This window comes from Callospermophilus lateralis, chromosome 9 (genome assembly GCF_048772815.1).
Source record: "Callospermophilus lateralis isolate mCalLat2 chromosome 9, mCalLat2.hap1, whole genome shotgun sequence".
NCBI classification, from domain to species: domain Eukaryota; kingdom Metazoa; phylum Chordata; class Mammalia; order Rodentia; family Sciuridae; genus Callospermophilus; species Callospermophilus lateralis.
Genome location: NC_135313.1, coordinates 25,361,978 through 25,506,156, shown reverse-complemented (window position 1 = coordinate 25,506,156; position 144,179 = coordinate 25,361,978). Strand labels below are relative to the sequence as shown.

Here is a 144,179-nt window from a genome sequence, read left to right as displayed (position 1 = left end):
ACTTTTCCATTGTAAGATTTCATGGGAAATCTGCATGACCATGATAGACATGTAGGTGTCCTGCTGAGGCTTGTCACCATCTTCCTCAAGCGGTGTCTTATGAATGGAGTCTTATGGAGTCAAAGAAGACCCTAAACCATGGAAAGGGTTTCTGGTTTTCTGAATGTGTAAGTTTAGCTAAGAGATTTAGCAAACAAGCCTCATGAACAAAGGACTTTGAGATTGCCAAAATAACAAGACAACAATAGATAGTAGCTAACACTCCCATGGAACTTATTATACATTAGATACCGTTTTAAACACTCTTTTAGAAATTACTCCTTTAATCTTTTCTGAAACCCTATGACATCAGTAATGCCAATAATGCAGATGGCAATTAGACAATTAGACAATTTTCCTGAGTTTGTGCATTTAATAAACAGTGGATCCAGGATATGGACCAGAGAGTTGAGCTCCTGAGGATGCGTTTTCAGCAACTTTCACAATCAAGTTCGTTAAAACATGGGTGGATCAGTGGAAGCTGTGTACATTTAGATTCATGGGGCTGGAAGTGGTGGTAGCAGGCTATGTATTTGACTCTCCAAAACAAGAACAATTTGTATGTTTTTTGAAAACAAATCATTTTATTAACTGTCTTGCAATCTAGGGACTTCTTGAATAGCCTTTACATATATTTCTAGAAGTAACCTGGATGACCATGCAACAGACAGTGACCTACTAAGGGGAACTGATCAAATGATTTTTTAATAAACACTGTGGGAACAAGTTCATTTCAGAGAAATAAATGACGATCCTCTGTTCTTTTTCTTTTAAGGAAAGCTGTTGGGGAACATGATCATCAACCTCTAGAATTTTCTCCACCTGGTTTAATCAGACAGGGAAGTTCAATTAAGCCAGTGTCCTTAGCTGTCATTTTCTGGCTGCTCCTTGATTAGTCAAAGTGTGATTTGAGTGACAGAGCCATGTTGGATGTTCCTACCACGTGTTCTGATGAGTTAGCCCTCTGCTGCTGCTGTCACACAGCTTCTTAAAGAAGTGTCAGGATATCCTGTGGGGAAATAAGCAATGTTTCGATGGCAAAGAGACTGCTTGCAGAGGGGCTGCCCATGGATGCACACGTTGCTTAGGCACGCAGCCAGCCCTGTAGTGATTGATGGATACTCTGCTGCCTTCAGGAGTATTTTCACTTGTACTGGGAAAGGCATGAAGGGCACCTTCGAAAGAGGAGGGACTGTAATAATCACTTCATCTTTCTTCTGTTTAATGAAAATTCATTCTTGAAGGATAAATGAATGTCCACTCTTGTAGCAACTACTAAAAACCATTACTCCGTATTGCTGTGGGCCAGATTTATACATTTCTAGGATCTTTCCACTATGGCGATTATTGACTTTAGTGTACGGCCTTGATTGCATGCTTTTGTTAAGGAAAGTGTCTTAGAAGGAGTAGGGACTAAGGTTCTGAGAGGTCTCAGTAATCTGCTTTACATGGAAATATACAATTGATAAGATATTGTAGTGGATTTAAATTTTTTTTTTATTTTTAATTTTTTTAATTTTATTTTTTTGTAGTTGTAGATGGACAGAATACCTTTATTTTATTTGTTTTTATGTGGTGCTAAGGATCGAACCAGTGTCTCATACATGCTAGGCAAGCATTTGACCACTGAATTATAGCCCCAGCCTGTGGATTTAAAATTTACAACCATAACTCAGGGATAGAGAAGTAAGACTTTTTTTCTTATTCTTTTTGATACTGAACTGAACTTTGGTCAAACCCCTATTTGCTCGGTTGGCTGAAAATAGTTATTCTCATCACTTCAACTTAATTTAGTGACTTTCAGTTTATTTGGTCAAGTTCTAGAGTTTCTTTCTTGCCCTTTCTTTGATTGTCTCTCGAGGTGATCTATGTTACTCGGTGGCTTACGGGTCATCTTGGCATTAGGAGAAGAATATCTTCTTTCCTGGGCCTTTTCTGGTCCTTGCTGGTTTTCTAGAGCCAAAAAGTTTTCTTGTAGCTCCTGGGCCTCATTTGCAGCATCTGACGCATGTGGTATATATGGGCCTGGCCAGTTCTCTGGACTAGGTGCCTAGGTTACGCCTTGTACCCTAGCTCTGGCTCTCAGACAACAGGTACTCTGAGCACTTTCCTGTTTTTTCTTACTGGATGCTCAGGAACTGTAGTGGTTGCTTTCTGTGCAGGAGAGGAATTCTGGAACTCTAGGAGGCTTTCTCTGGTTCCTCTGTCCAGGACTTTCCACAGTGATTGTCGGGACCACATTTACTTTAGTAACATGCTGAGTGAAAGGTTTACCTAAGAGGCTGCAGCATTCTCTGGCTGTGCTTTGAGAAAAAAAGTATTAGCATCCCTGCTCTAGGTGTATGAACTGATCTTTGAATCTGGGGTTTCCATGGCAGGATGGGCGAATGGGTAGAGTAGACAGGTGTCTACCCTTGTGGGCAGGTGGCAAAATGCCCAACCTCTCTCACAGGGGTTTGAAATCTGCAAATTCATTATTGTCTTATAATTATACCTCAAATTTCCAGACTATCTCAGTTATTGGCTTTAAAAAAGCCAGGTTTGAATATCAAAGGTGAGGAATGTGGTTCTTTGTTCTATTTGCCCTCCAGGAAATAAGGAATGCTGTTTGACTCAGTGGGTAGGGTAGGAAACACAGGGATCCCTGTGGAAGAAAACACATCAGTTAATATTTCAAAAAATATCATCCTCGCCATAACACCTTTTCTTTTTACTGCATGCAGGAGAGAGAGAGAGAGAGAGAGAGAGAGAGAGAGAGAGAGAGGTGTTAAGTTTCTCTTCTTCTTTTCCTTCTCCATTCTTTGATGACATTGAATCCTCCTTATTAATGGGACAAAGTTATGGAGCTTGGAGCTAGGCCCCTGTTCCACCAGGCCAGATTGCTGCCCATCTATAGATGACCTCTGGAGAACACTATGAGGGAAGTGTTTTTTTTTTTTTTTTTTTAACCAGAAATTGAACCCAAGGTGCTTAAACACTTAGTCACAGCCCCAAGCCTTTTTGTTTTGTTTTGAGAGAGACTCTCACTAAGTTGCTTAGGGCCTTACTCAGTTATTGAAGCTGGCTTTTGAATTTGAGATCCTCCTGCTTCAGCCTCCCCAGCTGTTGGGATTACAGGCATGTGCCACTGCTCCAGGCATGACTTTCATTTTTAAGATGAGAAAGCTGATTTGGAGAGATTGCATACAGGTTCACTCAGCTAGTGAGTGACAAAGCTGGGTTGCAGATCCAGGTCTGTTGGCATAGACTTGCCATCTTCAATGAAAGTTTCAGACTTATGCAAGAAGTAGGCTAAATCTATCCTGAGTACACTACATGGTGATTAAGTTTTTCTACAAAAATAGTTTTATATACATGTTTTATATACGTACAATTTTTAAATTTGAGAGAAAATCAATTTACTGTTATTGGTAATCTTAAAATTTTTGTTGATTTAAAATATATATTCAGCCAGGTGCAGTGGTGCATACTTATAATCCCAGTGGCTCTGGAGGTTGAGGCAGGCAGATCATGAGTTCAAAGCCAGCTTCAGCAATAACAAGGTGCTAAGCAACTCAGTGAGACCCTGTCTCTAAATAAAATACAAAATAGGGCTGGGGATGTTACTTAGTAGTTGAGTGCCCCTGAGTTCAATTCCTGGTACCAAATTAAATAAGTAAATAAATAAATAATAAGTAAATAAAGAAAGAAAATACATATTCTGACTTAAATAGCATTTAAATATTCTTTTGATATAAATCCAGTGGGTTAGCAATCCATAATGAGCTAATAGATCTTCAAAACATTGGAACCACCTGTGGGTATCTACTATCTAACAATTTTGTAGAAAACAAATTAATCTGCCTGATAAGTCTTATATTCAATAAGAGGGAAATGAGAATAAGGGAGAAAGGACATAAGAATAAATTGTTGGCTGGGTTTTTAGATTACTTCTTAAAACTAAAGCTAAATAGTGCAAGATAAACATGAAAAAAAGAAAAAAAGCCCATCTGATGATTTCACTATTTCATGTGGTAGAAATATTAGCCATTGAAAGACTGTGATAAATTTATATCACATTTATGAACACACCAAAGACCCAGAAAGATATAAAGTTCACCATTTCCCTCCTTAATGACACCAGATGCATTTTAGTAGGAATTTCTTTAGCTTTTGTACTTTGAAATACTGATAAGCTACTGAGGTGTATTATATACTATCTAAAGATGAATTATCAGTTTTGGATTTCTATTTCCTCAAATCACCACCAGGTTCAGTTACAGTACATTGCTAAGGGGTTAATTTTCAAACCAATGAGCCATGAGGAGGACTAATGTTAAGGGAAGAAGAAAAAGGCAATTTTAATTGGAAAAAACTTTCCAAGTGAATCATTTTTTCTCTTTTGCAGTTTCTGTGTGTTCTGGAGGAATGACAATTGCCTAACTCAGTCTGGTTGGAGTGATGGGTAAAGACTGTGCACAGGATGGCGAGTTCCCTCTAGCATGGAACTGTCATCCTCTGCCAGGGGTATGTCTGCCACACATAAATAACATAAATAACACCTGCCAAAACATCCCTCTGAAGTATTGAGTGCTGACACAGTCGAGTGTTCTCGTGGTGTTACAGCAACACTGTTCAACTGCTGTTCAATTGCAGTCTTAATCAAATATGATACCCTGATTCTAGGGTGCGTGCCTTAGACCAGCAATCTCTAGTAAGCTGCCACATTTCCCTAAACAGTGTGCCATTTTATATGGAAATTATGAAACAGCAGTGATTATGTTAGGATCAGCAGTGATTCGATTCATCAGGTACTGTTGACAGATGATGTGCTTGTGCTTAGACTGGCCTTGCACGGAGACTAAAGCAGTTTGTTCTCCTATGAAACACCTGCTGTTCCCTCTTCCACATGACTCCCCGGTACTACTAGTCCTCTCAGGCTGAAAGAACAGTACTCTATTACATGGAAATATAGGCTATCTACATATCTCTGTCTATATTTTTTCTCTGCTATACAGATGAGATCATTCAATGCCAAAATTTAATATGTATCTTTTATATTAACTGTATTTTCCTGGAAATGAGCAATGAAGGACTCTTTTTCCATTTAATATATATATATTTTTTTGAAGCTTATGGCCTGGAAGAGGGTTGTGTCATTCATTATCTTTTCTATGGTAGCATATTTTTGATTGTCTAAGCAGGATTTGAAGTAGAGAGATTACATAATTGTGTAATGAAATTATTTTCAAAATTAATAAGGTGCCATTTTCACAGATCTGTTTTCCAAGTTTTAAAAACCATTATAAACTTTACAAGGACCTACATTTCCAATTATAATAAAGTCTGTATCCTTATTTCTTATGTTTTTGTGCATGTATATGCATAAAATAGTGCTCCAATTGAGATGTTCTACTGTTCTACATTACAGATTGCACAGCATCCCAGAAAAAGGTTCAAGTGGTCTTCAAGAGAAATAGAAAAACTGATTTTCATGGTAGCTAAACATATTTCATATATTAAATGAGACATCTTTATGTGTTTTAACTTCAATAATTTACTTCCCAATCTTTTACTTTTTAATGAAAACTATCTTGTTTACAGTAACTATTTTTGTTTTTGTTAGTGTTCATGACAGAATGACATTGATCCCTATTTAATAACTACTGCATAATTAAAAATCAGCCCTTTGACACCCAGTGGGGGATGATAGAGCAACTGTGTGCAACTTATTAACTTTCAACTTTATACAATTCATTTCTTAGATTTTCTTATAATTTCGGCAATACAAGCAAATAAATAAAGTAGAAAATAAAAATATTACATATGTCCATACTTCAGGCCATCATTTTTAGCATCATATATTTTGTCAGGTTTTAGTAAAATGAGTACTCTATTACTATATTCTCAATGTGAAAAAAAGAAAACATTAGAGATAAGGCTAAAATCTCCCTATGGGAAAAAATATTCATCTTGCTGTCAACTTTATAATATCCTTTCAGACCTTCTTCTAGACACTTACAGATAAAAGTTGTACAGTTATAGTGTTGGCTCATGTGTGTTTATGTTTTATTAATGTCATACTATGCATGTTGTCTTGTAAATGGTTTTTCTCACTCTCTAGAATACTTTACAGCTCCTTTCATTTAGGCTTCATCACTAAGTACTAGGGGACACCAGAGAAGACAACTTCTATGCAACAAGTTTCTTCACATGTAAATGGAAACAATGGAACCTTCCTCACAAGATTTTATTTTATTTTTGTACCAGGGATTGAATCCGGGGGCACTTAACCACTGAGCTACATCACCAAAAATATTTAAATATTTTATTTGAGACAGGATCTTGCTAAGTTGCTTAGGACCTCGCTAAGTTGCTGAGGCTGTCTTTGAACTTGCGATCCTCCTGAGCAACTGGGACCTACAGGATTATTAAAGGATGATATAACATCTGTAATGCACTCAGCATAGTCTGCCGTATGGTAAATGCTGTGTCAGTGTTGGCTCTTACTCTCTGATATAATGCTCTAAGCTGCTGAAAAATATTCCACAGAACTGGCAGACTGTATTTTGTTTAATCTTAGCTCTATAGATTACTTTGAAGCAAGGTTTGAATTGCCAACAGTAGGTTCAAATGTGCAAATAAGATTAACTGTTAAAAAAATAACTAATCTGGTTTATTTCATCTACAAAAGACTTATCTTTAGTTCAATATGACAATTTTTTTTTCCTTGGGTCCTTTTTCAGGATGGCTGCTGGTTGTTTGGCTTACATGATTTGGTGGTGGAGAAGGGAAGAGTGCCTGGATTGATGTGGTGACCTCTGGACCTTCCTTGATATCCGCAGAGGGTTCTGAGCTGGTCTGCTCTTTGTGTTGGTCTCTGGTGTGATGTTACATTTCATTTATTCTTTGGAGTGATATTGGTTTGGCCAGCTGTAGCTTGTCTGAAATTATATGCTTTCACTGGTCTTTTTATCATCACTCCAGGCTCTTCATTCCTGTAATACACTTAGAACTCTGGGTTGCCCCAGTGTGGATAATCCTGGGTCTTCAGTGTCTAGGCTCTGGGATGCCATGGGCGCTGTCTGCTGACCTGCTGCTGTTATTTCTGTTATATAACTCTTATTTCTTTGATGAGTGGTTCTTGTTTGAAGTTTGGGTGTAGGAATGGAAATAAAGGATGCTGATTTTGACTCCTACATTTCTATTTTTCTTACTACCACTCCTCTTTCTAGAAGTGGTGGACTTTGGGCTATCTATTTCCCCTGTGCTACATCTTCTACCTTCTACCTCAATATTGTACAATCATAATAAGAAGGCTTGGTCTCATTGTGATATGAAAATATGCAATATAATCTGAATGTCCTCTAAGCTGGGTCATGATAAATAAATAGCAGTATAAGGATTAAAAATTCTTTCTCCCTGGATAAATCTTACATTTTAGAACTATTGTCTTGGAATAAGATCACATTGGTGTACTGGAAAATGAACATTAACTTTTTCTTTCTCTTGTTTTCCTGTAATAATCTTAAACCACTCTTATAAAACAAGTGAGTATGTATCTATAGAAGGTCGGTAAAAAGAATTTCAAAAGAGAAAATTATATGAATACTTTTAAATATTATTTGCACTGGTTCTTTTATGGTGCTGTTAATGTCTATCCATATATGTAGCTATCATTTGGGGCACATTTAAAAAAATTTTAATATTTGTTTTAATTAGTTATACATCACAGTAGAATGCATTTATGCACTTTGATATATCCTACATAGATGGAATAATTTCTTATTTTTCTGAGTGTACATGTTGCACTCAGACATATACATGTAGTCAACATACACATATAGTAATATGTCTTTTTCATTCTACTATCTTTCCCATCCTCAAATCTACTCCCCTCTCCTCCCATCACTTCCCTCTACCTAATTTTAACATTGATCTAAGTTACATATGGAGAAATGCTATTGCCATAGGGTATGCACATTTTACATATTACTATAGAAGAACAGATTGTGCTAAAAAGTGACAAGACCAATTTATAATCTCGCTGTAAGTGGCTGATAGTCTCCTTTATTCACCAATGCCAGGCTTTACACATAATTTATTTCACTGAAATTATCTCAACAACTATCTAGAGCAAGTGTTTTTATTCCCATTTTGTATATGAAGAAATTGAGGTTCAAAAAGTTAAGCAACTTGCTGAAGATCACATAGTTAGTAAATGGCTGACTTGGAAATCTACTCAAACCAAGCCTACTATTTTATTATTCCATTCTAGAAATGTCATTATTTTGAATAAAAATTGATCACATTGATTACCATTTTTTCTTCATATCCTAATTAATAATCTACAATAAAATAGAAAACTGTATCACAGATAATGGACAAATGATGTTACTTTCTTATTTAGCTCAGTTGCAATATCTATTTGATGGTCAAGAATAGTGACCTCACATCTTTTTGACTCATCTATTAGTTACCCTTGAAAGGGGCAGAACTTGGGTGGATTAAGGCTGGGAGTACAAGTGATCTCATCACTAGGGATTGTAAGACCTGGGGCATAGCCCCAAGGCTGGAATCATCAGGGATGCTCTCTGTCCAGAGGGACCCATGTTCATAGTCTGCCTCACCTACAATTATGGGCATCTTTATTGAGACTGACAGTATCGAATTCTTTGGGTTGGCAAAAACAGAAGAACTCTTTCAGCTGAGTCGTGATATTTAAAGATCTCTCTTTTTGAGTCTCTTCCTCGGTCAATCAAACTGTCCTCCCAGAACAAATTGTCAGATAATGAAATGCATATACGGTAGCTGGAGAGTGTTGTCCTATTTGTAGCACTGGCTTCAGCCGGAGGCACATCTCTGGCTGCTCCTTTCTATCTATAAGTTACAGCAATGGCCTCGCAAGCAGTACACTCTGTACAGCAGCTGCAACTCGTTATCGGCTTTGTCCAGAATAACAAACAGAACAAACACGTTTTGCAAGGGCTTTTTCCCCCTCTTATGTAGAGGAGGAGGAATTAAGCAATCAGTGAAATGCTGATTGATCAGTTGTGCTGACTTAGAGAAGTCCAAGGCCACATTAGTACTATTAACCCCTGGAAAAAAATTTGTTTTTAGAACTGTATTTAAATCAATATTTCTGAGATGTGAAATTTAGGTTCCTCCAAAGGAAAAACTGGGAGAATATTTTTTTTATTGGATACAACTTATTCATCTGGGCTGCCTTGTAATACAAGGCATGTAATTATTTTCTGAAAAGAGAATTAATATTATTAGGCAGATGTGGCTGGACCACAGAGTACCCCAGTTGTTTGAATCAAACAGGTTGATGTAAAGCATCTTTAGTAAATGTCCCAATCCTATGCCTCAGCCTTGACTTCAGCAACCAACTCTGACCGTCACTTCTAGACCTCTTTATGAGAAACTAGTCCTCCTTAGAATGTCAGTGTTCTTCTTCCCACCTCTCCCCTCCTGTATTTTTTGACCTTGTATATTCATTGATGGTTCTTTGAGCTATAAGAGTGCTTTGATATATGATTACACAACATGTGTAATGTAACTCTCCATCATGTACAACCAGAAGAATGAGAAGTTATTCTCCATTTATGTATGATGTATCATGTCATGTGTAACTAATTAGAACAAATTTAAAAAAAGAGTTATTTGAGCATCCCTTCTTATCTGCTTTAAAATATAGGGTTTACCCTTATAATTATTCCTTCTGATGCTTTCTACTTCCATGCTCCCATTCCTCTCTCACTGGCCGGGCAAAGCTCAAACCTTTGTGAACAGCCTTCCATCTCTATGCCTGCATTCATGCATTTGAAAATGGCTGGAGAAAACCATATTCATGGCCATTCTGCTGTCACTATTTATGATCACCAATCTCAAATGGAAATCTAATACTACTGGCTTTCTTGCTGTAGAGCTCTAAGGAGAGCATGATCTTATTTTCCAAAGGAATTATTTTATGATTGATTGATTGATTGATAGATACTGGGGATTGAACCCAGGGTTGCTTAACCACTGAACAACATCTTCAGTCACTTTTAAAATATTTTATTTAGAGACAGGGTCTCACTAAGTTGCTTAGGGTCTTGCTAAATTGCTGAGGCTGGCTTTGAAATTATGGAACTCCTGCCTCAACCTCCCAAGCCGCTGGGATTACAGGCATGTGCCACCGTGCCTGGCCAAAGGAATTATTTTAAACCATCCCATCTTCAGTGGAAAACTGAATGAAATACATTCTGTTTCATTATAAAGTGGAAACCCCTGGGTGGCCATGCTCTTATCTTCATACTACTGAATTTATAAGCTTTCATCAAGAGAAGGGATATTTCATGCACCTACTCCTCCTACCCTCCTGTTCCTCCTATGAAAAATGAATCCTTCTCCATGCTCATTGGCTCTCGTCTTTTCTCTTTTTTTTTCATAGTCTTCACTTTTTTCATTATATTCTCTCCCATGGAAACGTACACTCCCTCTTCCTTTCAGGTAGAGCAGTCTTATCAGCCTCCAAATGTGTACAGATCACCTTTTATCTCAAAACAAACAAATAAATAAACAACAGCCTATCCTCTCAAACTTGAAAAGCAAAACAAACCCACACCAAATAAAACCTCCTACTTCTGAATTCTCATCCAGCTTCTATTCTTTTATTTAACTGTTTTCTTCCCATATTATCTCCACTTTTTTAAAAAAATGTCCCATTACTCTGATCTACTTCAAACTGACATCTACCTTCATCACTTAAATAACATGAAAATCTGGTTTCAACTACAGTCTAGCCTTGGCATAATCCACAGGCAAAGGATTGTGGAGTACAAATGACATGGCAGAATTGTTTGTCCTCGAGATAAAAGAGTTTGGTTTTTCATGCTTGTATGATGGAGCAAGGAAATGCTCCTAACCGGTACAACTCTTTGAAAAGGGTCTCAGGGGTGAGTGACTAGCAGCCAATGCTCACAGTGGTTGAGGCATGAATGCACTGGCCCAGTAAAGGGACCTGCTTGGGGCACCCAAACAGGTCTACCACAGCTGGCTTATTACATGGACACCCCTTGCATTCAATGCATCTCTAGACAGCAATCACATTAATCTTTTACATTATAAATAAAATAATTTCACTTTTTGTGTTCAAATCCTTCAGTGATATCTTATTGCACTGTGAATACAAATCAATGTCTTAACACCTCTTGTCCACCTCTATAGAATCTCTCTCCTCTTAGATCTCTCTTGGTAACATCCCCGGCCTTGTTCACCTTTCTCCTGTCCCACCACGCAATTCCTGGAAGTGCCATTAATTCCCATCTCAAAGTCCACAGACCATGCTCCTTCTGAGTGGGCTGCTTTCCCTCCCATATTACTCAGAACATGTATCATTTATATCTCAGCTTCCTCAGATTGTCCATGTCTACTCACCTGACTTTTACTCCCCAGAAAATACCCTACTATTTTTTCAGCAGTTTGTCATAGTGTATTGTAACTATGTATTGTGCAGTTATTAAACTACTTTAATACACTAAAAGCCTCATGCATTACTTCATTTTTATGTTGCTATTACAAAATACCAGAGGCTGGTAGTTTATAAATTTATTGAACACACTGTCCTTGAAGGTTCAAAGGTATGGCACAGTATTGGTTCTAGTGAGGACCCCATGGCAAATAGCATCATGGCAGCATGCTGCTGATTGGTCTATCATCCTGGGTTCTCTCCTGTGGCTTCACTTCCATGACTACATTAGGCATCTCTCCATTGGGGACTGTCTGCAGGGGCTCTGATCTGTGGCAAACTTTCCATTTGGCTACCAAGGTTTCCTTTGAAATCTCCGTGCAAACTGTCATGCCTCATAACTCTTGTACTTGGTGCACCTGCTAGTCAACACTGAGTGGCTGCTATCAAGGTCTTCCACAGGCACTAGCAGTGCCTATACCTGTTGAACCATAGCTGTAGCTCTGGAGAACTTTTCCAGGAAACCAGGGGACATATTCTAAAGTGTTCCTGGGCTAAATGCCCAGGGAAGTTGCCTCAGAGCATTTTCTAAAACAGTTGTGCCCTGGAAGGACTCTGGTTCTGTTGATGGGGAGGGACAACCTTGAAGATTTCTGAGATGCCCTTGAGATCTTTTCACAATTGTCCAGATGTGAAGCTATTGGTACATTTTTATCTCACTAATTTCTGTAGCAAGGGGAGAACTAGAATGCATCATTATTTTGTTCTCCTGAGCATACATAATTTTTCTCTCTTTCCTTGGTCAGGCTGTGAATTTTCCAAATCTTTCCATTCTATTCCTTTTGTTCCTGTACTACTATAATTCTGAGTAAAAGTGGCCAATAATACCTGTGCTGCTGCCTGAATACTTTATTGTTTAGAAATTTCTTCTATCAAATAAATTAGTTTATCACTTTTAAGTTTGGTCTTCTGCAAAGTCTTAGGTCATGGACACTATGCATCTAAATTCTTTGCAGTGGAGGTTGTAAGAAAGGCCTTTTCTTCATTTTCCAATATAATCATCATTTCCGGTCTGAGACTAATTCCCTAGTCTCCTTGTCTTCTGAGCCCTCACCAGAATATCACTGCTCTATTTATAGCATTCTAGGCTTTTCCTAGCCTGCCCCTCTAAACTCTTGTGACTTTTATGGCCATTATCCACTTCCAAAGTCACCTCCACATTTTCAAGTATATTTACAGTAATGACTCTGCTCTTTTGCAACAATTTTCTATATTAGTTGCCTGTTACTATAAAGGTTGAGCACTTTGTAACAAAAAGAGATTTATTAGCTCACAGTCCTGGAAGTTCAAGAGCTTGGTGTTGGCATTGGCTTTGGGAAGGTCTCATATGATTGGCATCATGGCAGGAGTGTGAGAGGGAACACTTGGCAAGATAGGAAGCCAAAACATAGGGAGGGGAAAAAAGCACCACTGACTTCTTAAAGGTCATATTACTTTTTAACATTGCCACACTGGAGACCAAGATTCCAACACATTAATGAATTCTTTTTTTTTTTTTTTTTGGTACCAGGTATTGAACTCAGGGGCACTGGGCCACTGAGCCACATCCCCAACCCTATTTTGTATTTTATTTAGAGTCAGAGTCTCACTGAGTAGCTTAGTGCCTCCTGTTTCTGAGGCTGGCTTTGATTACAGGCTGGGATTACAGATCTGCACCACTGGTGCCAGGCCATTAACATATGAATTAGGGAGCACACTTAATCTTACAAACCCTGGAACCCTAATTAAGCATCTCCTATGAGATATCATGACATTTGGGACCATGTCAGTTTATTTCACCAGTGCCTCTTGGAATTTCTGGTATGTAGTAAAAGATAATCAACTGTTGAATGGATGAATGAATGAATGAATAAACAATGACTAAGTCAAACATACAAAATTAGGGGTCAGAATTCCCCTCCCCCTTATTCCTTAACAAATCCATGAAGGCTCTGAACATTGATTGGGTCCTGTGAGGTTTAATCAAATTGACATTTCTTGGTGCTCTCTTCTGAGATTACAGAGCTTGATAGATATCCTCTCATTAACTCTTGCACGTCTCTGTCATTTTCGTCTCATTGACTTTCCCAGTTTTTAGAAAATCTGGGCCATCAGAAGATTAATTGACTTGGATAAGGGTAGGACAAGGTTATGACAGAGTCAGGGACAGAATTAACCTCTGCTTCTTGACCAGCTTAACATGCTGCACATGGTAGTGGTTACAGAAAATATTTGGGAATGAATTCATGTCAGTGGTTGTGAGAGATTGGAAACTACCTTCTGAAATGCATGACTGAAAATATTCCTCCTCTGCACAGAGAACATTGGAAGAGACGCACCTTTAGGCCAAGAGTTCTTTTTCTCATGATCATTAATCTTTCTCAATTTCCTCATGTGAAAATGATGCACACAAAGGTTAAATAACTCAGCCATTGTGAGAGAATGAATTCATGATAAAGCTCAGCTCTGGGGTTTCTAGTTGACTTGTATGAACACACAACTATGCTTTTCATACTCATTTGAAGAACACTTTATACATTTAATATTAAAAACTTCTAATTCTGCTGATTGTAAGGATTTAAATATATCAAAAGAAGATTAATAGAAACCAGGATGCTTTGCTTTCTTCAAGAGAAACATTTTAATAACATTTTACTTAACGAAATTCATCATTTATACATGTAAATGTTACTTAAAATAGTTTTAAAGCCATAAATTATTTTCAACTGTATTTAATTAGTTTTCCTTATATTACTTTGAGAATGTGATATTCCTTGAAATAAAAAATTATACTAGGCTTGAGATATAATTACAAATAAAATTAGGAGCATATTTCTGCTACTTAATTAAAAATGAGGTATGGCATGCTGAAGTGTAATATATTAGGTATGTGAAAGAATACCCATCATATTTAATCTTGAAATTCATCAAGGTATTTGTGTCATATGTTTACTGAGAAAATATATTAATTTTGAGGCTTTTTTTTTTTTATTGAATCAAAACGTCCAGTACATTTTTCCCCCCTCACACTAGTTCAAAGTCAGGTGATCTGGCAAAGCCTCTAATCCTATTGGTATTAGAGTATGACCTGTCTCCTGGACTTTGAAGTCATTTCTTTTCTTCAGAGAAGATAAGGAAAAGTGTCTTATCTTAGGTCTGGAAGAACCACGGAGTGCAGTATCAAGGTAGTGGAGTAGTTATTTTCCCAGACATAGCACAGGGTTTTCAAGCCTGAAGAAAAAGAGTAATCTCCTTAAAAAAAGGACTTTGCTAACTTGGGCCTGGACATGGCAATCCTGTTTCCAGCCATCCTGTGTCTAAGCTTTAACAGTCAAAAGTGTGCTTGCTTTGATTTTGATGTGGCTCATCTTTTCTTAGCTGCTCATATTCAAGATTTGGAAAACAAAGAACAGTGGTGAGCTGAGTAATTCATTGGATTCTGATGAGGAGTTCTTGAGAAATTTTATTATTCCTGAGTTTTAAAACCCTTATATCTTTACTATAATTTTGGTATGAGCCTTTACTTTTCTCTCTGTGATCTAGTAATTATATTGTGGTATTCTTATTGGGTGGGATAGGAAGTCTAGATTTACAATTTAATGAGTGTTTGGGGTGTATTTATTGTAAGACTTGCTGTTTTTCATATTATGCCTTTGTCTTTACAGCAATCCATACTCATCTGAATGCATTTTGAAATGTATTTTATCCTGACTTTATCTTTCACACATTTTCAGAAAGCATTTTTTAAAGCTGTTAATGTTATATTTCAGAATTTATACCTTTTCTGTGTAGTCATATTTACAATGGATATTTATAGTTTTACTCAGTTTGTTTAGTGTTGATCACCAGACCTTGTAGACAACACTGGCTGGTGGAAAATGTGATTCTTTTTGTTTACTCGAGAAGGTGTGGGATCTGAAGGGCCTCCCAGGGTATGGGTCAACTCCTGTGGGATATGAACAATGACATGGGGGCTTTTATTTTGTGAGGTGCATAAACAGGTGCTGGCACTTCATCCTGGGAGAGCTGCTGGGAGGAATATTGATTTGGCCTCCTCTGCATGGGTCTTGTGGGTCTTGGGCTTCTTAGGTTTTCAGTTCTTTTTTGTTATTCTTTTTTGTTCAGTCTCAGAGTAGAAAAGATCGGTTTTGTCTATTTTGAAGATAAGCCTGAAATGTTTTTCCGAATGAGCTTTTGTAGGGGCAGGCCCATGGTCCAGTCTTATTTTTGTTCTCTGGATTTAGCTCCATGCCTGGCACACAAAAGGCCACTAAGAAATGTTAACCGGGGGAATTGGAAAAATTAATGATTATTTATTGCCTATGGGAAGAAATAGTTGCTACTAGTTCCAATTTGTTGATATAAACAGACAGTGAACAGATTAATTTAGGATCACATAACATACACGAGGCAAAGAAGAGTGTGAAGCTTTGGAAAAGTGAACATATTATATTTTTAGCTTTGCACAGAGGCCAATAACCAGTGTGGTGCTAATTTAATGATTTTAATCAGGAGAGTATCAGTGTATGAAGTATTATTATAGTGTGTTCACTATATGGATTTAAAGTCTACAGTGAGAATAGGGCTTCATGTAGCTTGGAGGATAGATAGGATATAGATAAACTGAGAAATTCAATCTAATTAATATTCAGTTTCAGATTTCTTCACAGATAAATATTGTATCATTTTATATTGGGTAAATAACTCCTAATCTGTTTTATTACTTTTTCCTCTAATAACTCCTTTGAATAAGGAGAAAATTTTAGTAAAGAGAAGTTGTATGGTTCCTGAAGCTGTGAGATTCAGTTCTGTCTTTTAAATATATCCTTCAATAATCATGCATTCCTGCTTTGACTCCTCTCTCATTTATACCCTTCCTGTTATGTCCTAAATATCTTCTTTGGTGAAATTTGTGTGGCAGAATGAGGAAAAGATGAAAAAAAGAGTAGACAGAGAGGTGGAGTGTAAGACACTTGGATTCTACCCAGTGGCCATAGCAAAGGGTGGTGAAAGAACCTGGCTGTAGAGCAGGACCTCCCAGGGCCCAGGCCCTGCCAGGAGTCAGGCTTGACCGTCATTGTTCAGGAGTCATCTGGCCCTCACCCTCTCTGACCCACACATTTTTGTTTGCCTGAAATCTAAGCCAAACTCTACCTCTAAATCTCAAGGGCTGAAATAACAATTAAAAAAAGATGGCCTCCTCTGCATGTTTTGCTGTTTTTCATATTATGCCTATGTCTTTACAGCAATCCATACTCGTCTGAATGCATTTTGAAATGTATTTTATCCTGACTTTATCTGAGTGGACACATTTGCTATTTTTTTTTTTTTTTTTGTCCATTAACATGATAAACTTTTTTTTTTTTTTTTTTTTTTTAAGCACTTCCTCTTTAGAAGAATGATCTTCGTGGAAACTGATTCTGGTTTATAATCAGAGGATTGGCTACAGAGGCCGATTTTGCTTGTAGACAATTCAAAACTTAATTTTAAAACTATATTCCCATATATGAATCATGCTTTCTTGATTCAATGTAATATTTCAATTCTCTTTTAAATATTATCAAGACAAATATTGGGATATCTTCAATAAATTTCTCACTTTTCTTACCCCATATATCAAAAATGAAAGAATTTTATAGTCTAATGAAAGCAATATTTTTGGATCATATTCACAGAGAGATAATTAGAAGTACTTTGATTTACTTGTATATAAAAACTACACCCTTGAAAAGCCCTTAGTTGAAGGTATTAATAACTTTCATTAGATCTTAAGTCTTCTAATCTCATCATCTGAAAGAAAAATAAGAAAAATTACTATCTAATAAAAGGTTTTTATTTAAAGTATTTTTGTTTTTTATTTAAAGATTTCTCAACTAAGCAATTTATTTACAGAATGCATAATTCCATGTGTTTGAGATTTTGGCAAAGAACTAGATATTTTTGAGAGAATCCTAAGTTTGGGTTGAGAGTAGCAATATTTTATAACTGGGATTTCATATTCCTATATTATTATAGCCCTGGTCCCTGAAAGTTCTATATCTTTCCTTGTTTTGAAGGTGAGTTATAATAAGAGAAAGATTGATTAGTTAAGTACTAATTGATCCAGGCAGTTAAAAACATCAGACACTTATGGACAAGTGACTTTTTGGATCAGCATATTTAGAAATGTGAAGACACTTGTCATTCTTAGTTCATATCTTATTCTGACCTGAAGAGCTTTTCTTTGTCCAAGTCATGCACTGGTGTATCATCCACAGTAATTAGCACAGTAGTAACAATATTACCCCTGTCATCCAAAGGTTTCTCTCATTTATCTTACATCTTGCAAGGTATCTAATCACTTTTTCATAGGATTTTCAGTACTACTTGACCTTAGCATATAATCCAAATTAACTTTTAAACACACACACACTTTTTTTTTTAATCTTGATATGTTTTTTTGATTTTCTGATACTTGGCTATTGTAGTTCATAAAGTTTCCAAGAGCGTTCTCTTTAAATAATTAATTCCCTAATCCGAAATCAATTCAGAACAATTTTATATATTTTCCTCTTCCTACTAGCAGAGGATAAATATTGTCTCAAAATAAGTGACATCAAATAAATAGTACCAGAATACAACATTTAATTCTTCAACTCTCAAAGGCATGTCAGGAGTTGGAATCCAAGAAGGCACTCATTGATTCATTGTTAGCAGTTTGTAGAATTCGAGGATCAGGAGGTTGACTTCTTTTTCTTCTTTTCTTCTTCATCCTCTTCTCTTTAACTTCTTGTTATTCTTTTTTGTTGTTTTTTCCAACTCCAGAGCATTAATTTTTTTCAAACAATTTTAGCCAGTATAAAATAAAAATAGACACTCCTGCACTAGAATGATTCAACTCAGAAATCTGCCAGTCTGGAGGAAGAAGCTGTGCAGTCCATTCAGGGCAAGTTGCACTAAGATTCTGGGAAGATGGAATTTAATGTCTATGAAAGCTATGGCCCCATTTCTAGGAGGGTAGAAAACATCTTCTACTTGGACCAAATTCTTCTGGAAATAGGAGGTCATAGAAAGAATCAGATTTAATATAACAAATGTTCTATAAAAGGGGTGGAGTAGGAATGTGCGTAGGTGTTTTGTTAAAAAAATATCTTCTACGTCATTTTAATGTAAACTGCTGCCCTTTATTTCATGAAGTTGGCAAACTGCAGGACCATTGCACAACCGGCTTCTCTGTGATCCTCAAAAATGTTTAATTTAAAGAGGATCCAGTACTCTTCTGGAACATGAGTGGTATTACCATTGATAACCCCTCCTCATGGCCAGGATTGCTCTTTAGAATCTTGCAAAATCATTTGTGTTTACTTTTGTCACAAGTTGAGAAAACAAGCTCATCAGGGCAGTTTGTTCTGTTCAGCACATTAGAAGATTTTTTTTTTTTCATGGATAATTATTGTGCAAAGAAGCCTGCTGATGAATTTTCTTTCTTTCCATTTTTTTTTTGTTAACTTTTTCTTAGAAATACTTTACAATTAAGAATGAACACTTATCTAATGATTTAGTCATCCTATTTGGTGAAGTTTATGTTGTAGACATGCTTAAGTTAAGTTTTAAGAAAATGCTTTGGCCAAGATTAGTTTGATTTATGTAATTGTTAGTTTCTTTCCTAACTGTTTCATCATTTGTAAGTTATTTCTATTTGAAATGTAGTTATTGTTTGAAACTTAAGTTTCTATGTGAATTTCTACTAAAGGCTTGGGATCTAGCATTAAATAATTCAAGAATAAAGGATAAACTTGGCTCACATAGATAACAGTTTCTTACTTATATAAAATAAAGGAATTAGAAAAACAATTTGGAAGATTCCTTCCAGCTACATCAGACTGTCTATCTATATATTTTTTATACTCTGTCTGATGGGAATTTAGCATTTCAAAAGTTTATAACTTTCTACAAAGCATCTGTTGGCAAGAGACAACCCTATTTCTTGATATACAGTGTTTGATTTAGAAACTAATCAATAAATCTTTCTTGAATTGATTATTCTTTTAAAAATTCTATATTTTATTTCTGAAAAAAAATCATAAATATTCAACAGCCTTAATATACCCAGATTCCATGGTTCTAGAATAAGTGACTCCAAGCAATGAGATATTAGAGAAATATAAGGTATCCTTTGCTAGCTTAGGTGAGACCAACCAAATCTTTTAGCCAGCTAGAAGTGCAGCTCCCAGGCCAGTTAGTTTTAATCAAATTACTGGAAAAAGTGATTGTTAGCTTTATTTCCATATTATTTTCTTCATTTCTTATATTATTTTTATTTAAAAAATAACAAATCAGATAAGTTATGTTTATTTCTTTCTCTCTCCTTATTTCATTTTTACTGAATTTGTATACTCATTTTTCGCCTGGTGTCATAAATACTTTTGAACAACAGAAATCTAGCCTTTGTAACCTTCACACTTATATATTCTTTCTGTTACATTGAGTCTTAACCAGCCCACTTTTACAAGTCATCCTGTGCTGTTCTCTCTGTTTTCCCTAGATGCAACTGGCATGCTGGAAGAGGGTGGGCATTGGCTAAGAATTGAGTTTGAATCTTGGCTTTGCAACTTATTAGCTGTGTGATCTTGCACAAACCACTATAAATTGTGCTAGCATTAGCTACTTTTTTTTTTTTAACCAGGATTGAACCCACCAGCATTCAACCATTGACCCACATCCCCAGCACTTTTTAATTTTTTTTTCCCAATTTTTGAGTCAGGCTCTCACTAAGTTGCTTTTGAATTTGAGATTTTCCTGCCTCAGCCTCTCTAGCTGCTGGGGTTACAGGCATGCACCACCATGCCCTGCTCAAGGATTGCTTTTACTATTAGCAAATACCGCATGTTAATTACTAAATCAAAGGATTTGACAGATGGCAAGTACCTCAACTTTCAGTAAGAATCACACTAAACAAGGTTGGAGCCATTAAAATGGGTTAGTTTAAATACCTATTTGCATTTACTGGCATAATTCCAAGTGTATATATCTGTCTCTCTTTGTAGATATAGATAATGTGTTAATATATGTGCTTATAAATTCCAGTGTTTTAACTTCTATTGTAGGATTCTTTTTATTTATTATTCAAGAATTTCTTTTTTTTTTTTTGACTTTTAGGAAGATTAAAGAATTTGATCAAGAATCCTCCGTGACATCATTTTAAATTTCAGAGTCATCTATGGTCAAAATAACACTTGAATTTTAATTTATTTAATATTTAATTTGCTACTGAACTTCCAGTTTCTTTTTTAAAAATTCCACTCTAAATCCTGCTTTATCTATGTGGCTTTCATAACTACAGCTTTTCATGACTAACTTTGGGCTCCTTGTTGTGCATTATGACTGTTTCATATGCGATTTGACTCACTTCCTTACAATCAACCCTCTACAATTTTTACTAGCAATTTGTTTTTCTTCCTCCTTTTTTGACTCACACTTGAGCCCACTTTGCTTTCACTTCACCGAGTTCGTGTTTGGCTATGTATTCAATTTTCCAAGGTCACTTGAATTCTGAATCAACTTTCTAAAGCATTGCCCACTCTGTTCTCATCTCGAGTGCTTGACAAACTCAGTTAATTCATTGGCTGACTCACTCTGTCCTCTTAGGTTTGCGATAACTTGTTTATATACATTCTCTTGCTAATGTGTATGCACCTCATGTTGGTCTAGAATATAACCTTGGAGCTATTGAATTAAGGTAGATTGCATCTAATGTTTCTACTTCATTTAGTAGTAATATCATTTTTAAATTAGTATGACAAGGTTTACTCTTTATAAATACAAAATATGTGCTGCTTGTACTGACAAACCTGTTCTCTTTTAGGTGTTTTCAAAACTGGGTCTTATAAATGATTGCTTTTTTATTATCCTAGGATATAAATCACATGTGCCTTGGGTTTTATTGTGTGAAACCAAATTTACAAGGTCTCTTTTCCTGGTTCATTTTTCATCTTCTTTTGTATCACTTCAATGTTTATGTTATCAAATGTTAGATGGATAAACACATTCATCATATTTGATTCCTCACTTTCTATTCTTCACAATGCCAATTGGATCTTAATGAACATGTCTTACTTGATTGGTTTCCAAAGTCACTGGTTATTCTGCCCTCTAACCATCTAATATCTGTCTACTGTCATTATGGATCCTTATATTGCTAAGTGTTAAGATAACTTTAAGTCTTCTTCCTGGCCAAACTTAAATACTTCTCCCAGCTGTCCTAGTTCATATGCTAAGAGAAAGTATCTTTTTTTTTTTTTTTTTTTACATAGACACAAATTTTTATCACTTTCTTTTAAAGCATGGCCATTTTTTTGTCCCTATCTTTACTTGTGACAGTGTTCCTTGTTATGATAAAAATCATAGAATTGAATCTAATCACTTCTAACTTTGATACTCTATTTTCATGTATTCCTGCTCAAACACATGCTAGTGGAACTTTCTTTAGAGACTTATTGTATTTCCTTTCCTTCTGAATTTATTTGCCTATAATACCTAGCTTCCTGTTTTAAATTTATCTCTTCAAAATCGTCTTTTAAGTGCTTGGACTATTTGAAGTTGTATTTAAAGAAAAAGAAAATGGTAACTAAAGTACTTTAAGTGGAGAGAAATAAGTCAGAACTTACAGCAAATTAGATTCCAGAATGATTAAAACTTGAATGTAAAATAAAACAAATATGTAAAAATGAAAAAAAAAAAGAATCATTGTTTGGCAGCTCCCTCTATGGATTCCTAAGCACTTTTATTTCTCCCTCTTATGTTCTTCTGACATAATTTTGTTTGTTCCCATTTAAATAATCATTGCCAATCAGGCAGGAATTCAGGATATAGGAATCCATTTAGTCATTCCGTCATTTTTCCAGAAGCACCTCTGCAAACTTGCTGATTAAAGACTTTTTGATAGATGCTCACTTTCTTAGAGTTGTTTCTGATTCATTATCTAGCACACTCCAGGATGGCAGTTGGCAGTTTCCTTACCTTTAAAGAAAAAAAATTACTAACACTATTATTTTCTCTTCATTCCAGAACCTGAGGTCTTTCTTCTCTAGAATGAACTGTTCTCAATTTTCCCAATCAGCAAGCCTTCCCTTATCTTTGATTTTGAACTATCCAAATTAAGAAGATACTCAAAATTAGTACATATACAGGCTGGTAATTAGTGTTGCTTTATGTTTCCCTTAAAGAGAATTTTTATGATCATTAACATAAATGGATTGATGGAGGAAAAAAAAAGATGAAAACAGCAGTTGACAAAAGAAGAATAGCACTAATTAAAAGCATATAGAAGTGTTCAACTTCACCAAGAAACTAAATTTAAAAGAAAGCAAAACACCCCCTGCTTCAGTGGAGCAAATAAAATAAAAGATAATACTTAATGTTGCTGAATATATATTGAAAGGGACACACAGGTATTGCAATTGGTAGATAGGTTGTTCTTTCTGGAAAGAAATACTGCCAATATTGATAAAAATGGCAGTACTTATATGATCACAGCAGCAATAGAAGCAATAAAACAGATTTTTTTGCTGTTATTTCAACTAAGGTTTTAAAAGAACTTTGTAACAATATTAAACATACTTTTAATATAACATTACTTCATAATAGCATAATGCAAGTTTATTACAGTTTTTAAAACTGTGACCTGTCCATAGACATAAATGCTAAGAAAAATGCCCTAAAATATTAACAGAGGTTACATTTGTCAGGGTGGGCTATTGTCTGTTTTTCAAAATTTCTTATAATCTGCAATGAAAATAACAGTACTTGATACATCACTATTTTTATACCAGTTATCTCAATTGTGTAAAATTTAAAATATTAAGTGCTCTGAGGGATTTGGAATACTGAATGATTCTATTCCTTTGAAGAAATCATAAGTAATTGTATTAGTTAAAAAACACACACACACACGTGCATGCAGCTTGAATGACATAGTTAGACATATAGATATATGAGGTAGTATTACATTGAAAAAGTATGTATGACATTTCCAAGTTCTTTTAAAACCTTTATTGAAATAGTCACAATAGTTAGAGAGAAAGAAAAGGAGGGAGAGGAGGAGAAGGAGGGAGAGAGTGAAATAGAGAGAGAGAGAGAGGTGGGGAGAGAGGCATTTTCCATACACATACGCATCAAGACATTTCCAATTTATGGAAGAAATAAAATACTTAGTCAGCATTGAATAAAAAGGTACTAGGATGTTTCTCACTCCATCAAATTTTCGAAGTGCTTAGTTTTTAATTTTCTACATGGGATTGTACAGAGGAAAATAGCCCAGAGCTGGAAGGAGTGACAATAAGGTCAATGTATCAATAGAAAATAGGACTAAATCCATACAAAATAATTTGCATTTCTGAGTGAGTGGTTTATGTTTAGGGGATCCTTAATTACCTGGCTCACTAAGAAGGCATTTTGTTATGTGGATGCCCTGGGCTCCCATGTGTGGTGTGTGGTTGTGTGTGTGTCTGTCTCCCTGTTCAGTTGTGTGTAGGCAGCTTATGGGAGGAGAGGATTGTAGATGTGTGATCAGAGAAACAAAATCATTCCAAACTGAAAGGCACTCTTTAAAATGCTTTGAAAAGCATCTTGTATTAAAGCGTAATATTTCTAAATTTTAAATATTAATTTTAATATTCTCTATCAATCAACTTTTAGAGCCCTGCCCCTTTGATTTATCCTAAGGTAAGCTCCCTCACTCAGGTGAGATTTATTTGCAGTTGGGTTGTTGATTTCAGTCTATCTAAACACATGATCCTGAAACTACCCACTACTTTATGAGGCTTTCAAATCTCCAGGACAATAGTAGAATCACAATAGACAGATTTTCCTTCTCTAATCCAGAATTTTCCAAATCTTCTATTTCTTTTCCCATTATTCTGGTGACTGGAAACATGAAATGAAACTTTTACTGATAAAAATGAAAGCTCACTACAACTCTGACACCTATATTTCTCTCTGGGTTTAAGAGTTGCAGGATTTTGACCCCACAGTTGTTAAAATCTCTCTGGAAAGCCATACTCAGTTCATCATACTTTTGTCAACAGCTGTGGCTTTCATTAAGTCTTTCTCATGGTCAAGTTCTGGATTCCTCAGCACTTTAACTTTCATAGTTAGTTAAAACTTAAGGGAAAAGAGAGGAAATACACTTCAATGTCCACTGCATGGGTGGCTTTGGGGAATGGATCCATAACACATTTTGATTTATTTTATTTATTTTAAAACACTTTCTATAGGACTGCATGCCATTTTTCTAGTTAAGAAAGACAATTCTTGGCCTCCCCCCACTACACATACAGATATAGGTATTTATGTGTATATAACTATTAAAAGACCAGAGATGAGATTGAAGACTAAGCTAAAATAGACTAAACCAACAGCACTGGTTCTGTTCTCAATTCTCTAAGTTGGGGGTTTTTCTTTTGCCAGTTTCAGCCTATTCTAATTAATTTTCTATGATATTTCTTTAATAGAGATTTCACCTTTATTTCTTGTTCACAGCACTTCCAGGACTACCAGGAACACTATTTATGGGCATGGAGCCCAGAGTCATCTGTAACATGGTGCTCACTCATTTTCCTATCCTGTACCCAGGATCTAGGTTTCATCAGGCTCAGTTTTTAAAGGACCATGATTTCATGCCTCCATGGTATTGCTCATGCTATTCCTTTTGGTCTCTTTTCCCATTCCATCTTCTAAGCATTTGCATCCTTTAAGACATGGTCCCACATGATAGCTTTGAAACTTGGAACACAGAAGAAACCAATAGTAAGAATATAATATGCCACTCTTCTAACCTACAAAACAATGAAGATGGGTTTACTTTGTGGAGAAAAGTTTATTCTGATGATTTTTTTTCACCACTTATGGTTCCCATTACCTTTTTCCATGCAGAAAATGGTGAGGACTAAAGTTTTTTTGGGGGGACTCCAAAGTTTCTTTTGAGGTAAATTAGGCACCACGTGTAACACAAGTAAAAGTCTTTGATCTTTAGCATCACTGGAGAGGTGCTGCTCTTTAGCGTAAGTGATATTCCTAAGGTTGTCCACTGTGCCTAGGTCATTCTATTCAGCTGCATAAGCAATTCCTTTGATGGATGATTGGCTTTCTACAACTCTAGCATTATTTCAGCAGGAGAAGGTAGTATTTGATGTGTTGCAATTTGTATTACATGTCCATGGAACATCTCTGGACATCACCTGGGAGGAGGAGTTAGGAGAAGGAGGAGCTGTGGCTAAAGACATTTAATGGCAGAATGAATGGAAACTCAGTTATCGCTGTGCAGTCAGCCTTGAGCCCTGTCTGCACCACCCCCCCAGCTTTTTTTTCATTTCAATTAAGAAAATCTTATAACTAAAATCTCATAAATATACGTGATTTCATTGAATTTTAGTCACAATTCAGCTTCAAAATGACGAGGATTTTGACAGCTTGCAAAGTGGTGAGGACCCTGAAGAATGGCTTTGGCTTTACCAGTGTGATTGCCCAGCAACAATGGAAGTTTTCCAGACCTGGTATCAGGCTCCTTTCTGTCAAGGTAATTCCACGTTCCTTGTTTCTGATATCATTGTCTGGGGCACAGTTTAGGACCAAAGCAGAGGTGCTTCTCACAAGATGATAACAGATTTGAACTTGTTCGAAAGTGCTATTTTTTTTTTTCTATTTGTTTTACTGTGGAATCTATTGATTTAGCAAATGCTCATTTTTATCTTCTCTGAGTACTATTACAATAATTGTTACCCCAAATAAAAAATGGTCTCAATTCTTGGGAAGTGTAAAATGTAAGTGGACTGCTAGAAAATAAATAAATATTTTAAAATTTTGATACTCTTTTTTAAAAAATTCATTCTAGTTATACATGATAGTAGAATGAATTTTGACACATCATACATAGATGGAGTAGAACTTCTCATTCTTCTGATGTAGAATTACAGTGGTCATGTAATCATATAGCACATAGAGTTAAAAAACAATTATTTTAAAAAGCTTTTATAGTTCTGTCTGTACCTAGATTTCATTGCTTAGTTTGGGTCTAAAAAAAAAAAAATGGAGTCATTTTTTATGTGTGTGAGTCATGCACAGTACTTAGTGGGTTAAGCTCCTATTCTGTAATGGCTCATTGGAAAGTTTTCCCTTTTGAAATATATATTTTTTTTAAATTTAGAAGTAAAATACCTACATAATTTGGGTATTTTCAGGTCATCATGTAGATACGACTTTAGCATTCTCTTTTTCCTCATAGCCCTTCTTATAGAAGGTCAGATTTGTTGTTTTCACTTTGTACATAAAGATGCTAAGGCAAACAGCAGTTGATAATTCATATTCTGCAAGTGTATCTATGACTGAGGGCTAAATCCAGGAAAGGAGCATTGCATTGCCCCCTCCCCACCACTGGATTAGGAGTTCTGTAGGGACCTTATCCCTTTCCTATAATTTTATGAAGACATTTGTTGCCAGAGGAGTCTGAAATTACTCCATTGGCACCTTGCCAAAGAAAATCATCTTTACATAATATAAAGTTTAAGCAATCACAGTAGCTTTAAATATACTGTTTCTTTTAAGAGCTGTAAAATGTGAAGTAGAAGAAAAAAATTCATATATATGTTGTTGTCAAGATTGGTTAGAATAGTTTTGAGTGTTCTGCTTATATTTTATGTGTTCACTAGGTTGACTAAAAACTTTCCAGGTGCTTCCACAGCTTCTACTGCTTAGGTTTCTCAAATTAGGATCCAGTGTGTTTTACTTAGACAACTGCAGGACCAAACAATGTCATAGGTTTTTGTAGTCTCCAGGGATATATGTGGGAAAGGAATGCCAATAAAGGGGAAGAAGAGAGAGGGAGAGAGGGACAGGGGGACACGGCAAAGGAAGAGACGGTAGGCTAGAGAATGAGGAAGAGAGAAGTGGGTGGGGGAGGGAGACTAGATCCCCTTCCGCAGAGAGGATGGGTAAGGTAGCATTAGTGGTATCTTAACAACTTCAGCCTTCCTCGTTGAGAAAATTCTAACAGGAGGATAAGAAACTACCATTTTAAACCAAGGAAACCCATTTTCTTGAATTTGGTTTAATTATAACTAGAGAGCCAGAAGGAGAATATCCTAAACTATCTTCCAAGATAAAGTAACTATATAAAAACTATGATGGTGAATATATGGCTTTAGCTGAGTACTAGTAATATCTTAGGGGTGCTTACCTGTCAACTCAGAGACAATAAATAGTAATGAAAATATTATCCCTTATGGTTATAGGTTATCTTTTAAGAATTCAAAGCCAGGTCACATGGAATATCTTTTTCTTGTCACAGAAGCAGGTAGGTAAGGACAGGTGTGTCTCTGTCAGACATAAGAAACAGAAATGAAATGAGCAGGGGCTGGGGTTGTGGCTTAGTGGTAGTACACTTGCCTAGCATTTGTGAGGCACTGGGTTTAATTCTCAGCACTGCATATAAATAAATAAATAAATAAAGTCCATTGACAACTAATAAAATATTAAAGAAAGAAAGAAAGAAAGAAAGAGAAGTGACCACTTACAATGCTAGATGTGACCGAGTTTAGAAGCCATTCCTGAAAATCACCATAAGTGTTCTATACAACAACCACTCCAACCCTAAGCACAGCAGAGCGATCTAATTATGTGGATGGACCACTGGGAAAACAGTTCTTCTAGCTTGCAGATCTGTTTTAAGGGTTTGCCTCAGTGCACGCTAAGAAGGACAACTTTGTTGGAGGAATAAGCCATCATTTCATGGTGTAAAAGCCATTACTCACACTCAGTCATAACTGGCCGGAGTTTTGGAAAAGTGCCAGCCATGAAAAATAGAAGTTCTTGAACTTCACGATAGTGAATTAAAATTCCACAGGCAGTCCAAGAGGACCTGAGTTATTTTTGCTTATTTTGAAATAATCCTCCACCTACTTTACTCCCAGTTCTTCCCCTTGAAAAACTCAACTCTTTAAGAAAGATTTGTCCAAATTTATGGGCATTGTATCTGAATGATAGTTAAAATTGTTAGGATGTAGTTGCACAATGGTCAGTGGAGAGCAGTGAGAAGAGTTTCTAAAGGTTAGTAGCCTGGTAGCTAGTTACAGTTAGCAAATGGATTGTGAAAGACACCCTGTGGTCAGATCTGTTGCCCTGCAAGTGGGGTTGCTTTTTCAGTGTCCTTGGAGGTCACCCTTCCTCTTCCCTTGGCTACAGAGGGAAAGGATGGATTTGACGACAGCGCTGACGCACGAGTATTTTTTGTGGTGTTTTCTAGCCTATTTGCTTGTGGCTAATATTTATAGAACGTGCCTGTCTAACAGATGCAGTCATATTTCACTTACAGGGAAGAGGAAAGAGTTTAAAGGTGTTCTATATTTTAAAGGAACTTGTTATCCAAAGTAAAAATGAGCAACAACCATAAAATATGAAGTTTTAGAGACTATAATCTTTTCCTACTAGTGTTGAAAATGTTCAGCATTTATTTTTACATTCAGCCAGTTGTAACAGGGTTGTGAAAATACTGTGGATGAGGAATAAAAAGATCTGGATTCTAACCTCTGCTACATATTTCCTGGTGCTCTGACCTTGGTCATTCGTGTATTCTCAGAACCTAAATTTTGTCATCTGTAGTGTGGAAACAATTTTTGATTTACTCAAAGAATTGTGTGGTCATCATATATGATTAATGCTTAAGACCTATTAAAAAAACCCTTAAAACAAAAAGTGGATACTTTAAAATTTTTCTGTTCTAACCATTTTTAGCAGAAAGACCTAACAGAAGGTTGGAACAGTGTCCTCTGTTTTTTATGTACCACAAATTATTATAATGATAAGATATATGATGAGAATTCTCACATATAACAATGATTCTTTCATCTTTGCTTCAATATTAAAAATATTTCTAAGAAGATATTTCTTATAATGGATCAAACTCAAAGACCATAAAGCAAATAATCTAAAAAGAAAGAAAGAAAACTTCAGTATAGAATATTCACTTCCAAAAGGTGGGACATACACCAGAATATCTTATTTCATTCATTCATATTCATTCATTCATTCATTATTTAGTAAATAACCATGAAAGACTCCTCTATCATGGATGTTTATATGAAGAATAATAGGTAAAATAAGTTGACAATAAGATTACAGTCTCTGATTTCTTAGAAATTCTGAGTTCACAAATCTTGGAAAGTCACCAAGATTAAGTAGTTTTATTTTTACTTGCAAATGAATTTGGAAATCAAAAGTATTAAATGGAAAAGGTTACATTCCCTATGAATAGAAAAGGATTCAGTAAGTACTGGCTTTAATGTTAATCCATTCATTTTTAGAAACGATGACCTGTGTTACAATTAAGCCAGGAACCTAATGGTCCAACTGTCCTCTCTGATACTTTGATGTGAATGAGGCCCAAGAGTCATTATTCCCTTTGAGAGACTTTCATTTTGTAAGATTTTATATTCTGCTTCCAACATAGAAGTGTCTATTTAGCTTAAATTGGAGGTCTATTGTCATTTGATTAGAAATTGGCAACTACAAAACTCCTACAATTATGACCATTTAGTTACATTGTAGTCATTTTAATAGTCATTCATAGGAAATGGCATTCGTTATAATATTGGAGTATCTTTGTACATATTAGTGGTAGGGGTAGGTGAAGGGGAAAGGTTATCACATACTTTTAAGACTAAGGATTTTATTAGACTTTATTACATATGGATACATTTTAGGGCTGGATTTTATCTGTGGCAATCTGAAGTTGTCAGTGATAAGTTATGTTCCAGTCCTAAATGAGCAATTGCATCATTAGTCTGTATGATGGACAACTTTACTTACTTTTGGTGTGCATTAATTTTCTAGTTAGATGGTGGCCTCTTAAATATTTTGGTGTATGTTCTCTATGTTTTATCTTTCCCTTTTTAACATATTGATTCATTTGTTTGCCATCAACATGCCTTGATATATTGAGCTTTTTGACACAAAAACCTTTGAAAAAGTTATAGAACAAATTGCATACATTAGAGAGAAGTGAGCCAGACACCTATGGTGCAAAGTTTAAGGAAGCTTTCTCTGGTTGAGTCAGGGTGTGTCTCTTGCAGTCTTGTGCCCTAAGCATCATTAGCCTTGCCCTAGCTAGTTCTAGCCTGGGTCTAAAGCTAAGAATACCCTGTGGGAACTGCCTAAGGTCTAGCCTAGTTGTGACCTGTTTCCCTGGTCCCTCTGGAGTCCTGATTTGCTTATGTATGGGCAGACTTTCCAGTGATCTAGGGGTGAGATTAGGTCTTACTGCTATGAATATGCAGAGAATTACTGTGCCCTTAGATCTCCATTAGACTTTCTCCATATTTCTGACTTGTTCCAAAGGTGAGGGGTGCAGTAGAGTTTTCATTAGCTCTTAAGTGATGGTCATGCCAAGCTCACTTCCATGCTTCAGCAGGAGTTTGCTGTCCAAGACTGACCATCTATGACTTGACTCATATTTTTCAGGGTCTTTACAGTGGCTGAGCTCTGAAGAAGGCTCCAGGGTCAAACTTGAATAGACTTCTCAGTCTAGTTCAGATTTATTTCTGAACTAGGTATTAGATCATTAATTTACACTTGATTTTTTCCCCATGTGCTCTAAATGAATTCAACTCATGAAAATATTTTCAAGGCTACACTCTTCTTTTTTACAACTTGTTAAATGTCACACATTGATTTTCGAAATTTTGTAGGATGGTTGGCTAATGTAAAATTCTCATAAATGAATCAATGATGTTGCTGCCTCATTATAGAATTTTACTAATTAAGTTTCTTCTATGATGTAGAGCTAAATATAAGATCATATAATTTATTACCATAAAGTAAGAATTAACTTACAATATTTAAGGAGATCCCTCTCAGATTCACACCAATTTACCACATAGCGTGCACTCACTAAATGCTTGTAAAAAGACCTAAAACTTCATGAAAAATTTTGCAAAACAAATTTTATAAATACTATATTTATTTATGATGAAAAATATAACTAAAATAAAATTACTCATTGATCTGTGCATTTAGTTTACAAATATCCAGAGCATAGAACTATTCAAGTAAATTAACCTTGTGATTCCACCCTGCCCCATATTGGCTTATGTTTAACCAAAGGAAGATGACTTTGGGTGTTGTAAGGTTAATCAATTATGGAAGTTACAGTGCTTAGAAATCCTGATGTTAGGCATTCCTAGCTACAGAGAAGTCTCATTAAACATTTTAAAGATGTAACAATTTGTTACATTCTGAATTTCAAAATATCCATGTTTTGATAGTATAATGTCAGGAATATAAAATAAGATTTAATTGACAAAAAAAAGCACTTCATGATTTTAATTTTTTACCACATTATCTACACAATAATTATCTGAAATAAATTCTGGCTTTAGGCTTCCTTCTTTCCAAAGTCTAGTTCAGATTTATTTCTTAAGAGACTCAGGACTGAGGCAAACCAATAGCTAAGAAACATCAGATAGGCCGGAAATCAAATATGTTATGTAGCTTGAGGCCTTGGTGGAAATGGAAATAAACACATGGGGCCTCTACTTTTTCTGATATGCAAATAATTTAACATAGATAAATGACTCAACAGCAGTATGGTCTGATTTCCAGAGTAAATCATTTTCATTTCCACTATTAGCTTAAGGGGATTATTATCTCTATAATGTTTTATATTAAAATATTTTATGGAGTTTATTGCTGAGTTAGCTTATGGCTTTATATCCAGAACATTTTGCTGGTGAATTCTGGTACCCAGGGGAAGAAATGCTGCTGTTCTTCCCATTTTGCAGATATGTAAGTGCCACTGTCAGCACGAGGATGGGGATATCTGCTTTTGTGGGTAGAGTGAAATAAACATTAGAAAATCTGGTCAGAACTTTAATTAGGCCCCAAATATCAGATGGATCTTTTAAATCTGATCACTTGTTATTATGCTCAGGAACCTGAAGCCATAGTTGTAGGTTAACCTGGGTTTAGAATGTTCTGAATTGTTTCTCATTCTGGGGTTTATTTGTCTACTCAAGAGCCTATTTACATACTGAATTTCATCTCAATACAAGATAAATTCCGTTTTTCATTTCTTTTGCTGAATTTTGAGAACAGGTTGTTTAAATAAAAAATAAGTAAAGATTACTTTTTTATATGACTATTAGAGATTACAAAAATAGAACATTTTAGGACAATGTTGTTTATTGTTGACATACTTCTTCCACTTCAACCAAAATATTCCCATGTGTTTATAACAGAGCATGCTGCTTTAGTTTCCATTTTTTTCCTCATCTAGTTCTCTAAGCTCCATGTGCACAAAAGCCTAATATCATTTTAGTCTGCAAGGAAAATCTTATTTTGACTTGTTTCCAGTGTCTTGAAATAAAGAATCCAAGTGAACAAACAAACAAAAACTCCTTTAAATGTTCAACATTCTCAAAGTTAGTCCAGATTGATAGTGGGATGTGGAACAATAAATAAACAACAATTAGATGAGTTTTAATAACATAATAGCAAATACAAAGAAAAAATTCAACAATAATAATCATGAGGCTAATTAAAAAACTTTTATAGGTTAATTATACGTTATGTTTAGATTATAATTTTGTTTCCAAAAACTAAGTCCTCCAAATCAGTTGAGAATAGCACAAGGAATACATTTTCAAAGCCTTTTAAAAGTGGAATTTAGTTTTGTGACTCCAATTAGTACCTGTTGAATTGTTTTTATGCTGAAAAAAGTTTTTGCAACATTTACCCTTTCAAAACATGCTTTCAAAATGAGAGTATTAAAGTACAAAATTCTGGTCATTTGTTTGTGGCCCCATAAAACTAATCAATCATCTTACCAGAAAATGAAAATAGACCCCAAAATGTAATTTTAAAATAAATTTTAATTTTGAAAAAAATTAAAAACCCTCAAGATATTTGGGAAAAATGTCAGTATCACATTGCATAATATCATTAAAAATAAAATAGTTCATTATTTGGTGAAACAACATGCCTCAGCAGACAAACCAAAAAATAACCATTGAGAATTTGTTATAATATCTACTTATCTGCAAAAGTATATTTTCATAAAAAATTTCTTACAATTTGTGAAAGATTCCTCAGGTTTTAAAGACATTAGTAATCAATATTAAACTCAGTTTAGAATGTTCATTTTAAAAGTAATATAAGAATGGTGATTATCTAGATATTTCTGTAACTCAGCTTAATTTAGAAACAGCATATTAAATAAAAGTTATAAAGTAGGAGGTTAAAAATGGAGTAATTACATACACATAGGAAAATTAGGTTTTAATCCATCTAAATATTGTGAGTGGGAAAATCTATAACCATATGGATATTCCTCCTAAAGTTTTGTAGATTAAAGTAACATTTAATATTAGTAGGTTATAGAGACTTTTAATTTCAATTTTTAATCTTTAAATTCATACAAAGTAACAAGGAACCCCAATTTTTGAGTACACATTTTATAATCCTACTGACTCCCAGATTACAATACATACAAGCTAAAAGAAACAAACTAGAATGTAAACTGGCTTTAATGCATTTTCCTTAATAGTCATATTTGCTATAATCCTTGGCCTAACTTTTTTTGTGTTTGTAGCTTGTTAGTATGTTTTGTAGGTATATTTATATGCGTAGGAGAGGACAAACATAATTCTGAAGAGGTGGAGATAATAATATTAATTGCAGATACAATTTAAACGTTGGTTCAAGACAGCAGGCAGCAAGTGTTTCCTGGAGGGAGAATTTGAAGGAGTATCTCCTTACCTGCCTCAGCATCTTTGGTCCTAAAAAGTCTCATGAGCTTGATTACTCAGGGCCTGGAGTCATTGTGAATAATTCTCCAAACTTGTTGGGCTCTCTTCAGATTATAAAATATAATTAATGACTTGGCATTTCACTATGACAGTTTACAGATTTATAGACAGGTAATTCTTAGTTGACCTGGGTCTTGTTGTGGCTTATCCATGGCAATTTTGAATTAAAGTTCTTATAAATAAATTAAATTAGAGTTCATGACTGAATTGCCTTTTGTCTCCACTTAAAAAAATTGGAAAGCAGAAATAGAAATAAGCTTAGAAAAGGAAAAAGGGGTAATATGTTAGACTGGCTGCAGGAATTGCTGCTCCTTCAGTTACTAGTGGAATGATCTCTGTTTCCCTAAGGCTCAGTTAGCTCAAGTGTAAAATGGAGGTCTTAATGTTACCTACTTCATTGTATTTTTGTGAGGATTAGATGAGAAAATCCCTTAATAGTTTTAGAGGCAGTTCCTTGTATATTTCTGTTGACTATTAGCTAGGGAGGATGTTTTAGGGAGGAGATTAGTCCAGAATTCTTGTTGATGTCATGTGCTCTCCTATTTTTCCAACATAGATAGCATCTTGATTCTATTTGGAATAACATACCTTTCCCAGAATAGTGGAAATTAGTTCAAATCTAACTTAATTTTCTGTGCAAAAGCATATGGATTTTAGTCAACATAGATACCTATACATGTAAACCAGTTTATATCTTAACAGCTTTTCATTAAAGTTATGACAAAGGGTCTAAATAGGACAGGGACTGGTTAATTGACTTCTACAAGACTCATTTAAGAAGTGTAATGATTTACTTTATTCAAATGTATTACTCAATTTTTTTAAAAAGAGGGAGGTGCCTTTATATGAGGACTCTTGCTAAAGAAAATTTGAAGTATTTGAACATTATATTATTATTATTTTAAAAATGAATTATACAAATATTTATTGAGTGTATAATTATACAAATATTTATTGGATGTACCAGCACAACATATAAATCTCAACAACAATAATGAGAAAAACAACAGCCTCAGTTTTGTTGGGGAGGGAGGAAAATGGGCCAATTATTAGAAAATATTTGGAAATTTAGTATAAACATATAAAATTACAAGTTTGAGTCTACAACCAGTGACATGTAGACTACTGTAGACATGTAGTAAAATTTGTCAAGCATTTTAGGTTAAAAGTAAAAAGAAAAAAGAGAATGTTTGGGGTATGTATATGGAATCCAATTTTATTTCTTTTGCTAATGATGGAGGATTTGATTTCTAAATAAAATAGTCAATTATTAGTATTAATAATGAAAAAAATGATGTTGGAATCATCTAGAATCTTCTGAAGACATTACTTATATGACACTTGGTTAGTATGGAATGCCTAAAAGTACTTGCAGTTAGTAGTTGCTGCTCAACTTCAACTGATTCTCCTTTTATCCTTTAGCACAAACTATAGGTATATGGGATATCCATCTTTGCTTTCAACAGAAAAAGGTGAAAGCTAGCAAAAATAACCGTAAGTCAGTAGGCATCACAGAATTACTTTGAAGCACCATAATGTTGGCATGCTAATATCCCAACATCCCACGGTGCTCCGTTTTTCTATATATTCACAGAGTGTGTGGTAACCACAGTACTGTGTAAATCACAAGCCACTATTCACAATGTTGAATTTGGATTTGGGCTTTTTGTTTGTGAAGTCACGACTTAGTGGGGGAAAGAATACCTTAAGCGATTAACATAGAAGCTAACATACAAACTGCTCCTGATCGGGGCAGGAGCCTAAAATAATCAGCGATTAGTTGTGACTTGAGTGATCTTTGAGGGTGTAAGCTGGGCACTAGCAAGGATAAGCAGAGTATAAACAGGACACCAGGAAACACTGAAGGCACAAAGAACTGACACAGAGAGTAAGATTCTAAGGTATTAAAGAGAATGGACCAATGAAGGGACCTTACATGCAAACAGAGAGTTTGAGAACAATAAATGGTTGAGAAACCCTTAAGTGCACTGGCTGGGATGGGTAGAGCAGGGGAAACTAGAGGCAAGCAAAGCAATTAGGAGGCAGCAGTAAATGATGACAAGAGTTTTCTCTTGGGTGATGGCACAATTTCATGTTAATTAGAGTTCATTCTAGAAGCAAGTGGGTGGCTATTTATTAGTTGTTATAGTCTGTATTATTAAATATCAGACACTATGTGCTGAGCTAGAACTATTTTTAATTGGAGTATTACTTAAATAAATTTTTTCTCTATAGGAACTTTCCCTTTTTGACCAAACTCATTATTTAGTCATTTAGCAATACTCTGCCAAACAATTAGTAGGCTTTCTTTCTAAAGTAATTTCACCGAAGTGTGAATGAGGCTTAACTACTTGTTCTGGGAACTGATGTAAGCTGGAGGCTCATTGGTGAACAAAACAAGCACAATGCACTGCCCACATGAAGTTTCCTTTCTGGTGGGATAAGACAGATAATAAGTAAGGCACCGCATGCTGTGGTAGAAAGCAACAAGGGCAATGAAGAAAGGGCAGACCAAGGAGACAGGGGACTAGGGCAGCAGATTATAATTTTATTTTATTTTTTACATTTAATTTTTTAAAAAATTTTCCCCCATGGTAATTTTAAATAGAGCAATCAAGGTGGACCTTGCCAAGAAAACAACATTTGATCACAGAATTGAGGAAATCTTTAAATTTTGGACTTTAAATTCAAAATTTGACAAGAATTTATTGAAGTTTTAACTTTTTATTACTTGAAGCATAGGTGGAAAAAGAAAATTATTTATTAAAGAAAAACCCCCCAGATCTCATGAAAAATCAAAGGGAGATCAGTTGAACAGAGGAATGTGAGGAGGTGAGGAAGGAGGGGAAGTTCAGGGGAGTGACCAAATTATATTGGCTAAATTATATTGTTATATTCTGTGCATGTATGAATATGTAGTAAGAAATTCCACCATTATGTAGATGCCAATGAAAATTGTAGAAAAATAAATAAATGACATATGTCAAAAAAGAGAAAAATCCCCCAAAGGAAAGGATACTAACTTATCTATCTGTGTACTTCTAGGTATTTCAGTGATACTTAAGCAATAGTCTTCTTGAGACTTCCTCTATTTCACAATACATGTACTTGTCTAGCTGTAACTAAATGGGGAGACTAGGGACATTCATCCATGTGTCTCTAGAACTGAATGAAGTCCTTAGCACACGAATGGAGCTCACTGATGTTTGTGGCTTGAATGTCTAGAACATCTTACTGGCATTACATGTTTATTATATACATAGGGATCATGTTATGATAATGCTCTTTATCTTGTAGAACTCACATAATCCTTTGGTTACATTTCTTGATATTGCAGTGCATATTTCCCTTCATTAAGGTTTTCTTTGCACTTTTCAGCTTTCAAAGTGGCAAAGTGCTCTGGCAGTAGGCACTTAAATTAGAACTTAACATTACCATCCAATTTGTAGGTTATGCACCTCTGTCTGCTAAGACTGAGGCTACTAAAATATCTTATGATGGTAACAAGGTGATTTCTTTTGGATGCATTGGAATGAAATAGCATTTGGGGAACTGTTAGCTAGAAGAGGGGATTCCAAATAATAGCTCTTTGTTCAGAGGTCCTCCATCAATTCATAGATAAGTCAATTGGCACTCATCATTTTAAAGTCATTGGAGGCCAGTGTAGTTAAGAAGAATATAAAGGGTACTGTAGGCAATAAACAGAAGCCTTGTAACAATATAATTCGTAGTGGGAAAGAGAATTGGAAGATCTATAAAAACTGCCAAAAAGAACAAAAAATATAATTAAAGGAGCAAAAGACATATTGAACACAATCTCAGGAACTATTTCAGGCAATAGTAAATGTCTCCTCAAATATATCTTTAGAGAAAGAAAAGTGAAGTAGAAAACCAGTTCCTTGGAGAGAAAAAGAAAAAATACCAAACAGAATTGTAGGAACAGGCTAACAAGAGTTGGATTTGCTTATGTTAATTTTTACTTTCTTTAAAATATTTGAATAGTGTCTAGCCCAGATGTCAGTTTGATGTTCTTGCATGAGAAGAGGATAGAGGAAAAAAAATTTATATGTGATATTTTAAGCAGTCATGGCTCAGAGTAGGGCAAATAAATTAGTATGTAGAAAATAATTGAAATCTGCAGTTTACACCCCAGTTTTGTGAACTAAGAAATCTTAGGTTCTATCAGAGTTACATATTATGTAAAAAAAAAAAACTCCTCCCTCACTTCCATTTTGTGAAAGCATGTTGGTTACACATGACTTCCTCAAGAATATAAAATAGTATTTCCAATAGAAAACTTTTTTGACAGTGCATTTTCATTACAACCAGAGGGTTCCATCTAGTGAAACGTGTCAGAGTCACTTGGGGAGTTTTTTTCAATAAACACATCCCTGTTGAGATCCATCTCTATAGAAGGGCTTATAGTAATCTTTGGAGATACACTGGACATTATCACTTTTAGTTCCTAAATAATTATCCTCTCTCTTGAATTAAAATTAGACAAAAGTAATTGACAAAAAATGTAGAATACATGCAAAGTTGACTTTCTGGGTACAGAAGCAGAATTCAGATTTGTGTGTTAAGCTGATGGCTGCCCAAAATGTCATGTTGTCACTCATTTTAAATTTAATCATGTGGTTTTCTTTATGCTTAGTAACTCCAAGTAGTGACTGTGAAGACAAACCATAACTAAATTAAAGATAGTGTCAAACTTGCAATTTCATACACTGGTTCCAAGGCTATATATAAAAGTTTACTTCAAAGCTAATTTGATAAGCCAAAAATGGGCAAAAATATTTAATCCTTCCCATGGACAGACACACACTCACACATAAATATCTATAATGCTTAATACAGAGCTTTTAAATTTTTTCTCTGAAATGTAAACTTGAAACCTGCATGTCATACCTCTGATAAGAAAAATAATAAAACTACCTGTTGAGAAGAACATATTAAACATATTCTTTCAATTTTAGTAGAAAATGCTACAGTAGTTTTTGATGTAAATACAATAATTTCCATACTAATCCAGAAATCATTTTTGAGTTCCTGTGCCTGCCAAAGTTGGTGTGTGTGTGTGTGTGTGTGTGTGTGTGTGTGTGTGTGGTGTGTGTGTTGGGAGTATATACTAAATGATTAGTCACTATGACACTAATCCTAAAACTGTAGGGGACAGGAAGTAGAGAATTAATATGTCTAGGTCTCTAATGACTTACCTTACAGAAAGAACAACCCAATGATAAGCCTTAATTCAACAGTTTAACTCAAGGTCAAGCTGATTTCATCATATTCCTATTTATTTCCTAAGTCCTGATTATCTGAAGCAAATCTCAGACATCATATTAATTTATCCTTTAACATTCCATTATTTATCTTTTAAAAATATAAGGACGGTTAAAAATATAACCATGTTGCTACTGCGATCTTTTTTTAAAATGATTATACCAATGTAGTCAAACAGCAATTGGTTATTCAAATTTCTTCAATTATTACAAAGATTTTTTTATAGTTTGTTTTTAAAATCCATGTTCCAATTAATTTGTCCTATAGCATTTCTTACAGAGTCTAAATTTTGCCTCTCAAGATATGTGTTAACACATTTTTCTCTCCCCTGAATTTTATGGAAATTGAGGGTTAGATTTGAATTGTTTCAACAATAGAATTTAGAGTATTTATGAGGAGTGGATGATGTCTGCTTCTTAGATAAGCTTCTCTAATTGTCCCTTTTTCTTAGCCAAGAATTTTATAGAAGCTGGTTCAAAGATTAATATGGCAAACTAATCAAATTCAGAATGCCTGTAGTCTTAAGAGGGAACCAGACATGGATATAATTAACTCTAATAAAAAGCAAAATACATTATGCTTTTAGAGTGTTACACAGTGCTTGCTTTTGTATCAGTATTAATAGAGTGATAAAGCTTCAGCTTCTTCATGACCATAAAGCTGGTGTGGAGGGGGCAGCCCTTGGGACAACTCCATCAAACACAAGAGCTCCGTGGAACACAGTGATAGATAATCTTGAAGATTCCTTCTAGCTCTAAACCTCAGAGCAAGGAGAAGTTGTATGCTACAGTTCACAATGTTTTTGCAAACGCATAGGCTTCCCTTACAGCTATCCTTGAGCAAAGCTAGGGAATATTAAGGAGGAAAAGATAGACCATGGCATTCTAGCTAAATTGAAATATTTCTGGCGTGTCAACAACTCTACAAGTGGACTTAGAATAGGCAAGATATAGACATGCTTCAGTTCCTCTTTGAAGCAACACAAAACACCTACCAGTGACAAGAGAAAAAGTGACAAGTAACAGAAGCGAAATTTCAAATCTGGGCAACATAGTTTCATTAAATATACTGTGCATTTATTTAATATGCTTGTGTCATTTTTCTTTGGATTTTTTCTTTTGTGTGTGTGTGTTTTGTATTTAACATTGTGCTAAGATTCATGCCACTGTTTCTTCAGGCACAGACAGCACATATTGTCCTGGAAGATGGAACTAAGATGAAAGGTTACTCCTTTGGCCATCCATCCTCGGTTGCTGGTGAAGTGGTTTTTAATACTGGCCTGGGAGGGTGAGTGATGCTTCATTTCAAGGCTTTATCCTTCCACTATGTAGAGAAATAACTGGGCAATCTTCCTCCTAGTGGTAAATTGAAATCCCTGCACCAACAGGCTATAGATTGCCCTGTAGTTGCACAGTGTCTTCCCCTTAGCCTACTGCAGCCATCCCTGAAAGGAGGGGCAGACACATACCTCTTCTACTCTAAATGTAAGAGCACATGCACACTCTGGTGGCACCTGGGTGAGGGGTAGGGGGCAGAGAAGAAAATTAATTCTAAGAACATGTTGTGAGGACATGGGTTATGTGAAATTACCATATGCTTCTGGAAGGGAAGGTATGGATCTGATGAAGGTGAAGATTGGACCAGAGAATAGCACACTCCAGTGCCATTCCATTAGTGAAAACTCAACCTTGCATGTGTAAAAGGAAATACGACAGTTCTTGGGGTATTTTTATCATTTTGCACTTTAATAAGAAAGACAAACTGACAGACACACTTATTGCTTTAAAAATAATCAGTGAGAGAGAGAGTAGGTGCACAGCTCTAATATTTTAAATAATTAACAGTTCTTAATTATTTAACGAAGTAAGAGCTGTTAAGTGATATATAGCAATGAAGATAAGATTGGCTACAGAAATCATGTGGCTGGGCTTATCTAGTTAAAAATGCTTATTTAGGAAGCTGAAGTTCTTGAAGTTCTTGTCTCAGTTCTAATGATAACTGATTATGTGGTAGTGAGAACATTGCTTAATTATTCTGAATTCTGTTTTCCCTATTTAAATAGTAAGGGGGCTGGATTAGATGGTAATTTATAGCCAGGGATTTAAACATTATGAGTCTTAAAAAAAAAGCATTACTACACTATTTCAAAAGGTTTCCATTAGAAAATTCAACCAAATGACCTTCTATGAAACATTTGATTAATTTTTTTAAGGGAAGTTCAAGTTAGCCTCATAAAGACATGGGGGCATTTGGTTAACTGAAGATATTGATTGACCCAACAGCCATCATGTTATTAATGTACATTTTTTTTTAAAAAAACTCTTGCCTCTCTGTGTGAAATGAAGAATATTAGATGTTTTTTTAAAAATACTTCCACTGGTGAGAACATTAAATTACAGTGTATGAAACCTGTTTGCAAAGTTTTGCTTCACCAGGCAATTATTTAAGCTTTTCGACAGCACTAATTACTAGCTGTGTTAATATACCTGCCAACAAACAACTGTTTAATATAGATCAGAATGATGGAGGGCACTAGAGTTTTCTTCTTGGTGATAGATTACGGGTAATAAATCTTGTCACATCACAAAAGTCAAACAGGACCTGATGGATTAATTTGTTTCCAACACTGCAGTTCTCTGGAACAAGCCATATTTATTCATTTACTAGAGAATACTGTAAGTGTATATTTAAAGAGAATGGTCAGTTAGTTCTTTTATAGAAAGACAGAAAGGGAAGTAAAAGTCAAATTCATTAAACATTTTTTTGTGATGTAGAAAAATGCATTCATTTATCAGATTAGTCCACGGATCCTATTTTCCTTTGAGAAATGCAGCTTTCATTCTTGACATGGCCCACTCAGTAATGTGGTTGATAATTAAAGGGGTTATTTTGTTTTTCATCTTCAAGAAATACATTTATATTGTGTGTAAGCCTTGGCTAAAAAGTATCAGTTCCTGACAGGTGAGAGGCATTCAAAAAATTAGCAGATGGTGGCTAATACCACAACATTTGAGTCACCCTAGGGATCACGGAGCTGAAAGACAGAGGGTTCTGTTGACAAAGTTAGCTCTGGTAGGAGTTAGTCTGAATGGGATTGAAGAATTTATGTTGACTACTGCCTGGGCGGAATTTTATTAGTTTCAAGGTTGTCGATTCTGTGCCCCTCAGCACGTAAATTCACTTTCAGTAGAAATCCACAAGAAAGATTTGTCTTAACTCAGTCTTCAGAAAGAGAAAATGTAACAGGGTAGAGAAGAAACTCAATTGCAATATTGTTGTTGAAGGGAAGGATGTTTCTATTCATGATGCTTCTTATAGATAACATATCAGGAATATATCTGTATATTCTTAGCCCCCAACTTTAAAATATAAGCTTCCTGCATCCCTAATTCTAAATCAGTACTTTAAAATAGTTGCATGGAATATTTTAATTCAGAGGTCAGAAATGCTTTAGGTTAGGTTTTGTGAGATTGAATATTTTTCCTAAGTTGATAAAACTGCTATCTTTGTATATTTCTTTCTAAAACTAAAATATTTTAAAAATTCAATGTTATTGAGTTCTTCTTTCATGTAAATTAACTTTTTTTTTTTTTTTTTGGCGTGGTACTGGGAATCAAACCCAGGGCCTTGTGCATGTGAGGCAAGCACTCTACCAATTGAGCTATATCCCCAGCACCTATTAACTCATTTTTAATGTTTACTGAGTTTTAATAAACACACACACTCATGCAACTTTCACTAACATGATTGGGACACTCTTTGCTATCCCAAAAGATATTCATATATTTTTTTCAATTTTTGGCAGTTCATATCTTGGTGAAACTGGCAGTCCTCAACAGTAAATATCAATTTGGACTTACTGATGTCTGGTAGGCTATGGAAATCTTCAGATTATTTGCAAACTTTAAACAGGGCAGCGATAGTTTTAAAATAAAAATGTTATAAATGATTTTAAACAAGAATTCAAACACTTTAAAAACTTTATGGAATAAAATTATATGAGAATATGTGGTAGTACTTAACAGATTTTCTTTTCATATTAATTGTACCATATACTAATTTGATATTACCACAAAATTTCCCCAGGTTTGCTAAATTATTGAGATAGGCTGTAGAATTTTAATCTCCCATTCTTCAATTTTTTAAAGATTAACTAATTCAGAGTATGTACGTAAATTGTAATTTTGGTAGATATACACATTTTTGTTGTTGTTGATAATGTTTTTGCATGTTTACCCAGGTATCCTGAAGCCCTAACAGACCCTGCCTACAAGGGACAGATTCTAACAATGGCCAACCCTATTATTGGAAATGGTGGAGCCCCAGATACTACGGCACGGGATGAACTGGGACTTAGCAAATATTTGGAGTCTGATGGAATCAAGGTAGTATTACTGATGACTACTTAAACAGTCTCAATGTGCAGCAGTGAAGAATCTAGGATGGGCAGTTTCTCCCTCAACATTACACAAAATAAATTCATGTACTCAACCTTATTCCTAAATAAATGAGAATAATCTTTAATGACACTATTTTGAGTTTTATTTTTCAGGCCACTTTAGATTTTAATGCCTTGGAAAAACAGCTTAATCTGAGAAAATGTTGTTAAAAGTCCAAATAACAACTATGCTATATGAATTGATGAAGAATTGTCTTTTAAAAGGACTCTGATAACCAGTGCTCTATTACCTATTTTATTTTTCATCTAATTTTATTCCTTTGAGGGATGAATAATATATGACAGTTTAAAAGTAAGTGCATTAGTAACTTCTAGTGAAGGAATTTGGGGTAATATCTTAGGAATATGGGTTATATAAACAATTCAAAAAATTTACTTTCCAAATTTACCACTTTTTCACCACTCTATTTTGGAATGATTTGGATTTATCATTTAGTTTAGCTCATTTATCACAATTTCCCCAAATGTCACAGTCTCCTTTATATGTAGATTAAGAAATTATTTTATTTTTCATGTGCATTAAACAGGTAAAAATGAATTAGATTATTGATGAGTCTAACAGGAAAAGAATACAGTGTACTAGCTGAGTTTCTGGATTTGGCAAGCAAAGTAAATCGTCTCTCCTGCATGATAATTAAGGAAACAATTATATATTTAAAAATCAAAGTGTAGAGAACCCTTTTTGCTCTATGTCTATAACATTTTAAGTCATTTGGTGGAGAGAGTAAAGCTTTTCTTTAAACTTGTAAAGTGATCCTCAAGAAGAATCACAAGAGTTGGATAAAGTTCTGTAGTCAACATTTTAAAAGGATTTCTGTCTTTTTAGGTTGCTGGTTTGCTGGTGCTGAATTATAGTAATGAGTACAATCACTGGCTAGCTACCAAGAGTCTAGGGCAATGGCTACAGGAAGAAAAGGTGAGAAAGCTGCTGGGGTGCCCAGAATCACCTCTGGGTTTCTAGTGAATATAAGGAAAGTTGGGAAGGTGTATGCAGATCTGAAGGGGCCAAATATATGAGGGAGTTTGTAAAGTCTGGGATCTTTTTATTTCAGAGAGTGATTCCTTTTCTTTACTACAAACAGGTTAAACTGGACTCTTCCTCCTCCTGTCCGAGGACCACTTTTTTCAGTTTATCCACTAGGTGGCGCCCATGAATGCCTGGTAGCATTTCTCATTAGGGAAAGGGATGGGGAAATTTTTGAATTTTCTATACTGTTGAGCAATCTAAGTTCTTCCCACCCTTTTATCTAGGATCTAGTCACGAACTTGTTTCATGGGTTCTCATACCAGCTCTATGGATTAACTGGCTGTGCAGGTCATGTAATCATTCCATACAATACTTTTATCACCTTTAATTCTTGTGTATATAAACTAAGATTCTCATCAAGTATCTTTGGGTTTTAAACAATATGACATACAACTGGATATAATCTCATTTGAGTAATATAGGAAAAATATAATAAAACGTTACATTATACTTTCTATACCTTAAATATTAATTTCTAATCGAATAGGAGGATTTACTCTGTTTGAAGTTGGAAGTACTTCACATTCATTAGAGGACTTAACTATATTTAGCTTCACCTCTTGTGTTATAATTCCTGTTTTTTGTTGAACTGCTGCTGGGCCTGTCATTGATAGAGTATTATTCCCAGAAAACTCTGCCTCTCCAATAAGTGTCTAAATACTGGTGCTAAATGCTGCCTCTTTCTGACAAACTAAAAACCTCAATCTCTGAGATCTTATTCCTTTTTAAAAGGGAGAAGACATCTGTATGATATTGTGGGCTACTGCTGTTTTCTTCTCAACTCTTTTCTGAATTTATCTTCATTTTTTAGACAGCTAATTTCTATAATGGTAATTTTGGATATTCTCTTTTAGTGTTTGTGTTATTCAGCACAACTGATTTTATAACATCTCCATATCAGAACTAATATTTTTAGCATAAATCTAACCCACAGTTTGTTAGTATTTAAGAAATGTGCTTTTAATCTTCTGTGATCACAGATACATAAAGTAGACAAGGTTCTAAGATAATAATCAGTTCACCCCTTCTATTATCAGAGGAGGATGAGCATTTTGTTTAAGCATCTCTTAGATAATTGGTAGAAGAAAACAAATTGGAATTTATGGAAAGATATTCAGTGGGAATATGTTTATACTTATAAGGATTAAAGATGATGAAACTATTGTATGGGATGATTACACAATCTGCACAGGTCATAATTCCCAATCCATTGCTTTTTCATTATATATATTACATCTGTCTCTATCCAACCTAGCCGAAGAAACTAAAACCAATGGAAGCATTGCCTGAATGGGGCATATGTTAGTGCAGCATGGCTACTAAACAGAGTCCTTCAGAAAAATGTATTGAGAACTTACTGTGAGCCAGGAATGTTTGGCTCAAATCAAAGATTTGCATATTATTGCCTATGAAGTTCACTGATTCTGTTATCTTAAAATACATATTTTTGAATATATTTGTACATACAAAATATATATATGTATATTAAACTTTATTTATGTGTATGTACTCAAATATATCCAATTTAAAAAAATAAATAAGTATATGTGTGTATATATACATGCATATATATGATGAAAATATTGTATGAGGGATATATATACTTACATATACATATATGTGTGTGTGTGTGTGTGTGTGTGTGTGTGTGTGTATCCACATATAAAACATCCTAGGTTAAAGGTAACAAAACTGTAGCAGAAGATTGATGTTCAGAATTTCTCATTTCTTACTCTGAGGAAGGGCCCGGAAAGTAAGAGTCCCATGCCCAAATGGAGCAGCAATTTACCGTATTCTGACAACATGGTCACCCTGGGTCAAAGAAAAGAAGGAGTGGGGAAATTATTTACTGCTCAGGAAGATAGATGAGGCTAAGTTTGTAACTTGAAAACAATATGCTGAATCTAATTTCCTCCAATTTCACTGTCACTATGATTTTTTTTTATAGGTTCCTGCAATTTATGGAGTGGATACAAGAATGCTGACTAAAATAATTCGGGATAAGGTATGATCATCATCTTTAACCAAATCTATGTTTCTTCACATACTTTCCTCCCAGTGTCTGAGACACCTATTAATGTGGAAAGGAACAGATCTGGCCAGCTTCCACTATTTGAGTCTCTGTTATTTTGCTTTCCTATTTTAAATGTAATTTTCAAGGCTGAAAATTAATTGGCATTTTTGTAACTGGTTGGATTTGGGATTAATTCACCTGGCAGGAGTTTATGGGGTTACCACTATGTGTTGTTTACACTAAAGCCAAGGCATTTGTAATTCAGCTCACGTGACAGGACTTTGGTAAAGCAAGTGGAGAATGGAACTAAGGCCATGATAATTTTGCCTAAACTTAGTACCTACAAACTGGAGAATACAAATCAGAAAATATGTGGCATTGGTGCTGATCTTTATTTAGTTCCCTTTGAAGAATTATCTGTGAAATTAGTGAGTAGTATTTCATGGGTATGCCAAAGAAACCCTGCATGGATTACCTTAATTATGTAGCCTTTCTTGAGACTATATTGTTGATCAAGTGGTAAAAGGAAAGGTTGGCTTTTGCTTTCTTGTCTGATTGCAGTGACACCAAGATCTGAGAAGGTCTCATTGCCATCTGCTTGCTTCTTCTTGCTGTAAGAGATTGATCCTACATGAATCCTTCATATTCCAAACCAGAGAAAAATATTCCCTCATTAATGTTGACTAGATTCCCTAAATGCAACCAAAATTTTCTTATTGAATGTTATTTAAAAACAACACAATTTAAGAGTAAATGTGTGAAACAGATTCTTCAAGAAAATTTTTGTGGATCCTTTGTAAGAATATATGGCTAGTTGGTCCTCTGTATCCATGGGTTATACATCTATGGATTCAGCCAATTGGGAAAAAATGTTTGCACTGAACCTGAACATATTTTTTTCAAGTTTTTCCTAAGTAATTCAATATAACATCTACTTGCATAGCACTAGGTATTATACATAATTTAAAAATGATTTAAAGTATATTGGAGGATGTTCATAGATCACACACAGAATCCACTGGGTCTTGGAACCAATCTGTTGCACATACTAAAATTCAACTGCATATTGACACAGGCTATCCACAAGCAGAAAGAAAAAACAGGTTTGAAAATAAGAACATGGCTACATTTCCATGACCAGAAGGAAGACAGTGAGAGTTTATGCAGTCATTCTATTTTAGTTCTGATTTTATTACCTCCACCATGTTTTTTTCTGGGAATAGACACCAGTGAAATTACATATTCCAGGTAAATTCTCATGTTTTCTTAGCATATAGTAAACAATGATGAGGCTTCTAGGATGAAAAGGGAATAAAATTGGGGAATTCAATTCAGGCTGCAGAATTGGCAGGTTGAATAGAATATAGTTAACCCTATTGATTGGGTAAAACTCTTTAGAAGATCACTTTGTGTCTCTTGTGTGATGTGTGAGGTTAAGACAAACTTTTATTTCACCACAGGCAGTTTGTTTTTTTAAATTTTGACTGAAAAGACTAGCACAGGTCAAATAGTAGTATTGCCTGTTTATGAGTAACAGTGGATCACAATTAAAATATATATTAAAATATATATATTAATCTCAAGTTGGAAAGTAAGATCATATTTCATCAACATCCTTTTTGAAAAAGGAGAAAATGAAATTTCAAAATTAGGGATTCATAGACATAATCAAGGGATTATGGAACTTGGTTTCCCAAGTAAGTACTGATCACCATGACCTTTAGCAATCCAGTGTGGAGATGAAAGATGGTGTTTGGTTCGTTTTCCCAGATGTCAAGGCTGGTTTTAAATAGAGCACTAAAATAACCATCATGCCTGCATAGTGAGCTACCATTTTCTACCCTTACTAACCAAATGACTTCTCCAAGGAATAATTTTAAAAGGGAAAGAAAGGATCTATTTCTTTTTAAAAGAAAAACCATTATAACTAAATATAGAATGCTATTTTCCTAAGTGGTTCCAAGTAGACTTTCTAACAAATAAATAAGTCTTAAGATACAGCTGATAAAAAGAGGGAAATGGAGCTATGTTTAATCAGCAAAGCTGATTAGTGAAAACTTAAAAGAGAATTAAATACTCTTTAAAGTTCAGGCTCTTAGAGACACCTGGACATGAAAAAGTAGTGAATAATTTTATTGCAACTTCTAGAAGTCTATGATTTATGTTGCATTTCCCTATGTTTGGTTATCAAAATATATAGCAATTCTTTTAAATATTCTGTAGTTTTCAGATGACTTATTTTCTTTTAATAGATCATTTTGTCCCTTCCTAGAAAATGTCTCTAAGTCATATGCACTAAGGAATTCAGGCACACTAAGTACTTCAATCTATATCAGCCTGGAATCTGAACATCCAAATTTTGATTCCCTTTGACTCTGCTCAATCTGGGAAATGATCTGAGCCCTAAAAGAACTAATTGAATTTGCCAGAGTATTTCTCAAAATATTTGTGACGATTGCTTCATTTTCCCATTTGAGAAGATGAAGATCTTCTGATGATGGCTACAAGTAGTTATAAAGACATCTAAATCTTGGAGCAGATGTTCAAAGTCCCTGTGAGTTTATCCTGTCAGCACCTTCCTGATTGCTTCCTTTTAACTGTCTAATGTTTTTAATTTGATAGGGTACCATGCTTGGGAAAATTGAATTTGAAGGTCAGCCTGTGGATTTTGTGGATCCAAATAAGCAGAATTTGATTGCTGAGGTTTCAACCAAGGTGAGAGATTTTCCCTTTGAATTTTGTAATTTTGGTTCATTCACTTTAGACCTACATTCTTCTGTAGTATCAAAATCTTCATTGAGGCAGAAGTCATCTTCCGGAAGTGCAAGAGTTGAGGGTTTAAGAGATACCTCAGTAGCTAAAATACATATTACAAAATCAGTGCATTTAAAATTAATAAGTTTTACCTACAGGATTCATAGAAACATTCATGCCATGATTTAGAGACTGACAACATTTATTTTAACTTCCTTCTCCCCCTTTTCTTGTTTCTCAGGTTAAGCCTTTAACAGCATCAAATAAAGGTGAATTACCAAAGATAGTCATAGCAATGATAAGGAATCAGAGCTAGTAACCTGTCAGAGATCCCAGAGGACTTTATAGAAATCAGACACAATAATCAGAGTCTGGGGTCATTTTGTACAAGGGAAATATTTCTTCACATTGAAGATTTATTGGATTATAGCTGAGTTAAAAAATTAATGCTCACAATGATGACTGTGCCATCCCAAATTGAAATATGCTTAGTGTATGTATAGAAACACATTTTAGAAAGTTGTCTTTTGGTTTTGGTTGAGTATCTACAGATGCAAGTATGAGTGAATCCCAGGAGCTACCTACTGTCTCTGTCCCTGGGGAACATAAGAGTCTGATGGGAAAAGGGAACAACCAAATCATGACACATAGATCCAGTTGTAAATATGGTCCTTGGATTGTGCACAAGATGCCATAAGGGCATGTGTGGAGCAGCACTGAAAGTGTGCAGGTGCATCAGAGAGGACTCTGCAGAGATGTCAGGCTTTGTAGGAGATACAGAGAGCTGATGGACATAGGTAGATGGAGAACCAAGAAAAAGAACAGTGTTTAGGGCAGAAAGAATGGGCCCTGAGAGGTAGAGAGGGATGAAGCATTGGGCATGTTTGAACAGATAGTGTAGTTTGATATGGTTGAACCAAAGGGTTTGTGCATGTCAGTTCACAAGTTTGCCAAAGATGAGTGGGAATGCAGTGGGGCCAGATCTGGAGGGTTTCATATCATTGGCTGACTCGCATTACTGGAAACCATGGGGGAATTCATTCAGCATAATGTTGGAGCAAAGCATAAATGGACAAGGGAACAAGTAATTAGATTAGTGTGGCATTTTCCAAATGTGAAGAACACAGGCCTAGGCAAGTTTGCCTTAAAAAAATTCTGTGGTCAAACAAGTTTGGAAAGTACTACATGATAGATCTATCTCTCCCAGAGGAATGTGTCAGGTAAATTCACATATTCAAGTGTTTTGATGTCTTACATAACTTCTGTCACTGTATGTGGAAAGTGTATGTATATAGTTGTCCCCCTTTATATCTGCAAACTCTATATCTGTAGATTTAACCAACTGTGGATTGAAAATACTAAGAAAAAATTGTGTCTGTACTGAAAACATACAGACTATTTTTCTTGTCATTATTACCTATAATATAGTCCAATAGCGTATTTAAGTAATTTAGAAAAGATTTAAAGTATAATGGATGATGTATGTAGCCTGTATGCAAATACTATATATTTTATGTGAGGGACTTGAATGTCTGCAGATTTTGGTACATGAGGGGGGTTCTCATATTATCCTCATGCTAATGTTAGCAAGTTTATGTAGAGATCAACAAAATATGAGCATATCTGCATGTTTATATTTAATCAAGGGAAAGATTGTGGAGAAAGTTGTTCCTGTTTCTTAATGCCAGTGAAATTAAATAATTTCATTATAGCTATGATAAAACACCCATTTGATTCAGATTACATAAGTTTTCTGAGTTTCGTTTGATTATATGAGCCTTGGAAGTGTTGATAACTTAATTCATTGTCTTGTAATTGCAATTTGGTATAGCTACAACTAGATGGTAATATTGCTTTATTTTATAACAGAAGGCTAAGGTTAAGAATAAATCTGTACTTTTTCAAATTATCTTATGAGAGAGATTACCTGTAGCATGGATGACTTCAGAAGTAATTCCCAAGATCATGGAAGGACTAGGGTATATATATATATATATATATATATATATATATATATATATATATTCCTCCAGAGTAGTTAGCAAGAGAAAAAAATATAATGACAAACTTTTCTTATATTTTCTCCTCAAGTACAGTCTAATAAGGATTATGATTTCACATTCCACATAAACTTTGCGGGGAGAGAGACATTTCAGCTAAAGTGAAATGCTCTTTCAAATATTCAGATTGTACCTTTCATGTAAAACCTTTGGCAAACTCTGAACTCATCCTAAATTCAGAATGTGCTGGCTAACTCTCAAAGCTGGAACCAGTCTGGCCCACTCAGTCCTCCAGGCTTCCCTCTCTCCATTTCTTTTCTTTTCCCTTTTATGAGTTTGGAGAACTGTTTCTTGGATAAATGCCTCTGAAAATCGATCTGCCTCCAAGCAGTGTTTAAGACATAGGTAATGATTATGATATGCTCTGGGATCCTTTTATGAAATCTACCATTTAAATGCAAATGATTCTGCAGCAACCTAAAAGGACCAGTGGTCTACATGAGTTTAGTAATTCCTGTGGCTCTCATACAGATTTTAACCATCTGGCTTCACTGTACAAGCCCAATGAATAGCGATTCAGCTCTACTCCATTTGATCTGTATTGCAAGTTAGGATCAAGTGGTATTTAAAACATGATTTATCTATCACCTTATCTGTTTAGTGCTGAATCAGACAATGATATTTGAAAATTCCAGTGCTAATGGGGCAAAGCAAGGGAAAGATGGTTTTAACTATGGAAGCGTTGATTTCTCAGGGAGTTTTATTATTACTCTAATCAACAGGTTACATAAAATAGCAGAGTACTTTATTTTCTCATAAAAAGATATAGTCTATAGCACTTGCTGTGCCTTTCTTACAAACTGATTACCTTCTAGTCACTCTCTAGTAGTTAGCAATCAGTTATAATCTCAGTGCACAGAGACTTCAGTTGTGTTTGACTAATACTCATAGCTGGGATTTCCTCTTACATTCTGGTTTTTACAATGGCAGGATGTCAAGGTGTATGGCAAAGGAAACCCCACAAAAGTGGTAGCTGTAGACTGTGGGATCAAAAACAATGTCATCCGCCTGCTAGTGAAGGTAAGTAATGTACCCCATCTCCAGGGTGAGGGTAGGTAATGTTGGTTGTCAGTGTTCAGCTGATTTCCCGTGTTTCAGAGAAAGCTTGAGTATTTTCTCAGAATGCCAGGGATCAACACTCTTCTTGATGCCTTTGATCTATAAAATAGCACATTTATCCCTTTTCAAATTAAAGATATAGATTGCTATGTTAAAAAAAAAAACTCTCCAGGGCCACTAAAATTCAAAAAAGAATGATGACTCTTTTTTATCATTTATTGACTGACATTCTGACACATGCCACATTCATGTTCATTGAAGTTTAGAGATGACTAGAAAGCTAAATTTAGTCTGATATCTCCCCTATTGGCCTACATTTATTATGCACCATATATTTGCAGGAATTATGCTCTGATATAGTACAAACTTTCAAAGTGCTTTATATTAACTCTTATGTAACCAATTAAAATTAAACTTTGAAAATCCTTAAGAAGAATTTAATTTTTGTAAAAATGTTCCTTAAATATTATTTTTTGATATTTCTCCTGATCACTTCTCCTTTCCCAATCTCTCTGTCTTTCCATGCCTCTCTAAGAATCATAGTCTCTCTGTCTTTATCTCTCACACACATGCACACACTCATATACCAAATTAGCATGAATACTGGAGATCCTTCAGTGCACCTATGAAGTTAGAGAATATCAGAAATATCCAAATCATGATTTCAGGTTGTTGTCAGTTTCATTAACAAAATTTGCATGGATTTCTCAGTAGCAGATGCTGTGAGTGACCTATCCATATTCCACTCTCATTTTCCCATTTTAATTCATGTCACCTATTTTCTAATTGCAAGCTTCTTACATCTCTTTGGTGGGTTCAAGATTTCTGGCAGTCAAGAAATTTCTGCATAAGAAATTTCCCTGGAGCATCCCACAATCTATGAGCAGAGAATCAGTATATGGCTCCTTTGCCCCATGGCTCTCAGAGTTCCCCAAAGAGCTTGAGTTTCAATTGTCCATGGTGATAATATATACCTAATTGGGGTGTCCCATGGGTTAGTTACTCTCTATTCTATTGATATTTATTTTTAAATCCTTCCAAATAAGCTTATTTCTCTCAAAGACTCTCAGGAAATGCTTAGGGAAACCCTCAAACATACCTTTCTATATATTATTACAACAAAAAGTTCTATTTTTCCCCTCAGAATATAAATATCATAGATAACATGAGAAAACCCTCAGAAAGTAAGTTGATTAAAGTTTTGTCACCCAGGCCTAGTACAGGGGTGCAAGTGTGTAATCCCAACAACTCGGAAGGGAAGATTGCAAGTTTGAGGCCCAAGGTAACTTAGCACGACCCTATCTTAAAAAAAAAAAAAGTCACACACAAAAAAAGGCATAAATGAAAAAGGGAAGAGAGATGGAGCAACTAAAATTCTGCCAAAAATGGTTTTACCTTTGTTTGCAACTCTAGCTGGTAAAGGTACCTGTGCTCCTGGGAGTCCAATCATGGAGACTTCATACCCTAAAATGAAGAACTGGAAAGTGCATTATCTATCTTTTCAGAGTCAAAACCTCAAAAGTGTTTTCTCCCTTTTTGTATTGACCATTGCTTCCATTTATTCCACATAAAACACACTGAGTCACACAAAGAACTTTCTGTTCAGCCGTATTTGTTTAAATTATATACTACGTTTTCCTTCCCTTTAAGGAGTGGCTAGTCAAAAGAAGATCCAGCAGGATTAGAGTTTGGCAATGGAAATGTAATTAAATTCATCACTCTTATGTTTCTTTTCCAGCGAGGAGCTGAAGTGCATTTAGTTCCCTGGAATCATGATTTCACCCAGATGGAGTATGATGGACTTCTGATTGCTGGAGGACCTGGGAACCCAGCTCTTGCACAGCCACTAATTCAGAACGTCAAAAAGGTGCAGTGAACTTGGGCGGTGGTGAATATTAGTGTGTGAGGCGAGGGTCTTCTAATTTGAACTTATTCAGTTATGTTTTAATACTTGTATTTGGGACCTCTCAGGCAATATCAATGTAGACATTATACAGGCAAACCATGAGGAGAGAATACCAGAGGAAACACGGCTTTTCTTCAGGGAGAATAACCTTGGGCTTTTGTCCTGCAGTTGAAAGAGCTGGAATCCAATCTTCACATGTATTATTCCTTATGATTGTAAAATGACAACTCATGTTCCTTACAATGACCATGGGGCCTATAAGACCTTCAAGTTGCTAAAGAAATATTAAATTAGATTTAGTTGGGTCTGAATGTCAAGTATGTCTTATTGAATTCTAATGCTACCAATTTGTCAATCATGTCCTTCTTTATATTCTATCTTTTTAATTTAGTTACTATTTCCTTGTTAAGAGAGAAACTACCTTATTAAGAGAGGAAAAAAAAAAGGGTGCTTCATTTTTATTCTTTCAGTGACAGCATTCTTTTGGAACCTGTGCTACTACTGTGCTAATAAAAATTCTTCCTGGTTTAGATTTTGGAAAGCGATCGCAAGGAGCCAATGTTTGGCATCAGTACAGGAAATTTAATAACAGGACTGGCTGCTGGGGCCAAATCCTACAAGATGTCTATGGCCAACAGGTAAGGCTGTCTTATTTTGGTTTTGGCCAAATCAGTTCTGAAATACTAACTGTAACCAAACATAAAAAACTTAGAGAACTCACCTGCCTTTTCTTTAGAATCAATAGACAACCACCCTATTCCACAGTTCACAGTCACCAGATTACATGGTACCATTTCTATTGCATTTCTGAAAGGCAGCCTTCTCTAACGATAACTTTGCTGTAGTTTAAAGTCATTTTCCTTCTCTTGGCATAGATTGAGGTTGTAATATTCAATCAAATGGTATTCCGAGGGAAATTGTTCTGATTTTAAGCTTGATTTCAAATCACTGATCATACTTTATGAAGCTAGTATGACTTAATAACCGAGAAATCTTCAGAATGTCTTGGTTTCACTTTTTGCCTCAAATGATGCTAATTTATTCAATGCCAGGTGCTCCCCAACAGCCCACCCTCCACAGGAAGTATAATTCAAAATGATTCAGGTCTGATCAGTCACCTATCTCAGTATCTCTCAAGAACTCTCCTTGGGCTTTAAAATTACTTAAAATCAGTTGCTTCTATTTTTCTGTTTCTGTTCAGGTAATGAGCAACTCTTTTGGTTATGAGAGCTTTTCTAAAACCGATTATAGAAGCTTAATAGACCTGATATTTAACACACAACAAAGCTTACCGAATTGATTTTTGTCGCTAAAATTATTGGGATTAACAATCTGTGACTTTTCTCACAAAGTGATTTTCACTAAGCAATTGAAACTTTTGAATTGTAAAAGGTTTTTCTTTTTCACAACTAATGCATTTGCATTCTCTTTTCTTTTCCTTGTCCCTATTCCTTCTCTCCTTTTCTCTCCAGAGGGCAGAATCAGCCTGTTTTGAATATCACAAATAAGCAGGCTTTCATCACTGCTCAGAATCATGGCTACGCTCTGGACAACGCCCTCCCGGCTGGCTGGAAGCCACTTTTTGTGAATATCAATGATCAAACAAATGAGGTAGGTGCTCTCAATAAGCCTGTTCAGTGGGTGATGTGAAATTCAGGTGTTAATCCTGTGGTACACGCTCCTTTTCCCTATTTTCCTATTTTTGGTGTGTGAAAGAACTCTTCTAGACTATTCCCAGAACCGTCTCCTTTTTGAAAGTTATTTCTCTTTTATTTTCTCATCAGTTGACTCTCAAGATCCAGTACATGTGTTCTTACTCAACAGCATCTTACACACTCATAGTTTGTGGGCAGTTGGTCCAAATCTGTTTGGGACCAGTCCAGGCTAGTCTCGGGCACTTCTGTAGCACTGCAGTAGCCTTGAGAAGACCCTTGGAGAAACAGTTTAGAAGCTGCTGATAATATGAGAATTTGGGTATATTTTGAACAGAGCCCAGAGGGGCCCCAAAAGCTGTGGATCAAATTTATAGGTTTGTTTTTTTTAAAATTATGGAATCATAGTTGGTTGAGTCTTCCTTGGCCCATTTTCTATTCTTATGGAAATGGTTTGGTATGTCAGTCCTTAAAAATCTCCAATCAGGTTATTTAATGGTGTTGGTATTTATCAGAATGTTATTAAGCACTCGGTTCAATTTTTAATTTGAACTTTATTGTCTACTGAATAATACATTGCCACTCTTGACATTTGTTGTTACAGAAGGAATTTTTTTCCTGTTTCTTATTCCTTTAGGGGATTATGCATGAGAGCAAACCATTCTTTGCTGTGCAGTTCCACCCAGAGGTCAGCCCAGGGCCAACAGACACTGAGGTATGTCAGAAAGATGGGGCCTATTAATATACTTAAAATAAATCAGAGGTGTGTTTATGTGAAAATTCAAGAAACTAAAATAATTACCGTAGATAATTTTGGGGCCAGACATTCTCAAGAAGGGTGCTTTGGTAACACACATTTTGTATTAAAATTTCTCCATGAATATCATGGAGTCAATTTTAATCTTTTCTAAAATTTAAAGTGGGAAAGCCCTTAAGAAACCTGCAGGAACACTATGATGCTATTTTTATTTAAACCCATTATCATTCTAATATATTTAGTTCTGAAATTTACAATTGTTGTACTATGCAAATGAATTCCCTCTTGCTCACTCCTTCTCATAACTGAAATGAAATTTTAATCCCCCATCTGTGACTTCAAAAAAATCCCTATGGCAACTGGTTGTGTAGCCACTAAGGGAGAATAAACAGCAGCAGGAGAAAGAAGGCAGGCAGGGAGGAGGGCGAGAGAGGGCTGCATGCACATTCATGTGATCAGATGGCTTAGGAAAAGAACCATAAGGAATGCTTGCAGGAGCTTTGCTTCCAAGCTAAATATTTTTACTTTTTTATGTGAGCTCTTGGTTCAATGTTCAAGCACATCTTTACAAAAAAGAGCTCACAATGACACTGAGGGAAATCTGGGAAGTGTCAGGTGACTCTTCTCTCTCACACCCAGGGGCCTCCAGTAGTGAGTAGGATGTTAATTCTTTGTCAGCAGAAACCCTCAGAAAAGACATCCAGGTAAAATGAGGAGCAGAATAACAATTTCCCCTCTATAAAGACCTCTCTCTCATTCCTGAATTGCCCTTTCAGATATTTATATTTTATTTTTGTTTTAATATTATGGAGAATATTGGTTCTTAATAGTCAAAATCAGTATGATATTAACCTACTCATAATGAAGCTTATAAATAATATTCAGCTACATATATCATGTAACACATGACAAGTAGTTTTTTAAATTTAAAATTTAAATTGTTAGCTTATGTTAGTACTTCAGATTAGAAACATTGCAATTATGATAGGCAATCAAATACACTATGATTTAATCCTTTTTTTGGTCCTGCCAAATAATTGTAAAATGAATATTTTGTTGAAATTCCTTGTATCTATTAGTGTTAGTCAGCTTTGCTGGGACCTAAGTACCTGACAAGAACAACTTAGAGGAGGGAAACTTTATTTGGGACTCATGGTTTCAGAGGTGTCAGTTTATAGATGGCTAGTTCCATTGCTTTGGGCTCAAGGTGAGGCAGCACGTCATGGTGGTAGTGGTTCAGGGGTGTGGTGGAAGAGCACGGCTCCATTTATCACAGCCAGGAAGCAGAGGAGAGGGGCCACAGGAAAGATAAACCCTCTTAGCACATGCCCCCAGTTCTTCCTCAGTCACTCCTCACCTGAATACAGTTGTTTCCCCAGTAGTCCTTTCAAACTTGGATGAACTGTTAGGTTATGGCTCTCATAATCTAACTGTCTCACCTTGGAATATTTGTGCATTAATGCAGGAACTCTTAGGGGATACCTCACCAGGAACTCTTAGGGGACACCTCACCAAAACCATAACACTACTAAAACAATGAGAATTAAACTCATTGGTAAAGTTTAAGATTAATTTTTAGAGATTATTTTAGAGCTGACAGAAACTTAAAAAAGAAAATTATCAGCTTTTTATTTTAGGGTACATAGTGATATAACTTCAATTTTTTTTGGTCTAGTTAGGATTTAATTTAGAAGAAGAAAATGAATTACAGCTAAGAGGCTGAAAACTTGATATTCTCAGAAGGCATTATCTGAAATCTTTATGGTCTGTTGAAAACTTTATTTTCATAGGATTTGAAGGCAACAGTTAGAAGTGTTTATTTTATATAATTTTTATGGCAGTAGATATTTGGTTATTGGCAAAAAAGCAAAAACAATAACAAAACCCAAATATTGCATAGGAAAATCATTTATTGCTTATCTGAATTTCAACTTTAATAGAGCATCCTGTATTTTACTGGCAAGCATATATGTTTTGAAATTTCTAACCAGTTGGTTATATTTCTTTTTAGTACCTATTTGATTCCTTTTTCTCACTGATAAAGAAGGGAAAAGGAACCACCATTACATCAGTTCTACCAAAGCCAGCACTAGTTGCATCTCGAATTGAGGTCTGTATGAATGGGCTTCTTTTGGTTTATGCATTTTGGATTTTCTCTATCATGTGATTTTTTAAAGCAAATGGTGGAAATGACATTAGTATTTATGAAAGATGACTGGTAACGTTGTATTCACTTAGAATTTCACAAACAATTATTTGGTTTGCTCTTGATGATATTCATTGGAACTTTTCATGTTTAAATTTAAAATATACCTATTAAAATTTACTTCTATTTACTTCTTCAAATGTTATAACATTTTGAATAACATAATTTAATAATGAATAGTGTTAATTTAGTTTGTATTTTGATATATTTTCTTTACCCAAACTATTATAGAACTATGTAAAGCCTGAGATACAGGTCAGACTACAGAAATCATTATAGTTAACACAACTCATTTTTTTCAACTATTAAATTATTGTTCAGTATCATAAACTGAATAATATAATTTTACTTCTAAATAGTAACTGGATTAAGATTAGTAAGGCATAGGAATTATTTATTTGAATATATATTAATATGACAATTTTCTTTGTAGTTAAACTATACATCTCCTCCACATCATTATGATATAAAATTTAGAAGGATATACTTGTATTTTAAAAAATATGATATATGCATATATACATAGATGTGTATTTATGTATATTAATATATTTGTATAGATATTTTAGATATGTATATGTGTTCACAAAACCTCTTCCAATTTTTTTTTTTTTTTTTGGTGGTCCTGGGAATTGAACCCAGGGCATTGTGCATGCGAGGCAAGCACTCTACCAACTGAGCTATATCCCCAGCCCCCAAATACTTTTTACTTCAGTGAAAAAAATATTTATGAACTTTGGGAAGTGCATTGAAATGAGAGATGTTTAAATTGTTAAACTTTTCCCTCATTTTTCATATATATTTTGAAGCATCATATTTAAAACCATTACATAAAAATAGAAAATATGACTTGTTTTTTTTTCACTCTTGAAAATGCCTTATTTTCATAAGTTAGTAATAAAACTAATGTCCTTATCCTGTTGTTTAAAGGTTTCCAAAGTCCTTATCCTAGGGTCTGGAGGTCTGTCCATTGGCCAGGCGGGTGAATTTGATTATTCAGGATCTCAAGCTGTAAAAGCCATGAAGGTGAGAGAACATGAGCTCTGCTAGAATTAATATGCTCTCTTTAATGAGTCTAATTAGTATTTTACAATTTAGATTTATGACACTACCTCTTTTCAAAGTGACTATAATTATTTTCCTTAACTATACTTATTTACATGTCTATATTAAAAGTCATTTGTTCATGAACAAAATTTTTAACTTTTTCAAATGTGCATACCTGTCAATTAAGGAGGTTAGATTGATTTCCAAAATTATGTTATTGCTTACTCATAGTGAAAGCATACAAAACTACGTTTATAGAAGCTGCGTATTTCTTTTGAGTCAGTGAATGTTGCAAATACATTTGTCTTTCATGTGAAAGAGGGAATATGGGCATCCTTGGTGCTTTATTATACTTCAAATGCTCTGCAAGATGCTTTAGGCACCTTTATGGTAGACAAGGAAATCTCTAGTTGGGAGAGCAAGGACAACAATGTATTTTGTTCATGTATTAGAAAGTTTTACATGTCACCAGGGGACCCAATTTCCTCATCAGTGACTTGGAAAACTGGTTGGTATGACTGCATTTTCAAGTGAAAAAGAACATTTGATATCCAAGTTGGGAAGCATATGTCCTTACTTCTTCACTTTCTTGAAATATTTTTAAACATGATTGTAGTAAAATACCTCTTTAGAGAAATTGTATTATATATCTGAGGAATTTCTATTGGAGAGCAAACTTGGCCCCTTTTTGGTATTATTTCCCCACTTGGTCTGCATCTTGTGCTAATCAGGCAATGTGAGCTCTCCGTGACTTTGCCTCAGGCTTTGCAGTGTAGAGGTGTTCACCAGGGACCCGCCAGTGGAAAACAGCACAGAGATGTCAGCCACAGAGGACAGGAGGCATGGAAAAGCAGTTGGCTAAAGTTTTTCTTGTTTTCTTTTCTTATTATTCTATAGTCATTGAGTTTCCTCTGATAGGTGTCTGTTAAAGAGAGGTAGAACATAGCCCCAAATACCTTATTCTTCTTCCCATTTATTTTCATTTCTTTATACTCTTCTCCACGCATGCATGGATGTATATGCACAGGCACATATTTTTTGTTAATATTTTTAAAAAGATGCCTTGCTTCATTGTATTATGATTTAATTTTTTATTAGATAGATAATCAGAGGATGTCCACTGGTTTAGATTGATTGTAATACAATCTGAGTGTGTTCAAGCTTTAGAAGACTTGTAAATGGTTTATAATTTTTATGCTATTTGGGAGTTTTATAAAAATTTAATAGCTTATAGTTTGGGTTTTTATGTATTTTATATCTATCTGTAGCTGAAGAATAGGAACTCTTGGTTGTCATGTTTTGATCATTTAGGAGGCTATTAGAGATAAATTTATAAACTAAAAACATTAAAATCATATGGCACATGTATTATAACCCAAATTAGAAAAAAAAATGATATAAATTAAAAATATTTCAAAATTATTTGTTTTAAAATGAATGAATACTTATGTATGCATGAGATTTTTTAATAATTTTATGAAAATAATCATATTCATTGTGTTAAGCACATTCAGAAAAATAATTAAATATACTTCTGTGTGTGGAACTTTTCTTTAGTAGAGAGACTTTTTGTAACTCCTGTTGATGATGTTTTCTCAGTTCATATTCAATTATTTAAATTCCAACTCACATTCAAGACGTATTTGCTTATCTACATGTATCATGCTAACATTCTGTTACTAATAATGCTCTCATTCTGAACAATTTCTTAAAATCCTAAAGGGTGACTCATATTGAGACAAGGCATAGGACTTGAGTCATAATATTGGATTAGAGTCCTAGTATTGCCACTTTCCAGCCATGACCTTTGGTGAGCCATTTAACCTCATTGAATCTTAATTTCTTCATCTAAAAAGCAGAAAATCTCCCATGATCTTTGTATAAAAATCAAATAAATTAATCAAAAGTATATTACATGCATCAAGGGACTATTTGAATTTAAAGTTGTAGAAAATATACTTAATATTTATTCAGATCCTCCTCTTAAGGTATGTAGGGCTTTCAAGGATGATTTCTATACTTCTGAATATTTTGTTAACGTTTTAGAAGAATCTAAAATTGACATGCTAACTCATGAAATAATAAGAACCATCTGGCCATATTTCATAATAATTTGCTAACTGTTGCCCTCATCCAGATTTATAAACATATCATTCTTAGTAGCCTAAATGAAGAATTGTTTTGAAGGCCTCCATGTCTAAGAAATGGATAGGGCTATAGATACTTTCTTCATGCATACACATGAGGGTGTGCACACATATGCATTCATGAACATAAACATGGTTTTTGTTTTTATGTTTTTTGCCCTATAGTTATTTTCATTTTATATAATATGTATGAACAGCTGTATAATGTGCTTTGTTAAAGTACTACAGCAGGCGAAAAAAAATCTAGAAAACAATGGAAACCAGCAAATGGCTCCTAGTGCTTCTAACAAGAGGAGAACACATTATCCTACATTTAAAAAGTATACTCGACATTGTTTTCAGACAGATAATAGAAGGAGAAGCAGCTTCATTGTTGCCTCCAGTTCTATTTACTCATTTTAAAATTTTTGAACTATTTTATTCTTTTAAGGTCAGTTGAGCCATAAAGCTCAATAGTATTTGCAGACTTCTAACTTGTGGTAATCCTTGTGAAGAACTTTTTTTTTTTTTTTAATGGTTTTATTTTGTTGTTAAATAAACAAATGCTTATCTTTGACCAAATGCTTGTCTTTCTTTGATTTCTATTCACTTGTACTGTTACTGATTGCCACAACAAGCCCACAAAATAACCACAAATCTTCTTTCCCCCGTAACCCTTCATTTGAGGGTAGCATTGTCTTTGGACCATATATTCAAATACTTGATGGTTTTGTTTTAGGAAGAAAATGTCAAAACTGTCCTGATGAACCCCAACATCGCATCGGTGCAGACCAATGAGGTGGGCTTGAAGCAAGCAGATACTGTCTACTTTCTCCCCATCACCCCTCAGTTTGTCACAGAGGTCATCAAGGCAGAACGTCCTGATGGGTTAATTCTAGGCATGGGTGGCCAGACGGCTCTGAACTGCGGTGAGTTCTTTTAAGTTCAGCTGCAGAGTTTTGACCCTGATACTTACTTGTGACATATTTTGTTTGAACTCATCTAACAATTGTGCTCTGTGTACTCTGTAAAACTTTCCTCTTAATGCGTGACAAAGCAGTTAGGAAACAGCCACTAGGAAATGTGATATGATGAGTACTATTCATTTGTTTCACAAAACAGCTGAGCAATAAAGAAAACTTTAGCTTTCATAGGTTTCCTGGGTCTCTTCCCTCCATTTTAGGATATGTTTTTTCTTTGTTATCATGAAGCTGTAAGAAGTATTATGAATGAACAATGAGTTTTAACATGGAATAAGTGCTCTTCTGTACCTGTTCCTGAAACATCTGACTTTTACATATATGTTCATGGTGAGATAGATCAGCTCCTACCATTCTTCAGGCATCAGCTGAGTTTACTACTTAGTCTCTTTAGGGTGCTTCAAATCTTTGCAGCTAGATCATGAATGAAGATCTCTAATGAAGTTGGGGTGAACAATTGGGAATATATTTGTATGTCAAACATAAAAGACTTATCCAAAATTAGATGGCAAAGTAAAAGAAATAAAAACAGTTTTGATGATATTTTCAACCTAGATAGAAACCCATATTTGTGAGATTATTTAAGTAACAGAATCTCATTATCTAAATATACCTTTGAAGGAATGGGAATATTCTGAAGTCTTAAGGCTTAGTGTACTTCTATTATTTATGTTAATAAGGACACTAAAATTAATGTGAAGGATGGTAGTGGCATAAGCAATATCAGCATCAGAAATTTTATTTCAAACTTTTTCTCTAAATGCAATTATATTGTGGACTGCAGTGACTGCTTGGGTTTAATTTTAAGATTTTGGAATTAATTTTAAGATTTCTTTTTAAGGATATTGTGTTCAGGTATCAGTTAAAGGAGACACAGCGTATGAGATTATAGAAACTAAACATAATTGATTCTCCTGTAGGAGTGGAACTATTCAAGAGAGGTGTGCTCAAGGAATATGGAGTGAAAGTCCTTGGAACTTCGGTTGAATCCATTATGGCCACAGAAGACAGACAGCTATTCTCAGACAAGCTAAATGAGATTAATGAGAAAATTGCTCCAAGTTTTGCAGTGGAATCAGTAAGGAATCTTTCTGTCTGGGGAAACAGGCATTATTTATTTTGGGTTGTAGGGAGAATGATTTGTCATGTGTAGTAATAACAGTTAAAGTTCTTATACTTGCATGTATTTTCTTCCAGAAATGTATTAGTATTTCAGAGACATTGTATATTACTGGAAGCATTCAATGTTGAATATTAGGGATAGGTATAAATATTTTATTTTATGTAAAGAGAAACACAAGGCCAGAGATGAAGTGGTTTATCAGTGGTTGAGAGTCAAGGCATCTCAATCTCCTCAACTGAAACTAAGAACCATACAGACTGGCAATACTGAAGTGATTTTCCTTTCTTCTTGACATCAGTCATACATCATTTATTGCAAATGCCCTGAAAATGGGATTGAATTTAAAGTATTTTTTTTGAATGGAATAAAAGTTTTAGAATGAAATGTCTCTAGTCAGTAAGACTCATGACTGAGAAATTTGTATCTTAGATATTTAAAGAGAATGGTTTTGATTTTTCTATTACTCATTTTTTATTGTATGCTATGCCTATCAATAGGGTTTTACCAGTTACCAGGAAATAATCAATTAGCTGTTCATCCGTTTTTGTCCTAAACTTTATTTTTGATTTTGGACACATGTTACATGAAGTGGAGGTGCTAGAGGAAGTTTTCAATGTAACTTTCCCATGTAGAAATAAGCAAATTCTTAGGGATAAGGCAGGCACAACTGGGAAAACTAAAGTTGGGTATGTGTGTTTCAGAAAAGAATGCTACCAAGTACTGTCAATCAGGAATAATCCCAGGAAAGCTCTTCTGAACACTTTGGGAAGCTATTGCCATACATTTATTCTTCCATTGCCAGATATAATTATGTCCTTGCTTCCCCAGGATGAGAAACAGGCATATGGGAAAGGTGTAATTACATTCCCATTGGTAGTGTAATAATATTCCATGACAGAAAAATATAACCACCATATGTTGTATTCTGTAAGTTAAAAAAAATCCAAGCTTCTGGGACTACTCTCAGACTGAACTTGAAAAATGAAAAATCTCTTTCTATACAGTGTTCTTAATGGCTTATTGTGGAGTAATACCAATTTAGCTTCAGCAGTAGAAAACCTTGTTTCATTTAAACACAAAATTTAAGATTTCAATAATTCAACATGTTTTCCCAGTTTCAAATGAATGATGATTATTTGGCCATTGTTTTATTTTTAGAGAACAAAATATGATTTATCAGAAAAAGTGAAGATTTTATGTGTGTGTGTGTGTGTGTGTGTGTGTGTGTAAAGAGAAACACAAGGCCATAGATGAAGTGGTTTATTAGTGGTTGAGTGCCAAGGCATCTCAATCTCCTCAGCTGAAACTAACAACCATACAAACTAGCAATACTGAAGTGATTTTCCCTTCTTCCTGACATCAGTCTTACATCATTTATGTGCAAATGCCTTTAAAATAGGATTGGATTTAAAATATTTTTTTTGAATGGAATAAACATTTTAGAATGGAATGTGCACACGCACGCACGCACGCACACACACACACACATATGAAGTCTCCTAGAATTCTATAAATTCACTTAACATTTGCATTGCAACTTATATTTTCAGAAGGAGATGAGGGAATAATAGAACCTTTCCATACTCATGTACCCCAGATCAATTGATTCACCTAAATTGCCAGGCTCTTGATGTGTTTCTTCTTCTTCTTCTTTTTTTTTTTTTTGTGAGAGTGTGGTATCTTTTCAAGTTTGGTGTTCTTTTTCTTGTTTATAGATTGAGGATGCCCTGAAGGCAGCAGACACCATTGGCTACCCCGTGATGATTCGTTCTGCTTATGCACTGGGTGGCTTAGGCTCAGGCATCTGTCCTAATAAGGAAACCTTACTGGACCTTAGCACAAAGGTAGGTATTTTCATAGATGGCATTCTTACCAACCAAAAGAAGAAAAAGAAAAAAAAAATCCAAAACAAAACAAAACAAAATCAAAACAAAAAATGAACTGGTTATTGATAGTCCCTTTCCACTGGAGAAAGTTATGCAATGAGAACTGACCCTTTTTAAAAAATTTCTAAATCACTATCATATTCTCTAAAAGTGTGGTTGAAAAGACCACACTCTGAGAGGGAACAGAAGTGCACATATTTATGCCAGGACACATTGAGAGTTCCTAAGGCTCTAGGTAAACCAATGGTCACTCTGCCTAAAGATCTGTCTTTATTTTATAGTTTAAAGTCTTCAGTGATTGGAAATTAATCCAACTATATCTTAATACAACTCATTAGTATTTGTAATACTAAAATATTTTTAGTGATTAAGAAAAAAATCAAAATATAATGCCTCATTTTACCATGATTTTTTAAAATAATGTGACGTGAATTCACATATCCAGTAAGTGAAGCAAAGTCCTTTGCATAGTTTACCTAAAATTCAGATGATTAACTCTATATACTGTAAATCTCTCAATTTAATAAATGAGCAGATTTTGTCACTTACTATACACACATAAAATCAAAATTGAGAATTAATCATTTATAATTTATTTTCTCTCAAAATCACTTCAATATATTGACAAACACTTTTTGAGTATTAAAGAAAATATCTTGATAAACTTAAGATATGCTCAAGAAATAAACCACAACAAAAGAAATCCAGAAATTAATACACGAAACATTGCTCCAGAATTCTTCCCATATAATATTTCCACAGGACAGTGTCTGGCAATTCTGGGAGCCCAATAATTACTTTGAATGAATGAACACATGGCAGCCGAGAAGCTTGTGTGACTTACATGGCAGTGTGGAGGCGAGTCTGGCAGGATTATCGTGAGGACTATTTTAGGGAGTGCTTAGAGAATAGCTCTATAACAATTTATAGCTTAATCATTACTTTCTTTTGGTATTGAAGCAAAATGAGACCCTTGAATTAATTATTGATGGTATATGTTGAGTACAGATAAATAAAATTAAATATATTTAAATGACACTAATGACAGACTTATAAATCTGCAACTTGGATTTAGTTTTTCTAATGTTACCAAAATTATCACCACCACAACAAAAAAGCTGGGTGTGGTGGTGCATACGTATAATCCTAGTGGCTCAGGAGGCTGAAGCAGGAGGATGGCAAGTTCAATGCTAGCTTTAGCAATTTTTCGAGGTTCTCAGCAACTGAGAAAGACTTTGTCTGGAAACAAAAGATAAAAAGGGCTGGGGATGTGGCTCAGTGGTAAGGTGCCTGAGTTCAATCACTGATAAAAAAAAAAAAAAAAGAGGAAAACAATCATATAAATAGTTCTTGTTCTGAATCATATATTTAAAGCAAAAACATTTATGTGGATATATAAAAATTAATTTTCTATAGCCTATCAGATGTTCCAAATGTTTTTAATATTAGCAATCTCATCATTACTGTCAATAGTGGCAATACATACTTATTCTCTATCAAAATATATTTTTCACTTATGAAAAACCATTCTAAGTTCCAAAGATTTTTATGCAGAAGATAAGGCAATTTTGGAATGAGAGAGTTTTCAATGATTTTCATTCTGCTAAAATAATCACTAGCTTGTTGAATGAGCTTCCTTGTTGAAAACCTGACTTTTACCTTGAAATTAATTAATCATAACTTTACATCCTAAGTCACCTCCTTATATTTTTGAGGTTATACTTAGTACAACTAGGATCTTCATTAACACATTTAGGTCCCTAAGTTAACATTTTGTATAAAATCTGAAACTTAAAGAAAACAGAGGAAACAGGTGAAAATCATCTCAATTTTCTTTGTATCCAAATATCCATTCTACTTCATTAGAATGCATAAAGCTTTCCTAAATTCATACCCTTTGTTTTCTATATTTCTTCTTTTTAAAGGCAATCCAAATGGCAAATCAATCATTATTAAATTGTTAACAATGGCTACAGAGTGGCCTGACCACTTTGAGAACCTCATCATGGGCAGCTATGAGGACAAACCTCACATTTTCAGTAGCATGAGCTACATCCTGTAGCAATGACTGTTGTTAAAAAAAGAATAGGTTTGATATACACTATGAAAAATTTTAAATTGAGTTATCATGTTATTATACAACCTACTAATAATTTTGAAAAAAAATTCAAAGTACCTTCCCTTTCATGCCTTCCTAAATCATATATATTAGCAGAAAAAGGGACATTTCTCTCTTATATTATCAGTCACTATATGTCCTAAGGTCAGAGATTGCCTCTTTCATATTTTGGGTTCAATATTCTACCAACTGTGGGTACTCAGTAAATATGAAGTGATAATTATACTAATTCATTTCTGTCTAATCAGGCATGCATGATATACGACTCCAAGTATTTAAGCACTTAAGCAGTGATTAGCCATAATAATAGCTGCATATGATTCTTCTAATTCCCAAGTTTCCTATGCCATCTTGCCTAACTGTCTACAACCATCATCATCTCCTTTCTCCCCCTCATCAACATCAACTAACTTTTATTGTGTGTGTCACTGTACAAAGCATCCTCAGCTATTTTAGAGAAAGCCAGAGTCTTTAGACTTATTTTTCCACATTTATTTGTACTTATCACATTTTCTGGCTTCACAGAAGCTTAGCTGCTGAAATAATTTCATTTCCCTCTGCCTGATTGCTCAATTATTTTCTCTTTTTCCTAAATTAGTTTGATTTAATGTCATATCAGCACTTTGAATGGCAAGCCTCAATAATGTAAATCAAGCACATTCACTGCAGGATGCTATTCCTGGTCTCACTGATTTTCTGACACACTATGCCGTCTGGAGTGTGGTGGAATATGGAGACTGTGTTTGAGACTTCAGGCCTGACCAGGATTTAGGTCAGAGCATTTTGCTAAAAATCCTTGTTAAACCGGTGCCTTTCCTTACTCTTTGGTACTTGTGTCGCCAATTTCCAGGCATTTGCTATGACCAACCAGATTCTGGTGGAAAGGTCAGTGACGGGTTGGAAAGAAATAGAGTATGAAGTGGTCCGAGATGCTGATGACAATTGTGTTACTGTCTGTAACATGGAAAATGTTGATGCCATGGGCGTTCATACAGGTAGGCAGAGAATCTTCAAGAATTATAGTAATGCTTTTAGCTCCTGACTTTGATGGCCCTAGAAGTCTTCATGAAGTTCTTTTCTTTTCTCTAAATTACTATTCCTAGCTGACAGACTAATGATGACACTTAACATATGTACAATATCTTATAGTATTGCAAATATTGTCACATTTAATTTGACCTTCATAAAATCCCTCTGAAGTAGGGCAGAAAAAAACTATCCTGATTTCATTTGTGAACAGAACCAAATATAAGCAATGAACTGGAGGTAAAATCTATACAATTTAGTGTTGACAGGTAAAGAGAGAGGTTGAGAAGGTTTAAACCAGATTGTGGTGTTAGTCACCAAGTGATTGAGAAAATAGACTCAAGTAACAAAAATAGCTTTCTTAGCAAGCTAAACTAGTTAGACAAGAGGGCAAAGATGATGACTTAGATTTTAGAAATGCTAAATTTGAGATGTGGGTGGAACTTTTGAGAGGGGAGTTGAGAATGTGAAATGGAACTCAAGAGCACAGAAAGAAAAAAGTTAGTATAAGATCATTGGAAGTCATTTGGTTCAAAGGAAGTAAGTTGGAGACACAGTATTCAAGGGCATAGTTACAGAAAGAGGAGAGATAGAGTCAACTTTGAACTGTGGGAAACACTTAGATTTATAGGGCGGAGAAAAAGGATGAGTATTGAAAACAAAGGAGAGAAATGAAGAGTTAGGAAGAAATGAGGGTAGAATTTTATCTAATAAGCCAAGGTAAGTACTTAGTTTTATAAAAGAGCTTTGTTTTTTGGCAGTGTCAAATGATGTATGAGGTCAATAATGAAGATTTAATTTGGGTGTTTAGATGTCCAAGAAGGCAATTTCAATGCAAAGTTAGTTTTGAGAGCCATATGGTAAGGAATTATATCATAATGAGGGATAAGGAGAATTGGCAAACTTTCAAAAAGTTTGGTCATATAAAGAATGAGACAAGTCTGTGTGTCTGGTTGATATTGGGAGATGGGCTTGCTTAAGCAGAGGACCTCTGAGCATATTTGTGGGCAGAAGGAATGGAGACCAAGGACGGTGAGATGGAAGACACAAGGGCTATGATTGGAGAGCACTGAGAATGAAAAGGAATGACATACAAAAGATAGATGGATGAGTCAGGCTGGATAAAAGAGAGATAATATTCTATAGAAAGAAAAACTTGAGAGACAATTTGAGATGAATGAAGAGAAGGTAAGTTGAAAAAGCTAATGTCAATCCAATAAGTCGATGATTAAAGCTTTGATAGCTAGATGAGTTGGGCAAGGTTAGTAGGGTCTCTATAAGTAATGTATCAGAGTGCTGGGGTTTAGCTCAGAGTACAGCACTTGCCTAACATGTGCAAAGCCCTGGGTTTGATCCCCAGGATCACAAGAGAAAAATATAGGAATATGTCAGAATAATATGGACAAAACAAGAATCAGAAGGAATACCTGATCTCTCTCTCTCTAACACACACACACACACACACACACACACACACACACACACAAACACACGATAATTATTTTCCCAACAAATCTGTGTCTTTCATCATTTAAGTGGCTTGCTAAGTCTCTGAAGTTGGCTATTAAAATATAACACCAGATAATGCGTGCTGCTTGGGTTTACAGGTGATTCTGTTGTTGTGGCCCCTGCCCAGACACTCTCCAATGCAGAGTTTCAGATGCTGAGGCGTACTTCAATCAATGTTGTTCGCCACTTGGGCATTGTGGGTGAATGCAACATTCAGTTTGCCCTTCATCCTACCTCAATGGAATACTGCATCATCGAAGTGAATGCCAGACTGTCTCGGAGCTCTGCCCTGGCCTCAAAGGCTACTGGGTAAGATCAGAATGATTGACCATGCCTCTTGCAGATTTTTTGGAAATGGAAAAATGGACTCCTAGTGGAAGATTGTGCTGCATTTATAAATATCCCTCCTTTCTGTGTGCTGGCTCCAAGTCATTTATGGAACCCTAAAGACATGGTTATTAATGAGCTTGCTGCCAGATTGAAGCAAACGTATTGCTAGCTGGCTTTGTTTGCTGGCTAATCATAAACTAATCAAATCTGGGTGGTCAAAACAGGCTGTGAAAAATCTGTTTCTTAATTGCACTTTGCAGATGTTGTTGCAAAGTGCACACTGATCCTTAATTTTAGCGTCCAACTGGATTATTTAGGTATATAGCCCTATAGCAAGTATTAAAAAATATAAAAATTATAGTTTGCTCACCTCAGGCCTTTGATACATATTGTTTTGATTTTAGCAATGTTGAACATGATAAAAGCATACAATGCTATCTATTATTTAATGATAAATGAATGAATTAAAAAAAATCTCCTGGAGACTTGACAATGTAGGATTTTTCCACAGGTAAATGTTGCAACCAAAAAATTAATTTGCTTCTGTTTAACAACTGCTAACAAGCATAATTGGGAGGTGAAGCTAATTTAAACCTTTTGTTTCTATTAATATCTTTAGCATCTGGCATTTTAATTATATAGAACTTAAATGAACAAAAATATTTACTTCCATAAATTTTTATGTAGCTACACAGTGCTACATGGTGTGATACAAGCCAAGTATACAAGCCAAGGAGTCACAAGACCTGTGTTCCCATTGGGACCTTCCATTGACTATTTGACTTTGGGCACAATACTTGTCTCATCTGTTAGATGGTTGTTTGTAATAAAGAACTCATATTAAATTCTATAGTTCATGAATTATATTCTCAAATAAAAATAACCAAAAACTGACATTACAGATGAAGATAGTTGAGTTCCCAGAGGCAGAGCTAGGATCCAAACTTGTAATTCCTCCATTTTCCTTACCATTAGAGTTCTTATTAGTACCAGCTAACTATACTGTCTTCTTACCTACAGGTAAGTATGATACTGTTTTCAAAATAACATTTGCAGATTCTCATCTGAGTGGAGGTTAAACACAAGTGGAAGTCAAACCTTATTTATCAAGGAAGCTATTGATTTAGGGTTGAAGAGGTGAAGGCTGGGAGCTGTAGAAGTGCCTGCAAGGCATAGAAAGTGGATTCTGCAGCGCCTCTATACTTTATCATGACTTACATTGTTTTAAATAATGGTTATTAAATATTTATGCAGAGCATAGAATCAGGAGAGCCTTATGCACTAAAGTGGAATAATACCAGAATTTTAAAGAAAGATCAATTAATATTGTGGGCTGTTTTCAATACCTATGGTTCAAAAGAAAAATAAAAGGAAAAAAAAACCTCAAAAAATTTCTCTCTCTCTTTTTAGCTATCCATTGGCATTCATTGCAGCAAAGATTGCCCTAGGAATCCCACTTCCAGAAATTAAGAATGTTGTATCAGGGAAGACGTCAGCCTGCTTTGAACCCAGTCTGGATTACATGGTTACCAAGATTCCTCGCTGGGATCTTGACCGTTTCCATGGAACATCTAGCCGAATTGGTAGCTCTATGAAAAGTGTAGGAGAGGTGAGTTCTTGGTGTTTTTCTCTATTTTGTATTTGTTCTCAGTGATTTTGTTAAATCCTTAACACCATTGAAAGTCCTAAGGTTGTCTGGAGATTGGGTTTTTGATTGGAGAACAAATAGTAATTTTGTTGTGTCTTTAGTGTTGAGCATCTCTCTCTTTGATCTTAGTATGAAACATTTGTTACATGGTCATTTTGCTGGATTAAGGGGCAAGCCATGCCTTTGGGTATATAACATGCGTATATATTATATGAACATGCGTATGCATGTTCATATAAATAAAACAGAGTTACAATATATTTTATAACCAAATCAAGAAAGTTAAATGACATATAAGACAACAAAGAGCACTGATAAGATCTCTGAGCTGAGGTTAAGAATTTGACTTTAGTCCAGTCTTATGAATTAGTATCTTTATCTCCTTGGACCTCAACTGTACACATCTATAAAGCAGAGGGTTGGACCAAATGATGTCTCAAGGACCTTCCAGATCAAACATTCTAAATGGAGAGGAGCATAGTGGAATATTAAGGTTCCTTTCATTACATGAAAAAGTTCTAACCTTTTAGTATCTTTAGAAAAATTTTCATAATGTTCTGTGTTAGACTACTAGAAATTGAAGTTAGTGTTTGATTATTCTGTCATCAAAGATGCAGTGCTCTTCTGTGTGAAAGGAAGGAAAGGAATTCAGATGCTTGCTTCTGAGATTTACTCCCTTGCCTCCCCCAACTAAGGCCTTCTCTCTTTTGCATGGAGGAGGTTTGGCATAGTGGATAAAGCAGGAACCTTAAAACCAAATCTACTGGGTGGAGCTCTTGAAGCTGTCACTTAGTAGCTAGAGACTCTCAGGCAAGACTCTGAGGCTCAGGATCATATCCATGAAATGGAGATGACAATACCTAAGGTGTAGGGTTCTTTTAAGGTTTGGGATTAGTATGTGTAAAGTATTTAGTGATGTCTTTTAAGGTAGAGTTATAGTAAAGCCCCCAAATGTAATCCATCCTTGAAATCATGATTAAATTATATTTATAAATGTTATATAGGAGGAGAGTTTTTGAATAACCATATGCTTAAATTTTTATCTTTCTCTCTATCTTACTTTATGTCTATCTCATCTGTTGTGCAATGTGGAAATACAATCTATGTCTAGGTATCTAAGCTGGTTTGAGTGTGAAACAATGATTATTTATGATATATACTTCCATATAGGAATTCATTGTTACATAACACAAAGTGTAGCCTCAACTCAGAAAAGCCATTCAGAAATACATGCCACTAATCACAAGAAATAAAGTTTACATCTATCATCAATTTAGGGAAAGGAAAAAAAGGCATTTTATTGGTCTATGATATTCATACATAAAAACAGAATTATTGCTATTTTGGTTTTCTTAATTTTCAAGGTATTAATGGAAGATTTTGAGATAATGAAAGATAAGGAACAACTTGACCTTTTAAAATATCTTACTAGTTGTAAAACACCACATGGTGGTTTTTATACCTCCACATTAATTTTAAATCTTATTTTTCCTATCATGCTTCTCAAAGCCCAATAGAATTAGAATTCCAATTTAATGAAAACACTGCATTGGTGGTGTTTCAGTCAAACAAACAACTGTTATTTAGTTTACATTTCCTGGGAAATGTTCTTTTTCATAAATGTTCACAGTAAAATTTGCAGGCCAAAGAATTTGAGTGAATTTTGTAATGTTTTCATTTGGGACTTATTATCTGAGGAAGTTTTGTTGCCAGTGAATATTTAACACCTCACATTTAGTTCAATTCCAGTTAGCAAACATTTCCTGAATTCTTACCACAAGCAAGACACTGACAGGATACAACAGTGAATAAACTGTAGATAATTGTGATGCATTATCTGCAGTTGGAAAGCTCAGAATTTATAAACAGAAACAAATATGATATGAATTAATCTGTCATAAAAGTAAAAATAGTATGTACATACAGGTGCTGTGAGAATGTAGGAGAACAATGTCAAGGAAGGCCATGATAATTATTTTACTGAAAAATGGTGAAATTTTTACTTAATAAAAATAAATTTTGGGCTGGGGATGTGGCTCAAGCGGTAGCGCGCTCGCCTGGCATGTGTGCGGCCCGGGTTCGATCCTCAGCACCACATACAAAACAAAGATGTTGTGTCCGCTGAGAACTAAAAAATAAATATTAAAAAATTCTCTCTCTCTCTTTCTCCCTCCCCACTCTCTCTCTCTTTAAAATAAATAAATAAATAAATAAATAAATAAATTTTAATAATATAAAGTATTAAAAAGCACAAAATTTGAGCAATAGGTTAAAGTTATACATGCCTTTATTATATAGGTATGCTTTCTTGTTGAATGAATTACATACACCATTTTGTACAAATTAGAATATGAATAATAAATATATAGAGAGAATTATTTGTAGGACTAGTTTATTTAGGGCTAAATTTTAACTGGATAATACTTCAAATTTTATTAAATACCTTAAAAATATTTTCTTGGTTTTATGCTTCCATGCCTGGGCTATACAGAGTATAAATATATTGTCTAATTTTTAAAGGTATCATTATGAGTTGCTAATTTGATATCTGAATTGAACCAACACTTTTTTTATCCATGTTATCATGAATCTTCCCTTATTTCTAATTAAATTTTGAAACAGTGTGAGAAGTTTATCTGTTTTGCTTTAGTGTATTTTGAGTATGTATCTTGTCACACAATTGATTTGATGATTCATAAGCTGACATTAGTGGGAATTCAAATCTATTTGAGGACTCATGGAAATTTACTGAAGGCAGCATTATGACTTTTATTATTTTAAATTGAAGTCCAAAAATGCATAGCAATCTATTATTCCATGGAAAGTATCAAAAACAGTGTTTATTCAATGAAAATTACTGGGTAGATTGCAAGGTGTAACTTGTAACTTGTTCAAACTTAATCACCACGTGTTTTTTCTAATTGATTAGTGTACTATTAGTTGTAAAGATTGTGGAAAGACACATTGAATTTATCATGGAGAATTTAGGCTCCATCTATATTTAAAATCATAATCTATTAGTATTTGTTATGATTCTCAAGGTTCTGTTAATATTAATACTTTTAAGAAAGCCAACCCATCATGGATGCTAACACTCATTTAAAAATAGTTCTGTTTTTGCTTTAATACGTCTGTTTTCTCTTTATTTGCTTTCTATCAGAAAGGACATTGGCATAAAAGCAAGAACTTATTGAGGAACGGTCTGTATACTCTGGCCACTTATTCTTTATTTTAAGGTCTGTAGGTTCAAAGCAGGTACAGATGAACACAGCTAAATTCTCTAACAGAAGACTGACCTAATGTTAAAGACTCATTACACCTAAACTGTAGAGAAAGGGGAAGAGGAACTAAAAAAAATGCCTCCAAATTTGAGCAGTGTTCTCACTTATTTTTCATTCTTAAGCCTCTTGGGAAAAATATTCTGCACCCATATCTGTAACGAATTAAAAAATAGTTGTTCTTTTCTTCATTATGATATCTCATATGTGCATTGCAGGTCATGGCTATTGGTCGCACCTTTGAGGAGAGTTTCCAGAAGGCTTTACGAATGTGCCACCCATCAGTAGATGGTTTCACTTCTCGTCTTCCAATGAACAAAGAGTGGCCATCGAACCTGGATCTCAAACGAGAGCTGGCAGAACCATCCAGCACTCGCATCTATGCCATCGCCAAGGTAATATGTTAGGAGGGGTCCAGAGCTATTTGATTTTAGAATATGGTCAGGAATTCATGGATATGGGGAAAAATTTTACTTGTCTTCAATAGAGACTTCTGAGGAAGACTGGAGTCCTACATGGATTTCATCAAATACTCTGTAATTAATGAAAAATAGTGCTTTGTTAATTTGACTTTAAGCTTGGACTTAAGGGCACATTGCAGTTTTAAAGGATTATCACATAGATAAAATGTCCCCTCCTTTTAGTATATATAGGAGCTATGCTCTTAAGTAGATTTGATAATATTGACTTGTCCTTTCCTATCACCTTCATTACTTATTCCTTGAAAATGTGTAAAACCATATTTTAGAAAGGAAGATGTATACAAGGCTATCATTGAGTATTTGCTACCTGAGTCTCTAGAATAATCCTAATTATTTGCTTTTTTTCTGTGTTGAAACAACAACAACTACAACAACTGACTATGAAAAAATCTCCATGATTATAGACTTTTCCATGTAATTATTTTATTGGTGTTACTTTTAGAACAAAAGAGCCCCACATTTCTCACTTCCATCCTCTAGTTCCTTTTTATGCAAATTAAATGCCATATTAATCTCCTTTCATATTTACTGTGCTTAGAGTTTTGGAGTTTCAGCTCATCTGATTTTATAAAAGGTGACTTGGGCAGCTGGAATCTGTCTGGTCAGAAATCCCTGAATGGCTTTTTGACATTTAAAGAAGCACAGGCATTAATCCTTCAACAGTATCAAACCACACTCCGTCTCCAAAGCTCTGCTGACCATTTTATGTGTGTGTGTGCATGTGGGATTAGTTGATGAAAATATGAATTTTACCTTTAAAGAGGAAATCCGACTTTATGATAATTTGCCTTTGTAGCAACAGAAAAATGCTGTTTATGATTTTTGAACTCACTTCATGGGTATATCCATATGTTGAGAGTCCTGGAGGGGAAGGGAAGAAGAGGAAGGGATGCTTCCTTCATTGCATTTAATATGTGTTCTCCTCGATCTTATGGTTTTTACACACAGAATATTTAAGTACTATTGAAATTCTGAGAGATACTATTATCTTTTGATGAGCACTTTTCAGTGTTAGGGGTTCAAAATTAGCATTTTTCTGGGGTGCTGGTAGAAGAGATTATTCTAAAAAGCCGTCTCACCTTCATTTATTGTTCCTATTTTCATCTTTTATATAAAAATAAATCTGTGACATTCTTGTATGTGAGGGTGTATGCATGTGTGTGTGTGTGTGTGTATTTTTTTTTTTTTTTTTTTACTCAGGCAAAGGATAGTAAATGGATTTTTCCTTTAAGTCTAGCAATCATGTTTCTGCCACTTTGAGGCAGATGGAAAAGGGAAGCATTTCTAAGTTCCCAGTCAGGCTGTAAAACTCAAGCAAATCTCTCATTCTTTTCTAACAGACTTATAAAGGATGAGAATTCAGGGCAAATGTGTGGAGTTTCGTTCCTGTACAGAGTACCCTATGTACAAGCAAGAAGTGCAGTGTCTGAGATATAAATTATTGTCTGCCAGAGTTCCAGGAGAAGGAACTGGTTTCTGTTTGTGAGAGGTCATCATTACTGTTCATTTCCACAGCAACCAGGAACTTGGTGATTTTGACAAAGAGTGTGAGGTTTGTGGAGAGCTGAAGGGGAAAAAGAATGAAGGAAGTGTGTAAATCTTCGCTTGCTTTCATGATTTTAGAAAAGGGCAACTTGCTCTGAGGTCTGATTTTTGCAGAGTCTTATTTCAGGATGACTGGATCATCACCTCTTTTGATTTTGGGAAAATTCAGGGCATCTTTTTTTTTTTTTTTTTTTTTTTTTTTACTTTTAGAACAGTAAAGCAACCTCGAACGTGTCTGGAGTCAATATGAACTTCATTACAGCAGCATAACATGGCAAAACTGCTGTGTGTGAGGTCCCAAGACTGATGGGATTTTACTTTCTATTGGAAATTGTGGATGTGACTTGAAGGTGTTCTTTCTCACAATAAAATGACTGTGAGAACAGGATTCCAGGTCCTCCTGCAGTGTTCAGGATTGGATGACAATCTCATGATCTATCAAAAAGCATAAGAATCTTAAGGCTCTACCCTCCTGATAATGGTGTTGATCATTCATTCAATCACTTGGAAAATAGGACAGATTGTAGTCCTGGGAACTCTGACTATAGTTTCAGGAAAAGTTAAATAAAAGTGACATAAATGAACTTAGGAAATGAACATGACTTTGAGTGTTCCCCTTAGATGTCATCTTACTCTGGTCAATAGAATTGTGAGTCATGATATATTTCACCACTTAGAATCATAGTCTCTGATACTAGAAATAAGTAGGTCTAAGGAAACTAAACTTCCTTGGTTGAATATAATAGCAACATTACTATATGTAGTAGTTACATATAGTTCCTAGTGAGGTTTAAAAATATAGAATATGATTCTAAAATAAGTGGTTTTGAAGTATTACAAGGTTATTATTTTTCATTGGGTATATTTGGTGTGTATACATATGCACATGTATATCTTTACATGCACAAAATAACAATAGACAGCTTTTGCATATAAAAGTTTTGGTTTTAAGAGTTTATCTCTTCTTTCAGATGCATTTTCTACTCTGCTTAATTACACAGTTGTAATTTTCCTTTTGAGAAATTTCTAAAGAGAACTTGAGAAAAAGGTTGTGCTGCCTATAGAACCTAAGTTATTACTACATTGTTCAAAAAAAAGTGTTAGGATTTTGTAAAATGCTTGTCTTAGCACAAAAGTCATAGTAACTGATTCAGAATAATTTTCTGTTAGAAGTCTTCTGCAAAGCAATGTTCTAGAGAAATAATGTCAAGTCAGATCCAACCCATGGATTCTCACTGATTCTTGCATATTTGTGTGAATCTAGAACGAGGGCTTAAAAATATGCTATTTGCTGGAATATAACTATCATAAACACAAGCAAAACAATCATTATATCAATTCCAGATTTTCTTACCAATTTGATTTAACTATAGTATCAAGAGATTCTATTAATTCCAAAGAGTTGTACCAAACTTGGAACATACATAATTGGTAACCCATTCGAAATTAAGAGGATATGGAGCCAGAATTTGTTAGGGTGACTGCCCTAAGCACACACCACTGTAACAGCTCAAGGCAGGCATCTGCTCTGTCTGCTCTCCATACATGTAGTTGGCAGCATCTTTAGGTTTATTGGAAGGAATGTCAATGAGGTCAGTTTCATGCTTCATATCTAGGTGGTTAGCCTCTGGCTCTCTAAACAACACAGACAGGAATGGTTTGCTCTCTGTTTCCAGCCAAATAAGACATTTATAAATGTTTGCCAAAGAAAGTGTATCTTCTCCTTCTGGCAGGCCTTGGAAGACAACATGTCCCTTGATGAGATAGAAAAGCTCACATCCATTGATAAGTGGTTTTTGTACAAGATGCGTGACATTTTAAACATGCAAAAGACACTGAAAGGGCTCAACAGGTAAGCCAGTCTTGCTCTGATTCCTTCCACAGGGCTTCTGTATATTTTCTAAATAGTCTTCTTACTCTTAAGCATTTGGCCAAAATTCTGCTTCAATGAGGTAAGTAGTACTGACATTGGAAAATAATAGCCATAGCCAGAAGATAAGTAGGAAATTTTCAGATATTATTTTTTGAAAGATTTCTGTTAATATTTTTAGACATTTTCTACCTCCACTCTTGTTAGCACATATAGTGATGATTTTATTAGGTCCTTTAAATTTACAAAAATCAGTTACATGTATGAATGTGTTATTTATTTTTTTATTAATATAGAATGTTTCATGAATTTGTGTGCCATCCTTGTGCAGGGGCCATGCTAATCTTCTCTATATCGTTCCAATTTTAGTATATATGCTGCCAAAGTGAGTACTGAATGTGTTATTTAATTACCAAACCTTATGCAGATTTAAATTTTATTAATCAGCAATTAAATGAATATCAATCCTACTTTTTATAAATTCTTTCAAGATATGAAGCCTACATTTCCTTTTTTAAAATACTTTTTTAGTTGTTGATGAACCTTTATTTTATTCATTTATTCATATGTGGTGCTGAGAATTGAACCAGTGCCTCACACATGCTAGACAAGTGAGCTAACACTGAGCTACTCTTACTTTTTGATATCAAACCCAGCCCCTACTTTTACTTTTTGATATCAACTTATGCATTTGCTATATATTGATGAGAAAATGTCTTCATCTGGTATCCTACTGATGTTTTTAACTGTGGAATATCTAGTTCAGCATACAAATAAGCCACATGCAAGTTTCTGTTGATAGACTCCTTACCTCTTCCTCATTTACATTTTTATCTCCTTCATAACCAATTATTTTAAAATTTTATTTCATGTTGAGAATATTCTAATAATGTCAGTACTTTAAAATCTACTTTAAATTTTTTCATGGGAAGACTGCTTGCTGGGGCATCTCAAGCTTATGACATCTTGGATATGTTTCAAACATATATCTTTGATAAGAGGAGCATTCATTTCCAAATTAAGAACAGACAGTATGGTCTTCTTTAGTTTCTCCCCTCTAAGAGATCTCTGAGATAATCTCTTTTTGAAAAGAACCAGTTTAGGGATATGTTTAGAGAAGGAAAATTTTTTTTTTGCATTTGAATTTTTCTCAAATGATTTATGAAAATGTAGAAAGTTTAATTAGTCACAATGTTGTTGAGGACAGTGAAAGTTCTGATAGCCTGGGTGACTCATCTATTTAGCAACTACAAAAATAGTTGGGTTGCTGTATTGGCTTCATTGAGATATACACTATCTGAGAAATAAAAACACCTGCTTTTACTTTTAAGCGAAATTAGGTATTTCTTTATTCCACAATTCACCATGTCAAATGCTTGATTTTGAACATTGGGGATTCCTATCTGACAGAGATGAAACTAGCTATAGTTGCCTGTAAATCATCCTTTCTAGAGATCACATAAAATGAGCAGTATATAGCAAATAAGTTAGGAATTGAGCCTATACATTCATCTTAGAATTTTGCTGACTTAAGTTTTCCTTTTCTGGTTTATGCTGCCAGCAGAACTTCCATGTTGAATTATAGCCTGTTCTACTGTTCAATTTAAGGCACCTGATTTCAAATGCCTATGAAATCACTCCAATTAAACCACATGAGGGTGCTAGAAACTTACAGAGTGCCAGATGTAACAGTGCAAGAGACTTGGGGTGGAAAAGAGCAGATGTTATCGTGATTTAATTTCCACTTGATGTATATTCTGAGTTTTGGACAAATTTAATGTTTTAATTAAATAGTTTTTGTTACGTCTAGAAGGCAGGTTGAGATACTAACTAAGCACAAATATGTATATTGATAGTAAAAAAGGTCCTTGGAGGATTAGAACAGTTCACTGTCATAGATCACTTATAATATCTTTCTGACTTCCACATTTGTTGCATTTATTAGCTGATAATTTGACATTTTTGGTTTCCATTTGCTGACATAAATTTATTTGTAAAAAAGGCCCTTTCTCTTGTATCTTCAAAATGATCTACATTTAAAACACTTTATATATGGAGCTTTTAATAATGTAAAAGATTATAAAAATTATTTACATGCTGTGTAAGTTTGTTTTGATTCAGGGAGGCTAAAATGCTATTATGTAACAAAAGCTGACAATAACTTGGAGTGAAAGTCAATAGATGATCCATGGCATTAGTAAACCTAATATCTGAACTCATTATCTAACAGATACTTGACTTCATTTTCATTTTTTTTTCTTTTTTTGGAGAGTCACTGGTGCATACATAGCATTATGATAATGACTGCTATTTAGAAGTGTTAGGTAAATGGAAAGAATGGATGGCCACTGAGGCTAGCTGTCTCAATCCTACCGTGGCACATAGGGGTCTGAAGTTGAAAGGAAAACAAAGTTGGGCACTCTTGTATTAAGGTGCCCATGTCCTTTTGCACTTTTCACACGGGTCCCTGGGGAAATAGGCAATGGGGATCTCACTGGGAGAAGAGAAGAAAGTTAGAGGATGAGCATAGAATGCTAGATATTGGTTCAGTTCCTTCCTTGTACCTATAAGGGGAAGGGGCAATGGAGCCAGACAGATCATTGTGCAGGTCCCTGCCTGCTGTGGAGTCACGGATGCATTACCTCCTTCCTCTTGCTTCACTTCCTGTCTGCTAATGTCTACTTATATAGTTTTGTTGTAAATCTTAAATGTTATAATTATAAAGCAGTCCTGGCACATGATGAGTGCCTGAGACTTTTCCTTTTTTCTCCTGATAATGAAAATACCACTTATATTATGAAGATTATTTCATGACTTCAAATATATGCATTTGAGGACTCATTTTACCAGTCATAATTTGCATTTACTTATTTATTTTGAAATGTATCATTTCTTTATGAAGTATTGCCACTAATTTTAATGCCAGACCTATTTTTATAAGGAAGCAATGAAAACTAGTGATACAAAGACTATTATCAAAAGATTAATAGCACTCTGTTATGCTAATGAACCAAAATTCTTACTCTACAATTGTTAGTCATGTCAAGTTCTTCTAAAATCCAATAAACATTCTTCAGAAGAGGATGAGAATATCACTTGCACTGATGGTCAATCTGTGACTTGTATTTACATATAATCATCTGAAATGAAGTCTAGAATTTGACTGCCAAATGAATATACTCTCATATTTATAATATATGTGAATGTCCATAGATAGGTATAGGACAAATAAAACAATGATTATTGCAAGGTAGGCATTATGGAAATGACTAATTTCTATGCTTTTAAAAAAGTGGGAATTATAGTAAAATGAAGTCAAGTATCTGGAAGGATGGAGATAAACATATAATGAAACCCCAATCTTCTTCAGGGTGATTGATCAAGATAGGTAGGCAATATTATAATTAACTTAGTATCCTGGCTCTGAACCCACACCAGAACTCAGTTTGTAGTCTCCAGTCCAGGAGCTTAGCAATGGCAACCCTTATAAGACCTTCAGAGCAATATCCATTTTTAAAATTTAGGGGATAATCATTATTCAGACAGCTTCAGGAAAAATAATTCTCTTTCCCACTTGAGTTCACTGACTTTTTCATTTTCCTCTTAAATTGTTTATTGCTGCCCAAAGGCAAGCTAGACAAGTTGACCATTCTAGGTAGTCCCCCAAATTTATAAGCTAGTATAGTGGCATTAATCAACCAGGATGATAACATTTACAGTTGACTTCTTTAAGGTTCGGAAGTTTCTCTTTACTCAACTTGGTGTGAATTGTGTCATGCAGGATTCCAGTTTTTCATGCATATACACTGGAATTTAGATGGTTAATGTTTATTGAAGATGTATTAACTTCACATTAACAGATCATCCAGCAAGGAGCTTGAGAAAGATTAAGATTATCAGAATTTTTAGTGAAACTGCAACATGTACATGAGCTCTATCCATTGGTCTTCACTGCTGAACTGTCCAAACTCTAGTCTGTGTGTCTTTCCTGTACTCACTCATCCTTCCAGCCTTGACTTCTGTACCTTATGCTTCTCCTGTATAACATTTCCAAAAATACTCACTTAAAGAAAACTATGCTAATTTTGAGATATTAACAATTATAAAAATATTTCCTATAATCCTTTTCTCCACTACCACATAGACTTAACCTCAGTCTTGCAAAAAAACCCCAGTACAGGTATCACTTATCAAATACATGTTTAAAATGTCTTCATTAACTAGGTTCTCCTGATATAGCTTATTCTCTGTAGTAACAACAGGATGGATTTAGAACTCTGTTAATATAGGAACTTGAGTTTTGATTCAATTCAATAATTCTGAATATCTTCTAAGCATAAGATAATAATTACTGAATTTTTGGACTATATCAGGCACTGTGTCAACCACACTATTTTGTTCAATATTTCCACAGCATTAAGTTTGCAATTTCTTAATATGACTGATAAATTCAGCAGCTTCTTCTGTATCACATACTAATAAATGACAAAATTGAGATCAAATCTGAGTAGGACTCAAGAACCTGGAACATTTGATATTTAACCTCTAATATTTGATATGTTAAGTATGTAACTGTGCCTATATATGTATACAGACACAAAATATATGTTATTGGTAAGGAAAGGCAAATTTGATAACATCTGGAAGAAACCAGATGACACATAAAAGGCACTTCCAGTATAGTAACAGCAGTCAATAAAAGGCTGATAGTCCTATCACTTAGACCCAGCACGCAGGATAAATATTTTAACTATATTCATAATAAATAGAAAAGCACAAATGTAAGATTTCTCAGTTGGATTGCTAGTGCTATAAGGAAGGAAGGGAGTGGTCTATAATAGGACTTCAGAAACTTACACTCTATTTTTATTTATAATATCAATTTGGAGTAGAAAGTTTAGATTGAAAGATAACCATTATGTTAAACACACACACACACACACACACACACACACACAGAGAGGCAAGAAAAAATTGTGAGAGTACTAATTGCTAGCTTTGAACATCTGTTAAATCCTTCTAAAATTAATTATTTTATTTTGGTTTTTGGGTTCTTTAGCTATTTCTGACTGATACATTCAGCTCAAGGATGTTATTATACCTGCCTAACTTGTAGAATTTTTCTCTTTTATTGGCTAAAACTAAGCTGCATTAAGTTTTGAATCCTTCCAGTGATTAGCTTAAAGACAGCCAGCTTCTGATGTTAAATTACCAAATGGAAGATTTTCTGCCATTTGTGATGATTGTTTCTTCTTTTGCATTCCATTTAATTTGGGCAATTTTCCTGGAAGGGTCCATTTTGCTCTCTGGTTTTTATGCACAATGCTGCTATTTATGTTGGTATTTTTGTAGATGACTATTTTAAAAGAATCTGTTTTCACCCATTTTAGATGTTCAAAACTAGGGCACAGAACCAATGAAATGAAGTTTATAGCACATAAGTTTGGAAGCTAAGATTTGGATTTCTCTATTAATTATTGACATAATTAATGGGTTTGGGTATAAATTATGCAGAAATTTCTTTTATCCAATATTCTATAGACTTCATGGGTTTTATTTTTGTTAAATTCTGATAATATTCTCTTCCCCCTTCACTGGCAGTTACTGCTATAGTTAATGTAGTAAGAAAGAGTAAAGTGTGGTTTTGAAGGGTCTGATTTCCATCTGAACATCACTGTGTTCAGTGTGATAAACTATGCCCATTGGTGAGTGCTGAAAATCATAGGCTTGCCTATTGCTTAGGAAAACAATCTAGGGCAAGCCTGGCGAGTTCCACTTGGGCATTCAAGTGCTAAATTGAGCTCAGTAAAGTTGGCCATTTCCCTGCAGCCACAAACTTCTGGCAGATGTAATAATGCAGGTGTCACCTTAGCTGGAACACTCCCTTTGAACGTCCTCTCCTACACACGGTAGTTCCATTGACTTTTTATTTAACTTGCTCACGAAGCATGGCAAAATCAGACAAGAACGTTTTGTGCTTATATTTGATTGAAGTTTCCAGGAGAAAATTGTCACCTAAGAGTTGTTAGATATAAGAAAGAGAGTGGTCAGCCCTTTACTTTCTGGTGGTTATTTGTAATTTCTGATAGAAAAAGTTAACAACTTCAGCCTTATTAAATATGAAAGTAAATTAGGAAAGTATGTGTGTGTATATACACACAATTATAACAGTCACATCTGATAACTTTTATGACTCTTTAGTATGTCATGCTTATGATACCATTTGTCTTTTTGGATATAGAAATGGGAATGGAGATCCTGTGACACTTCAGTGGAGTCTTCTTGGTTTGATGTGCAGAAATGGTCTTATGTGTGTTAGTTTCACTACCAACTCACACTGTATTTTTAAGTCTCATTTTCACTTTATTAAAAAGCAAAAACAAAACAAGATAAAACAACCCCAAACAACTCCCTTCTTATTTTTTCTGGGCTTACATACAAATAGCTGAATATATAATGACTGCATGTAAAGTATTTTACATTAAAGGAAAACAGTCCCACCAATTACTATGTATTACCATCCTCTGGTTGTACTTATACTATAATCTACTTATATAATAAAGCTCTTAAAGAAAACTAAAAATTTAGGCTTACACAAACATGTTATTTTTTCCCTCTGCAAAAGAGGAGTATTACTATGTGAAATTTTATGCCTCTGTGAATTAATGTCAAAACATGTTTTATTTTTAATTTCATTTTATGTTCCATATGATAGGATATTTAAGGTGATATAATAGATTTGATAAGATTTCATTAATTTTTTAAACTAGTGATTTATTAAATTAGATATAACAAAATTTTACATCAAATATTTAGTATTCTGAGATGCTTTATTTTTTAAAAATTTTATAGTTTTGACATGTAATTTTGAATTGTTGAAAGTGTGAAAGAGTATGATTCTGATACAGACAAGATTAATGTTTTACTTAAGAGATTTTCAGTGTGATATCTAGATTATTCACAAAACGTATATTTTTAATTTTCTATATATTAATTCTTATGTTTGACAGCTACAAAAATCTTAAGTTGCCTTAAAATAACTACATGTTCATAATGTGTATGTATCCATTAATAGACAGTAATTATTAGATTATCTCTAATCTTAACATGATGAGTGATTCATTTACTTGATGGTATTTCTCTTTATTAGGAGCTACATGACCATATGATATTTAGCTAGTCAATTATTAATATTTGTTGGGTACTCATTATGTACAAGGCATTGTATCGGGTATATACCCTTTGTTCACAAATAATTCTTGGTCATTAATTTGCCTTCAATGGGTTTAAACTCTTATACTAATAGCTATACATAGACAGGATACATTAATGGACATTTGAGAAACAGAGACACAAAGAAATGAAAGGTGAACTAAGGTTAAAAAGAAGACTAGCTTTTGCACATGTATCAAGTATTAGTCTCAACATAAAAGTTTCTAGGAATTTGTGTGTCCCTACCCCATATTTCATGGCAGAAATGATGGCTTATGATGTTCAGTAAACTTTCCAATGTTTCACAGGTAGTACATGTCGGAGCCAGGATTTGATTTTAGGACTTTCTGAGTCCAAGGGAAGCATTCTTTTCTTCAATATGTTACCCTGTCATTGGAGCAAAGGAAAGAGAGAATTTCCTATAAAATAAATAAAATAGGAAGAACAGTACTGCATGGCTTAGAGAAGAGAATTAGATGAGTCTATCAAATTCAAATTTGATTATAGGAAGGTATGAGTGGAAAAGGAGATTGAAAATACCAAATATGTGGAAGTAGGTAACTGTATGAATCCTATTTAAGAAATGACAAATTGTTCTTATATTTTTCTTTATGCTTATGTTTTATAAAAGTAAGACTCTTACTACAAAATAATTAAGGCATTTAAGTACCGCCATGAAACTACATGTTATCTATTTGCCATTGTTTCTAACAGTTGAAGCCACAAAATTTCTTTTCACTGTTCTATAATTATTACATAGTTGGAAGTATCATCCCTTAATTAAATTGCAAATTCCATTAGGGCAAATCCCAAATAGCATAATGTCTTAATATACTTTTACTTAGGTCTAGTTTTTAGGTCTTTCCTCATCAGAACTTTTGTTAATTTGTATGAGTCCAGAATGAAATTCGTAATTCTAAGGTACAATGTTAATTCTGAAACAGACATGTTTTCCATTTCTCTTTTTACCATATATCTTCTTGGGAATTATTGTAAAGTAACAACAATATTTGTATGGCAATATACCATTTTAAGAGAGAAAGAAATATTGTTAAGAAAGTGAAAATCATGATTTCTCAGTCATAGCAAAGGTGGGGGAATTGCACAGGAAGAAAATGCATAATGTTCATAAAAATGCAAAGTGTTCATAAATATTCCTAGTTTCTCAAAGGGATGAACAGAATTGTTGATTGAAAATATGTAGTTCAAGGTATAAACTAATTCTGTGTTGAAAGATATTATAAATCAGCATTCTTTTGTTTTAATTTTGTGAGTGGTTATACATTTTAAGAGGAATATTCTGATAATATTCTCTTAGCTAGGAATATTCTGAATAAGTTTTTTCCTAATAAAAGAGGATTAGCTAATTGTATTATCAAATGGGGATTATATACATCATGTAAGCATTAAATTATTCAAAGGTGCATTATAAAATCTTTATTGCCTGTTGAGAACAAGCCTGCATTTCGAGTATGCTTTTTCTGAAAAAAGTACACGTTTTCAAGTTTTTGCATTTTCTGAAAAGTTTTTGTGATAAATGTTCATAAATATTTTCAATTGTATTGAAGAATATGAATTGATGAACCAAAAAAAAAAAAGGGCTAGGGGAAACCAGATTATTTATAGTACAAATATCTGCATTTTCTCATGACCTTAGAGCACGTTTCTATTATAATACAGGTGAAAAATACCACTCTATCTTTATGGAAGGTGAACTGAGTCACACTGAGGCAGGTGTCGTACTTATGTCACACCAGGCAGAGGAAGGCAGGGAATTTTGCTCAGGGCTTCTGCCTTCACTTTAGTCACTAACCCTTTTCAAAAGCTTCTTTTTAGAGATATGACTTTTAAATCAGACAGTTGGAGATCAGTTGCTCCTTAGCTGTCAAGTTGTGAGCTGCACGTTTCCCTGCCTGAATTGTTGACCCCACTTAGAGAAGAAGCATTGTGAGGAATGTGCCCTTTCCAGAACTCTAGTGGGGAAACACAGGGAGCCTGGCAGGAAGGAAGCAGGTCACCTTTAGAAAATGTAAACAGAATTTTAAAGGCTATGGAGACCTCAGATAGGATATCCTCTTAAAATTTTGCTTGATTTATAATAAATCATGTATATATATTCATGTATATGGACATATATTTTTCTTTTGAATAAAGTGTATCTGCCCTGCCTTTTGTGTTTATGCGGCTATGAGTAAAACAACTGAGCATAGAATGGAAATTAAATTCAGGCAAAACAGGCTGCCAGAGCTAGAACTAGAGAAGTTAGACAAGCAATCATTGATTCCCAGATTATTTTTTTAAAGTGTTAATTAATACCTGGGATGCCTGTAGTGGGGCAAGTCCCCAGGTCTGACCTTGGAGATGGAGTGTGGGATTTCATCTCCAGGAGCAGAGGAGGCAGCCATGTCTCCTGAGGATGGAGAAAATGCTTGAGAGCACATTCTCTCCAAAAGATCAGTTCTGATCTGCAAGGAATGACAAGTATGGGGGCACTCCCTGCCTTGAGGTGTGGGTACAGGAGTGCTACATAGGAGAGGGAGGAGAAAGAACAGAGGTGCAGGGCTAAATTTAGGTGACTTGCCAGTTTTGTTCTGCTGAGCTCCTGTTCTTGTCCTCCTCTGCTTCTTTTCCTTCCTCTAGGTCTTTTTCCTTAGGCATCTGCAGTCTCGAAGCACACATTACCTGCTGACTTTTGTACTAAGCACTTTATGTATTTATTCTTTCACCTAATTGACAAGTTCTTCTCTCAGTTGAGTTGGAGCCAGACTCTAGGATTTGTCCAGTTTCTAGAAGTCAAAGAAAGTTATGTATCAGATATTATACATCCATGGTTTGGGACAACAAATGTGATGTTTGGAAAAGTACTCTGTGGAGCTATGACTTGATTTAAACAAAGACCATAGGGAGGCTTTAAAATATAGGATTTTTTAAAATAAATTTATGTAACACATGAAAATGCTCAGTCTCAATTTTCTGCTGAGGCTTTATAAAGTGTGCCTTTTTATCTTGAGATTTAAATTCTGGACCTATATTCATGGAAATCCCAGGGTTTTATTTACTGAATACATTCTCTTTATTTTTTGGGAAAGTATGCACTGGATGGATTTAGAATTGTGAATAAACATAATAATCAAGAATAACAAACAACATTTCATGTCTAGATTTTGCCTTTTAGTTCAGTCTAATTAGGTAAAACTTATTTGGTTAGAAGCATACTTTTTTTTAATCTGTAAACTGTTTATTTCTGAAATTTTCCATTCAATATTTTTAAACTAAAGTTGACTACAGGCAAATGAAAATGCATAAAGAAAAATCACACATAAAGGGAATGAAGCATACTTTTTTTTTAATGTGACAAAACTCTATTATATACTAACAGACAGAATTTATTCTTTTGGTCAGGTGGTTTCCATCTTAAATCTTGAACAGAGAAAGAGTCCTTGCACTTTTCAGTTAAGAATCATGGATAAATAAAATGTGATTTATTAAGCTTCAAAATTGCAACTAACTTGTACTATGTTATTTGCCTCATTATTAGTATTTTTGTTCATAGAACATAATTATAATATTATATTCAATAGCATATAAATGGCTTTGCCAGATTGAAAATAATGTCACAATATTTTTGGACTACTAGGGTTATTAATGATTTATAAAACAATGAACATGGAATTGGGGATGTAGTTCAGTGTTAGAGCAATTGCCTAGCATGTGCAAGGCCCTGGGTTCAATCCCTAGCACCAAAGGAAAAAAAATATCACTATAGGATTCAGGAAATTGAAAATTACTTATTTAAAAATATCGACAGCTTGTAAGCTGTTTATTTCTGAAATTTTCCATTCAATATTTTTAAACTGAAGTTGACTACAGGCAAATGAAAATGCATAAAGCAAAATCACACATAAAGTTTTCATAAGGTTTGTTTTTCATTTTGATTTTGTTACTGTCATTAATAGCCTTGAAGGTTAAATATGGTTTTAAGTATGCCATTTCTTGAAAACTGATTCTTGTATTATTATAGCATTGTTTGATGATGCTAAATGGTCTCACATCCTAGTATATAATTTTCATGTTACCATACTTTCACATGAACATTGGTGTAGGTATTGTTTATCCTGTATATGAGATAAAATGATAAGGCCTTTCGAATGGAGCGGAGAAAATGAATCAGGGAGAAGGAGGCATGGAGGAAAAGGGGAACTACTGGGGAATGGTTTTGAAAAAAATTACATTGTTATATCATGCACATGTATAAATATGTAACAATGAATACTACTATTATGCATAATTATAATGCAATAGTAAAAATGTAGACTAAAAAAATCAAGGCCTTTAATTCCTTCAAAGATCTCATTGCTACCCAGAACCAAGCCATAATGCTCTTGAAAATTAAGAGAAATAAGTAGTATTTACCCAGTTGTGCAGATTTTTATCATTTGCTTTTCTTATTTTTTTGACTAATGTCTTTTGCATTTCTACTAGAAAGTGGATTATACCTTATCTCTTTGCAAGAAAGGATGAGTAGACAAATAGCTGCTTAACTGATGGAATTACTGTGATTGTGGCATGGTCTGAAACCTGTGAAATGCCACAGATAATCAGCGAAGCCATGCAATGTTTAAGGGAGAGGGAGGTAAGGGCTATGTGAGGCAGAGAACATACATCTCACTCAGGCCTCTTTTCTTATTAAAGCAGGTGTCATTACTGAGCATCAGACCTAGTGAATTTTCAGGTTCTGCCTTTTGGGGGATTTTTTTTTTTTGAAAAAGAAGATAATAAATTGTGAGCCCACCCCATAATTGTAGGCCAAGTGGAGTGCTCATTTTCACATTAGAGCTTGAGCAATCTAGAGGGAAATTTGTTTAGTATTACTTGTGAGTTGGTGGATCAGATAAAAGCCAGTCAAGTGGAAGAGAGGACTGTGTGAAGTGCGCTGGTTCCCCTGGTAATTGCAATGCTGCAGGCGTTCCTCCAGTCGGCTAATAGATTTCCCCAGCTCCTCTGTGCCAGGTGAAAATTTCCTCATTAAGGGGAATTTATTCCATTTCCTTTTATCATTTATTATTGAAGAATAAGTGTGAGTGGAGGAAATTTCAGAGGTGACAGGATGGAATTTTAAACAACAACAACAAAATCTACATTGGAAGTCAGAGAGATAGAGAGAGAGGAGAAAGGCTTGTATTGTTTATAAACCAGAGAACACGCAAGAGACTTCCTGCCCTAGAAGCTGAGCCATGCTGTCTAAAGTTAAAAGATTACAGGCAGAGTGTGTAAAAATCTGATTGCCTGGTTTTAAGACATTTCTCCCCCCTCTAAAAATTTCACACTGTCATTTTGTGCTGCTAACTAGAGAAGAACTAAAGATTATGAAAAGACCAACATCATAACCATTTGGTGTCTCTCTGTTTCATTGTTTTGGTTTTATTACACAGTGATGAATGTCTAACCTTTGAAGAATTTGCCCTTGAACTCTGAAAGCAAGGAAAGCTGGTAGGGAAAGAAAAGTGTATATAGCATATTTTAGAGGATATAGTTCTGAAGTATGGATTTAATGTGCATATGTTTAAAAGAGTAAAACTAAATGAAATAATAAGACATATAAATACTTATTACATAACAGAAGGATAATTTATTATACGTATTTAAAAACTATGTGCTTTAATGCAATATGCTCCATTTATCTGATCACTAATTTGGTATAATGCTCCCTTGATTTACAATATAATATAAATGGTGCATTCCCTATTGATGCCTCAAAAAGCAGTTTTGAATTACAAATCTGGCATTTATATTTCTTTTAGCAATTATTCGGTTTTGAGTTTGTTCCAAATTGAGATATTCATTTTCTTTCAGAAAAATAAAAGTGTTATAGTCTTGTTCCCTGAAATTAGGTTCTACCGAGCTTGATTGAAAAACAAAAAACAAGAAACTTATTATGTTTAGTGTCTGGACCACTGTAGAGATTCAATACCTGCTCTTCCTCCACATCTGCCCATATAGGGCAATTCTCCATTTTGTCTGATAAAAAGAACTTCCAACATAGTAAGTTTTTGAGGGTTAAGACTTTAGTCATTTAAGTTAAATGGTTGTCTCTTCAGAAACATAATATGGGTTTTGCCAAGATGGTTTTTGCAGTGTCATATTAAAGATCTACTTATTCTTTGCTCTCTTCATTGCTATCCAGCAACAATGGGAACATTTTTCAGCAAGCAGTAGAAAAAATATCTTTGGGTAAGAATGTTCTGTGTTACATGTGCACTGTTTTCCCATCTAAACCAAACTTTATTCCTTTGTTTTTAAGATTAATAGAACACAGAGAAAATAAGTAGCCTTTTCCGGTGCATATAAACATTAATATGATTTGAGATTTGAAAACTCAAAATTGGAGTTTTTTTTTTTTTCAAAAGAACCTCATCCAAAGATGTAATTGAAAAATAGTCTACTTGTTGTGTACTTCCAGTTTGAGAGTAAATGTATACTTGCACATAAACAAATGAGCAATGGGTTTCGGATCGTCTTCTTGGCAAGGAAATTAGAGACATACATTTCTAAAACAGATAGCAACAACAAGTCTTTCCTGTATGTTGTTTTCTTCCTTTTTATTTTTAGTTTTTGGTAAAACTAAAGGTAAACATAAACTTGGGTGCTTCAGAGTCCCTTGGAAACTCAGAAATCACTTCTTGGATAAAGCATTTCTAAACTTACCTATGGGAAGATTAGCCAGAGCTCATCTTGTCTACATTTCTCTCACGGCCCTCTCATAGTGTAGACACATCAATAGCTATCTGTCTGTCTCCTAATATACTCTAACCACATAAGAATTCAATATTTTATCTCCCCATCATTCACACAGGTAGCATAGGCCTGATGGTCACTAAATATTAAAGCTCTAATGAAAGAGTGACAGTGAATGAGATTCCACTCTCACCATCCCGTTCCCAGGCACTTTTCCAGCTACAATCCTTTTTGTATTTCCTATACCTGCCGTGTCCATTGTTGCCCTCAAATTCTTGTGAATATAGTTGCCCTTGCCTATAGTGCGTTCATCAACTCTGGCATCTATACAAAGCTGAACTTTCTTTATGGCTCTGTTCGTGCTCCTCTACTACCACAGTATTTCTCAAGTATGACCACTCACACTGTTATCTCATTTCTTTGGCTTTACATTACACCACATAGCTTATCCCTCCATAAATTGCTTTGACTCACAGTTGATCAGGTCATTGTTCCAAATATGGTTGTGTCTCTTCTCATACAGCATTGTCCAGTAGAAATTTCTATGATAAAATCTTCTGTAAGCCACACTAATACAGCAGCTCTTGGCTTTGTGTGACTAGTAATCATTTGTAGTGTGACTAAGTGTGAATGTAAACTTAAATTTTTAGTTTTTAAAAAGATTTACTTGATTAATCTTTGAGGCTAGTGGCTACCTTATTGAACAGCAATAGTTTTAGAGTTTATAGCCCAGGGTATGGCACATGTTATAAGCAACTAATTATAATATCAGATTGTATTCAAGAATTTGACAGAAAAATGTGTTTGTCTCAGGGAACGCTTATCAAAAACTTGAGAAGGTGAACACTCAACGTAGGAATAAAAAGAACAAATTAAATGCATTTGGAGAAATAATGCATTGATTTGAGATAGAAGGGAATTATGTAATAGAACAAGCAAATTGACTAGGAAGAGCTGGAGCTGCAAAAATCCAAACTAATACTGATGCAAGAAAGGCAGGAAATAGCCATTACATATAGCAGCTTGATTGTCCTCCAAACTCAGAATATGAATTAATTAAATAAAGAAGATGAAAGACTGGAATGAGAAGTATGCAAGAGACTTAGTTCAGTAATATTCTATTAATAGATTTCCACAAAAACGTTTTGTTTAGTATAAGTTAGGTCTTCTGATAACAAACTATTATATCTTAGTTTCATTGTATCAACTATTGAATTATTATAATTACATTTTATTGTATTGACTATTGCTTGAAATTGGTGAACCACAGGTATTTGACTACAGATGTTTTTATAGCAGTATTTTATTCTTCTGTAGCTTAGCACCTTACAAATTAGTTTTCTGCATATTTTGAAATCTGTTTACAAGTTGATTTCAAATTTACGTCTATGTTCTTTTCTGTAAAATGAAAAAAAATAGTTTTAATTTCTTTTGTTCATTTAGCAAATATTTATTGATTGTTGTCTGTGGGCTAGATAATGTGCCAGACTTGGGGAATACCCTGGAAAATGAATCAAATATATACTTTGCCCTCTTGGAATTTTAATCTAGTAGGGAATATTTGATTGATCAATAAATGTTAAGAAATAATATAAATACTAGGTAATGCTGACACGCCAAACCACATAGTTCTGACTGTGTTCATAGCTCCAAGCAAAAAAGGCAGGAAAAGCTCAAGGAGCTCATTGGGTGACAGGAAGCTAAGAAGCTTTGTGGATGAGACCTGGTTTTATTTGACCTTTGTGTAGTAGCTGAGGGTTGGGAAAAAGTTGGGTGGATAAAAGGTATGTCAAAGGCTTTACAGCCCTAGAGAATTAACTCAAACTCTACATGATATAAATGAACATAAGAAAAACAAGAAGACAATCTAGCTTGAAAGGAAAATAATTATAAAGCCACAAACTACTTTCTCAAATAGAAAGATGTGTGATATTAGTAAATAGAGGCAGTTTATAGAGAGATGGTTCAGTCTGAAGCAAGACTGGGACATGGGTAAAGATGATTCCTCAAGTTCACATGCATGATGACCTAGAGCACAAGTCAGTCACTGGAGAAGAGGCCACAGATTTGAGAGTCATCACCCAGCTCTGAACACAAGCCACGACAGTGGCTGACTGTATAGGGGGAGAGAAGTAGATAACAGAGGGTAGAGGCTTGGGGAAAATCAGAAAAGTAAGAAACAAAAACCCCAAAACCCCAAACAGCAAATAGTTGTGAGCAATAAAGTAGGCTGGAAGCCAGAGAAGGTGTCTCTTTAAGGAACGAAGCTTCAAAAGGGTTCTATGGTGACAGGTTGAGGAAAATGAAAATTGAGAAAGGGCTCTGGATTTAGACAGAGAGGTCTCTATTACTGAACAAGAAAATTCATATGAAAAGTAAATACAGGACCTATTTTTTTTTTAAGGAAATAAGCAGAAAAGAGGGCACATAGGCTATGAAAGTGGGAGAGCACAGAGAGGTCATCATCGTCAATGCAGATATTGAGACTGGGCGACTTAGTGGGTAATTTGTATATTTTTTAAACACAAGATAAGTGAACTATGTTTGAAGGTAGAAAATAAGGAGTCTTTGTTGCTTTTGGAATTAAACCATTTACTGCTTTTTTTGTGTGTTTGATCTAACCTTGAATCGCTTTCACATTCAACCCCAGTGAATCCATTACAGAAGAAACCCTGAGAAAGGCAAAGGAGATTGGCTTCTCAGACAAGCAGATTTCAAAATGCCTAGGACTGACTGAGACTCAGACAAGGGAGCTGAGATTAAAGAAAAATATCCACCCTTGGGTTAAACAGGTAAGGGAGTTTCTTTTTTCCCAGGATTTCCATGGCGAAATGTAGGCACCACTCAAAAAGTCATTGTCAATAAAAAAGAAGGGTTTGAAAAATGACCCTACTTGTCCAATTGATGCTCATGATGTCATCAATTTTATTCAACTTTTATTTTATGCTTAAAAGGGAAAACAGTGAGATGTAAAGAAAAGAATGAATACCTAATTTTTATAACCTAAATAAATTTATAAAAAAGAAGTGACATTTCCTTTGCTTTTTGACCTATGTTCAAATATATATGTCATAAGAAAAATTCTTAGTGTAATATTAGGATTTGAAATACCTTAGCATGCTGGCTGACCCTTTTGAAAAGATAGTTATTTCCTTTGGCACCTTTTTTTTTTTTTTTGGTGGTACTGGGGGTTGAACCCAGGGTCTTGCACATGCTAGGCAAGAGTCTTCCATCAGTCTACACCCCAGCTCTTTTGAAATTTAATTTGGAGGTAAGGTCTTGATAAGTTGCCCAGGCTGGGCTCAAAAATATTTTACAAGGTGATACTTCAGGTGCCCCGTTGCTATCGTTCATTCAGTATGCATCATGATAGGGCTGGGTGTAAGGAGTTCCTCTAGTATTCATGACAGTCATAAATGAACAGTCATAGTTGTGCCTTTTTGGCTTTTAATGGAAGGAATGTGTTCACTTAAAGTGCCACCAGAGAGTTTTTGCCCTTTAAAATCATTGACTTTTCTCTGTGTGCTCAGGGGGCATATGTATACTCTTAGGTCTCAAGCTTGATACTAAATATTTCCCACTCAGCAATTATTATCTTTCTTCTTTCTCACCTGCTTTATGCCAGCTTGCCCTGTTGGCCTCAAATTCTTGCTCACTAAGCTGAGCCCTTGAGAGTGGAATTGCTTTACTTTTTCCAAATATGTTCAATGAGATCCTTGTCTCTCATCCCTCGTGTATGCTTTATAGTATTTGTGTCAGTCCATGTCTTGGTGCCACTGGTAATGTAAATCCTACACATTAATTTGCAACCAAATGCATCCTTACATGTAGACCATTTTCTCTGATTTTAGATTTCATAGATAGTTGCTTTAAATAGCTGACAGGTTAAATCTTCCTGGTAACCAGTGAACTACATGATCATTTTGTTGTGCTCATGGGAACTACTATAGTGACCCAGCAATCCCCTGGGTGTATATGACTGTTAATTGCTCAAGTGATAAATGGATCACATCATTTTTTCTCTCTCTCTTAATTCAGAATTAGAAGCAATTAGATTATACATAGCTTTTCCTGTCTTTATATTTGACAACATTAGGCATTAAGTAAATATGAATGCAGCATACAAAAAAATAAAACCACAGTTGTGAAAAAGGTTATAATGGAGATAGGGAGTAAAATTCATGTTAATCAATCAACTAATAAATTACTTTTCTCTTTCAGATTGATACACTGGCTGCCGAATACCCATCAGTAACAAACTACCTGTATGTTACCTACAATGGTCAGGTAGGAACTGCCTAATTGCCATAGGCAGAGAGCTCTAATTTTAGTAGCTGGTCTACTATTGGGAATACATAGTTTTTTCCTTCTTTGATTATTTACTTATCTTGGCAATAAAAAGGGCCTCACAGAGGTATATGCAATGATGTGTTTCTATATATAATCTGTTAAGAACTCTCTTATGATAATGAAATCAAGACAGTGAAAATATGGTAAAGACAATGGTCACACAAGCATACCATTATGCTGGGTTCTCATGACTTACACTTACAAATATTTAGCTATAACTATTTTTTTTAATGAAAAAGTAACTTGGAGAACACCATACTTTGGGTTCCCAGAGACTAATAGAGGTTTCATGTGAACAAAAGAAAGAATGAGAAAGACACATTTAAAAGACAGGACAGATAGTTGAATTAAAAGGAAGAATAACATAATAACTTCTATATTTCCTGTTGTTTTCTATCCTCAGGAGCATGATATCAATTTTGATGAACATGGAATGATGGTTCTGGGCTGTGGTCCATATCACATTGGTAAAGTGATGACATATGTATATATAGTGCTCATTAATGTTAATTCCATTGTTCTAAGAACTGTGTACAGTAAATGCTGTTAGGGTAAATGTTTTGAAAATTAGGAAATTGAGGTTCAGAGAAATAAAACCCAAACTTATAAAGCTACTTAGTGGTAGAAGTGGAATTCAAACACAGATTTTAAACTAGAAATTCCATCTCCTTTCATTTTACCATGTTACTAAATCATTTTCATTCTCTTCAACTGAATTGACATCCGCTTTGGATTTGGGGAGTGAATTAGACTTGGCTATTTCTCTTCTAACAATTTTTCATAAAGATCTATATTTTCCTCAAAGACTTATACATCAGCTAGAAATTACATTACTTATACAGTCTCTGACTTAACGTTTGATGCATACATCAAATGCAGAGTTTGTCTCATTGGCAGGTAGAGATTTATAAAATCCAATTCAAACAAACTCACCAGAGATGGTGACATTTCCTCTCTAGTCAATTAGATGTTTAATAACCACTCCAAATCTATTACACAAGGTGTATATTATGTGGGCAGGATGTTAACCAACAACTGCATTTCATATTTAGTCCCTGAAAGGCATTCTGATATGGAAATGATAAAATACACAATTTAAATACATGTAGTCTTACTATTTCTTTAAGTACAGTTTGAGTTTTTATAATTAATTAATGCTTCAGGGTATTCCAGTTTACCAATCTTTGGCCAAATCTGACATAGGCCAAAACTGTTTTTTTTTTAAATCACTCTATTATTGTCTTAGTTCCATTTCTGCTGCTACAACAAAATACCTGAGACTGCGTAATTTATAAAGAACAGAAATTTATTTCTCACAATTCTGGAGGGTAGAAAGTTCAAGATCAAGGAATCAGCCCCTTCAGTTATTTGGTGAGGATTAGATCTCTGCTTCCATGATCACATCCTAAATACCTGTGTCCTTTGGAAAAAAATGCTGTCCTCAATGGCAAAAGCAAAAAGAATATGAAGGACAAATTCTCTCTTGAGGCCTTTTATAATGGCATTAATCTATTCATGAAGTCTCCACCTAAACACATCTCAAAAGGTTCCACTTTCCCAACACTGTTGCATTAGGAATTAACTTTCTGACACACAAATCTGAATTTTGATTCATTCAGCCCATAGCAGTTATCTTATTGGTAAATGGCCTAAACTTTTCACCTCTCTGGACCTTTTTTTCTTGTTTTTAAATTTAACCTAATTTATTCAACAATTCTGCATTAACCTTAGTGTCTAGCAAGACTAGCTAAGCTGATAATCAAGTACATACTTGCTCTATAGTGAGAATTAATGTATTACTGTATTGGAACACTATAGTTTGACAAGACTTTTTAGGAGACAATGTATTAATACAAAGAATTAGGACAAGTACCAGGACTTTCAGTTCTATGGCATCCCAGCAGAGGTGATATTTGAGGCTGTTAGGCCATTATTATATTTCAGATTGCTTCACAGAAGGTCACTCACTCTGCATGGGGTGGCCTTGCCAGGCTTAAAAGGATATGCCCAGAAAGGAGAGGACTTTCTAATCAATCAAGATATGTCAGATCAGCAAGGCACTCAGGGATTATTTGGTTTAGCCCTCAAATAGTGGATTAAGTGGAAAAACTGAAGCAAAGGTACAAGTATTCTGATCACTGGCTTAACTCTTTTTGTGTATTGAGGCGATTGTGTTCATTTTACATTTCTTTTCAGAACATGAGGGTTATTTTTACCATTGAAACTATCTCCTATTAACATCGAGCTCCTCAAATATGGAGATCATCAATTGTAGAATTCTGGATATAAAACAAGCCAAAATTTTCTTGATTGTTTAATTAGTGCTTGGTTTTCCTACTGCGAATATAGTGTACCTCATAGGTCTGAAATTTATATTTTGCAGTTTGAAAAATTGAATTGAAAGGCATTGGCTACCTTAGCTTGGACTGACTGGTGATATATTTTTCTGCTTCTCTTTGTGCTGCAACTTCATGCTTCTCTCACCCCTTTTGCCCATCTTGTTGCCTCTGCAGGCAGCAGTGTGGAATTTGATTGGTGTGCTGTCTCCAGTATCCGAACACTGCGTCAGCTTGGCAAGAAGACAGTGGTGGTGAATTGCAATCCAGAGACTGTGAGCACTGACTTCGATGAGTGTGACAAACTGTACTTTGAAGAGCTGTCTTTGGAGAGAATCCTAGACATCTACCATCAGGAGGTAAAAAAAAAAAAGTGATATATATATATATATATATATATATATATATATATATACATTTTATGTATATCTGTATCATGTCTTCATGTTTCTAGATTTATATTGTATTTCCCCTAGGAGAAATTTCTGCCAGTGTCTTCTGTTGCCTAATTTTGTAGTGAAACTCTAAAAGAAAATCAGTCCAGCCTTATTTTCTTGAGGCCTTGACATTACATGATTGTTTTCATGTAAAATTCTCTTTCTTTCTAAGCATTCTGGCTGTATTGAAAACTTTACTTGGTAACATGTACCAGCCATATATTAGCTATCAAGGTGGCCTTTCATAAATATTTTGAAGAATGTTTTAATTGGTCATCTAGACACACTATAACAGCTTCTTTCTAGTTCATGGGATGTGTTTTGATGAGGAACAGTTCCCAGAGGAGAGACATAAGTTGTTTACCAAAGACCAGTTAATGCCTGTTCCATCAGATAACGTTGTTAGTCTTCAGTTTAAGATCAATGAGTCCATTCTGAATGATTTTGCTTCCTTTAAGGCCTTTTCTTAGAGTTGCTTTTCCATTTCCATGCCAATCTTATTGAGTGTGTTTTCACTGTGGATTCACATGATTGCAGGTTACTCTGCATCTGTAGAACAAATAGTTGTCATACAATTAAAAAAATAGCAACTGGAAAATTCCAAAATGATGTTCAATAGTCATGTCTTGAGTTATTATTGTTAATTTGTTACCACAGAGAATCATCCTTATGTATAAAATATGGTCATTTAGAGAAAAAAAGTACTAAATTGAGTCACAATGCTTGAATTCTAGTTTTGATTTGAAAACTAATTGACTTGTGCAATTTGAATTCTCTGTTCTCTGTCTCTGTCTCTCTTTCTCTCCCTCTCTCTTTTTATTAATGCATCCTATGCATGTAAAACATGCTACTTTCAGGCACTGTGAAGATAACATTGGGTTTATGATAGAAGTCATATTGTAAAGTGTAAACTACATGGTATAGCAATGTGATGATTTTATTATTATAAGGAGAAACCGAATTATGATACATATACAATCATAATTGTGTTTAGGTCCAACTTTCCTTTATGCAGAATATAGGCTGTTTTTAGTCCCCTTTCTGATAATGTTTTTCTTGTTGCTCCTTAATATTCATTTCAGAAACATATGTGGGCATCAAAACAAATACAGTTTGCAAACATGTCTTGAGTACCTTATATAGACCTGGTTCAGCAAGATGGATAGCTATAAAATCAAGCCCCTATCTTTAAGATATTAATAATAAAACTGGGTTTCATGATTTAAATATGTGAAAAACCAAATATTTGTTTCCAAAATATGAAAAAGCATCACAGGCAATAGGAACAGATTTGTGATTTCCTTGTGAAATCATCTAAGAAAAGATGAAAAACTTCTACAATTGCTTTTGGATACAGTTACATATAACTACTAGAAAAACCAAAGTCAGTGCTATAGAAAGAAATAAACTGCCCTTTCTTTGAAGCTAATTGGCATTTAAAGTTATATTCCTATGTATTATGAGGTAATTTACAATGTTATGTTGGAATGGAAGAACATTATCCCACTAATGTATTCTTCAGACTATCTCATAGGAAATGTTATAAATCACACAGTACACACCTTATCATACACACATGTAATATGTGTGTGCACTTCCTTTTATGAGGCAGGTGTGTACTTCCTCATCAAAGGCTTTGTAGTGCTGCTCCGCTGTCTCTGATCCAGGAAGAAGCACACATCTAAGTCACTTGGGCAATCTACTTTCCTGAGGATGCATAGCTCCATAGGTACAAAGGGTCTCCTGGTCTGGGTCTCAGACTAGTTTTGGACCAAGGCCATTTGCATGGTATCAAGGAAAAAACCATGGATAAGGCATTTAGGGAAAGTCAGTAATAACATGCCACAGAGGTGAAGCAGGCTGTTGTGGAAGAGGCTTTCATCGCAGGTAGAGCAAGAAGGTGCTGAGGTATCCTCCTGTTTATTCTTAGTTTTTCATGTAAAATGTTATAATTCCACTTACTGCCACTCACTTTGACCATAGGATCATTCATTTGCTTTATAGAGTGACCCCTTAAGTACAGTCATTTATTCCTTGTGATTATGTTTATAGGTTCTGCTTTCTGAGAAGAGATTTAAATTTGATTTTTTGTTTGTTTGCTTGTTTGGTATGTGGAGTAGAGTCAAGGAAGCAATAAAGTGGTGTAAACCATCTATGATGCTTTGCAAGATGAGTTTTGCCTGGTTTACAGTTTAGGTTAGGATATTTCTTACAAAGGATAAAGGTGTTCTCAGAGTATGTTGAGGTCAATAGCTTGAAATTGTTACATTGTTTATAAAGTTGCTGCATGGTGCTTTTCTTTTACTGGATCTATTTGCTAGGGATAAATTATTCAATAATCTTTATAGGCCACAAAAAAGGAACCATATAGATCTGATCCTAAATTCATATCCCCCCCCTTTATTCCTTTGAACACTCATGAGTTAAAAAGTTGTGTTCACAAACAACCATAATATTGGTCTATATCCAAGCCTCGTTTCTCAGTCTCTTTTGCAATTGTTCATTAAAAGATAGATTTGAACCAGGTACGGTGGTGCATGTGTAGTCTCAACTACTTGGGAGGCTGAGGCAGGAGGATTGCTTGAGTCCAGTTTAAGACCAGCTTGGGCACTGGGCAACATAGCAAGACCCCATCTAACCAACAAACAGTAACAACAAAGAAAACCTCATCAGATAATATATCTGACACCGTTTGATGTCCCTGTTTGTTTAGAGTCTAGTTTAAATAATTTTTTTTCTTGCTTGTATAATGCTTACTTTGCTTGACTATAAACATGTACCCTGTTTAATGGTTTCTTTGCCATATTTTCTCCCTCTATATATACCTATAGACAATGGCACAGGAGTTAACTGAATTAAGTAATTGCAGATATTAATTAGTGGTAGGCAAAACTCATTAGGGAATGTATGACTCTAAATAGAATTGGGATTCTTTTCTAAAGTCTAAAGTTCTACCTAAAAAGTAAAACAACATGTTACTAAAATGTAAATGATTGAGATGTATCTCAGTGGCAGAGTGCTTGCCTAACATGCATGAACCCCTGATTTTAATCCCCAGCACTGTAAAAGGGAAAACAAAAGAAGAAAATTAAAATTACCAAAATATGAACCACAATCCTTCCTCATTGGCAACTGTATAAATAATGGAATTTTGTAAATTGGAGATCATCCATGAAATTTTAAAAATCAGGGCCATTTTTAATGAGGCAAATGCTATTTCTATTAGTAAGATAAATTTTCTCATATTGGATCGTGCCTAAAATACTGCATCTAATTAGGACTGACCAAAGTGATTAGTGGCTAGGAGCAATTAAAATGATGTCAAATAAATTTAAGACATTTTCTTTTAATTCTTTAGTGCTTAAAATAAATTTCTGGTGTGATTTCAGCTTGAATATTGTTTCAGAAATACTCTTGTGTTACTTTTCTTGGTGGTATCAGATTTAATAGGACAGAAATCAAAGATGAGCAAAAGAATACACAGATGAAGGATTAGCTCAGTGGTACAGCATTTGCCTAGCATGCTTGATGCTCTGGGTTCAATCCCAAGGACCCCATCGCCACCCAACCAAACAAACACCCACAGAAAACAAACAAACAAACAAAAAACACAGAACAAATTTAGATAAGAGTTTTGGGAGCCTAATGTATTATTTTAAGTCTAAATATTTTATAAATTTGTGGAATAATATCTAAATTTTAGAATATTTTATTTCAGTAAATTATTTACAACTATTTAGACACAAGTTATCAAAATGATGATGATTTACCTGTGTGGGATACCAGGTTCCTGTCCTAATGTCCATACAAGCCCTGTTCTTAGAGTTAGAGACAGTTTAAGATTAGATCTATGAAACTGCCCTACCTTGACTTCATCTAATAAGCATGTTTTCATACTGAGTTCCTTTTGCTGTGTGGGTAAAACCTGAACTACATCTTCACATTGTTACTCTATAACATTTCTGTGGATATGATTTATTGTCCCAATGATGTTCTATATATCTGGAGGTCAACTATGAGGATTTGGTTGTGCACTGGAAGATTTTCTTTGTATCACTTTTCTAAAACAATGCTTTAGCAATAGCTTTTCTCTTATCCTCTAATATTAAACATTTCTGAAAATAGCCAGCCAAGTAGAGTTAGCCTAAGATTGGAATATTTGGTAGTTTACTTGTTCAGTCTACGGAATTGAATTCACACACCCTCTCTCTACTGCTGGGGAAGAGATATGAATCATTTCAACTGATTGAGTCTCAGTTTTTTTTTTTTTGGATGTAAATGGGAATAATAAAAGTCACCTTAGAAGGTCATCATGAAGGTCAAAACATATTGACCAGAATACAAAAAGTATCAGCTATTAGCCTATTCTTATTTTGAAAGTTGATGTTTAGAAAATATAAATCAGTGTAATAATGCCACTTTGAAAAAATATCCACGTATTTATTAACGAAGGCCTTTTCATTCAACTTTAAGCTCCCATTTAGACCAAGTAACTACAGTTTTTGCTACTTTTTTCTTATTTTTTAAAAGTTATTTTGAAATGTCTCACATAAAAATCTTGAAGAATTTGTTTTCAAGCCTCAAAATCTTAACAACACTGCTAATAAACCAAGGATGGTAATAAGAAAAAAAGATTATTATAGTAAAGAGAATAATTCTTTTTAAAGATTTTGCAAGAATGTATGTTGAACATATTTTAAAATGATGATAAAAGTATCTTAAGTACACTAATAAATATGCAGAACGTTGGATTATTATTTTCAATACTGTTTACAATGCCTTAAAGCATTCACTTGCAGGGTGTTTGTTTAGGCAGTACTGTAATTGCTCTCATCAGAGAGAAATTAGCTTTATCCCTTAAAAGAGTGTTTCAGAACAATTTCAAATAATGATAAGATGTATTTGGCACATATCTATCACTTCAGTAATTCTACTAATATTTATTAGCAGGTCATTATGGCAAACATAAATTATGCCAAGATCCATGGACTGTCAGATAGTTTAAATATTAATAATTATATTTTATTTATTCATAAATGTAAAGTGTACATAGGATTTTTAATGTTTATTATCCTATTTCATCCACATAGCAGTCTTGTGAAGCAGGAAGGTATCTGATTCCAATTTTATACACAAGAAGACTGAAGGTATTCTAACCCTAATTTTATATACAAGGACTGAACCTTAGGTTGAACATGGTAGTAAACAGAGGGAACCAAGATGGGAAGAGTCTTGTATCTGCAAATCCAATCCCCACTATCACACACTGGCTCATGTTTATTATTCCAACATCAATCTTAAGAGACTTTGAGATTTGGTGGGCTAATATTTTTTAATCTTCAATCTTTCAATCCTTAACTTTAGACTGCTAATAGGAGATTTGGTTTTAAGTAAGGAAAATTTAAACTAATCTAACATCTGAATGAAGGGCAATGATTCAGGCACTGGTTGTGAAGCAAGTAGAAAGGAAATAGGAACTAAAAGCAGCTACTGGGTAGTGGGGATAGATGCTAAGGTGGCAGGAAAGGAGAGGAGATGGAGGTGGAACACGAGGTGGTTAGAGCCTAGATAACTATAAGAGAGAAGAAAGGAGTAACAGTCAAAGAAGTTTTGGTGGAACAGAGAGTTTGCTAGTGGGAATATACGTTCTTGGGGGAAATGAGTAGTGGAGTCTCTGGGGCTTGAAGGGTGGTGATAGCCAAGAGTGGACCTGAGGTAATGAATTTGTACTTTATTCTCTAGGCAATGGGAACTTCTGGAGAACTCTGCGTATAGGACTAACTTGGCAAAGCAGTTTTGTAGGGGGTTTAATTTGAATGTAAAGGGTTAGATGAAGGGGTTGCAGGAGAGGCATGTTGGAAGAAGAAATTGGTATCCATTTGGGAAATTATGTGATAGTCCAGAAAGTAATTGTAGTATAGAGTGCAAATTCATTAACTTGTTTTTCTTTTCCAGACGTCACAGGTGCAAATGTTGCCAGTGATATATACCATGTAAACTTTGTGGAGATCTTGCATAGATTTTAGGATGTGATAGCCTGAAAAGTAAAAACTAAGTTCATTTATCTCTTTATGACATAATTTAATATCATCCCTTCATAAGAGGGATGGAAACATAAAATTCAGGTTGAAGATTGTCAGTAAGGAAATGGTGGCACTATGAGCACAGTTGTCCATTCATGATGAAGCTACTGCCGCAGCTGATGATGTGAATGTCTTTTCCAGGCATGTAGTGGCTGCATCATATCTGTTGGAGGCCAGATTCCAAACAACCTTGCAGTCCCTCTGTACAAGAATGGTGTGAAAATCATGGGCACAAGCCCTCTGCAGATCGACAGGGCTGAGGATCGCTCCATCTTCTCAGCCGTCTTGGATGAACTGAATGTGGCCCAGGCACCGTGGAAAGCTGTTAATACTTTGGTAAGGAGAGAAGCAAGTGTCTCCTTTTAAGGTTCTTTTGTGGAGAGTTGTAACCTGAATGTTAACTACTGAAGATACTAAGGAGAGGGCAGACAGGATGCACATTATGCGTAGTGAATTTACTGTAAAGTTGCTGTATTTCCATGATTGCACTCTAAATGCTGATTATAAATAGATAGCAGTATTCTCATTAAGATTCAGACAATGAAAAGAAGTTCAAACTATTTTTGAACTAGATTTGATATTTAGAATTAGAAACTAGGAATTTTATGTATTTCAATGCTCAATTTACATTTTAATGGAGTCTTTTGAGAGAAAGAATAAAAAGAGTTAGGTTATCCCTTGATCTAAGATACAAGTCTGCATTTTGATTGCATATTTTAGCTACTCACACATTTTTGTTGTTGTTCCTATTAATTAGAATGAAGCACTGGAATTTGCAAAATCTGTGGGCTACCCCTGCTTGTTGAGACCTTCCTATGTATTGAGGTAATGTATTGTTTTCAGAAACAGATTTAAACATTGGGAGATACAGAAATGCATGCTGTATGCTGATAGCACTAGACTTTGATGTGTTGTAATTTGTGAATCCATCCACAATCTCGAAACCATCACAGCCAGCTTGAGGACCAACATGTGTTCCTTCAGTTTACCAATTTTCCTTCAGGGAGAGACCTCAGTCCTATACCTAGAAGCATAGCTTCAGGCATCTCCTCGACAAACTGAGTGAGGGGAGGGGAGTGTCAAATAAGAAAACAGGACAATTCAAACCAAAATTAGAAGGTCTCTTGCAAGCATCTATTTTCTGATACCCAGAAATGACAGCTTCTCTTTGACTATTTCAGCATCTTCTTGATATTGTTTTGTATAGCAATTTTGAGTTTTTGAGATCAGATTTTTTTAAATAGATGAATTAGAACAGCGAGGAACATGGGCAGTTAGGATCTTTCATATAAAACTTTGAAACTAAATTCTATCATCAAAAGAGAAGTTGTGAATTATCACTTCCTCTCTTCAGATGTTACCACATGTAAGGAGTCACTTCACTGAACAGAGGATAATAAGAGAAACACAATTTGCTGTGCACAATTTGAAAGTGCAAATGGAATTTGAGATGGGATCCTTTAAAATAATGAAAAATTTCAAATGAGGTGGAAAACTTTCCTTTTCATTGAAATGTCATTTTGTGTAAACCAGAGTCTAATAATACTAGTTCTTTGAGGGAATTAATTTAAACAACATGCATTTAAGAAAGGATTGGGAAAAATGAAAAAAATTAACCAGCGTTGACAATTGCATTTCCTTTCCCATTTTGCAATCTATACCTTTGTTCCAGTTTTATATACTCTGGATTATCAACATTATTTGCTTAGCCTTCCTGTCTTAAGCAGATGAAGCAATTAAAGCTTTTTATGCAAAAATTTATAACAGGGTAGAAAAGGTAAATAAATACCACTTTTTTTTAAAAAAGGAAGTGGGAAATGATTTATCCACCTTATTCTTTAGTGCCCCTTATTGCTCCTTCTTTCCTCCCATCCCATTTTGAAAATGTCAAAAGTCCAGTGTAAATTGATCTCAGATAACATTATTTCTTAAGTATTTAGAAAGAAGGACACAGATGAATAAGTTTCTATCAGGTACTGTATATTATATTTGAAAATGTTACTAAAAATTGATTCTTTGGTGATAGAGAGAGTAGAGTGGTTTGCTTTGACAGCTTGCTAGTGAGTTAGGATCATCTGACTGAAGAAACAGGATTAGTGAAATTAGGCTCTAGGCTGAATCCTTCTAAGGTTTAATAATGATCTGGAACGAGAAAAACATTAATAAGTCAAATAGAGTAAACCTTGGGGAAATACCAACCTTTAGAGCCATCAGGGTTCCCTTTGGACCCATCCCCAACTCTGGTGACTTTTCACTTTTGCTTAATAATTCAATGTAGTAAAGTCTTAATTTAGACAGTCACCTTATTTAGTCCAGACTGGAACCAGAAGATTTTCTGGAGCTCTTTTGATCAAGTCTAGCATGCTTTATTTCCAAAGTGGCAAAAGAACTTAACTGCATTTCACTCCCTCTTTCCCCAGTGGATCTGCCATGAATGTGGTATTCTCCGAAGATGAGATGAAAAGATTCCTGGAGGAGGCCACTAGAGTCTCTCAGGTAGTGTCCAATTTCCTCCTGGTGACTTTGTCCTTTCCTTTAATGGCCATCTTATTTTGTATGCTGTTTATCTTTTCACACAATGTTGATGGGATGATTTCCCTCAAAACAGACTTAGTTTTAGAATTCAGGAATCTATAAAAGCATCCTTGCTGGATGCTGGAAAACACCCTGTTCTCATGAATTAGACCCAGATAAAGTCATTCCTGGGATTCCTAGCCTCAAGGCTTACTCAACCAGCTCATCACTAACCAATAAAAGGATTTCTGATTTTTAATTCTCATACCTGGGGACTTTGTCTAAGTCAACCATGCAACACTAACAGTAAGTTCCCTTACTCCCTTATTTAAATTTTTTTTTCATTTTGGCACATTTTATTTGTGAGTTAATAAGAATGTTTATAATTTTGTTATGATTCCACCACCTTCCTTCACTGCCCACAGTTTTTGCTTTCTCCCTTGGTGTTACCTTGGCATGATCCATTTAAGATTTACCCAGTGGGGTTATTGATCTGCAAACCTTGTACTGTGGAGGATGAAAGTAATGTTTTCCTTTTAAAAGCTTTCAAAAGCTACTTGGGGTTTAAAAAAAAAAAAAGAACAACTCAGAAGAGTTTCATGTTAGGCAAGTGGAATTTGGAGGGAGCTGAAAAGTGAAATCAGAGTCATTTCAAAGAGGAATAAAGGGCATGGATTGTTCCTGCACACAGGAAGCCAGATTCCTCTTCTCTGTGATAGTTGCTCCCCATGGATGTTTAGGTCATGAAGAGAGTGGGTAAGGATGAAGAATGAGAAGAGACTAAGAGTATAAAGAAGGAAAACCATGTGGGTTTTGAATTCACATTGGTGTGAAAGTCTGATAACTGTGAAGGGAATCTCTTTAATGCCCACTTTTTGTCAATGCTGTCTGGAGTGAGACACAAACTGTTCCTTCTATGTTAATCCCTGCCAGGGGTCCTGCAGCTCTCCCCTTTTGAGAGACCAGTAACTATACCCATTTGATTTCATGTATGTGATAAGCAGGGTTCCCCTCTTTTCTGCCTGAAACATCGAATCTTATAGGACTTCTACTTATTAGATTATTTAAAAATATTTTTCTCAGTTTTATTGTTAGAACTCACACAGAACCAAAGTCTTATAATACAGATGTCCTGATTGAAGAGTTTCTGATTCAAGTGTCCCCATCAAACCACAGCAGAATCTGAGTTCCTCAATTCAATATGTGTAGAGTAAAACCAGCCCCTATCAATCATTATTTCTATTTATGTATTCATTTCATATATAGTAGAAGCTATTTGTTGGCGCTGTTCCCATTATCAGGGGATATACTCGTTGAAAGATTTGGTCTCTGCTCCCTTTGCTAGGAACATCAAAATTTCAAGTAATTATAATTAAATATGATAATCAATGAGCATTGTAATGGATAAAAAACAGGATTCAGAAGCAGAGTGTAAAAGTCTTGCTGTCCAGATCCTGAGGAAGGCATGTTAAAATTATGTCTGATTGTTGGTTAAGAGTTACTTGGCTGAAAGTTTTATATTGTACATGCGACTGGGAAGAAAGAAACAGCATGTGTAAAGATCTGAAGATGAGAGAGAGTATAGAATTTCTCAAAACTGATAAAGCATTCGTTACATGGTCAGGATGCCAAATATGTGGTGATTATATTGATTAGTCTGCTGTAGTGCAGAGAAAGTGAATTATATAGCAAAACCGAATTCATGCAAAGAGTTTAGTTGGCTGTTGCTGTAGCTCAGGGTAGACATGACAATGACACAATGACTTAGCTCAGAGGAATGGCAGTAAAGGTAGAGAGAGAAATATTGAGGGTGTGCATTGAAGGAAATTAGTGAGTGGATGGAGGTTGAGGGTAAATGAGAATAAAGGATGACTCCTGAATTTCTATCTTGGACAATTGATGGGCAGTAGTGTCACTTACTGAGATAGGGAACACTGGAGAAAAAAAAAGTTTTAGAAGAGGAAATCATGTATTTAATTTTTGACCTTTTGAATGTGCGCTGCCTGTGAGGAATCTAAGTGGAAATGATTTAAAGGCAGAGGGTTATATAGATTTTGAATTGATGATCAAGATCACAACTATAGATGGAGATATGAATATAGATTTTAAGATAAATAGCTTATCATTTCAATTGAAGCTTTGGGGATGGAAGAAATTACTAAAGAAGGGACTATAGAAAGGAGAATATCTAAGAGGAAAGCCAATATTTTAGTGGAAAATCAAGAACCCTGACAGATCCTGAGAAAGAAACATGAAAATGTAGTTTCCAGATACCAAAGGAAGAAAGTATTTTAAAAAGACCAACAATGTGTATTATTATTATTATTATTATTATTATTATTATTATTATTATTCATACTGGACCACTGAGCCACATCCCCACCTCTATTTTGTATTTTATTTAGAGACAGGATCTCACTGAGTTGCTTAAAGCCTTGCTTTTGCTGAGGCTGGCTTTGAACTCACAATCTTTCTGTCTCAGCCTCCCAAGCTGCTGGGATTACAGGTGTTTGCTACTGTGCCTAGCAACAATGTGTATTATTAGATTAAAATTTATTAGGATATTTTATTTCTCAACATAGGGCTCTTTCACAAATCTATGCAGTTGTCCAGAATGGTGGATGTCATTGCCTGCTCCCACTAATCCCTTTATCCGTGGGAGCTCTTGTCCCCAGACTGCTGTGACAGGTGACCACACTTCCCAGCTATACTCTTCACTGGAAAACTATTCTCAAGTGGGAGCCTCATCAACCAGAAGGCAAGATGCCTCACCTCATGTCCACCATCAAAATCCTAGACACTGACACACTTGGCTTCAGGAGGGGATTTAACCCTGTGGTGTAATTCATGGTGCAGAGCTTCCTGTGGAGTAAGGCTGAGTCTCATGTTCACTGAGACCACAAACATGCTAGCTTTTCCTGCTTCCCTACCTTGATTTCAAACTCCTTCAGTAAGTCACTTGAACATGGATCTCCATCTCAGGCTTAGCTAGAGGATCTGACTGACGAAACAGCTGAAAAACCATCTTCCCTCTGCTTTTTCTCTCTCTGTGTCTCTTTCTGTCTCTCTTTTGGAGTTAAATGTTATTGTATGGCATAGAAAATAAAACAATAAAAAACTCCTCATTTGTCTCAACGAAACTCAATTAGGCCCTCTATAGTAAACATCCAATGCTTTAAAAAGAGAGAAAAAACATGGGAAAAAAATCTCTCTGTTTGCTAATAAACACTTGTCTGTCCAATAATCTTCAGAAAAGAAGTCAATATTAAAATTTACCTCACTGAATAATAAATTTTAAGAAGGATGAAGCTTATTGATGGCATGAAACATTGTTTATTATGTCTTCTTCACAAAATTCATTTCTGTTTAAAGTGTTCAAGGAGCCAGGATATGTTAAATTTAGTGCACACACAAGATGATGTGTTCCATGATGGTGGCCAGAGGTGTTTGTGTTCAAGCGGAAAACACGATGTTCAGAGCAGGCTGTAGGGAAGAGCGAACATCTAAGCTACGGACCAAGGAACAAGTTGAGATATGAAAAGCTGAAGCTGAGGAGAAAAGGTAGAAGACACAAGAGAAAGACGAACTTGGAGACCGGTAGATTCAGAGTCTAGTAAGAACGCAACATGTGGTCCAGGCTGCAGGATAATGGGATACAGAGAGGCTGGCGATGAGTTTCTCCCATTCTGTAGGCTTTCCTCTCATGCTTATGTTTCCTTTGCTGTGAAGAAGCTTTTTAATTTGATGCCATTTCATATATTAGTTTTTGATGTTATTTCCTGAGCTTTAGGAGTCCTACTGAGGAAGTAGGAGGCATCTAAACTTGGGAGATTATCAGGCAATATCTTCATTTAGTCTGGAAAAAGCAAATGATGGTCAACACTGTCCTGGAGGAAATGAGTGTGGGAGGAAATGAGTGGCAACGTGAAACAGCCAGGCATGTGCTAAAATTAGTGAAGAATATGTTTGGTTCTACCTTTGGCAATGTTGAAAGCTGGATAAGACACATCAACATCAGGCAAAGGATTTCATCTTTGGCTCAATAAAAAACAAAAGTAAATGTTACTCTCCTTCTTAGTTTATTCACAGTTCTCATGTAAGGAACTTTTAGAAAGTTGTAGTGGTTGAAAAAAATGAGGGTAGGAAGAGACAAAGAACTGGAAGCAATAGTTTTATATAATTATAGCTAAAGTAAAAAATTTTTCATGATTCTGGTAACAGAGAAGGAAGACACATTTTGTATCCTTCTTAGCTTCCTCTAACTGGCCTAGAAGTCAGTATTTGAGATTTTGAAACTCATGTTCAGTTTGCAGAAAGACCCTTGGTCTCAACGTAAGCAGAGAATGACCTTGTTCTTACAAAACAGACTGGCTAATGAGTTTATGTGGTGTGTGCAGCCTTATGTTTTCTGCAAGGTTTCTTCATATTTACTCAAACTACAGGACTTACTTGACAATGATGCACATAATTTCAGCTAAGGTTCTTTTCTTCTGTGTTTTTTGTGTTGACAGGAACACCCAGTAGTGCTGACAAAATTTGTTGAGGGGGCCCGGGAAGTAGAAATGGATGCTGTTGGCAAAGACGGAAGGGTGAGTGCTTTATCCTCATCTCCCCTATCCCTTTCCTTCCCATCAATTTTTTTTTCCCTAGCAGTCTTGAAACATTCACAGGTTAGAATTCACAATTTCTACAAAACAGAGCTGACAACAGTGGAGAAGTTGCTCAGTCAAAAAAAAAAAAAAAAAAGAAATTCACTGACAACCAGCTGATGTGTCATGGGTATCGTATTTCCTGTTTCATACTGTTAGAATTTTTCTTTGATGATACTCAAAATTAATTATCATCCTCTTCTCATCATTCTTTTTGAATAGATTTCCTCTCTCATTTTCTTTTGTCTGCAGTTTTCCTTTTATGTCTCAATGAATATTATAAAAACATCCAATACTTTTCTTTCTGAAGTTTCTAATTGAATCCCTGGTTTTCTTTTGGTTTCCCACCCTCCCCGCTTTCTATTGAATTAATAAAAGCAAAACAAAACAGAGGAAGGTGGATAGGATAATAATATAAAATTACTTTATTATATCACATCTGGTATCCCTAATAGAGCAACACATGCTTCAGGGAGAAATGAAAATATGAAGAATGTTTCACTTAAGCTTGCCAGTTGTGTTAATAAGGCATTTGTGATTTATCTTGAAATATAGGAAGCTATGTTTTAGAGGTCCATGTCATCAAGGAAAAATAAAAAGCCTTCATCTTCTGTTTTGCAAATATTTCAAAACACTACTGAAGATATTAAATGCTTTGTTTCTCTCTCTCTTTTTTTTTGTCCCGATTAGCAGTTTTCTTATTTTTCTTTTTAAACATCTAATGTCTATTTACCACAGAAGCATGGAATCTTGACTCGAAGCACTATTAGAGATAATTTATTCCAGCCTCCCTCCCCTAAGGACAGGAGATATATATTTTACAATGTCTTCAGAAGGCAGTCATTTGATTTCTTTTAAACTCTTAGGCGATATAACACAAAAAATGCTGAAATACTGCAAGAGTATATTGTGGAAGTTTATTTTTATTTATTTATTTATTTATTACTGGAACTCTCTGTCATTCCTGACTTCCTGAATTTCAGAGCATAAATTTAGTCTCTTCTCTTTCAACATTTTAAATATTTGGAGGTTCAGATGTAAACAAGAGGAATATGATTGTACATCTGTGAAAGTGGAGACTGTAAGACTGTCCTAGAGACATTTGCATTTATTCAATTATTATGCTGGTACTGCTCTGGTGGTCTGATTTGGCTCCAGGATACTAGGATATTCAGCACCTAGCTTCTCTCAGCTGCTGACTATTGTATCTCTTGTACTCTCTGTTTTATATATACTCCAGGTTATTCACACAATTTTTAAACTAGCATACTCAAAATGGGGCATAAAAGTTCAAGTACATTATGATTATTCCCAAGTGGGATGATTGCCTCCCATTTTCCATACAATCATGTGTATGCACGCACATGTGTGCGCGCACACACACACACACACACACACACTCTCACACACAACGTAAACTCTTCCTCTGTGTCAAGTATCAAGCCAGATAGTGTATATGTATTTGTTTTATCTTTACAAATATTTTGTGAGACAAAAACGATTGTTATCTCTTGTCAGAAACCAAAGCTAAGTAGATAAGGCACCTTGCCCAGATCACAGTGCTCAACAGCAACAACAGAAAGATGGAGACTCCATGTCACTCCGATTTAAGTCATTTATAAATCTGATAAGCAAATCTTCCATATAATTTATGTGAGTCTTTTACAGTCACCCTATTATTCTGCCTCACTTTCAGCTTCATTACTCCCCCCCCAACACCCCATACACATATTATTAACGTCCAGGAAAGTGATTGAGGCCATGGACTTTAGAATATGACAGATAAGGGTTCAAAATCCTAACTCAGTCACTTACTGCTTAGATGAATTTGGTTATTTATTCTTGCATTGCTTTCATTTCTGTATTTCTAAAAGAAGACAAGAATATTTTCCTCTTGCATTCCTTCTCTCTCAGACTTCAATTTATAGATGTCTTGATCAGATCTAAAATGCTTTCTAGTCCACCTAAGTTATGCCATTCCTCTAGCTGGATTATTCACCTCTCCTATCTTCTTTTCTTTGCTAGTTCTAAAAGAAAAAGGTATCCCCTGTGCCTTTCCAATGCTGTAGCTTCTTGTCCTGTTCTCAAAAGTCAGGGTGGGTTGGTTTAGGTTTTTATTTTATGTTTATTTATATCCATGTTAATCACTGTAAGAGGAAGGCAGCTCTCAGGCACTCTCGGCTGCCTCTGGAGGCCACTGTCACTGAGCAGGGGCCTTGGACAGTGTGTGTGAACCTCATTCTCCTGTTTTCATCAAAAACTTAGCAAGGGAACTGTTCAATGCTCCAGGAGAGGAGGCATCTGTTAGGATCAAAGGGGTGGGTAAGGGAGCAGCTTCCTTGGAGTAGGTGTCTGACAGCACTTTCTAAAATCTTCTTTTGGCCAGGTTATCTCCCATGCCATCTCTGAACATGTTGAAGATGCAGGTGTCCACTCGGGAGATGCAACTCTGATGCTGCCCACACAAACCATCAGCCAAGGAGCCATTGAAAAGGTCATCATTTATAAGTGAAAGTGAAGGGCAATAGCAAAAGATGAAGAAAAATTAAAAAGCTCAGTTTAAAAAAAATTAGGTAGCAATGTAAGACATGCTTCAGGTTAAATTTAATAACGAGGGGAACTTTCTTGTCCTTAGCTGAATACTTTAAAGATAATTTGTTTCACTGCCCATAGTGTGCATTCAAACTACCTAGGGAGCTTGATAAAATACAGATTGCTGGACTCTACCCTGACATTTGTAATCATGTAGTTTTGAATGAGACCCTTAAATTGGCAATTTCACCAGATCCCCCAGTGATGCTGTTGTTGCTGGTGTGGGGACCACATTGAGAGAGTGGCTGCCGCAGGTGACTGTAGTGGTTGAGAGCCACTTACAGATTAGCAGCATATGAAGTGATGCTGATAGGAGTGGTAAAGCAGGTGTGCAGCAGTCTGACTTGGGAAACTTCTGGAACCTATGCTTTCATTTTTCACCCTTACCCTCATCTCCAATCAGCAATTCCCGATGCTGATTTTTTTGCATGTCTCTTTTGACCCATCTTTGAGAGCCACTTCTTTAAAGAACTTCCCAAGAAAGTAAACTCTGCCTCAGCACTCAGTATGCATGGCTCGTGTTCACCTAGGGGGCCTCTCAATACATCTTCAGGTACATTAAGTCAGGCTTGGCTTTTTCCAACAATCCTGCCATCAGAATCCACATAGGCCTGTTGTATATTGGGCTGTATCCTGAAGGCTTTACTTTGTTCTAGAATGTGGTTGTAGCAGGATGAGTTTAATAGTAGCAGTATAAAAGGAAAAAATTCTAATATGCCTGAAATTCTAATATGCTTCACTGTCTCATGTCAGGATAAATGACTTAAAAAACTCAGATTTTTTTCCAAATCTCTCAGAGGTCACTGTGCCACAGACTCCACTTCCTTTCATACCCAATTAAGTTGCTGACCTACTCCTGTAATGGTAATGAGCAAGGTGCTCTTGCTTCTTGAAATTAGTGCCCCCTCTTAGCATAGGGACCTTCTGCCTCTGGTTGGATTCAGAAATTCCTATATGTGACATGCAGACATGCAGGGCCTCCCTGCAGGCAAACACCATTTCCTTCTGACCATAATATCTACCCTTGTAGAGTTTAGGGCAACAGAAAAGTAACATAAAAGAAATCTCCGTGGTCTCTTTGCAGTACCATGTAATTTCAGGGCCTGCACCTCTCAGCAGGTAGGTCATTAGATTGATATAGAGTTTGGACTGCAGTTTCTGGTGCTGAAGCAAGTAGACAGAAAGGATTTCATTTAACCCTGTATGTAAGATCAGGGTATATAATTGTAGGAGATAAGGGCTTTTGACAGGCAGATAATCCTGTGATACTATTTGTCTTTTTCCACTGATAGCCTGTTATGATTATATAGTACATATTATTTTGTTAATAGAAGCCAAATAATGTTCCTGATCATCATCATCACCATCACTACCACTACCATCATCATCATCATCATCATCAATATAGATATAAATCTCCATAACGAGAAATTTAAGCAATATAAATTTAAGGTATTACACATTTTTGTTTGTTGGTTTTTAATCTAAGCTATGCTCTTCATCACCATGTCATTGGTCTTTTGTTTTAGGTGAAGGATGCTACCCGAAAGATTGCAAAGGCTTTTGCCATCTCTGGCCCATTCAATGTCCAGTTTCTTGTCAAAGGAAATGATGTTTTGGTAAGAAATACCAACATCCATGAGGGGGTACTTCCATAGAGCCTGATCAGTTTGGTTTGTGTCCCTCTGGTAGACTCTGAGCACCAGCCAGAGAGCCACCAAGACCCCTGCAGCTACTTGTGTCTGAGAGTGACATTGCACAGCTTACAATGCTGATTTTGTTTGAAGCCACAGGCTCTTGGTGACATTGATATGTCAGTCACAGCTTTGTGAAGCACTCTGATCCATTGGAAAGAAGATCACTGTATACTCTACCATCTACAGTAATACATAGTGCTATCTTAAAGTAATGCAGAGAGTATTCATAAATGTATTCATTAAAGTTCTGCTTTCTCCTTAATCAGAGAAGAAAGCTATTTTGGAATCCATTTGTAAAAAGTAAACATGTAAGACAAAATTTAAATTAATCAGGTTATTCCTAAGTAACTTATTTATTTAACCAATTAATAACCAATTAAATAAGTTATGCCATTACATAATGGCTATAAAAAGTGTTTAAGGTATAATCTTTGTTCTCCAAAACTTTGTAACTTAGGACTGTGAAAAAAAGAAATTTGTAAATAAATATAAGAGTATAGTAGCTGCTCGTTGTTGTGGTGGGGGTTATACAAATAAAAATAGTTTTGGGGTTAAAGAACAGAGAGATTATAATTGATAGTGTATTTACACACATGTGCATGAGCCTGAATATCATTTGCCTGGTTTGGCATAGATCATAAAAGTCTTCCAGGAAGGTTTTGTCTTATGAGCTGGACCTTACAGAATAGTTGGGATTCTGACAATTAAAGAAGTTAGAGAGGATATTATACATAGATTATCTACAAAGGTGAGAAGATAGTATATTTTATGAAATAGTAAGTAGTTCAGTTTAGTGGGGTATTTTTCTAGGTAAAAAAGGGGAAGTAAACTTTGAAGTGGGATTGGGGCCAGGAAGGTGGCATAAGATAAAACAGAGAGGTGTATTGAGGCAAGAGGATAGAAGGTCCTCATGGACTAGTCTTTGATGCCAGCAAATTTTTTAAAAGGCCTTTCAGTAGAGACCTGGCATTATCTGAGCTCTGCATTAAACTGAATTTACCAGCGGTGTGTGGGATTCAATTGGGGAAATGGGATGAAAAGTCATAGTCCAAAGGAAAAATCCAAAGATGTCAACAAAGAGGAAACCAGTTAGAAAAAATCCAAGCAATGGGGAGAAAGGGACAGGATTAGCTAAACAAGTGTTGGGCTCTAGTTAATAACAGTTGGAAATCAAGTGGCAAGGAAAATATTAATACTCTATTTTTGGCTCTCATCATCTCTTTCCTGTTGAATTTTCCTTTCTCTTCAGGTGATTGAGTGCAACCTGAGAGCTTCTCGATCTTTCCCCTTTGTTTCCAAGACCCTTGGGGTGGACTTCATTGATGTGGCCACAAAGGTAATGATTGGAGAGAACATTGATGAGCAGCATCTTCCAACGCTGGAGCATCCCATAATTCCTGCTGACTATGTTGCAATCAAGGTAACATTTTCAAAAATCCAGTAGTCATTTTATGAGTTACAATGAAGTAAAAGGAAGTTTGACATAAAAAAAATCTAGTGACTTTATGAACCTTCTAACTAAAGTGGCAGACTGGGGATTTTTACTTCCTTTCAATAATGAGATGCAATTGTACTGTAGAAAATTTCATGTAACTGTTGTACCTTTACAGAATTCCCCCAACATCTAGAATTCCTAAAGTCAAAATTAACTAGCAAGTAAATTGTAAACTATGTTTATGCAGCTGACACATGATGGTACCAGTTTAGTTGACAAATAGAAATCCTAGACATAATTTGTTGGGATAAGGGTAGAATTGTGCCACTTTTAAATTGTGTCAAATCTTGATGCAAGCATGACTTCTGTAAAAGTGGTTACCCTGAGGAGATGGTTAAATGCTTACCACCTTGGTCACCTTTCTTAGTTTGTATTTTCTTCAGTGGCATAAATTTTCCTTCTGAAAGACTGAGATAGAACTTGCTGTTTATAGAGATGCTGTGAGAGTAATGGATTAAAATTATATTTATTTATTTATTTATTTTTATTTTTTTATTTTTTTAATTGATTGTTCAAAACATTACAGAGCTCATGATATATCATCTTTCATACATTTGACTCAATTGGGTTATGAATTCCCATTTTTTCCCCAAATACAAATTGCAGAATCACATTGGTTACACACTCACATTTTTACATAATGGCATATTAGTGACTGTTGTGTTCTGCTACCATTCCTATCCCCTATTATCCCCCCTCACCTCCCCTCCCCTCCCCTCCCATCTTCCCTCTCTACTTCCTCTGCTGTTGTTTAATTCTCTCCCTTTTTTCCCTCCTCCTTTTAATAGTACCTTAATAATAAAGTCATGGTACTTCTCTAATTAACTCAGTATGTTCATGCATGGAATATTTATAACTGTGGTCTTGAACTTATTCAATGGACAGGCATGAGGACTAGTGTGATACATAAACATTTATAAATATTATATAAATATATATTTTAATTTCTTATTAAAATTTTAAAATTTGTTTTAATTAGTTATACATGACACTAGAATGCATTTATTCACTTTGATATATCATACATAAATGGAATAATTTCTCATTTTTCTGAGTGTACATGTTGCAGAATCATTGGTCATGTAGTTATATACATACATACAGTAATAATGTCTGTTTCATTCTGCTATCTTTCCTATCCCCACATCCCCTCCCTTTCCCTCCCATAACTTCCTTCTACCTAATCAAAGGTAACATTATTCTTCCCTAGTGCCCCCCCACCTTATTGTGAATTAGCATCCACATTATTTCTTAAATGAAGCATACAATAAAATTAATTTATACTCTGTGATTTATTTAGGTGCTCTTGACGTATTTTGGATGTCTTCAAAAAGTTTCTTTTTCTAAGGGTGCTAAGTGACTGACCTCTGATTTTTATAGTGGGTACTTCAAGTTGAAGCTATGAATCAGAGTATTTATTAAACTTGCTTAAGTTGACAACTTAGGATACTTTGGATTTTATAGTGCATTAAGATGGAATGTTACTTCTTGTGGCGAGAAGGGTGGCATTTTGTTCCTAGAGACTATGACACAAACATAAATTGGTAAAGCTTTTATTTGTATGTGTGTGTGCATGTGTGATGTGGTTTTGTTTGAGACAAACAGGTAGTAGGCACTCTAAAATATATTTCAGTGTATATAAATTTTAAAATTTATGTTTACTTGTAGATATAGAAATATGTCACTTATTTTTCTTATAAATATCATGTGTATATATGAATATGCATGCATAATTTCCAACTAAAAATAATATTTATGGGTAAACATTTTTCAAAATGCTCCATATTTTCCAGCTTGCTTTTTTTCCTAGTTGTCATTGTATATGAATTTTTGAATTTTTTTTGCATAGTCAATAGCCCTAGTGGGTTGATGGACATCAATAGAAGGAAGAATTGGGAAGCCGGAGTGCAGGAATATATACTAATTTGATTTAGATGACCCAGTGAAATGAGCCCAAGGTAGAATTCCCATGATAACTTAGAAGGGTAACAGAATCAGTGATGAAATAGTCTAGATCAGATAATTGGACATATATGCAAGATACAAAAACTTGGTTCTTAGTGAATTTCACTGATAAAATAAAAGAAAAGGAACCACTCCTATGTTCCAATTCATATGAAAGTTATGGGAAAAAGTGTTCCCAAGTAGAATGTTTTCAAAGCTTTTAAGAGGTGTCAACAACAGTTTAATGTCTCAGAAGTCAGCTTACAGACAGCCAATGCTGGCAAGGTGGCTTGTTACAAGTTCAAATAATCAGAAAAAGAAGAAGAATGTTCCAAAAGCCTATCAAGGAAAAGAAAATGTGTTTGAACTCTGTGTTTGGGGAAACCAATGCCCAATAGACGTTGTTTGAAATCACTCCAATAAGAATATGTGTAGTCCAGATTAGAAGCACTGGTCTGGACTGGTCACAGGGGACCTATTTACAGAAATAATTTGTGATTATTTAACCCTAGTTTTGGCCAAGAGCTCAACAAATTCTTGGAACAGAATTTTAAAGCTATTTTTCAAGTCAGATTCTTGGACCAAAGATATTTCTTTTTATGTCTTCCATAGCCTAAATGAATTCTATGAGAAATGATTCACTAAATGTATTTAGCCTCTCTTATCTTTTTGTACCTTTCCCTCACATATTTTTCCTCCTTGTTTTGTCTGACAGGCGCCAATGTTTTCCTGGCCCCGGTTGAGGGATGCTGACCCCATTCTGAGATGTGAGATGGCTTCCACTGGAGAGGTAGCTAGTTAATGATCCATGAGTACTTTTATCAAATCTACTTTGAAATCTATGGTTTTATGATGTGAATATAGTAAAGCAAGATACTGAGTAGTGAGAGAAACACAAACTTCTACTTTCAGATTCTCAAAGTGCTGAAGAATTTTGCATTAAAGAGAAATCACTTCTTTTGTGACAGTCAAAATTCTCAATTATATTTCAACATGGGAAAATAATATATGTAGTCTTGATTCATTTCCATATTGCACATTTATTTCCACATTACAAAAATTTCAAATATTTTTCTAGATGTTTACTGCATTCTCAGTAAATGCACCCTGTGTGTTTCCTTTTATATTAAGGTTCTCAGTTTTCTCTGTAACAGCACTTCATCCCCTGCTTTGTTATTATGAAATCAGATCATAGTATTTTTACAGACAGCATGTAGAATGACAGCATTAAAGAGATCATAGACCTACATAGTGTGAAAATCTGCAAATACATGCAAAATCTATGGACCACTTTTAAAGCAACTTTAACCTCTTGGGGATTTTCTATAAACTATAATGGGACTGGCCACTGGATGTCCCTCTTCACTTGTGTTGGGACTGTGTCAATAGAAGGTTTCTTTGAGAATGTGAAATGTGTTTTCTCATAGCGAGCTGTCAGATTCTGGAAAGTTCTCTACATGTCAGTGTCAGGACATTTTATGAATCACCTAGCCCTTGACAGACATACTAGATACAACCTTCAGATCCTCATCGGTGCACATCGGAGTGGCATCATCAGACTGTGAGGCGTCATTGTTTCTCTTGGTATTAAGGAAAGCCTGAAAGAGGAGAATATTTAATTACAACAAATACGTGATGTTTTATATGGTTGCCTGGTTACAAGCAAGATCTGTGAGAAGAAGCCAAGTGAGACAAGAAGGCAGGCAATGAGGAATAAATGACTATCCTGTTTTTACATGGATGCTTAGAAGAGGGGACTTTTGGCTCCTTTGCTACCTCTTTTAATTTAATAAGGGAGAAAATCTAACTTTAGACAAGGTACTACATTCTATTTTTGGTCAGGTAAAGGAGACTTCAGGTTCACCTCGATCCTCTGGTCAGTAGTAGTAGGGCTGTTTTCAGCTGCTCCAGGGTCAGCCTGGGAGAAGTCTACATTCCTTTGTGCATTTTCTCCAGTGTGACAAATTTGGTTTCAGTGCTAATGTCCTTGCTGCCTCCCTACATACATTTTTGGAATTGTTGAAATATTGAATGAGAAATTGAGCTCTGCTCTTGGTTGGACCGTTTTTTTTTTTTTTTTTTTTTTAATCAAGTATAAAAAGGAGAAAATTCCTCTGTTATTAGAAAAAGTAATATTTCCAAGTGCCATCAAGTGTCATGTTTCAAGGTCTGTTTTATAATTGAAATCAGAATAATAATTTTAGCTTTGAAATCTCGATTATGCTTCAGAGAGATTTTTCGGTGTTTAAATGGCTTGTTCCAGATTCATGTAAGACTCCAGCTCCTGCATGAATGAAAGGACATTTTATTTTCTTGGTGGTAAACTGGGGATGCAAGTCTTAATCTTTACTGGAATATTCACTACTTTGTATTGTTTCACAGAAAATTGCTGAAACCACTCCTGTGTCATTTTACCTGTACTTTATGACTGATTCCACAATTCATTTCAATAAAATTTCTGATCTGTTAACTTAGGGTGATATTATTTAAGATAGTTGGTCAGTACACGACTGATTAAAATAGTCACTATGGAGTAAAAAGCAGCATGCACTTGTGGTCAGTGAAGGTTATAGTTATGAGCACTATCCTTGCCCAGTAAGGGAGTCATTTGCTTAAAGAATGAATTCAAACATCGGTGTTATTTACTATAATGGTGGTTTTGTACCTGTGCCAAATGATGATGTGCATGGCAGAAATGACTCCCATCATGTTGAAATATACCACTTGTCCTCTAGTTATGGTGGCTATTTGACTTGTAGCTAGATTGTAGCACAGTTACCCTCCATGAAACCTCTGTACATCCTAATATGTGTTAGTTTGGAATCTTTTTTTAAACATATGGCTGTGGCATTCAGGACTAGTTGCAGGATATTTTGGTTCACTCTATGAAAATGATAAAAAAAAAATGAACAAGTTCCTCTGAGATTTTCATGCTGCTATTGAATTTCCCAGGAGGTTTTTCTATAAGCTCTATGAAATGACTCCTAACCAATTGATCAGCAGTTAGTCATTTCTACTACTGACCTGTGAATTCATGCGCTGCTGGGTAGTATATATGACATATACTGTTATTTAAACATTAAGTCATATTAACATTTGGAAACTCACCACATTATGGACCAGAAGCTATGATTTGTATCCAAATAACTCACAGTAGAATCCAGTATGTTGTTCCACTGAGTGTTGTTGAATAGAGAAAGAATTGCTTATTCATTCATTATGCTTAATTAAAAACATAAGATACATCTGCCTTGGCCAGCCTTCTAATCCCTGGATTCAGATTGCTTTTAGTCTTTGAGCAACATTGATAAAAATCTAGGAAAGAAGTCTATGAGTAAATTGCTTTCCATTTGTATTTTGTTTTGTTTTGCTTTGTTTTAGTAAGTGCAGTTGACCCTTATTTTCTTTCTGTTTTATTTTTTCCTTTGTTCCTAAACAGGTGGCTTGCTTTGGTGAAGGTATTCATACAGCCTTCCTGAAGGCAATGCTTTCCACAGGGTTTAAGATACCTCAGAAAGGCATCCTCATTGGAATACAGGTAAGGGTGTGCAGCTGTGCACATTCCCGGGATGGCACAGAGTGCCTGGGACATTAATTGTGGCATAGAAGAGAGGAGACTTGTTTCACATTCCACTAAATAAAATACCAACTTATAGAAAAAATAGACATTTGTTATTCTATTTGTTCTCTGATTTTTGCCTTCTCCTGTTACAGTAGCCAATTCAAAAATAAAATAATAAGATAAAAAGAAAGAAAATGTCTGTAGTGAAGGAGGATTTGTTCTAAAAGGCACTCAGGTACCTTAAAACAACAGCAATCTCTCTTACTCCTTGGTATGGCCTTTTTAGTATATCTTGCTCATGGCTCCCCCTCCTTAGCCCTTCAACATAGGCTTTCAATAGAGTGTACTCCATTCTCTCCTCTTTTGACCATCTCCCTTGTCATCTCCTCTGTGTCTATAGTATCTATTCTCTAGCTGTAAGTAACACTTTTAATTCTTTCTCTTCCATCATCTTATGTTTCCAAATTTGTCTACCTCTTTTGGATGTTTCAAACCCAACATTTCTCAAATTGAAGTCATGTTTGTTCTTTCTTGAATATTCTTCCTTTCTCCTTCCATTTCCTTCCTCTCCTCCCTCCTTCTTTCCTTTCTCATTCAGTCCTGCATATGCCCAGTCCTTCATATTTCAATATCTGCTAAATGACAAAGATTCAAGTTTGAAGAAAGGAAAATTATTTGAGAAATGTTCTCAGTCTAACTTCCCAGATTGAACATTCTTGCAGGGCAGTAACTTAAGAAATACTCATTAGTATATTATGGAAGCTCTTAAAATATTAGTATTTGATAAGCTTTCAAGGTCAAATCAGGGAGAAATTATTATAAATATCATGTACAATGAAAAGGGCATTATCAGTTTATTTTTTCAACTCAAATGTAAATCTTAGGATAAAATAGCACACAGAAAACATCTATTATCCCTTGGAATGTTTATTGGAAAAGTGCACAAATCATTATGTTTACAAATTTCCTGAAAAAAATACTATATGCTTCTCAATGGTCTTTTTTTTTGAGATTAGTAATTCTTGGGTCCTATAAAAATGATGGATGGCCTTATATAACATCCCCACTATGCTTTTAATAAGTACAAACCCTGTGTGGTTACATTAAAAAATCAATAAAAATATAATTAGAACAGTAACATGTATTCTTAAGTCAGTAGGTGATTATTATAAATGCCATCTCATTAGGGTTTCTTAATATTATTAAATGAGACTCTGGAGACTGGACAAGTAGTGGTTTTGGAGAAGTTTCTGCAAAGAGTAACTTGAGATTTTGCTTCATAAAGGTGTCAGAAGGAACTAAAAAAAAAAAATGAAAAAAAAAATAAAGGTGCCAGAAGGGTGATGGTGAATAGTTAGAGCAGAGGCTAACAAGATGACTTGCAATTGTGAAGCTTAATGGCAGTTTAGAGACAAATCACATCATCTGAGCGACTCATCACGTTATAAACGCATATTAAGTATTATTAAGTCTCAAGTATGAGAATATTTGCCCAACTTCCAGTTATGGCTTAAAGTTTAATGTGAGACCTGGGGGCATTCAAAGGAGACCATGCCCTTAGCCCTGATCTTCAGACTAATCATAATAGTGCTAACATTTTAAAATACCAGTTTAAGAAGGCAGTGATGTATAAAATTGTGCCTTGTTTGGTTCCAGCGCTGCAGGGAAAAGTGAAGCCAAAATTAATTTGATCCCTATGAAGTATTTGTGTGATTTTGGCATCAGTGAACAGAATTTTGCTTTGTAGGAAAAAAGGGAGTTTTTATTTTAAGGGGAAAAATTGTTTTCTTAAAGCAGTATGATTCTGTCCATTGGGATTCTACCTTTCAATGCCTTCTTTTTAAAGGATGTCAGTTTTAAAGAATATCAGTATTCTAGCATCTACATGAATTGTGGTAAAGGACCTTCTGTCTGTGTATAAATACAAAATGTTAGGAATTTAAAAATATGTTCTTAAGTATAAAGTAAAAAACAAAGTTTTAAGGAAATATTTGCTAAAATTATATTTAATGAAATATTTACAACTGTGGAAAAATTTGATAGGACTGGACTGTAAATCTCTAGAGGTAGACAAGAATCATTTTTTAACTTATTTTATATGAGAGGCAAGGAAAACTTTCCATTCCAACAGTTAATGTATAGTCTCTTTATTGCTAGATCAAGGGTTTTCATTCATAGTGATTTTAAAAAGTGCTTAATCAGACAATTTAAACTGAAAAACATGACAGAATATTCTAACCAGAGAGTTAATAGCCATAAAACCCACCAGAAATCTTCTTAGCTAGAAAGGAACCAAATCTTATCTCATCTTTTTATCCAATTTTCATAGCAGATACAGAGAAAGTAATCCAAGTTTCATATTTCAGGATACACTGTTCCTTTTAGAAAACACTTTACTGACCATGATCTTACTTGGTTAGAGAATATATATATAAACTTTTTTCAAACATATAAAGTCAAAACTGAAAAGATCATAAAATACTACTGCTAAAATGTAAATGGAACTTGCGCCTAGTAAATATATTGGAAAGTATATGGTTGAAGATGAGTTAGGTAATAAAGTTCTGAGAGAACAAGTTCATGATTACATTTTGATTTCTTAAGGGAACCATTCATTTAATATGAAGCTGTGTGAACTTCACTTACAGAAGAACATTGGTACCCAACTTTGCTGCAATTAATTTGATAATTTATTTCTTCATTATTAATAGGGAAGATGATCAATATCCCATTTGATGTAAAGGGCTTCCTTTGTCTTCCTCTCCCTGCCCTGACAAATTCCTGGTATGGGTAGAAGGATTTAGTGAAGGTACCTTGACTTATTAATTTTACTGTAGGTTTCAAGAGATAATTGTAGGAACAGATAAACATGAAGCAGAGGAAAAAGTGTCTCTGAGCCAGGAAACATTTTTTCTTAGTGTTTAAACTTGTTACATGTTTTAAATAGGCATTTATTACTAGCAGGTTTCAAAAACCGCTTCTCAATATTTAATAGGTAGATTGGGTGTGCTTGTGTGTGTGTGTGTGTGTGTGCACGCGCGTGTGTGCACACACACATTATCTGTGGCAGTCCTAAATATTAAATTCTCACCTCTTTTCCACCCTACTCCTTTACAAACTCTTTGTTTCTTTCTGCCCTTCCAAAGTTAAATCCCATGGGCCAAATTGCCTGGGAAGTATGAAATATTCGTAGTATCATCATATCAATCTTGCCTAATGAGGATTTAGAGAAAAAGTCAGGATTCACATATTGACAAGGGATCCTCGCCAACTTAACTGTTTCAAGTCTCTACCAAGACCTGCCATATTCCAAGGCATTTCAAAAGTAAGAAAGGCTTAATATAGGTTTATGTGGCAACAAAATCATGCTTGATTTTCCTGCAGTAGTTCTAGCCACTGTTCATCACATCAGAACTTATTTTTAGTTTCTATGAGTAGGCAATCTGCCTTGTTTTGAGGTTTTCTGGAACACCCTTTAACAATAAATGATTCACTCTGGAGTAGATCAAGAGCACTCGCTTTTTTTCCCCCTCTGATTGGGCTATTCACTGATGCTTGTGAAATGGCAAGCACCAACCTGACATCTGCGCTTCAGCATTGCTCAGAAACACAAAGCAAGCATTTTATTTGAAAGGACAACTCCAAGTGACATGAATAACCTTTTATCTTCAATACAGCATCATTAGGAACAACCATAGAGTTGTCAGTCCCGATGTCCCTGGAGAATCTGTAGGCATTACTTAGTATTAACTTGGCTTTCTTTTCTTCAGCTAGCAGTTGAGTTAATGGAAAAATGATCATTGGAGGAAATATATATGTGTTTCACTTTTAAAGGGATTCCTCCTTATAAACATTTCCAAGAAAATAAATCAGCTTGTACTTTTCACCTTTAGTAACAAATGGTTTCTTACACAGGTATTTTCAATCAGCTTTTAAATCTGAGGCTACTCAGATGCAAGCTGACAGCTGTAATTTCTTTTTGTAGAGAGGCTGTTTTATGTGTCACAAGTGTTCAATACATGTTTGATAGAAGTTTATAATGTGTCTATGGAAGCCAACACCCCAGACCAGAAGGCAGAGTGGTTCCCTGGCTGGGAACTGCCAATACTGTCATGTTGGATATTTATCTTTTCCACTTGGGGGACAGCACTGAAACAGCTCCATAATGAGGTTCTGCCTGGTGTCTGCAGATCTTAGAGGCCTTGCTGACTTATTTTACTTTAAAATGACAAAGAAAAAAATTGCATTCTAGTACTCCTCCCTCAACATTTTTCATTGTGACTTTGGCTGAGGTTAATGCATCTTGACCTTAAATTGCAAAATGAGTGAAGGATCGTGCACTCAGCCTCCCTTCTTTCCCACTTCTAAACGTTAATGTGCACCAGACTTGCCTGGAAGGTTTGTGAAACTACAGATTGTTGGGATATACTCCTTGAGTTCCTGATTCAATAAATCTGGGTGGAGCCTAAATTTTCATATTTTTAACAAGTTCCCAGGTAATGCTTGCTGCTATTCTCAAAGTCTGCTTTGAGAACCACTTTACTGGTGAAATAGCCTTCTAGAAACAGTTAAAAGTTATTTTTTGCTCATGGTGGAACACACCTAGAATGTGAGTAACTACAAAGGCTGAGGTAGAAGAATGGAAAATTTAAGGCTGGCCTTAGCAATTTAGTGAGACTCTGTCTTAAGATGGACTCAGTCTTTATTTTTTTAATTTTAAATTTATTTATTCTAATTTGTTATACATGATATTAGAATGCATTTCAATTCATGCTACACATACAGAGCACAATTTTTCATGTTTCTGGTTGTACACAAATTAGAGTCACACCATTCGTGTCTTCATACGTGTACTTAGGGTAATTATGTCCATCTCATTCCACAATCTTTCCCACCTTTCCCCTCCCTCTCCTTTGCCCTATCTAAAGTTCCTCCATTCCTCCCATGTTCCACCCCAACCCCCATTATGGATCAGAATTCACATATCAGTGAAAAGTTCAGCCTTTGGTTTTGGGGGATTGGTTTATGTCACTTAACATCATATTCTCCAACTCCATCCATTTACCTGCAAATGTCATGATTTTATTCACTTTTAATGCTAAGTAATATTCCATTGTGTATATATACCACAGTTTCTTTACTTCATCTACTGAAGGGCATCTAGGTTGTTTTCACATTTAGCTATTGTGGATTGTGCTGCTGCAAACATTGATGTGGCTATGTCCCTGTAGTATGCTGTTTATAAGTCCTTTGGGTATAAACCAAGGAGTGGGATATCTGGGTCAAATGGTGGTTCCATTCCAGTTTTCCAGGGAATCTCCATACTGCTTTCTATATTGACTGTACCAATTTGCAGTCCCACCAGCAATGTATGATTATGCCCTTTTCCCCACATCCTCACCAACATTTATTATTGTTTGTATTCTTTTTTAAAATATTTTTTAGTTTTCATAGTTGGACACAATTCCTTTATTTTATTTATTTATTTTTATGTGGTGCCTAGGATTGAACCCAGTGCCTCACACATGCTTGGCTAGTGCTCCACCGCTGAGCCATAACCCTAACCCCTTGTTGTTTATATTCTTGATAGCTGCCATTCTAACTGGAGTGAGATGAAATCTTAGGGTAGTTTTGATTTGCATTTCTCTAATTGCTAAAGATGTTGAACATTTTTTCATATATTTGTTGATTGATTGTATATCATCATCTTCTGAGAAGTGTCTGTTCAGGTCCTTGGCCCATTTATTGATTGGGTTATTTGGTTTTTTGGTATTAAGTTTTTTGAGTTCTTTATATATCCTAGAGATTAGTGCTCTATCTAATGTGTGTGATATTCTGTAGGCTCTCTCTTCACCTCACCGATTGTTTCTTTTGCTGAGAAGGAGCTTTTTAGTCTGAATGCATCCCATTTATTGATTCTTGATTATATTTCTTGCCTTATACGAGTCTTGTTAAAGAAGTCTTATAGACCAGTGGTACAGAATAGAGGACACAGTCAGAAACCCACATATATACAGTTATCTTATCCTAGACAAAGTTGCCAAAAACATATATTGGAGAAAAGATAGTCTCTTCAACAAATGGTGCTGGGAAAACTGGAAATCCCTATGCAACAAAATGAAATTAAGCCCCTATCTCTTATCATGCACAAAACTCAAATTGGATCAAGGACATATGAATTAGACCAGAGACCCTGCACCTAATTGAAGAAAAAGATGGACCTTGTCTTAAAAAAAAAAAAAAAAAAAAGACTGGGAATGTAGTTTAACTGTAGAGTATCCCTGAGTTAATTCCTAGTATTTCAAATAAATAAATAAATAAAGTCATTACTTACTATTATTATCACTATATTTTCAGTGCCTTTTTGTTAAAAAAGTCTAAGAGATTAATAGTTAAGTTCATGATTAATGTATCATTTATTCAATAAGTTTGCTGAACACTTTTATGTTTTATCTCCTAATCTGATTTTGGGCAAAGTTCCATCTGTTCTGTGTTTAGCCAGAGGTCACAATATAAGTTTTCATATTAGGAGTTTAACAAAACTCAGAGGTTCATTTTGAATATTTCAGGTATATTTCCTGTAAATCAAGAGACTTTAGACCATGAACAAAACTAAATGTGTCATCTAGTTCAGTTCCTTCCTTTACCAGAAGGATCATACTTTAGCATATGATTGTTCTGTTCTTCTGCCCTTTTTTTTATGAGTCTGCCATATAACTCATTAAACAGTCCTAATATCACTAAGAGTTATTCTCTAATTTTACTTGTCTAATTTTATTCTACTCTTTTAAATGTTTAGCCATGAGATTCTGTATCCAAGCTCATTTATTCCTGCTTGGTCCCAACTGTATATGGAAAATGATTGTCCTGGGCATAGTTTCAATTCATATTCTAGAAGACTGTCATGAATAACCCCTTAGCCTGCCTTAGCTGAGATCCATCCTGTTGCATTTATCTTTTCTATTTGCCAATAGTTTCCTTTCATAAAACTTCAGTTCTGGGATTGAGAGCGTCAGAATCTGAAAGAATTTTGAATTTGAATATAATCTTTGGGGTCTTTCCCTAGGATTTAAATCTACTCTCAGAGAACCTCTGCATATAAATATGAGGAGAAGGTTTTATCCACTGAACATTATCAATATTGTACAAGAATCTCGATAGGTTTTATCGCAATTCCTAATTCCTTATTTCTCTGAAATAAGATTATGTCCATGGTTTTCAACCATTTATAGTATGATTTCTAAATAGGTTTAAGACATTTACTGAGGTAACCAAATTACATCATCTGTTTAAAACCTTTTTCAAGGGAAACCAGCAAAATGGTCCCATTTAAAGAATGGATATTTGGGCTGGGATTGTGGCTAGATGTGGCTGGGATTGTGGTAGAGCTCTGGCCTAGCTGTGGGACTGGGGTTCAATTCTCAGCACCACATAAAAATAAAGGCATTGTGTTGTGTCCATCTACAAAAAACAAACAAACAAACAAAAAAAAACCTCTCTCTCTCTCTCTTTTAAAAAAATAAAATAAAAAATAAAGAATGGATATGTTTTTAAATATGACTTTAAATAATATAGGACAGGTGCTCAGACATCCATGTTAATGAAGCCAAGATCAAGGACTGGTCTTTAGATGTGTCACTTAGCTTTGTTTCCTTTATCCTGACTACTGTCTTGCAAAGATTAGCTCTTAAACACGGGTGGTATATTTAGAAGTGGGAGTGCCCTGATGGTAATGGGCAGAAGTCCAGGGAAGGTAGGACCTGGAAACTATCTCGGGTCCTGGGAAGGAAAGGACAATGGACTACTAGTAAGTATTTAAACAGTGAGTTGGAACATTAGGGAAACCTGTTTGGAAGTAAAATGTGTATATGTGATAGGAAACTCATTTGGGTAACAGTGTAACTGTTACTAGTATAACAGCTGCTTTAATATCCCAGGCTTGGAAACGAGGAGGTAGATGAAGAAATCTAACATATAAGAAACTGGAAAAAAACAATGATTTCAATAATAATAATAATAATAATAAATATTTATTGAGAAATATTATTGGGCCTGTCACTGTACTAAGTTGTAGTATTAGCACTTATGTACCATTTACAATTACTTTATTGAAAATAACACTAACCCTGTGACAAGGTACTGTTGCTATTTCCATTTAAGTGATGAGGAGAATATATCATAGAGAGGTGAAGTTACTCAAGGTCGTGCAGTTTTTAGCCCATTTTGTCCAATTGTCCCAGATTTGAGGCACTTACAAAAACTTAAATTGAGAAACAAATATACCACTTGTGGTAACTTTGAATAATTGTTATATTTTTAGAGGTCTGTTCTTTTGAGAAAAGTAAAAGGTGAATGATTAGAGCATTTAAAAAATGTGTTATATATATGAAAAAATATAAAGGATATAAAAAATATAAAGCTCTAGATTATGACTTCAACCTATTTTAATATTCCTGTGTTGGTTTTCTTATAATATAAGCAGAATTGAAAACTTGGGCTTAATTTGTTAGTAAGTTCTAAGTCCACGAGAAGTAGAAATATTATTGTCATCACTGCTTCAGAAATGAGTGCTCAGAGATATTACTTCTCTAAGCACATGTTACTTGTGAATGGTAAAGCTAAAATTCGATATGCAGCTTAGAGACTCCAGAGCTCTATTTTTTTTCTCTTTCTGTATGTGTGGTATAGAGCTCATTCTTTAATCATAAAATTTTATTGCCTCAGAGTAAATGCAAAATTGAGTTCCAAATGATTGAGCTATTTCCAGGACCTGTACTTGAGCTACCAGGACAGTGGCTGAGTTATTGAAGGCAGCATGGAATTAGAACTTAGCAATGAGAGCAGGCTGGACAGGCAGAACAACTTAAGAGGAAGACTTGGTGTTCATATCCTAACCCAGGTGTCTTTTACATGCCCCTGACATGGGAAAGGATCCATGTAGAATTGGGGGGATCTAAACCTATAGTCAAAGACTAAGTGGATTCAATAGGGAGACTTTGTAATAGTATAGAACAAATCAGTGTGGTTGAAATTTCATCTGTTGGAAAACTAATAAGAACTTATACTCAGTATAGGGGAATAAAAGGGGAAAAAACACCCTGTCATCTTTAATATAAAGTACCCATCAACATGTGGTTTTGTCTTTTCTAACAGTGTGAGGGACCACCATATTGAATATATTTAAATAAAGAGTATATACATCTAGAGAGTGAATCTTATTAAATTCCATTTCAGCAATCATTCCGTCCAAGATTCCTTGGTGTGGCTGAGCAGTTACACAATGAAGGCTTCAAGGTATGCTATGTTATTATTCTTTTCAGTATTTTTGGTTTGCATTGATATCTGCCCACAAAACCAAATACGGTAGAAAGAGGGAAATAAATCACTTAAAATGTTTCCTTTCAACCTGAAAGGTTTAACTCGGTAGTTTCCAAACTTCAATAGAAGGAAAAGATTAGAAAGACTAGTTTTTAACAAAATTACCACAAACTCAATAGAAGTTGTCAGCTAAAATCTTAGCAAGTTTAGCTGAAGCCTAATTGGAACAAAGTTCCAATGCATTTCCACATAGTTTTCTTTTTTATTTTCCTGTTTCCATCTGAGGTCATAGTTTCCAGCTGTTATAGTTACAGGCAAAACTTCTTTGCAGTGAATACCTGTACACAAAGCCTGGTTCAGTAAAGCAGAATTATTCTCATGGCTCAGGGTGGGTCTGTGACCATGGGGCTTTGTTGACCTGATAAAAATAAGTCCTAAGCCATGAATAATTCTATATTTTTCTCTTCTACAAAACAGTTACAGCTGAGGTTCTTATTTTTTTTTTACTGCAAATATTTTAAAAGTATTTAAAGTGCCCATGCCTCTAGATTTTGAGTCCCAGTTTCTACTACTGGTGCCATATTACTTCTCCTGCTTATCAATTTCTTCTTTATGTTTTAAATGATATATATATCCTAGTAGGCTTCTTTGATCTACAAAAACTTTGACTATGACACAGTAACTGATTTCTCATTTTGAATGCAGCTCTTTGCCACAGAAGCCACATCAGACTGGCTCAATGCCAACAATGTCCCCGCCACCCCAGTGGCATGGCCATCTCAGGAAGGACAAAATCCCAGCCTGTCTTCCATCAGAAAGTAAGAACTGAACTGACTATTTTCTGAGTTGGTGACATAGAGGATTAATTGTTGGAATGAGTATAATGTGAATGTGTTACTTTACAATTATAAGCCTTTGAAAAATTATTTTAATCAACCAATTTAAAAATGAATATATTTGTGGATGCTAGTAAAATTTCACTTATGAAATTTTCAAATACTATAGAACACACTTTGTCTATTGTATGCATGGTATTATGAAACATCTTTCAAATACTTCTTGGTAGGATCATTTTATTGACAGAAACATGAAAGCAAGAATAAATGTCTTGCAGTACTTTATTTCATGTCAAACTCATGTATATTAAGTGTAAGATTAATCATCTACATTTCACTGATGTTGTGCATCAATGGATCAATTTATTGAGCCCTTGCTTCATGAAAAATACTTTAGTGAGCATTGTGGTAATGCCATCCATCAGATTTCTAAGTTGCTCATTGCCTGATCACATTGTTATCATGCCTTAGACCACATCACCATTAGGTTTTTTAAGACATTATTTCAGAACATTGTGTGAGCCTTCAGGAATACCAGCATGTCAATACTAAATTATGTGGTCTAAGTGCATGGCAGACCATTTCAGGATGTTACAACCTACCCACTGGCTACATTATACCAAATCTTATACATGCTACTATTTGTCCAAGCTTTTAGAAAGCCAACCTATAAATTATTATCAAATTAATAAAAAATGGCATCATGTACAGACCGTCACAGGCTTCCCAAGATAATATAATTCCTCTCTTTAGAGCTTTGTAAGACAATAATCAGTACTACTTTATGCTTTTGATATTTAATTGTCTAGTAGTGTCTATAGCGGCCCAGTAACAAAATGTGAAATAGTTTAATAAAAATCAGGTTACCTGTGTTTTTACACCATCTGCTGAGAGGCCCTGAGAAGCAGGCAGTGAAGTAGACAGAATATGAGTTTGGATTGTAGGATAGGAAAGCTTTCATTGATATAGAGATCACCACTTTGTAAAAAAACAACAACAACAACAAAAAAAACAAAGTAAATATGTATAAAATTATCAATTCTTACTATGGCCAGATAGCATTTTTAAATAGAAACAGATTCTACATCCCATTAATTAAAATTTCAATTGACCTTTTTCAAGAACACAATAAAAGAGTTATAATCCCCAAATCAGTTTGAAAATTTACTTAGGAATAGAAGAAGGCAGGAGGAAGTCAATTCAGTATGACATTGACTTAAATGACCAAGAGAATCATTTATGTTAGTATTTTAAAAACAAATTATACAATATACATTGCAAGTTTTAATTTATTTTGTTTATTCTTCCAGACTGATTAAAGATGGCAGCATTGACCTAGTGATTAACCTCCCCAACAACAACACTAAGTTTGTCCATGATAATTATGTGATTCGGAGGACAGCTGTTGACAGTGGAATAGCTCTCCTCACTAATTTTCAGGTATGTTCTCTCCTTTGGGTATAGGCTACACATAGGTTTTATTTTTGGTCCCACACTGAGAATGTTAATCAGTATATGCACATCTCTTTCCTTCTCCTTGCAATGTTCAGAATGGATTGGAATTTTTAATAGAGTCTAAGATAATGGTAGTAACATGGTAGGTCATGGCTTTAATGGGACAGTTGGTGCTCAAGCAATTGAGATCATTAAAATTCTTGAATAACCATGGCTCTTTCATTACTTCATTCCTTATACAAGTATCCTTTGAATAAAAAGTGACAGTGGGGTATGGAATAAAGGTTGAAATTTTATTCCACTGTTTCTCAATGAAAGTGACCACATGTAAGCAACAGATAAATAATTGAAGGTACAAGTGCTTGTCCAATCCACAGAAAATGGTTGCATAAGGTCCATTCAGTTTTACTTAGACATGACCCACCAAATGTATCATAGGTAGACTCACAGACTTGAGACTCATTAACCTCCTGCCCACCATATACATAACGTGTGTGTGTGTGCACACACATACTAAATCAATATCAATCCCTGGGAGTTGGGGTAGAAATAAGCTTATTCATAGTGACATCTGAGAAATGGGGAAAAATCTCCATGAAATAAAATTTTTTATTCCTTTTATCCCATATCCCTTTAGAAATTGAGAGCACACAGTTGTGACTTTTCACTTCTTATTCATAGAACATTCACTTTCATTGCATGTGGGTTGCTAAGATTCTTATCATTTATTTGCAGGTGACCAAACTTTTTGCTGAAGCTGTGCAGAAATCTCGCAATGTGGACTCCAAGAGTCTTTTCCACTACAGGCAGTACAGTGCTGGGAAAGCAGCATAGGGAAGCAGAAGCCCAGTCCCATTCTTCAATCAACCTGAGCCCTGTTTTATCAAAATGAACTGATTCCCAACTTTGTTTTCCAGAGATGAATATTGATACCAAACTTTATTTCAGTTTACCCTGTTATGCCTTAATATTTCATATCTTTCAATATTTAATTGTCAAAACTTGATTAGAGTCCTTTTTAAGTAACTCATTCTTCGTGAGATTTTCATCCATTTAATAACACCTGTTTTGGGTGGGTTAGGCTCACCTAAATGCAGTTAACATTTTATGGTGCTGATTAATGACAATCATGGCAGAAAAAAGTTGCCGTTCTATCTTCTGAACTCTCAGTACTTTAAACACACCCTTGGCATTGTTTTTAAATAGTATCTGCCACACTCAGGACACATTAACAGTGCAGAATACTATAAAAATTTGGTAACATAAAATGTAGGTTTAATTTATGAGCCACTTCATCATGATGTTGTGTATTGCTTCTTTTTGATAATAATTCTCACCTATCTGGCTATCCACAAATGCCATTTTCCATTCTCATGTGACTGAATTAAAGAAATGTGACAGAGGCCTTTAGGTTAAGGATTTCTTTCCAGGATACTGGTTTGTTGTTTTGGTCTTTGGAGTACGTTCACTGATGGTAGAGAACACTGAGATAGTTAAATACATGTTTGTTTGTTTTACATTGGAGTTTTATGTAGGTAAAATGAAATCTGTAGATTTGTGTCATTCACCCTCTCCTCCGATTTTGGAATGACTTGGAATTCTTGCTTACTCCTTTCAGATAATGGACTCTGTCAACCTACTGAGTCCCACAGTGCACTATGAATTCCACACACTTTAAACACAGGGACACCATTCCTTTTACATACTAGAAAAGTCCTTCTTCTGGCAACCTTTGTCATTTTTAAATGTTTTGTGTTATTACAAGTGCTCTAATTGTGAACTTTTAAATAAAATTCTCTTAAGAGACATTGCCAGTATAGTCTTGTATTTATTCATTTAATTACACTGATATATACAAATCAATTCATTTCAATGATAACACAGAGCTTAGGGCCAGGATCACATTGCTTATTTTTTTCTATACAAACTCATAGAGGATATGAGCAAATTAATGTTGAAAATAGAGGAGCTTTTGTTATTAGTTTTTCATCTTTTTTTTCCTTATCTCTCTCTCTTTTTAATGCAATACTGGGGATTGAACTCAGGACTTCACACATCCTAGACAAAGCACTCAACTCCATGCCCAGTCCTTTAAATTTTTGTTTGTTTTGTTTTTGAGGCTGGGTCTCAACAAGTTGCCCAGGCTGCCCTTGAACCTGTAATCCTCCTGCTTCAGTCTCCTGAGTAGCCGGGATTACAGACATGTGCCACCATACCTGGTTCTTATCCCTCTGGTGTCAATATAAAATTTATAATGTAGGCATGTTGTTATACACCACCTTTAATCTGGATCCTTTAAAATGTGTAGTTTCGCCCATACACTGTCTAAATATTGTCACCAATGTATAATAAACTTCTATAAGAAGTTTTGTGTAACACAGAAAAGAGTGACTGAACCCAATCAGAGGCTGATACACATTGACTGATGGAGACAGTACCAGTGGGCACAGTGATGCTGTATCCTGGACTTATCAGGCTATGTGACTTTGTGACAGTCCTAAAATAGTGATGCCATATAGATTTTATTCATTGTCTCTCATCCCAAAGTCAATTGTTGACCATTTTGCATAGATCTATATGACACTATTTCAAATTTGTTTTTTTCCATTTCTTCCCTGTTACCATTGTGGATGAGAAATTCATGGCTTCTTCCTTGTAATTGTAAAAGTGTAATTCCTGGTTATCCATACATTTGCCTGAAGATACTTAACGAGTTTCTGATGTGCTTTATGTAGGATAACCATGTCCCTCCTACTCTCATTTTTCTAGTACTTTTCTCTTAGTATGCTACTTGTCACCAGTAACACCACCACCACTGTAATAATTAACATGTGGCACCTGCAGTTCCACCTGCAGTTCTCAGGCAGTTCCAAGTACAGTATAAGAACTTGATCCTCAAAATATCCCTATGAGTAGGTGCTGTTATCTCTATATTATGAACAAGGAAACTTAGGCATACAGAAGTTAAGTAACATGCTTAATATCACACAAAATACAGCCTTTTTGGTAACTTATATTTTGATCAGATAAAAATAAAAAGAAACCATTTCTCATAGCAAAAAAAAAATCTTGCCTGATGATATCAGACAAAAGCATTTTGGGGAGATGAGCTCATGTGTTGCACTGTGTTGAAAACTACAGGATAAGGACATTCATTTAAGGGAATTACAAGTAATCTGATGTGAGTGGAACTCAAGATACACGTGCAGAGAAAGGCCTAGAGATAGAATTTGGGGCTGGACTCTCGAGCTGTGCATATTTAAACAACATAAAAGTTTTAAATCTTTTTATTTTGGAAAAACATTTTAGACTCAAAAATTTCGGAACTAAAGTATTTAATTTTTTTTTGTTTAGTTTTTATATACTTTACCTTATTTGCTTTTTTGTGTCTCTTTCTCTTTCTCTAGTACAGGTTTTGTTATTCTAACAAAATACCAAAAGCAGGCTAACTTTATTTAAAAAAAAGAGATTTTCTTAGCTCACAGTTCTGGGTTCAAGGACATGATGTTAGAATTAGTTAGACTCTGTTGGGGGTCTCTGTGCATCAGTTGGAATGCTTATGTGAGCAAGAGATCACATAGCCAAATAGGAAGCCAGAGAGACCCAAGGGTCAGGATTAGGCTTATGTGATAACTCACACTGAAGAGAACCAACCAGAGTCCCACCAGAAATACCTTACTCCTTTCGAAGGGAAGGGCCCCATTAACCCAAGGACCTCCTACTAAGACCCACCCCTTAAAGGCCCATACCATTTTCTTACCACTACTATTCTGGACAGCGAGTCTCCAACACATGCTCCATTGGGGAGACACACTTAAATAATATCCAAACCATAGCACTGTCATAATTATGTATCTCTCTCTCTCTCTCTCTCTCTCTCTCTCTCTCTCTCTCTCTCATACACACACACACACACACACACACACACACATACACACACATACAAATTCATACTCACACACATATTCACGCTCACAGAGAAAGATAAAGATTGAATTTTGACCAAAAGTAAACAGGCTGGTAGGGACAAATTTAGAAATTCAACTCAGTTTGAAATAACTTCCAAATATTTGAATTGATATTTAATTTTTGTATTGTGGGGGTTTAATAAAGTTTCTTACCTTTTATATTAATTTGAACAGAATATTTGCAAAATTCAGTAACATCAGAAGCTAATAATAATTAATCAGCAACCTGGTTGGTTTCTATATGAACACTGTCTTGAGGGTGTATTCAAGAATCTTTGGGAAACCAAAACCCTTTCATGATAGTGAAAATAGAATTATGTTAATTGTTGTTTTTGTTTCCTTTCTGTCTTCTAATGTTTCAAACTTTAAAAAGACTTCAATAAAAATAATAAAGCATTCAAGAACTTTGGTTTGAGGTGAAAAATGAATGCAAGAAAGTAGAAAGAAACATACTTGTGCTCAATTCTGGTGAGGCACTGTCCTTTTTGGAACACATCTATTCTTTCCTATAAACAGGTTAACACGTGTTTTTAAATGTCTGAATCTGTAATATATCACCAGCGCGGACAACACAGCCACTGTGTCTGTAAAGCCCGGTAGTAAATCCAAGAAGCTTTTCCCATATGGAGCATTTAACAGCATGCAAGGAAGATGGGTGGGGTTGGGTAGGGAGCAGGAGCTCTGCCAGATCTGAAAGAAGAGGAGGAATGAAGAACAATCCATTTATAGATTGAAGATTTCGTGACTTTGGAAAGGTAAGTAGAATAGTTTAAGTGTACTTCTGTCAAACTTTCCTCGCCAGCAGCATTCCTGTTGGAAACTTTTGAAAGGGCTACACCATTCACTTATCTCAACAGCTGCAGGTACTTGAACCTCAGCTTCTACAGTGTCCACAGCCTCTTGAACAATGAAAGTGGAAATTATCAGAGAAACAAACCATGTCTGAATGCAGTTAAGTGCTCTGTAATTACACACCAGCCTTACCATTTGGCTGCTGGTGCGGCCCCCTGCGGGCACAGGTGCCATAAATGCTCACACACACCCAATCAAACCCACAAAGACCTTTCATTACATATCATTTGAGACACACTTAACTTGAAAAGGACTAGCTCAACTTTATCTCTCTCCCTTCTTTCTCTTACCATTTTTTCCCCTTTGTTCTTATGTATAAAAATTCTATTTTTCCTATGACTATTACTGTGCTATTTTATAAGACTCTATTGAGGCTGGTGAGTATGGAGGGAATGTGGCAGGAGAAGGTTGTCTGTGCTCCCTCTGAGTGGCTCCCTGGGCTCTGTGAAAGATTAGTAATAATTGTCTCTACTTCTTCTCTTGTGCATAATGTAGGGTGCGAGGGCTCCTGAAAGAGAATTTAAGTACCTACAGCTGTTGAGATCAATGCAGCAATGGAAAAGAAATTCTCTGCAAGACCAAATTAGTACCGTTTGTGCATGCTTTTTGTTGCTTAAAGATGATTTTTGAGCCTTAGCAACTTTCATTTTATAAAGGACTTAATCCATAAAGGAAATTATTAATTGCTCACAAAAGAGGGCTTTCCCCAACATCAGTAAAGGTCCATTTTTCCTGAAACTACCAGCCTACCAAATTATTTCTTTAAGGTATTTCCTAGAAGAAACACAAACCACAGGGAGGAGCTTTTGTTCATCAAAGCAGCAACACCAGCCATCTCAGGAAACAGTCAAAGATGCTTGTGTCCTCTGTAGACAATTTCCCACTCAAAGCTCAGTGCCCTTGGGCAGCCATAATGAAAACCTTGAGACAAGATATCCTCGAAATGCAGAAAAGGAATAAAGGACAAGTTTAAAACATGTCATCAAAGGAGAGGAGTAACTTGAAATTTTTATTTTGTTAATCAAGAATATATTCTAGTATCTAGAGCCCAGATACCTATGTTTTCCTGTCTGAACATTAAGGGGTTCAGTAATTTGTTTAGCAATCTTTCTTCTATCTGCCTATGAAGCCCCTGGAAGGTTGAAATATGGCTGGATTTTGGGATCTTTAATGTAACAGAAGTATCCTAAGCACTTTCCCTAGCTCTTTAAACATTTCCTGATAGAATACTGCAAGTGAAATCAATATGGAATAATTTAATTGGATTGTAATATCAATCTTTTTATTCAAGAGTATTTGTATACGGATTCTTTTTTTAAAAAAATAGCTTCCTATTATGGGGACATAAAGTACAATGTTTGGTACATTTCCTTTTCCACACCTCATTAAAATATACAGGGAGCTGCAGGAGAAATGGTGGTTTCCAGTTAAAATGTGAGTGGGAATTTGTAGATATTTTTGAAAGCATAGGTTGTAAGTATTTGATGTAAATTAGGCTTAAATTTTATTCATTGGATCAAAATGAGATAAACAACACTGACTTGACTTTCTCAACATTGGGGAGGCCTCCAGAGCAAACAATCATCTTGTGCTACATCAATCATTATGTGCCTTATGTCCTGTGCAAAGTCCTGTTCATTTCAGATGTGCCTCA

At 35.0% G+C, this 144,179-nt stretch overlaps 1 protein-coding gene and 2 non-coding genes across 3 annotated transcripts; 1 reads left to right on the top strand and 2 right to left on the bottom strand.

Annotated features, from left to right (window-relative positions):
- Positions 1-25,940: 25,940 nt before the first annotated feature.
- Cps1 (carbamoyl-phosphate synthase 1) lies at positions 25,941-138,539 on the top strand. Its single transcript, XM_076865932.2, has 38 exons — positions 25,941-26,066; positions 40,805-40,914; positions 43,868-44,012; positions 44,913-45,002; positions 47,062-47,118; positions 49,750-49,842; positions 52,872-52,961; positions 54,739-54,867; positions 55,438-55,544; positions 56,379-56,517; positions 57,196-57,273; positions 59,327-59,425; positions 60,452-60,547; positions 63,434-63,623; positions 64,595-64,752; positions 66,513-66,641; positions 69,653-69,797; positions 71,436-71,646; positions 73,078-73,276; positions 76,812-76,988; positions 80,354-80,472; positions 97,088-97,229; positions 98,659-98,724; positions 99,191-99,254; positions 101,301-101,482; positions 107,785-107,979; positions 108,401-108,468; positions 110,064-110,139; positions 114,669-114,746; positions 117,193-117,300; positions 118,928-119,017; positions 120,345-120,515; positions 123,250-123,324; positions 125,974-126,072; positions 135,331-135,390; positions 136,120-136,232; positions 137,561-137,690; positions 138,441-138,539. The coding sequence occupies exons 1-38, from the start codon at positions 25,941-25,943 to the stop codon at positions 138,537-138,539; spliced, it is 4,503 nt and encodes a 1,500-aa protein (XP_076722047.2).
- On the bottom strand, positions 60,139-60,211 carry Trnaa-cgc (transfer RNA alanine (anticodon CGC)). Its single transcript has one exon. It is a non-coding gene; the product is annotated as a tRNA-Ala (tRNA).
- LOC143407670 (U6 spliceosomal RNA) lies at positions 80,777-80,883 on the bottom strand. Its single transcript, XR_013092411.1, has one exon. It is a non-coding gene; the product is annotated as a U6 spliceosomal RNA (small nuclear RNA).
- Positions 138,540-144,179: the final 5,640 nt, after the last annotated feature.

Excerpts from the sequence above, each read along its gene's own strand:
- Cps1 (XM_076865932.2), top strand. The coding sequence starts at position 25,941 with ATGACGAGGATTTTGACAGCTTGCAAAGTGGTGAGGACCCTGAAGAAT. Across the intron at positions 63,624-64,594 it reads CCAGACGGCTCTGAACTGCG|GAGTGGAACTATTCAAGAGA; the intron begins GTGAGTTCTTTT and ends ATTCTCCTGTAG. Across the intron at positions 76,989-80,353 it reads GCATCTATGCCATCGCCAAG|GCCTTGGAAGACAACATGTC; the intron begins GTAATATGTTAG and ends TCCTTCTGGCAG.